At 42.4% G+C, this 131,519-nt stretch overlaps 1 long non-coding RNA gene across 1 annotated transcript; it reads left to right on the top strand.

The window, feature by feature from the left end:
• The first annotated feature begins 10,017 nt into the window (after window positions 1–10,017).
• On the top strand, window positions 10,018–72,674 carry LOC106006067. The gene is made up of 3 exons (XR_001179914.2): window positions 10,018–10,798; window positions 12,215–12,301; window positions 72,385–72,674. It is a non-coding gene; the product is annotated as an uncharacterized LOC106006067 (long non-coding RNA).
• The last annotated feature ends 58,845 nt before the right edge of the window (window positions 72,675–131,519 follow it).

Genomic DNA, 131,519 nt, shown 5'->3' with positions numbered 1-131,519 from the left:
AGCTTGCGGCTCATAAGATAACAGGCAGAATTCTTTATTGGCCCACACAGATGCTGAATTGTAAGGGGTTTTAAATTTGGGTAATAAGTTACTCATCTCAAAGATGGGTTATGGGAAGCCTGGGTGATTCAGTCCGTTAAGCGTCTGCCTTCGGCTCAGGTCATGATCCCGGTGTCCTGGGACTGAGCCCTATATCGGGCTCCCTGCTCAGTGGGGAGCCTGCTTTTCCTTCTGCCTGCTGCTGCCCCTGCTTGTGCTCTCTCTCTCTCTCTCTCTAACAAATAAAATCTTCAAAAAAGATGTGTCAAAAGATGAGATAAATGGAATATATAATCAAACAGGCAAGACTGTTCTTATGCACAGAGCGTGGTGATGGCAAGATGAAGACCCAGTCAAAATCATGCTGCCTCTGGTTGACAGTTCTGTCACCTCAAATTGGCCACCCATTGGTAACAAACATCCTGTAGGGTACAGTTATGGCCTCACATGTGTTCTTCCCAAGAAAAACAGATGAATCTCATTGGTGTTGAGTAGGCTTATTGACAAGCTCTGTGTCCTCACTTCTTTGTCCCTGCAGCTTTCCAACAAGTGTATACCATTGGTGTCAGGAATCTTCAGTTTGTGATTTATAACTACACCATTAGTGAGGGAAGGCTGATGTGGGTGGAGGGTTGGAGAGAGGGAGATGGAGAGAAGAGAAAGAGGAGAACATTCTAAGGATTTAGATGGGTGGTCCTTCCACCCTGCTTGTATCTTATTTTAAGTCTATTGAACTATCCTATCTCTTCCCTCTTGTTCCTCACTGTATCTTTTTTTTAAAAAGATTTTATTTATTTATTTGACAGACAGAGATCACAAGTAGGCAGAGAGGCAGGCAGAGAGAGAGGAGGAAGTAGGCTCCCCGCTGAGCAGAGAGCCCCATGTGGGGCCCGATCCCAGGACCATGGGATCATGACCTGAGCCAAAGGCAGAGGACTTAACCCACTGAGCCACCCAGGCGCCCCTCCTCACTGTATCTTAAACTGATTAAATAAACTGTGTATTTGTTATTTTTGTCATAATTTGGTTTGTGACTCTTGTTCTGTAACCTCTGGGATTGTGGGATAGCTTGCCTGATCGTAATGATGGCCACAATTGCATCAAAATGGTGTCCCACATGATAGAGTAGGTCACCATTATTTTATTTTCTTACTAAGCAACTCACTACTATTCACTGGCAATCACAAGACACCAGTAATATTTAATAGAGATTTCCTCTGCTGCGCAGAGAAAGGCACTTGTTTTTGTTGCGGGTGGTAATGGGTGTTTTCAAAATAGGTCCACAAATTCTCTAGTGCTCCTCCTTTTAAGATGTGGAGTTGAATTTCTTCCTCGTTGAGTGTCGGCTGGACTTAGAGACTTACTTCTAATGAATAACATGGCAGGAGTGATGCTATCTAACTTCCAAGACTGTGTCATAATCGGACTGTGGTTTCCTCTTTTCTTCTCTTTGTCGTGGATCATTGCCCTTTGGGGAAAGCAGCTGCCATGTTGTGAGGACACAACTAGCCCTATGGTATGACCCATGTGGTGTGAGCTAAGGCCTTTGGCGAACAACCACACGAGTGAGCTTGCAGTTGGATCCTCTAGCCACAGGCTTTACTTCTCTTTCAGCATAGGCTGACTTTAGCCCTGGCCATCACCTTGACTGTGACTTCAGGGCAGACCCTGAATCAGAACCACCCACTAGGTCCCTCTCAAATTTTTGACACAGAAACTTTTACATATTTGTTGTTTGAGGCCATCAGGTTTTGGGATTAGTTTTTATTCAGTGCTAGGTTAACTAATGCAACGATCTGCTATGATGGGGAGTGGGGTGAGGCATGCTTATATATGAATATTCATGAGAAAGGAGTCCTTGGGTCCTTCCAAAAGTCTGACTTGATCTTGTGAGACACAGAGAGCAAGAAGACGAGCACTTCAGAGAGAATAAAGATTCAACATCTCCAGGTTTTGTGGAATTGCTAGATTCTCTGCATTTAAAATGTGTAATTTTAATGAGGTTGTGCCACCTTCATGATATTAAAAAAGCTGGGAATAATTTGCTTTGCCCTTTCTGTGTTTGAATGATAAATGATATCCCCTAGGGACTCCCTGCTTCACCAGAGGCAAAAAACTTCCTATGGATTTTAACACCTTATCACTGCTCCTGAAATTTGTACTTAGCTAAAATCGTATTTAACATAGCAAGACCCAAACCTACTCCTCCTTTCCCATGGAAAAAATATGTTTACTTAATTTAGTATCGGGTTTATGTAGCGCTTCAGGGAACCTCAAAGATTCAATACTTGCCAGCAAAACTGATTTGTAGTCCCACACAATTGAACATATGTGCTTCTTGTTACCATGGCTTATCTGTCTTGTGGTAATGCCAGAGTCTTGTTTTTTTTTTTTTTTTTCCCCTGGTGGATGTGATGAAAGGTCCAAGGTGTTGGGGAGGAAGAGAGACCGACTTTCAATGACTTCCCTAGTCTTACCTTTCTATCAAGATTGGCTGCAAATTTTGAGGGATGACCGTATGCTTTGATTTTTAAAAAAGATTTTATTTATTTATCTGACAGAGAGCATGCATAAGCAGGGAGAGAGGGAGAAGCAGAGCAGACTCCCTGCTGAGCAGGGAGCCTGGCGTGGGGCTCGGTGCCAGGACCCTGAGATCATGACATGAGCTGAAGGCAGATGCTTAACTGAGCCAGCCTGCTGCCAAAGAGGGGGAGAGGGCCATTTTATAGTACTTCTAAACCTTGATGGCATAAATAAATACATTTGTGCTAAGATTTGAATACCCTCAGTGGTTTGTAGGTTCCTTGTGGGCTGCGTGGAACAAAGGAGAGAGCACAGACCAGCTTTGGAACTAGACAGATGTGGGCTGACATTCTGGTTCTGCTGTGTTACTAGAAGCATGAATCAGGCGCAAGACGTAATATCCTTAAGTTTTGGTCTTTATTACTAAAAAGAACACTGTGATTTTCTTTTAAGATTATTTATTTATTTTATTTATTTGACAGAGATCACAAGTAGGCAGAGAGGCAGGCAGAGAGAGAGGGGGAAGCAGGCTCCCTGCTGAGCAGAGAGCCTGATGCGGGGCTTGATCCCATGACCCTGGGATCATGACCTGAGCCGAAGGCAGAGGCTTTAACCCACTGAGCCACCCAGGTGCCCCCTGAATACCATTTTTTAAAAAAGATTTTCTTTATTTCTTTGAGAGAGGGAGAGAGAGAGGGAGCACATGAGCGGGGGTGGGGGTGGGGGGTGCAGGGGCAGAAGAAGAGGGGGAGAAGCAGATTCCCTGCTGAGTAGGGATTCCCGACTCTGGGCTCTATCCCAGGACCCCAGTATCGTGACCTGAGGTGAAGGTAGATGCTTAACCAACTGAGCCACCCAAGTGGCCCAAAAGGAACCTTCCTGAAACAGATCATGTCACACACACACACACACACACACACACACACACACCGCTTGAAGCTCTTCCTTGGCTTCTGTTTGTACCTGGAACAGAAAGCAACGTGTATCCCATGACCTGCAGGGCCCCACATCCCTTGTCCCTAATCCTACCTCTCCGCTAGTCGTGAGCCACTTGCCCCTGCTTGGTGTGGTGTTGCCCCAGTTGTTTTCACTTGCTCCATGTGCCCAGTGTTCCCTCCCCAGGGGTTTCCACGAGCTGTGGCAGATTTCTGCCTTCCATCTTGGCCGAGCTGCTGCTTTCTTTCCTGTAGGTCTCAGCTCAAATGCCATCTTCCCAGAGAACCCTCTCCTGACAGCCCATTCCAAGGTAGATTTCTCCTGCCTTCCGCCTTACTCTAATGTGCAGCATCTATGACCACATCATTATTTTGATGTCCATGTTGAACAGATTTTGCCCTTTCTCCCCTACAAGTCTGTAAGCTCCATGAGGGCAGGTAGCTTATCTCGTCCTTCATGATTATCCCAGCACCCCTTGCATCTTCTGGTGAATGATATAAAACATTAGCTTACCCTGTTTTTCCCCCTATTCATTGTGTCTTTATATGGTTTTCCTTCTATATATATCAGATGGATAAAGAAGTTTGTAAGCTATTGGGAACAGTTGATTGACTAAATCTGATATATTTACCTTTCCACTAAAAAGCTTTCACTGAGTTACATGGACAGCTTAGTAACAGAGCTTGCCAACAAGCAAGACCTAACCAAGAGGTTTTAAAACTCCTTTAGGGGCCTGAGCCCTGGTGTCTCAGTCGGTTAAGTGTCTGAGTCTGATTTTGACTCGGGTCATGATCTCAGGGCCATGGAATTGAGCCCGTCATGGGGCTTCATGCTCAGCATGGAGTCTGTCACCCCTTCTCTCAAATAAATAAATTTAAAAAATAAAAACTACTTTACATATTAAGAAAAGCTACAGAATGTATTGATGTTGTGTAGTAGAGAATGTTAGCTTTAATACTAATATAATACTAATATCCCAAACTTGAGTCAGGAACCTTAAGACAAAGAGGGATAAGTAATCTACCATCTTAAGGAAGTAATTAGCTAAAAGTCATCTAGCACAAAATACCTCCACTTAGTAAAATTACTGCTAAGGTCTTTAATCGGGATCTTGTCATTGGATTATCATTATGAATTCTTAGTAGGAGTGCTTCAATTCAAGGGTGTTAAGGATATTGCCAAGCGCCATGAGATCTGCTTAAGCAGGAAATCTAGCCATCAAGAGAGACTGCCAACGAGTGTCAGAGGGTAACTCTGCCTGTGAGTCACCCTGTTGGCATTTGTCCCAAATGAGCAGTGGAGTGGCAGATGGGCTTTCTTGAATGGAGCATTTGTAAGAGGAGAGAAGGGGCTAACAGTCTGTCCAGTAGCAAAGGTTTCTCCAGCAATCTTCTCATTCCTCCTGAGGCTCTCTAGATGGATTCTAGAATCCAGTTCATGCTGGAGTAGGTGGGGGTGAGACAGGCAGAGACAAGTCTCTCAGAGCTCTTTGTTTCCTCCAATCATGGACAGAGCCGTGCACCTAGAAGTATTCCTCCTCATCAAGGAAGCCATTTTCCAGAGGTGTAGTCTGGTTTGGATGCTGCTTCATAGTCAAGAATTAACCATGGAGGCAGTGCAGCTGACAAGGGAAAGCATACCCAGCTGTGTGATCTCTGTCTGTAAAATAAATAAATAAAATCTTTAAAAAATATTTTGTCTGCTATTCAGTTTTATTTATTTTTTATTTTTTAAAACTATTTTATTTATTCATTTGACAGAGAAAGACAAAGGGAGAGAGGGATCACAAACAAGGGGAGTGGGAAGAGGAGAAGGAGGCTTTCCACCAAGCAGAGTGCCCAATGCGGGGATTGATCCAGGACCCTGGGATCATGACCCGAGCAGAAGGCAGATTCTTTTTTTTTTTTTAATTTTATTTATTTATTTGACAGACAGAGATCACAAGTAGGCAGAGAGGCAGGCAGAGAGAGAGGAGGAAGCAGGCTTTCTGCTGAGCAGAGAGCCCGATGCGGGGCTTGATCCCAGGACCCTGGGATCATGACCTGAGCCGAAGGCAGAGGCTTTAACCAGCTGAGCCACCCAGGCGCCCAGAAGGCAGATTCTTAATGATTGAGCCACCCAGGTGTCCCGGTTTTATTTCTTTTCTTTTCTTTCTTTCTTTTTTTTTTTTTTTAAAGAGAGAGAGCATGAGAGGGGAGAAGGTCAGAGGGAGAAGCAGGCTCCCCATGGAGCTGGGGGCCTGATGCAGGACTCGATCCTGGGACTCTGGGATCATGACCTGAGCCAAAGGCAGTCGCTTAACTGACTGAGCCACCCAGGTGCCCTTAGTTCTTTTTTTTTTTAAGTTTATTTATCTTTAGGTTATCTCTATGCCCAATGTGGGGCTCAAACTCACGACCCTGAGATCGAGAGTCATGTGCTCTTGAGACTGAGCCAGCCAGGCACCCCTGCCATTCAGCTTTTAAACTAGAAAGCTCAAGCCTGATACTTAACTACACAGGCCAGTGAGAAACCAGACATTAAAATTGGATCTGAGGAAACTTGTTTTGTAGAGATGCTGACTGTATGGGACAACCATAGATCAAGGGATTCAAGATACACTTTGGTTTCCTCACATGTCCTTTCTTTCCTGAGTACAATTAACTTTCAGTGCTGGACTGAGAGTGTCTGGATTGCTCAGAAACTGCTCTAACAACTTCTTTTGGTTTAAAAATAAATAAATAAATTATATATATATATATATATATATATATATATATATATATGGGGGGAGGGGGAAAGAGGGGGAAAGAGAGCGGGAGACAGAGTCTTAAGCTGACTCTACAGTAAGTGTGGATCCTGATGAGGGACTGGATCCTCTGACTTTGAGATCACCACTTGAGCTGAAACTTAAAAGAGTTGGATGCTCAACCCACTGTGCCACTGAGGCGCCCCTGCTCTAACAACTTCTAAAAGTGAGTTATATTATATGTGGATTATCCCTGGAACGTAGGATTTATCTTGAAATTGGTGCTTTCTGGCTTTCTTCTTGGCATTAAGACTTGCCTCAGATGGATCAGGGTCTTGACCCATTGCCAATAATAACTTAACTTTACATTGTGTGGTGTTGTACAGCTCACAGAGTGTTTCCACTTTTGTTGTCATTTCATCTTTAGGCATCTTTTAAATCAAAATTTATTTATTTATTTTAGAATGAGAGAGAGAGAGGGAGAAAGGGAGAGAACCCGTGCGCACATGTGCAAACGGGCTCGCACACACGTGAGCAGTGGGAGGGGCAGAGGGAGATGGAAAGAAGAGAGAATCTTCAGCAGACTCCCCATTGAGTATGGAACCCAGTAGGGCTCAGTCCTAGGACCCTGAGAACATGACCTGAGCTGAAACCAAGAGTCGGACATTCAACCTAGTGAGCCACCCAGGTGCTCCTCATTGTGAGGCATCTTGAAGTGGCATCCCTACTTCATAACTCCAACAACTGGAGCATTGGAGGTGTAGTTGCCCAAAAACATAGAGTTAGTGCATGACCGAGCTGGGATGAGACTCCAGAATGATTTATTTTTCCAAGCAAGTTCTTGGTCTTGACTTGGAATAAGGAGAAGATACAGCAGTACCGCTCCCCGCCCTCCCCATGTGTCACAAGTGTTTGTGTGCTTGCTCATCTCTGACAGCAGAAATGGCCTCAGATTTCCAATAATGTGCAAATGTCAGTGACTTTCAAATCTAATTTGTCTTTGGCTCTGAATTCAGTTGGCCCAAACTAATCTAATAACTTGGGGCTTTCTTTGTTTAATCAAATTGTCAGGCAATAATAAAAGACCTTCTCCAGTTGCCAGCAGGGGTTAACTCTATTATTTCATCTGCTTCTAGTGAAAGTTTTGCTGCTGTAGAAAAACTAGAAAATTGAGTTCCATTCTAGTCTGATTGACCCTGCCTTTACTAGGCTCTTGCTCAGTTACCTTGATAACTCTCTCCTAGTGTAACTTCTTTTTTTCCCCATGTAGGAGTTTGTCCTTGTAATATGGTTAAGACTCAAGAGAAAGCATTTGGTCTTGGGTTTCTTCATTTGCAAAGTACTGATGACCTTTGCTTTTCCTGCTGTTAGTACTCTTAGAACTTTTTTGACCTCATCAGAGTTAGAGGAAGACTTAATTTTCATGAAACAGTTGCCAGGCAAATTATGGGGGGGGGCACAGGAAAGGCCTGGCTTGGATGTGATATAGTAAAAAATTGCCTAGATCAAGGAGGTAAAAAATCTGCCCTGTCATCCAGCAACTTGGGATAACATACAGATAAAGCCAGCTGCAAATGATCAGGAAACAGTATTTTTTCACCAGGTCATTGCAGATGCAAAATATAAGAACCTTTTTTTTTTTTTTTAAAGCAAAAGATGGACATTTCTTATTTTCTGATGCTAACATTAATGTAAAAGCCTGACAATGATAATACAATACAAAAAGAAGGAAGGAAAGAAGGGAGAGAGGAAGAGAGGAAGGAGGGAGAAAGGAAGCTGTAGAAAAGTATCATTTAATTGCAAATAGACTGTAGCAATGGATCCAAGGAAAGCACCCTACCATGAAGGGACCAGTGAAGCTGAAGATCAGGAAACATACTAACCTAATCCATTAAAGCTACAAATTTTTTTTAAAGATTTTATTTATTTATTTGACAGAGAGAAATTACAAGTACACTGAGAGGCAGGCAGAGAGAGAGAGAAGGAAGCAGGCTCCCCGCTGTGCAGAGAGCCCAATGCGGGACTCGATCCCAGGACCCTGAGATCATGACCTGAGCCGAAGGCAGCGGCTTAACCCACTGAGCCACCCAGGCGCCCCTAAAGCTACAAATTAAAGGGGAAAAAACTCCATCTGATTATAACATGTACTGAAAGGCATTTGATAAAATAGAGTCAAGTTGTTTGAGTGACTACTTCTTTTCTACTCACTGGGAAACTTTGTTCTCTTTTTTTCTTTTTTCAGACCATCATTTACCTACACTCCACTTCCACTCCCCCAAACTTTGTAATTACTACCTTTTCCATTCATGGGAGATGGCCCATAATTCCTCCGTTGTTTGTTCTCACTTATTGTAATGGGTCAACAAACCTGACCCTCAGACTACAGGTATGCCCCAGTGCTTTGAAGCTGATTGATCTAAGGTGGGGGAAGACAGAAGTTTTCCTTCTACCCTTCAAGGTCTTTACACTGGTTTAAGAATTAAATGGACAGCAGACAGTTTAACAGGAGGAAAAAGAAAACAACAACGAAGTTTTATTTCATGTGCATGGAGGCCCAATAACGAAATTGAGACTTAAAGAAATGACCAAGACAGGCACTTTTTGCGCTTTTTAGGCAGAGATGATAAATCTGGGAGGAACCGACAGGACAAAGAAAATTTAGGGAGTATGCAAAATCAATAAAAGGAAATCTCACTTAGAATGGATTTGGGAGGGGCGCCTGGGTGGCTCAGTGGGTTAAGCTGCTGCCTTCTGCTCAGGTCATGATCTCAGGGTCCTGGGATCGAGCCCCACATCGGGCTCTCTGCTCAGCAGGGAGCCTGCTTCCCTTCCTCTCTCTCTGCCTGCCTCTCTGCCTACTTGTGATCTCTCGCTGTCAAATAAGTAAATAAAATCTTAAAAAAAAAAAAAAAAAAGAATGGATTTGGGAGGCCAGCAGGGGGCGCTCTGATATACTGTGCCTCATTGTGAATTGTAGACCCAATGGGAAGAGCAAAACCTAGCACGTGGGTACTACTTTATGGGATATGGAGGAAGATGAAAGGCTCCCCAAGGCCCAGGCAACAAGAGTCATGGCCCAGCCAATGAAAAGCAAACTTCAACTCTCAGTTTACTTCAGTGGACTTTTTATTTATGACAGCCTTCAAAACATCTCCTTTTCCTCTGTAATAGAGTGTTCCTTTCCTTTATTCCACGGACTTACCTATGTTTTACTGTAGTTTGCTTGTCTCAGATTGCAGTTCTCTGCTATTCCCGAATAAACTCTCTTGTTGGTAAAATAACTGGCAGTTTTATTTTGAAGGTTAACAGGAACTTCAATTAGTAAGGAATTCTAAACGGAATTTGGGCTGGAGTAGTAAATTACTAAAAAGTAACAAGAGTTGTTTATCTAGACTTCTCCGCTCTGAATTTCCTGTCTCTGGTGAGACAGATGTCTATCTCTTGATATAAGGAAGGTACCTTTCATATGGGAGTTTTATTTTTGCTTTCTGAAGACAAAGGTGGGCAGGATCAGAGTGTTCTTTCTGCATTGGCTGCTTCTTAAGCAACTTTTATTTAAAACAGTATGTCAGGGCACCTCATGGCTTAGTCCGTTAAGCGGCCGCCTTTGGCTTGTGTCTTAATCCTGGGGTCCTGTGATTAAGCCCTGCATTCAGTTCCCTGCTCAATGAAGATCCTGTTTCTCCCTCTGCCTCTGCTCCCTGCTTGTGCTCTGTCTCACTCACTCTTAATATCAAATAAATAAAATCTTAAAAAAATAAAACAGTATGTTAAATATAATATGTCAATTTGGCACATTTGGGTATGGCCTGACGTTGGCCCCTACAATAATGGCCAAGGAGTTGGTTGGTTTTCTTGGAAAAAAGAAAGTTTTCACTCAACAAGCACCAGTGCGAGACTCTTCCTGAAAGAGGGCGGATTGTGTCAGATATTGGCTGTTGTGGGTTGTTTTGTAAGTTGCCTGTGGCCAAAATGTAGCTCCCATTGCTCATTTGAAAGCCATTCTTACCCTGATGTGCTCCTAACCCCTGGCCCCATTGAGTGTTCACCTCCAGCTTTGTCTTCCAGTTGAGAATAAGGAAGAACCAAATACTTTTATGTTGGATTCTAGACGCAGGTTTCTCTTAGAAAATGGCATTCTTCGCCAAACTGCTCAGTGTTTGCTAGAATCTGATGAGAATTGTTAGTAATCAAATGAGTTAATCTTTGGAGGGACAGCTTCATTTATGACACACAGTGCTGTTGAAAAACAGCCTGGCCTGATTTTTGACCAGTCTTCCCTTGGCCACAAACGACTTCTGCCCCATTCCCGTGAATGTTAAAAAGCTAAAGTTCATGGCTTGCAATCCCTTTGATTTTCTATTTCTGTTCTGGCAGCCCAGGAAACAAATGAGAAAACTTAACTCCTTTTCTTTTTCTTTAGTAATTCCCGAAAATACTCTGATTCGGACGTCACTTTTTACCCACAAGTGACTGTTTCTAACTCTGAAAACGCCCACCTGCTTAAGTAAGCAACCAGCTGTGGAGAGAAATCGAGTCTCTAGTCAACCGAGTGAAGTCCTATCCTTTAAGGTATTCAGGGTTTTCAGGGACCTTGGCTTTGCTTTTGTCTTACTGTGTTCCCTTGCCCATGTTTCTTCCCTTCTCAGTTTTAAAAGTCCGTGAAAGTGTGAATTGTTTTCATTCTGTGTGCCGAAGCTTCATTGGATCCCAGAATTTTGCTGGGTTTCCTGTTTGGTTTTCCCGAGTCCTGCTTTGGCTCTTAGGCCAAGGTCCGCCCAGCTGCACGACCGCTCCGTAACACGTGAGGGCGCTGTGCGGCTGCAGTTTCCTTTTGAGCTGCTCTGGGCCTGGGGAAGGCTACTCTTTCAGGCACTTACAGGTAACATTCAGCTGTCAGGACCATGGGAAGCAAGGGCTGACTTCCGCAGTAGCCATGTTGTGATAGCTAACTTTCGCGGTAGCCATGTTGTGATAGCCCTGGGGGCCTAAAACCAGAGGGGGGACCCTAGGAATAGAAGAGGCATATGGGGGTACTTTAACAGTGAAGGTGTGGGAAGCCTGGTTGTCTGTGGATCTGAGGGTGGCTGGTAGGCTTGAGTGGCTCCACAAGAGGGTCAGATGTTCTGGGAAGCTGAGGGAGGGCTAGACCCGGAGAGCAGCCACGCCTCGTGCTGTGACAGACTGGGATGTAAAAGTCTTAAAGGCCAATGGCTGGTTCCAAAGTCAAGTTGTCAAACGTGATGATGGCTAATGCACTCTTTTCACAGGGGTGACTAGTCTGGAAAACCAGGAAGTCCTGAGCAACAGAGCCTGTCCTTGTGAGACTAAACGATTGGGGGCTGCTGGGAACTTCCAGGTCCTAGGATACTGGGGAGGGGTCCTGTTCCCTGGGTACCATCTCTCCAGTGAGCATTCAGTGGTAGATGCCAGGGGAATAGAAGCTACAATTGGTGTGAAACTGTTTTGGGGCTGAGCAATTACCCCCTAAAGGGACATGGGCACAACATTCATGTTTGTGGGAAACAAAATGGCATGGCTATTCCTCAAACCACAATAATTTACCTTAGGAGCCTGGGGGTGTTGGGGGAGGAGACACAGCTACAGACTTTTTTTTTTTTTTTAAGATTTTATTTATTAATTTGACAGAGAGAAATCACAAGTAGACGGAGAGGCAGCCAGAGAGAGAGAGAGAGGGAAGCAGGCTCTCTGCTGAGCAGAGAGCCCGATGCGGGACTCGATCCCAGGACTCTGAGATCATGACCTGAGCGGAAGGCAGCGGCTTAACCCACTGAGCCACCCAGGTGCCCCCAGACTTTTTTTTTGTTTTAAAAATTTTTTAATTTAATTTTATTTGACAGAGCAGGTGAGCACAAATGGGGGAGGGGCAGAGGGAGAAGCCAACTGACTGAGCCACCTAGGCGCCCATAGGTACAGAATTTTGCAGAGCCTTTTCAGGTATAATCACAAGGGATCTCTTTATTCCAGGTGTGTCAGAAGGAAGAGGTGAGCGCAGGCCTCACCTCTAGCTATTGATGCTACCTAAAGCAAGATCCTGAGGAGGCTATGGCCCAGGTAAATTACCCTAATTCCCTCCATAGCCTTTCACTTTTTCCTTGCTTTGGGTGGGCATACATTTATTGTTCTAGCCGGGTAGTTCTTTCCAGTTTTAGTAATAGGTAAAAGCCCTTCCTGAAGGATGGCAGGGCTAGGGGTATCCTGGAAGTATAATTTAATGAAGACTTGCGACGTTCAGATGTGAAAGATCAAGAGCAATGAAAGCATGGGCAACACTTTGATCTTTTTTAAAAAATATTTTATTTATTTATTTGACAGAGAGTAGAGTGAGAGAGAGGGCATGAATGGGGCAGGGAGGTACTGAGGGAGAGGGAGAAGCAGACTCCCCACTGAGCAGGGACTGCATGTGTGGGGCTCGATCCCAGGACTCCGGGATCATGATCAGAGCTGAAGACAGATGCTTAACTGACTGAGCCACCCAGGCTCCCCTGAAGAATTTTTTAAAAGGGTTTTATTTATTTATCTGAGAGAGACAGCGAGAGAGACAGAGAGAAAGGAGGGAGAGGAAGAGAGGGAATCTCAAGCAGACTCTTGATCTCACTACACCAAGATCATGACCTGAGCTGAAACCAAGAGCTGGATGCATAATTGACTGAGCCACCCAGGTGCCCTAAGAATTTTGTATAAGGAGGAAAGTGGAAGGGAATAAGGCAAAAGCCCTGGATTACATAGTCTTGTGGGCCATAGTAGAGAGATGGGAATTTCTTTTTAAGTATACTGTCAAGTCATTGGGAGGGTTTAGGTGAGGCATGCTATTTGATCTACGTGGTGGAAAAGTCACCCTGACTTGTGCAGGGGTGAGAATGGAATGGGACCAGTGGGGAGGATTCGGCACTAGTCTGTCAGATGGTGGTAACCTGGGTGGATGTGATGGATGGCAGTGAGAAGTGGATCTAAATTTGAAAACTCTGAAGCTTGAACTTCATGACTACTGATGCATTGACCGTGGGATGACTGATGAATCAGGGTAATGCAAATTTTTGGCCCCAGCAACTGGGTGGATGGTGACATTGGCTGAGATGGGTAAGGCTGCGTGTGTTTTGGGGCGTATTGCAGTGGGATCCTGGAGTTTCTTTGGAATGTGTTGATTCCGACATGCTTACATGTGCAAAATTATATACTACAAACTCACTGAGGTCAAGGGCAGCCATTTATCTTTGTATATTCAGCAGGGACTAAAATGGGAGAAATAACTATTTTTTAAATATTTTATTTGTTTGAGAGATAGGAAGCATGAGTGGGAGAAAGGGCAGAGGGAGAGGGAGAAGTGGACTCCCCACTGAGCAGGACTCCCCAACACAGGGCTCATTCCAGGACCTTGGGATCATGACCTCAGCCAGAAGCAGATACTTAACCAACTTAGCCACCTAGGCACCCCAAAATAAGTATTTCTGCCCACCCCCAACCCCTGCAGTAGGAAGGCCTCCCCTCCCCATCTTTTGTTTTTGGATTATCTAGTTTTCCTAGTGTGTAAACTTTAATTCTTTCTTGACTCATTCTCCTTGTCTCTGAGACCACAGGATTGGGCCCTTGTCAATTAAATCATGGAGGCTTCTTTTTAGTGTATTGAAATATCTGTATGTATTATGAGAGGGTCTAGATTCTGGGGCTTCCCTAAGGAATCAGCCCATGACTCCCAGCTTCCCTAGGCACAGAGCAGGTGACCCCAGGATTATCATGCTTTGCTCTATAAGGTTTTTTTTGTTTGCTTGCTTTTTTTTTTTTTTTTTAAACTGGAGCAGAAGCATTCAGTTAGATGCCCTCAGTCCCAGGGACTCTGGCTTCTATTTCTGCTACCTGACTTAGTAGGAAAAACTCTTCTTCCTTACATCCATAAGACAGCAGTGAAGATGTGCAAACTAGCATCAAGTCTGCTACCCAGAGTGGTGGTGCTAAAAAAGGCGAGAGATTTTTCTGAAAAATCACATGTAGTTCTGTAGACATTGCCATTTTGGGCTGATAGAAGAATCTTCTCTACAAACTTGCTCAGAATCGTTACAAACAAGCTATCTTGGAAATACATTATTTACTTGCATCCTTATTTTTTTATTTTTTATTTTTTTTATAGAAAATAGCACTTCTTTATTACTTTTAGATAACTTTCTATAATTACTTCATTACTGATATGTGAAGTTTTTTTTTTTTAAAGATTTTATTTATTTATTTGACAGAGAGAGATCACAAGTAGGCAGAGAGGCAGAGAGAGAGGAGGCAGCAGGCTCCCTGCTGAGCAGAGAGCCCGATGCGGGACTTGATCCCAGGACCCTGAGATCATGACCCGAGCCGAAGGCAGTGGCTCTACCCACTGAGCCACCCAGGTGCCCCTGTGAAGTTTTTTTTTATTCACTGTTTATGCACCACACCCAGTGATCCATGCATTAACGTGCCCTCCTTAATACGCACCACCTCACCAAACTCACCCAAACATCCCACCCCCTCCCATCCAAAATCCTCAGTTTGTTTCTCAGAGTCCACAGTCTCTCGTGGTTCATCTCCTCCTCCAATTTCCCCCAACTTCCTTCTCCTCTCCATCTCCCCATGTCCTCTGTGTTATTCCTTACGCTCCACAAGTAAGTGAAACCATATGATAATTGACTCTCTTTGCTTGACTTATTTCACGCAGCACAATCTCTTCCAGTCCCATCCATGTTGGGTATTCACCCTTTCTGATGGAGGCATAATACTCCATAGTGTATATGGACCACATCTTCTTTACCCATTCATCTGTTGAAGGGCATCTTGGCTCTTTCCACAGTTTGGCTACTGTGACCATTGCTGCTACGAACATTGGGGTACAAATGGCCCTTCTTTTTACTGCATCTGTATCTTTGGGGTAAATACCCAGCAGTGCCATTGCAGGGTCATAGGGTAGGTCTATTTTTAGTTTTTTAAGGAATCTCCACACTGTTTTCCAAAGTGGCTGCACCAATTTGCATCCCCACCAAGAGTGTAAGCGGGTTCCCCTTTCTCCACATCCTGTACAACACTTGTTATTTCCTGTACTGTTGATTTTGGCCATGATAACTGGTATGAGGTGGTATCTCACTGTGGTTTTGCTTTGACTCTTCCTGACAGCTAATGATGATGAACATTTTTCATGTCTCTGTTAGCCATTTGTATGTCTTCTTTGGAGAAGTGTCCGCTCATGTCTTTGCCCATTTTTTTACATGATTATCTGTTTTTTTGAGTGTTGAGTTTGAGAATTTCTTTATAGATCGTGGATATCAGCCCTTTGTCTGTAGTGTCATTTGCGAATATCTTCTCCCATTTCGTAGGTTGCCTCTTTGTTTTCTTGACTGTTTCCTTTGCTGTGCAGAAGCTTTTTATCTTGATGAAGTCCCAAAAGTTCATTTTGGCTTTTGTTTCCTTTGCCTTTGGAGACATGTCTTTTTATTTTTTTAAGATTTTATTTATTTATCTGTCAGAGATCACAAGTAGACAGACAAGCAGGCAGAGAGAGAGGAGGAAGCAGGCTTTCTGCTGAGCAGAGAGCCCGATGCGGGGCTTGATCCCAGGACCCTGAGATCATGACCTGAGCTGAAGGCAGAGGCCTTAACCCACTGAGCCACCCAGGCGCCCCTGAAGACATGTCTTGAAAGAAGTTGCGGTGGTCAGTGTCAAAGAGGTTACTGCCTGTATTCTCCTCTAGGATTTTGATAGATTCTTGCCTCATGTTGAGGTCTTTTATCCATTTCAAGTTTATCTTTGTGTATGGTGTAAGAGAATAGTCAAGCTTCATTCTTCTATACATAGCTGCCCAATTTTCCCAGCACCATTTATTGAAGAAACTGTCTTTTTTCCACTGTGTATTTTTTCCTGCTTTGTCGAAGATTATTTGACCATAGAGTTGTGGGTCCATATCTGGGCTCTCTACTCTGTTTTACTGGTCTATGTGTCTGTGCTTATGCCACTACCATGCTGTCTCGGTGATCACAGCTTTATTATAAAGCTTGAAACCTGGCAACATGATGCCCCCAGTTTTGTTTTACTTTTTCAACATTTCCTTAGCAATCCAGCGTCTTTCCTGGTCCCATACAAATTTTAGGATTCTTTGTTCCAGTACTTTGAAAAATGCTGGTGGAATTTTGATCAGGATGGCATTGAAAGTATAGACTGCTCTAGGCAGTATAGACATTTTAACAATGTTTATTCTTCCGATTCATGAGCATGGAATTCTTTTCCATCTTTTTGTGTCGTCTTCAATTTCTTCTGTAAGTGTTCTGTAGTTCCTCGAGTACAGATCCTTTCCGTTTTGGTTAGGTTTATTCCAAGGTATCTTGTGGTTCTTGGTGCTAAGTAAATGGAATCGGTTCTCTAATTTCCCCCTTTGTATTTTCAATTAGTGTATAAGAAAGCAACTGATTCTGTACATTGATTTTTTCCCCAAGATTTATTTATTTATTTATTTGATAGAGATCACAGGTAGGCAGAGAGGCAGGCAGAGAGAGGGAAAGGGAAGTAGGCTCCTTGCTGAGCAGAGAGCCCCATGTGGGGCTGGATCCCAGGACCCTGAGATCATGACCTGAGCTAAAGGCAGAGGTTTTAACCCATTGAGTCACCCAGGCGCCCTGTACATTGATTTTGTATCCTGCCACATTACTGAATTGCTGTATGAGTTCTAGTAGTTTGGGGGTGGAGTCTTTTGGGTTTTCCACATGAAATATCATGCCGTCTGGAAAGAGAGACAGTTTGACTTCTTTGCCAATTTGATGCCTTTTATTTCTTTTTGTTGTCTGATTGTTGTTGTTATGACGTCTGGTACTATGTTGAACAACAGTGGCAAGAGTGGGCATCCTTGTCATGTTTCTGATCTTAAAGGGAAGGCTGTCAGCTTTTCCCCATTCAGAATGATATTTCCTGTGGGTTTTTCATAGATAGATTTGATGAAGTTGAGGAGTGTTCCCTCTATCCCTATACTTCGAAGAGTTTTAATCAGGAATGGATGCTGTATCTTGTCAGATGCTTTTTCTGAATCAATTGAGAGGACCATGTGGTTCTTCTCTCTTCTCTTATTGATTTGTTCTATCACATTGATTGATTTGTGAGTGTTGAATCACCCTTGCATCCCATGGATAAATCCCACCTGGGCCTGGTGGATAATCTTTTTAATGTACTGTTGGGTCCTATTAGCTAGGATCTTGTTGAAAATCTTGGCATCCATGTTCATTAGGGGTACTGGTCTGAAATTCTCCTTTTTGGTGGGGTCTTTGTCATTTGGGGATGAGGGTTATGCTAGCTTTATAGAGTCTGGGAGTTTTCCTTCTGTTTCTGTTTTTTGAAACAGCGTCAGGAGAATAGGTGTTATTTCTTCTTTGAATGTTTGGTAGAATTCCCCAGGGCATCTGTCAGGTCCTTTGCTCTTGTTTTTTGAGAGGTTTTTGATCACGGCTTCAACTCTTTATCCATATTGGTCTATTCAAGTTGTCAATTTCTTCCTGATTCAGTCTTGGAAGTTTATAGGTTTCCAGGAATGCATCCATTTCTTCTAGGTTGCTTAACAATAAGTCATATAACTGTTGATATGTATAACTGTTGATATGTATAACTGTTGATAATAATTTCTGACGATTGTTTCTATTTCCTTGGTATTAGTCGTGATCTCTCCCCTTTCATTCATAATTTTATTAATTTGGGTTCTCTCTCTTTTCTTTTGGATTAGTTTGGCCGGTGGTTTATCAAGCTTACTGACTCTTTCAAAGAACAAGCTTCTGGTTTTGTTGATGTGTTCTACTGTGTGTCTAGTTTCTATCTTATTGATCTCTGCTGTAATCTTGATTATTTCCCTTCTTGTGTGTGGGGTTGGCTTAATTTGTTGTTGATTTTCCAGTTCTTTAAGTTGTAAAGAGAGCTGGTGTATTCTGGATTTTTCAATTTTTCTGCCTGAGGCTTGGATGGCTATGTATTTGCCCCTTAGGACCGCTTTTGCCATATTCCATAGTTTTTGGACCAATGTGTCTTCATTCTCATTGGTTTCCATGAATTGTTCAAGTTCTTCTTTGATTTCCTGGTTGATCCAAACATTCTTAAGCAGGGTGGTATTCAGATTCCAAATGTGTGAATTCCTTCCAAACCTTTTCTTGTGGTCAAGTTCTAGTTTCAAACCACTGTGGTCTGAGAATATGCAGGGAATAATCTCAGTCTTTTGGTATCAGTTAAGCCCTGATTTTGTGACCCAGTATGTGGTCTATTCTGGAGAAAGTTCCATGTGTGCTCGAGAAGAATGAGTATTCTGTTGTTTTAGGGTGGAATGTTCTGTATATATCTATGAGGTCCATCTGGTCCAGTGTGTCGTTCAAAGCCCTTGTTTCTTTATTGATTTTATGCTTGGATGATCTATTACTGAGAGTGGCGTGTTAAGATCCCCTACTATTAATGTAGTCATATCAATATGACTCTTTATTTTGATTAACAGTTTGCTTATGTAGTTGGGTGCTCCCATATTGGGGGCATAAATATTTACAATTGTTAGATCTTCTTGGTGGATAGGCACTTTGAGAATGATGTAGTGTCCTTTTTTTTTTTTAATCTCTGACTACTATCTTTAGTTTAAAATCTAATTTATCTGATATGAGAATCACTACCCCAGCTTTTTTTGGGGGCCCATTGGCATGAAAGGTAGATCTTCATCCCTTCACTTTCAATCCAGATATATCTTTAAGTTCTAAATGTGTCTCTTACAGGCAGCATGTGGATGGGTCCTATCATTTTATCCAATCTGCAACCCTGTACCATTTTATGGGAGCATTTAGGCCATTCACGTTGAGAGTGATTATTGAAAGATACGTTTTTATTGACATCATGTTGCCTGTGAATTCTTTGTTTCTATAGATTGTCTCTGTAAATTTCTGTTCTATGTCACTCTTGGGTTCCTTCTTCTTTTATAGAACCCCCCCTTAATATTTCTTGCAGTGCCGGCTTGGTGGTCACATACTCTTTTAAACCGTGCTGGTCTTGGAAGCTCTTTATTTCTCCAATCATTTTGAATGTCAGCCTTTCTGGATAAAGCATTATTGGCTGCATGTTATTCTCATTTAGTGCCCTGAATATGTCTTGTCAGCCTTTCTGGCTTGCCAGGTTTCTATGGACAGGTCTGACGTTATTCTGATGAACCTTCTTCTTCACGTAAGGAATCTCTTCCCCCTAGCTGACCTCAGAAGCCCTTGTCTAAAATTGATTCATGACTTTCACAATCAAATGTTGTGAGATCTTTCTAGATTCTTCGATTTTGGTGGGTGTTCTTTCTGCCTCTAGGATTTGAACACTTGTTCCATTCTCCAGATTGGGAAAATTTTCATCCACAATTTGTTAACTATATCTTCTAGTCTTCTCTCTTTTTTCGCCTCCCTCAGGAATCCCAATAATTCTGATGTTGGAACTTTTCATTGCATAATTTATTTCCCTAATTCTGTTTTCATGGCTTCTAAGTTGCTTGGTCCATGTCTCCTCCTGATCCTTTTTCTCTATCAGTTTGTTCTCTAGATCACTAATTCTATCTTCTGCCTTGGTTACCCTAGTTGTTAGTGTATTTAGATTAGATCAGATCTCATTGATAGCATTTTTAACTCCTGCCAGGTCCGCTCTCACTTCCACCCTTAGAGATTCTATGTTGTCACTAATGGTTTTCTCCAACCTAGACATTGCCTGAATAATGGTTACCCTGAATTCCTTTTCCGACATACTGTTTATGTCCATATCCAAAGGTTCTGATGGAGAGGGCACAGTCTCTGAATTTTTCCTCTGTTGGGTGTCCGTCCTCCTAGTCCTTTTGGTGAGAGGTGGTTGAGGGAATGTATAGCTGAATATATCAACCACAATCCAGGTAATGTGCACCTAGGCTAGGTGGTTGCCACAGGTGAATTAGGCAGTTTTTAATTCAAGGCTGGTGGGTGACAGAAACTCCCTTCTTCTTCCCATGATGATGTGAGACAAAATCTGAAGTATTTTAAAAAAATTGTATATTGTTGAGATTCTGGGGAGTATCTTTCTCCTCAGAGCCAGAAGGATTTCTGTCAGCAGGTTGCCTTTGGGCAGGAGCTGCCGCTCTTTGCTGGGTCTCCACCCTGCCAGCTGATCAAACACAATTTGGACTCACCAAATTTCTACAATCCTGTGTTCCAGTTCCTTAAAGCAAAACTCTCTCTGCTCTCTATTCTTTTCCACCCACTCTTTACAAAGGAAAGCTCTGGTTACATCTTTAAAGGTGAAAGACTTTTCATGTAGAAGCACTTCAGCTTTTCCTTTGCCCCCAATCAAATAGGCAATATTTGGCCATTCCAATATGCAACATGAGATAGAGGAATAAGCCAGAAGCTTGCTGTCACTAGCTATATTTAGGTATAACATTTTAAAAAATGCTGTAGTGCCCCATCCTGCCCTTCTGAAGGTCTGTTCCTCTGTGCAGTTGGCAATAGAAACTTTGGGTCCTTGTCCCGTGGACCATTTTGGCAGTCTGAGTTCTGTGGGCAGTTCAGAATCATGTGTGTAAAGGTCTAAATAAAACACATGGGATTTCAAAGAAAAGAATATCACAGGGACTGATTTTTTTAAAAAGCTTCTGATAAAAAAATATGTACGTGAATTCATTAAATAAGGCAGTAGAGTTTATTTATTTATTTTTAAAGTTTTATTCATCTGAATAATCTCTACACCCAACATGGGGCTTGAACTCATGACCCCGGAGATCAGGAGTCTTACACTCCTCCAACTGAGCCAGCCAAATGTCCCAAGACAGTAATGTTTTAAGCAAAGGCAAATTCAAGTTGAAAGACAACAGTGTGAAGGCTGCTTAGCTTGAATCACAACATTTTAATTTCTTTTTTTTAAAAAGATTATATTTATTTATTTGACACACAGAGAGAGGTCACAAGTAGGCAGAGAGGCAGGCAGAGAGAGAGGGGGAAGCAGGCTCCCCGCTGAGCAGAGAGCCTAATTCGGGGCTTGATCCCAGGACTCTGGGATCATGACCTGAGCCGAAGGCAGAGGATTAACCAACTGAGCCACCCAAGTGCCCCTTGAATCACAACATTAAATTAAGGTGGTCTTTGGATAAGACAATATGCATGTCCTATTGGACAACCAATGAGTTCTAATTTTCTTGTTTTAATGGAGTGCAGGGTTGAAAAATGTCAATTCTACAAATTGTTTCCAAAGGAATTAGAGCATCTTTAATTCATATTGCAGGGTAAAAACACTTATTCCCCAAGGTTTTTTGAGTTAAATTCCAATTGTCTTAAAGCATTCACACTAAGATCAATAGGCTCTTTTACAACTCAACAATAGAGAAATAACCCAATTAGGAAATGGGCAAAGGATTTGAATAGACATTTCTCCCAAGAATATGCACAAATGGCTAATAAGCACACTAACCATTTGAGAAATGGAAATTAAAACCACAATGAAAGACCATTTCACACCCACTAGGGTGGCTGAAAAAAGAGAAAAAAAAAGACCACAACAAGTATTAAGAAGGATGTGGAGAATTGGACCCTCAAACATTGTTGCTAGGAATGTAAAATGGCATCACTGCTGTGGAAAACAGTCCGTTCCTTTAAGTGTTCAGTATAGAAGTACCATGTGACCCAGCAATTCCACTCCTAGGTGTGTATCTGAGAAAATTTAAGTGTCTGCCCTCACAAAAAACCTGTACTTAAATGCTCATGGTAGAATTTTTTCATAGTAGCAAAAAAGTGGAAGCAACCCAAATGTCTGTCAACTAATGAATGGATAACCCAAACGTAGCATATCTGTACTATGGAATATTATTCACCAATAAAAAGGATTAACCTTGAAAACATTAATGCTAAGGGAAAGAAGCCAATCACAAAAGGCCATATCATGTGTATTTCCACTTGCAGAGACAGATCCAGATAAACAAAGTAGATTAGTGGTTACTAGGGTTCCTGGGGGGTGAGGGGAATGGGGAGTGATTGCTAATGGGTATGGGATTTCTTTTGGAGGATAATGAAATGTTTGGAAATTAGTGATGGTTACACAACCTTGTGACTATGCTAATAGTCACAACTGAATTGTATACTTGTATACAATGAATTGTATAACTGAATTGTATACTTAAGTTAATTTTTAAATTCATGGCTTAAATATCAAAGCCATTATTTAAAAGAAAATCAATAGATTATCTTTGGCTAGGCCAAATTCTTTGATTTATTTTTAGATTTAGGAAAAGATTATGGACCCATGGTTTAAGTTTACCACCAAGAAAACATTTTTTGAAAGGGTTTTGCAGGGCTTCCAAGTATTAACAGTTTTGTTTTGTCAAAGAAATAGAATTGAATTGCAGCTATATCTTGGTTAAGAACTTCTAGCATTCCAGTAATGTAGCCTTCTGTGTCTTCCTGGGAAAATTGCTTTCATGTGACTTGTTTTCATGCAAAAATTGTTCTTTTTTAATATGGGGTATTTTCACAGAATGATATATGAATGCCCTCCCTAAAATAACTCATAATACCCTAGTACATATCTTTACTTCTTAACTGTGTGCAAGAAGGGGTGTTTGGCCAACTCAGTTGATAGAACACTAGACTCTTGATGTCAGGGTCATGAGTTCAAGCCCCATGTTGGGCATAGAGCTCACTACACACACACACACACACACACACACACAACTCACGCAGACACACACAATTGTGTGCAGAAAAAGAGTATAATAAGAAAAACGTGTTATTCATCACATTTACACTGTGTATGACCTGTATCAGTGCATAATCTGTTAAAATGTATTAAATTTACCTCAACAGTCATATTTGTTTGAGCTTGCCTAGTCTATCCTTATAGTCAATGTACTGTCTGTTAGAAAAGTCCTGCTTACTTGTGGGCAGTTGTGTTTTCATTTGAGTGTGCAAGTTTTGCAAAAACTGAAGAAGAATGGCTTCCCACCTTCCAGATATGGATTGAAAAATAATTGTAGATAGGGAGTACTGGAAAGCAACATGTCAGTCTGGTCATCCATGAAATGGCTTTCTACTTCATCCTTTAGTAGCTGATAATCTGCTCGACCTGGTGTCAGGCAACTGCCCAGCTGCCTTGTGCTAATATCTGCAGGCACAAAGACAGTGATCATGTGACATCTGGTGGCTAGTCTAATTACTATCGTAATTTTGAGGTGGTGATAAACACAGATTTGAGATCTGCAACAGGGTGATAGGGAATGAAAATAGCTCATTTCTATTGTGACAAATTCATGGATTCTGCAAACAGTGCAGTGGTTTGAGTATATTAGCAGAAAAGAGTACTGAATTTGAGTTAGAGGTTAAGAAAAATAAAGCGGAATGCTTTCCCAAATTAAAATTCCATGGATATTATAAGACTTTGGGTCCTCAAATTCAGAATACCTACTGAAAGCTTGATTGCTTATTTGGGCCTGGGGCACATGGGTGGGGGTGACCCCCACTCTGGCAGTGTATTTTATAAGGCTAGTTAATCAGATAAGTTACTGTGTCAGGCCTGAGATTTAATTACATGTTTTCAAAGGCTCTGTGACCTTGGGAAAGATCTCTGGGACCCCTTTAATGCATTAAAACAACAACAATAAAAAGTTGTTTTGAGGTCATTATAGGTTCATGAGAAATTACAAAAATAGAACAAAGCCTCCTCCTGTACCTAATGGTAGCATCTTCATGTAACTCTAGTCTAGGGCCAAAGTCAGGAGAGGAACATTGGTACAATTCTTTTTCACGAGAATACTCGGGATTTGATGGGTACCCTGTGCTCACTTGGCTGCAGCCTTGGACTTGTCCACTCTTTGGGTGGACCTTTGTCTTCCCTGAGAAAGCAAGTAATTGTGCCCCAAGTAGAGCACCCTGGGGTCTTAAGAAGAGCACCCTGGGGTCTTAAGAATGCCTGCCTCCTGCTCCCAAGATGTCCTGTGAAAGTGGACTGCTGACATTTCTGGCTGGGCTGACTTTAAGTTCTGGTTCCTGTGACAGCCTGAGCTCCTTTGGAGTATGTGCTCAGGAAGAGTTTCTCAATATCTAAGTATATACCGGATAATACCTGGCAGCCTGTCCAGGCATTTGGCTTTGTATAGGGTAGGCGGAGACCTGGATGCCTTTCTGAGTACCCTGTGCTTCATGAAGCACCACTGAACATTTGTTTTGCCTTGGTAAACACTTCATATGCTAGCATCGAAATCCAATATAATAGTCTGTCTCAGCTATTAGACATAATAACTCTTGAGAAGCAGGGGACCATCTTAGTCATCTCTCTCCTTGTGCGGTAGAACTACTTGAGATCTCTGGGAATGTGGAGATGTATATTAGCAGAAAGCCAAAGTTGGGCCTTTTGTGTGTATTTCTCTCTTTTAAAAAAGATTTTATTTATTTATTTGAGAGAGAGTGTGTGTGAGAAAGCAGAGTGGTGGGGAGGGGAGAGGCAGAGGGAGAAGTAGACCCTCCCCAAAATGAGCAGGGAGCCTGACACGGGGCTTGGTCCCAGGACCTGGGATCACGACCTGAGCTGAAGGCAGATGCCCAACTGACTGAGCCACCCAGGTACCCCTGTGTGTATTTTCTGAAGGAATATATTCCTTCTCAACTTTTTAAAGGATCCTCAACTGCTTAAAGGATCTTCTGAGGGGGTGCCTGGGTGGCTCAGTCAGTTAAGCATCTGACTTGGCTCAGGTCGTGATCCTGGGGTCCTGGGATCAAGCCCTGTGTCAGGCTCCCTCCTCAGCGGGGAGTCTGCTTCTTCCTCTCCTTCTGCCCCTCCCACCACTGGTGCACACTTAACCTATTTCTCAAAAAATAAATAAATAACATCTTTAAAATATCTCCCAAGGCTTTTGACCTCATTTTCCAGATGCCCTCTGGAATCCAGGCTATGACTATGGCTGTGTTGTCCCATCCCCTTGGTGTGAATATGGCTTTTGACTCAGCTGGAGAAATTTGAGTATGGGCTCGCAAGATGTGGAAGTGGTGGCCACATAGGCAGGATGCTTAAAACAGTCATGTAGTTCATATTAAATTGGCTACCTCAGCCTGCCTAGGAAGAGTCCACTGAATGAGCCCTAGAAGATGGTATTAACATTTTCCTGGGGGAAGACTGTCCCCTGACTATTCCTGCTTCCTTTTCTGCAGCTCTCTTGGTGTTCCCTTTGTGAACCAGCAGCTTTTTCCCAAGGAGCCACGTGTTACTTTCAGGTGTTCTCAGATTATGCTTTGATCTAGGGCTTGCTATGTCTGTTTCTGTGACCTCTTTGAGATTATTGAAGGCCAGACCCCTCTGCTGCCTTTGGTATTAATCATGCTGATAGAGATGAGTAGACCACCAACACCAAGCCCTCATTTTGCTTCTTCTAGATCACGGGGTCCTGTGTCAGTGCTGTAATTGGAATGCCATGTCTGGATCATGGGTGAGTCTGACACTAGCTAAGCCAGCATTCTCCTAATGAAGAATGATGAAGTGATTACGCTTTGTTCCACGAATACACATTTTATATCCTTGTTCTTTATTTTTTTAAAAGATTTTGTTTGTTATTTGAGAGAGAGAGAGAGAGTGAGTGAGCATGAGCAGGGGAGGGGCAGAGGGAAAAGCAGACTCCCCGCTGACGAGGAAGCCCAGCATGGGGTTTGATCCCAGGACCCTGGGACCATCACCTGAGCCCAAGGGAGATGTTTAAATGACTGAGCTGCTCCCCCCAGGTGCCCCATATATTCTTGTCCTTTATATCAACTTTGTTCCTACAGATACAACATTGTAAAGGACATTACTCCTACCAGAATACTAGTTGTTATTTTTCTTAGTGCTTATCATTTTGAGTTAAGGATACTAAAAACTAATAGTATGTTTTAGCACCCTTCCAATGCCAAGTGAAATTTGGTGTGAGTGCAAGAATTCATAAGGTCATGGCAAAATCATTTTAACGTATTTTTTTTTTACTTATTTTTTTTTAAAGATTTTATTTATTTATTTGAAGACAGAGATCACAAGTAGGCAGAGAGTGAGAGGAAGAGAAGCAGGCTCCCTGCTGAACAGAGAGCCTGATGCAGGGCTTGATCCCAGGACCCTGGGATCATGACCTAAGCCGAAGGCAGAGGCTTTAACCCACTGAGCCACCCAGGTGCCCCTATTTTTTTTAATTCAAATAGTTCTAGGTCCCAGGGTAGAAATAGTCTAACTCATAAGAGGATGGTGACCTCATTAGCCTGATGGTGTTGTGGATGTACTGGATGCACGGTAATGCTTTACAAATAACTGATCCTCTAAAGCATGGCTTACCATATACCCAAGGAAAAAATGTATAGGCTCTTGGTAGTTTAAAGTCTAGGAAGAATTAAATACAAATTGAGAGTTGGAGAGAGGGCTCTCTAGCCCCCATGTGGAAAATCTTGGTACCGGACTAAGGCTTCATGTCCAGTGCATCTCCCATGGCTGAGTCCGGTTTGTTCCTGAAAACATGCTCATAGCAAAATTTGGGAATGAAGAGTTGATTACTTTAAATGGGAAAAATGTGTTATCATTCCATCCTCAATCCTAGTCCGTTTCCCCCAAGTTCCACCCAAAACAAAATAAATCAAAGTCCTGAGTACTTGAAACAATTCATAAAGGATTTTTACGTGATAGCATATTAAACTGCTCTTTCTAGTTACTGAACGCCTAATGAATTCATTAGCTAGGTGTACTTTTTTTCATTGTTCAGCAAATACAAATCACTTACCTTTGACATTGCAACAAATGTCTAGGAGAAAGATGCATAAGACTTGACATTATTGCCCATAGACTTCCTTTAAGTAGGCTTCACGCCCAGTGTGAGGCTTGAACTCATCACCCCAAGATCAAGAGTCACGAGCTGTACTGACTGAGCCAGCCAGGTGCCCCTCCCATAGATTTCTTGTCCTAGCCTTGCAGACTTCACTCTTTTGGCCTCTGTGAACACTGGCCCCTGGTTGGGTTTGGCCAGTGGAAGACACTGGTGAGAGATCAGACATGGGCACGTGGGGAGAAGCAAGAAATGAGTGTATTTTCCCCTCTCCTTCTCTGTTTCAGGGGCGCCTTTGGCAGTGGTTCCATCTCTTCCTGAGACATAACTCTGGCTGTAGTGTCAGCCTCTGCCAGCTGACCTTGACCTAGTTTCAGCTTCTGCCAGCTCACCTTGACCTCTGACAGTTTTCTTCCTTCCTCTTGATGTTCTAGGCTAAGGGTTGTAGTTGGTTTCTGGTTTTGCTCATCTCTAGGTTCCTTCTCCACTCTTTTCATTTCTCATTTCCTCTGTCATTTGGGTGGACAGTTCACTGTCAAAATCCATCCACTGTAAATACTTGAAGTGGCTTCTGTTTTCCTCTTTAGACTAACTGTGCACTCTACTGCTTGGTGTTTGCAGATGAGAAAGTGTGAGTGAGTTTGTGAAGGAATGAGTGAGACAATAAATGCTTCCAGTTCAACGCCCTCTGAATCAAAGGAATTCATGAACAGTCTTTTGTTTTCTTGGCACTCAGGCATTGCAAGTCGATGGGGGTATAGCATCACTAGAACCATAAATACAGGGACTGAAATTGGACAATTGTTTGTATTTCCTTTGCCTGCAGCGGCACTGCTCCTGATAACAAGATTGAATATATAATTGCATTTTGCAATGTGTTGATTCTGTTCAGGTCATGATTACATAGACGTGATTGCTATGGAAAAGAAATCCTAACAATTTGGCATCAAGTATCTGTGCTTAGTTTTCCTTTAATTAATGGGATCATGTTAAAAAGTTTCTTAAAATGCTTTTCTGCTTATGCAGATGGTGTTGTGGGTTGAATTCTATCCCCCAGAAAGATACATTGAACTCCTAACCCTGGGTACCTGTGACTGTGAATTTATTTGGAAATCAGGTCTTTAAAGATGTAATCAAATTAAAACAAAGTCATACTGGGTTAGAGTTTGCTTTTTCAACAATTTTGTATCAATGGAGTCATAGACTATGCACTTTTTGGGGAGGGAGTCTGGCTTCTGCTACCCCGAATAATTATTTTGAAGTATATATTGTCATAATGTGTTGATTCATATGTTGTGATCATTAGTTCATTCTTTTTTATTGCTGAGTAGTATTTTGGTTTATAAATCTATCACAATTTGTTGATCTTTTTACCTACTGATGGAGATTTAGGTTGTTCCCAGTTCTTAACTGTTATAAATCTGTTACGAACAACTTTGTATTCATGTCATTTTATAGATATCTGCTTTCATCTCTACTACTTAAGGGCAGAGTTGGTGGATCACAGAGTATGTATATATTGAACTTCTTAGAAAACTGCCAGACTGTTTGACTGTGGATAGTTTTTATTGCTGTATCTTCAAGTTTACTTTTTCTTTGACAGTATCTAGTCTGCTGGTAATCTTATTTAGTGTGTGTTTCATCTCATACATTGTATTTCATTTCTATTAAAATTTTTTTAAAAATTTTTTTTATATGTATAGAGAGAGTACGTGCATGGTGGGGGGCAGGAGCTGAGGAAGAGATAGAGAGAGAGAGAATCTCAAGCAGTCTCCTTGTCCAGCATGGAGCCCGATGCAGGACTTGCTCCCACGACCCTGAGATCATGACGTGAGCCAAAATCAAGAGTTGGACACTTATTAACTGACTGAGCCACCAGGCACCCCTGTGTTTCATTTCTGTAACTCTGTTTAGGTCTTTTTCAATCTCATATGTCTTTATCTTTCAAACAGGGCACTGAGTTATAATAACTTGTAATGCCCTTTTTTTACCAGTTCTAGTATTTGTATCATTCTGGGTCTATTTTGATTTATTTTCCTCATTATGAGATGTATTTTCCTGCTTCCTTGCACATGCCTGGTAATTATTGATTGGATGCTGGACATTGTGAGTTTTGCTGCATTGGGTGCTGGGTATGTTTGTATTGCTACAAATCTTGAGGTTTATTCTAAGATCTAGTTATAGTACTTGATAACAATTTAGTCTTTTCTGGTCTTGCTCTGGAGCACTGTATGATCTTAAGCTAATTATTCATTATTCTTCATTACTAAGGCAAGATTTTAAGATATTCCTGAGTATGCTTCTCCAGTGCCCCATAAATTGTTATTTTTCCAGTCTGAGCCCGGTCTGAGCACCAGGTACTGTTTCCGTTCAGATGGTACTGAATAGTCAAGGGAGGCCCTCTGCAGGTCTCTGCAGTTTTCTTCCTCAGAAGCGCTCTCCTCTGTGGTACTGTATCTACAAACTGTAGCTTCCTTGTTCTCCCTGGACTCTCAGCCCAGCTTTTTGTTTGTTTGAGATTGGAGGATAAATACAGTCCTTGTTACTCCATTTTGGCCAAAGTGGAAGTCTGTACCAAAGCTTTTGCATATTCAAGATAAATCTCTCATACAGTCAAGAGGGTCCTAGGTAGTGGTTCTCTGATGGCATGGGCATCAACTGTAGCCCACTGTCACCCTGGCCTCCCAGTTGAATGCTTTTCTAAACCTTCTCTCCCTTCCTTCTATAATCACTCAGACTAATAAAGAGTGTATTGGAAAATGTAAGAATTTTTTCTCCCAGATACCAAATATGGGGTATCTTTCCCAACTTCAGTCCTTGAGTTCTTCAACACTAGTTGGGTGTCCAACAGCTGAGTTCAATTCTCATAGTAACTCTTTTTAAAAAAATTTATTTAGGGTGCCTGTGTGCCTCAGTTGGTTAAGCATTTGGTTTCAGCTTAGGTTGTGATCCCAGGGTCCTGAGGTCAAGTCCCATGTCAGCCTCCCTGCTCAGTGGGGAGCCTGTTTCTCCCTCTCCCTCTGCCCATCCCCTGCTTGTGCTGTCTCTCTCTCCGTGTGTCAAATGAATAAATAAAATCCTTTAAAAAATTAGAAGATTTATTTATTTGAGAGAGAGAGAGAGAATGGAGGGAGGGGAAGAGGGAGAAGGAGAGAGAGAATCTCAAGCAGACTTCCCACTCACCATGGAGCCTGATGCAGGTCTCGATTTTGAGACCCTGAGATAGTGACCTGAGCTGAAACTAAGAGTTGGATGCTTAACCAATTCAGCCATCCAGGTGCCCCATCAATTCTGATACTAACTCTTGGAGTTAGGGCAGACTCCAAAGAGTAAGGGCTCAGTCCCACAAGACTGCCCCCACCTCAGACAGTAAGTAGCTGTAGATGGAATACACAGACTGTCCACATTTCTGCCTAGCTAGCTACAAATTCAGGCATTCCCCCATCCTTCAGTCAGGTTTGATAATTTGCTCAAATTAGTTAACTAAACTCAGGGAAATGTTTTACTTACTATACCATTAACAGATTATTATAAAGGATACAATTCTGGGACAGCCAAATAGAATTGATGCACAGGACAAAGGATGGGGAAAGGGGCACAGAGCTTCCTTGTCTTCTCCGGTGTGCCATTCCTGCCAGCATTTCAGGCTATTCAGCAACCTAGAAGCTCTCTGAATGATATTGTTTTGGTGTTTTCATGGAGGTTTCATTATGTAGCTATGACTTATTAAATCTTTGGCAGTAGGTGATTGAACACAACCTCTATTAGACTTCATTGGAAATCAGGGGGCAGGGCCATAAGTTTCAAACCTCAAATCGCAGGGTTGGTTCCCTTGACGGCCAGCCCCACCCCATGCCAAAGTTACTTAGGAACACTAGTAATAACCCAAGTAGCATAAACTCAGTTCTAGTTGAAGGCAGGCCTTGTGAGTAACAAATGACACTCCTATCAGGAAATTGCAAGGGCTTGAGGAGCTCTGTGCAAGGAATCGGAAGCAAAGGCCAAATAGAAGTTTCTCTCAACACCATGGATGGAGAACGGCATTCAAACACAAAGTGAATTCAGCAGTTGAAAAGTGAACTGAGTAAGGGCAGAGAAGGAGCTCTTTGTTCAATGCTGTATGTCTAGCCCTTGGAATGTTTCTTGTTTGAGTGTTGGACTATGAAAGAATCAAGGCTCAGATCACTATGTACTGACATTGACATTTTTACTACCTCAAGTGAAATGGAGATAACTTACCTCCCACTTTATTCTTTGTTTCCTCCTTTATAATATCATTATTTTAAATACATTGAAAACCATATCAGATAATACATCATTTGCTTTCAGCCATCAGATGTAATTTAACAAACTCAACAGGAGGAGGGTAGTCCTTTGTATTTACCCATGTTTTACCCTTTCTGTCATTCATTCTTCCTGGTTTTCTAAGTTTCATAATTATACCATTGCCTTTCTTCTTGAAGAAGTTTCTTTAGCCATTCTTTTAGAATAGATCTCCAATGACACATATTTTTAGTTTTCTTTCCTGTAAGAAGATACCTTAATTCCCGAAGAACTTTCTCACTGTATATAGAATTTGGGGTTTGAGAAATTTTTTTTTTCTTTCATTACTTCAAAGAGTTTTTCTGTGTCTTCTGGCTTCCATGATTGACAAAGGGAGATCCTCTGCTGTTCAAATCATCATTGCATTGGTGGCAACATGTTATTTCTTTAGCTGCTTTCACCCTTTTTTAGAGTTCAGATCACTACCTCACCACCATTAAGTGGAGGTGGAAGGTCATCCACACTCAACTGCATCGCTGCTCATGTGGGACAGAAGAGATTGTTTTTTTTTTTTTTCAGGAGTGTTTGATTATGGTTGGGTGACTTTTGTCAAAATGTTTCTGTCTGTGGTGCATTCAGCTGGGGGATCCGACTGGTGGTTTCAGCTCAGGTAGTGATCTCAGGGTCATGGGACTGAGCCCCCACATTGGGCCCTACACTCAGTGCAGAGTCTGCTTAAGACTCTCTCTGCCTCTCCCTCTGCCCCCACCCTGTCTCTCTCAAATCAATCAATCAGACAGTCAGTCACTGGGTGTTACATGCTGCTGTTGAATTATTGAGCTCTACATCTGAAACTAATCATGTACTATATGTTGGCTAATTGAATTAAAAAATATATAAAACATTTCTGTCTTGTGAGACTACCTGTCACTGCTCTTTTGGCCAGAGACTGCAAACTTTTCCTGGGACATTTTTGTATTGCTGATTTCCGTGTCTGGATTGGGGACTTTGGAACCCAATCCAGGGAATATTGGAGGCAATAACAAAACCCAGGAATTCCTGTCCTTGTCATCCCCTCAGCCCTTGAGATCCTTAGATGGTTGTCTTCTCATTGTCATTCAGCACCTTTTAATATTTGGGGTTCCAGGATTTTTAGCTGTATTTATTGTGGAGAATAAGGTTATCATACCTCTTCCATCTTGTCCAGAATTAGACCTGATTGCCTAATCTTGGTAGAAATATATTTATTTTAAGAATGTTAAAATACAGCACTTACATACAATGTAGTAATTTCACGTCCAATATTTAACTCATTACTGAAGGATCTGGCAGGTGGTGATAAAGCAGATTCAAAGGACAATTCAAGAGATTTTAATATATGTGGGTCCTGAAAGAATGTTGGAATAAGATTGCTAAATTTGATACCAAACTGTTGAATAGCAACAAAATGCCTGGGGCGTTATTTTTCTACTTGAAAAGAAAATCACTTCCATCTCTATAGGATGAAATTCTATATGTTAATGTGTAACTACATGGTCCTGACCCACAACAGTAGTAAATGGAATTGAATGGTATGTTTTCCTAGATAATTTTTTTAATTCAGTTAGCCAGCATAGAGTACATCATTAGTTTCAGATGTAGTGTTCAATAACTCATCAGTTGAGTATAACACCCAGTGCTCATCACACCAAGTGCCCTCCTTGATGCCCCTCATCCAATTACTCCATCTCCCCACCCGCCTCCCCTCCAGCAACCCTCAGTTTGTTTCCTAGAGTTAAGAGTCCCTCATGGTTTGTCTCCCTCTCTGATGACTTTCCATTCAGTTTTCCCTCTCTTTTCCTAGATAATGAAATAACCGTTGAATGGCTCTCTTAGAACACACTTCAGTGTGGTATTTGAAAGCAACACGCATCAATTCTGCTACATTTGTGCCTAATTTTTCTCAACATTGGTAGACTTTTCTGTTCCTTTTGGTGGTTTCCTTAGAAGTAGAATTGCTAGAATGTGGCCGTTCACTTTCCCTTGGTTCCTTATGCTCTTGCGGACAGTTCTCCTACAAGCCCAGACATAGAAGGAGGTATGGGGGGAGGTTAGGAAAGAAAGTACAGCTGACAGTATGTTCCTCTTCTTCAGTGGGCACAGTTTTGCCAGTAAATCATCCTTGTTTTTCATTGTTAACAATGCCCAATTAGAGTAATGGCTGTGTTTTCAGTCTGTTGGTAATAAGACTTTTTGCTTGATTTAGGATCCTCAAGTCTAACAACAGGGTTTGACTGCAACTCATTTACTAAAGTAGACTATTCTAAAGTATAAATCTTCCTGACATCTGTTTCTCTGCCTTGGGCAGCAAAACTTCTTGCTTATGTAGGCTTGGCCCTGGAAAAAGCCTTTCAGCTCTCATTCGTCTCACTGACTGATGGGGTCTAAGCTGCAGTTCCCCTACATCTCCAGTCTGCCCAGACTAGGCCTTTCACATGGTTGTTTGCTGTTCTGTCGCCTTTCTCCTAGGGTTTTATTTCCTTTCTATTTTTTATTTAACTTTTCCTAATCCTAAGGGGAAAAGATATGAAGCATCTTTGTTTTTAAGAGAGTGTGCTTGATTAAATGCTTTTAAAACTTTGTCTGGAATTAAGGGCTGTCTTTTCAAGTCCTTATTTTTTTTTAGATTTTATTTATTTATTAGAGAGAGAGGGGGGGAGAGAGCATGAGCAGAGGAAGGAGTAGAGGGAGTGGGAGAAGCAGACTTCTGCACTGAGTGCAGAGCCTGACGTGGGGCTCAATCCCGGGACCCCCAGTTATGACATGAGCTGAAGTCAGACACTTAACCAGCTGAGCCACCCAGACTCCCCCAAGTCCTTCTTTTATTTTTTTATTTTTATTAACATATTATGTATTATATGCTTTAGGGGTACAGGTCTGTGAATCCATCAGTCTGGTACAATCCACAGCACTCAACCATACAAGTCCTTTAAGTCAGAGAAGTGATTCATAAAGATTATGGTACAATGACTGGGCAGATAGGCAACAGGCAAAAGAGCAGATATGTGTGGGGGCCCCACAGATATGGCTATGTGCCTTAGAAGTGTAGCCTGACCTTTGGTGTTTCCAGTCCTATGTGTTTATACTCTAAGCCTGGAAGTAAATTTATTCTAGTAACAGAGCCCTCTTCCTCTTGTATGATGGAAACTTCTTCTTTTAAAAAAATATTTATTTATTTGACAGAGAGAGAGAGAGAGAGAGAGAGAGAGAGAATGAGCACAAGCAGGGGGAGTGGCAAGCAGAAGGAGAGGGAGAAGCAGCTCCCCGCAGAGCAGAGGAAGCCTGATATGGGACTCTATCCCAGGACTCTGGGATCATGACCTGAGTCATGAAGGCAGTGGCTTAACCAATTGAGCCACCCAGGAGCCCCTGGTGGAAACTTCTTAATTTAAAGAAGACATAATTGTCACATGGATGAGAAACTTCATTTACTACCTGTTCTGATTCCTGTGGGGTAAGTGCTACTCCTGGAAAATCTGAGAAATTTCCATTGGTTTCTTTAAAGATTCAGATTTGAAAAACAGAATTTCCCTTGCTGGTTTGAAAAGCAAATATAGTGCTGGGACAAAATGTCACTTTGAGTACTAACACATTTAAGCTTGTTTTATCCCCAGGCAGATGACCAGGGTCATAAAAATTATTTGCTATACTTTGAACTTGCAAATAACTTGCTTGGGTAGCAGCAGAGCATTTGTTACAATGTTGATGATGTGCCAGGAAAATCCATCTTTTCCTGGTAATGGAGATGGTGTATTTTTTTTTAAAATAGGCACCATGCCCGGTGTGGAGCCCAAGGTAGGGCTCCAACTCAGTACTCCAAGATCAAGACCTGAGCTGAGATCAAGAGACGCTTAACCAACTGAGCCACCTAAGTACCTTATGGAGGTGATATTTTTTAAAAAATAATATGTTATATGCAAGTTCTGATTTTTCCTATCCAGTATTGAATAGGAATACACTCTGGTAATTAGGGGCTCATTCACCATCATATTAATGGGAAGCCACAATGTTTTACATCTTTCTTAAAATTTGGCGATGTCTCATGAGGTCTGCTGGTCTTGGTTTCGGTATTATTACTTCCTTGGATAGAATGTCTTTGGATAATAAGCTGATCGAGGTTTACAAAGAGGCAGAAACCAAGCAGAGATTTATCGGGAGAAATGCATATGAGGGATGAAGCTGGAAAGAGCCAGGAGTAGAGGAGAAGGAGAGACTTTAGACCACAATGCAGGTCTGATGCCTGTAAAGGGGAGTATGAAGGAAGGATTAGACAGAAGAGCTTCAGACTATGGCAAACTCTGAGAAAGATTTGGTTGGGCTATTGGAGAATTACAGAGCATAAGTTGTCCGTTAGGAGTCTTGCTTTGGGCATAAATGGTGCAGCTCTTCTCTGGTGGCTGTGCTGGGTGGGAACAGCCTCAGGAAAGCATGACCTGCTGTGAATTGCGTGGTGGATCCATCTGGAAACTGTCCATCAGCTGTTCCCTACCACAGGCCCTCTTGAAGGGAGTTGTGAGCAGCATACTCCCAGCCACCTCAGAGAGCAATTTTGCAGAAGGCTGGTAGTAACTCCCTGGAAAGCCTTTCTGCTATTTCTCCTCTTTACATGAGCTCGGTCTTGGAGGAGGAATGTGATCCAGCCAGGGGCCACAGGGTCTTGGCCTGCCTGTCTCTGCCTGCAGGGTCTCAACCAGAAATGGATGGCACACAAATGAGGATTATTTAAGGGGGCTTATTTAGAAAAGTTTAATTCAAATACAGGTGGAGGGAAGAGGACTTCAACAGATAGTGCAGGAAGCCAATCAGAAGCTGCTGTCCCTTCCACCAGATCAGAAGAGCTGAGGGGACGAAGCTGTTGTTGAAACTAGAATGGGAGGGAATCCCATACAGCAGTCCTGTAGAGGAACCGTGACCTTCTGCAACAGGGCAAGTCCAAGGCAACTTTGCAGGAGAGAGTCATGGGAATAAAAGCCCAGCGGCAGCCATCTCCTTGCTGCATTCACAGACTCCTGTGTATTCTGGTTTCCATTTTCTAGACCTCAGCTTATTGGGGCAGAGTGGGGTATGGAAAAAGGTGGGAAGTGGGTTTGGAAAACACTCGGCACCCAGGGACATTCTGAATACCTTGGGCCTTTTGTTTTTCCTCATGTAAGTACTTGTGGTTTATACCTCCCACTAGACTGGATATCTCAAGGTAAGAGATACCATTACCTAGGTTTGAATTCCCCAAGCCCAGGACCTAGAAGTTTGATGAGTTTAACTGATCGGGTTCTCCTTGGTCTTTCCTGATTTCTTCCTTCCCCTCGCTTGGCAAGTGCCCCTCCTTGAATGGTTGGATTTTGATACCCTTGTGCCTGGCATGACTCTCTTGGCCGCAGGCATGGTGTTACTACTACACAGTGACAGAGCATTAAGGTCAGTCCAGAACTGAGCTGGGGACCTAACAAAGCAGGCTTCTGACTTCTCCCTGTTCTCTTGGGCATGTGGCAGAAGGACTTTCCCACTAGATAAGCTTTTGCTGCCATCTTCTGGTTGTCCTCTCGCCATGGTCAAGACTCATCTGGAAATTGTAGTCACACCTACGTTGCTGAGGGTGGGGTCGGGGGAGGGGGGGATGAAGATTAGACCTTGTTTAAAAACCAGCAGGCCCTGGTGGGCCCTAATCTGTTGTTGGTAAGAAGGCGGGAGAAGCTAGGATTTCAAGGAGCAGTAAAATAAAATTGTTCTGGTCTCGAATTATGGTAACCCCAAATCTTGAGTTTTATCCTATTACTACTGTGGCTTTAATGAAAGGCTGAAATGTTAGCTACAGCCATCCTCTCAGCCCAGCCCTGACTGACATCTGTATTATGACCGTGAGCCTGGATAGAGCGTACTTTGCCACATGTGAGTGGTGACCCAAAGGACAGGAACTGGCTTACAAGTTTAAACAATTTTTTTATTATAGGGGTGCCTGGGTGGCTCAGTGGGTTAAAGCCTCTGCCTTCGGCTCGGGTCATGAGCTCAGGGTCCTGGGATGGAGCCCCAAGTTGGGAATCTTTGCTCAGCGGGGAGCCTGCTTCCTCCTTTCTCTCTGCCTGCTTCTCTGCCTACTTGTGATCTCTGTCAAATAAATAAAATCTTAAAATTTTTTTTTATTATAGTAGAATATACTTAACATAAAACTTACCATCCTAATCGTTTTTTTAATAAGTGTACATACAAGGACACCTGGCTGGCTCAGTCAGCTGAGCATCTGAATCTTTCATTTCAGCTCAGGTTATGATGTCAGGTTTTGAGATGGAGCCTTGAGTTGGGCTCCAAACTGAATGTGGAACTTGGTTAATTTTCTCGCTCCCAGAGCACTTGGGTGGCTCAGTCCATTAAACGGCTGCCTTCGGCTCAGTTCATGATCCTGGAGGCCCAGGATTCAGTCCTGCATAGAGCTCCCTGCTCAGCAACAAGTCTGCTTCTCCCTCTGCCCCTCATCCCGCTGTTGTGTTCCCTCTCATTCTCTCAAATAAATATATAAAATCTTAAAAAAAATTCTCTCTCTTCCTTTCCCTCTGCCCTTCCCCTCTCCTCAAAAAATAAAATAAAAAAATAAAGTGTACATACAACTCAATGGCATTAAGTACGTTTGGATTGTTGGTCAACTCTCACCACCATCCATCTCCAGAACTTTCTCATTTTCCCAAACAGAAACTCTGTGTCCATTTCTCCATTTCCTCCTAGCTCCAGCCCCTGGCAACCATCACGCGGCTTTCTGCTTCTATGAATTGAACTACTCTAGGGACCTCATATAAGTAGAATCATACAGTATTTATCTTTTTGTGACTGACTTTGTTCCGCCACCCAACATAATGTTCTCAAGGTTCATCCATGTTGAAGCATGTCTCCGAATTTCCTTCCTTTTTGTGGCTGAGTAATATTTCATTGTAGAGATACAAATATGCATAAAATAAAGAAGAATGTAGAAAAAAGTGATTTATGTAAAAATGCCAGAGAAAATAGGCAATTTTGAGAAATGGAACATTACAGGTAGAGTTAAATTCTTCCTCCTAATCCCTTTCTGTTTCCTCCCTCCCCAAAGGCAACTACTGTGTTAAAGCTGGGTTTTCTTCCATTGTATATATTTTTCAAATATTTATTTATTTATTTATTTGAGAGAGAGAGACAGAGAGAGACAGACAGAGAACAGAGGGAGAGGGAGAAAAAGACTACTGCTGAGCAGAGAGCCTGATGCACGGCTGGATCCCAGGACCCTGAGATCATGACCAGAGCGAAAGGCAGACGCTTAACTGACTGAGCCACCCAGGCGCCCCTTCCATTGTATATTTTAATACTTTCATTATATGGTTAGTTTTCCAAAAAACAATATGTAGCATTGTGCTTTTATATTCATAGACAGTATACCAGTAAGTGTCATTCTAAAGTTTGCTTCTTTTACGCCATTGCTTTGAAGATTCATCTATGTTGACACACGTAGCTCTCATTCATTCTGTTTTTCCGAGTTATGCTAGTTAAGTGTGTGCATATGACAAATTACCATCCTCAAGTTGCTGAACGTTGAGGATGCGTCCTTTTATTTTTCAACTTTTTTTTGCTGTTGCAGGTAATGCTGCTAAGAACATCCTTCTATGACACCTCTCCTTGAGACCCTTTGGTGCAGAATACAGCCATTGAATTTGAATTTTCTGAGCCATATACACCTTCATTTTTACTAGATACTGCAAAATTCCAATCAGAATGGCAAAATCCTACTTCAAATTTAAGCAGTGATTTGGAGAGTTTCCTTTTTTCCACATTCTTGCTACCAGTTGGTACCAGACTTCTTAATGTCAGACAATCTGTTTGGTAGCTCATTGTTTTCATGTCCTTGATTTTAGAGACCATAATCATCTTTTTACACATTTGTTGGTCATTTGGGATTTCCTTTCTATAGAAAGCTTAGGACTGGTTTATATTTTAGAACTTGAAGAGGTTCTCAAACAGGCGACTGCTGAAAGCTTACAGTGTGTGTTGATGGATGCCATTCCCAAAGCTTTCAGTTGAGAGCCTTTCCGTCGCCTGTTTTAGAGCCAGCCACCACCAGATGCCAGTACTGTACCATAATCCTCAAGTCCTGCTTTGCTGGGAACTTGTTTTCCATAGGATTCAAGATGGTGGGTCTTAATCACGGAAGGTAAATACTATTACGGATTTCTGGACATTTGTGTAAACAACTTGCAGAGATTAGATTAAGCAGAGGCTCTTATTTTTCAGAACAGAATTCAGAGCAAGTTAAGCTCTGAGTCTTAATGTCAGTGTCATTGGTAGCTCTCTGCTCTCTCCTGTGCCGATCTTGAAATGTTAAGAGCAAACATCTTTTGAATGATGATGTGCCAGGAACTGTGCTAAGCACTTTTCAGATGCTGTCAGGTAATTCTTCCTGCAGCTGTGTGGGGTAGGCCTTCTTACTTCATCCATCAGATAGGGATAACTGGGTTAGAGGGGTTAAATAAATTGCTCACTAGCACACAGCTAGTTAAATGTCACAAGCATGGTCTTTCCAAACAGGCAGACCAGTTCCAAAGTTTGTATTCCCCACTATTATGCTACTCTGGTTCTCAACATACGCAATTCTGCACTCAACCCATGTCCAAATCTCCCAGGCAGTTTGTTCTTAGGAATAAGAATAAACTTGAGCTAACAAGGGGGAATCCTTTCTAAAACTGTCTCCCGGTGGTGGAGACACATCTGCTTGTTTCTGAGGTCAGCTGCATCTTCTAGTAACAAGGTTTTTTTTTTTCTTTTTTTTGGAAGAAAAAAACCCCACCTCCTTTCTAAATCAGTTTCTAAGAATAACCCAAATTTTCTCTCACCCTGACACTTTGCAAACTTTCTCTGAATTTTATGGTGTCCAGGAAGAAGACCCTTGTTTGCTAATGTTCTATGTTTTTGGCAACTCTGTCCCCCTGCCCCCAGAGACTCCCAGGTTTTCATTTCTGTTCTCTCACTCAAGCTTGGTGCTCAGTTTATAAACTCATTTGCTAATTTTCATTAATGATGGGGTATCCTTTAGAAACTTTGTGTTGCTGTGAAGGCAAGAAAATGTCAATTTTCCCTTACCTTTCTGAGTTCTTGGCTGAGACCACTGTGATAAAAAGAAATTATCAAGAGGGAAACAAAAAATTTCTTGATATGTACACATGGGAATTAGCCAGGGGAAAATGAGTAGCTCTAAGAGGCAGCATAGAATTTAGACTTAAGTACCATCTTCACCTAAAGAGGAGAGAAAAGAAACGTGTGTCTGTTGGGGGGACGAGGAGGCCAGTTATGGGAAGTTACCAGAAAAAGCACAGTAAACAAAGGAGGGTTGTCAGGAAGATAGAAGTTTGCCTTCTCCATTGAAAAGAGTTTCTAGAGAGTTAGCCTCATCCTCCTCTTGTACAGAAAGGGAGACATCCATGCAAATGGAGATTGTCCTTATAAAGGTAAACGTTTCTTAGGAAGTGGTAACTTTTTACTCTGTTTTTATGGTTTTTCCTGTGTCTGCTATTTCTCAAAATAATCCTTATACCAAAGAGACTTATTTTGGGGTGGTGTATTTACAACCCTTCAGCTGTATCATTGACAGTTTTGCGACGCTGCTTCTCACAGTAGAACTGAGGTTTGGCAGAAAAGAAACTGCTTGGGGGACCTGGGTGGCTCAGTCGGTTAAGTGTTTGCCTTCAGCTCAGGTCACAATTCCCACGTCCTGAGATGGAGTCCCGAGTCGGTTTCCCTGCTTGGCAGGGAGTCTGCTTTTCCCTCTGCCCCTCAGCCTGCTTGTGCGCTCACTCTCTTTCTTTCTCAAATAAATAAATAAATAAATAAATAAATAAATAAATAAATAAAATCAATCTTTAAAAAGAAAAGAAAAGAAACCTCTTGGACAGGTCTCTGAACATTCTTGGCTCTTCCTCTTGTTCTAATGATTATTGTGGTGACTAGTTCTGACAAGGCGTTATCCATTTTGTAGGGGTGGGCCTACACTGGATCTGCCTTGCTTTCTGCCCTGGGACTTTCCTGACTCCCATTCATATCCGACAAGGGAATTAATATGATTAGGATGTTCCTTGTTCCAAGGAGAACGGGAACTAATGAGCAAGTGCTTCCTTTTCTTCCCTAGACAGATAATTCTCAGAACCATTTCATAAATTTCTAAAGAAGGTCCAGAAGTCAGGTGCCATCAGTACCCTTACTAGTGGCCAACTTGACAACATGTACTTATGTTCAGTTTCCCTCCTTCTGTACCCACTTCGTGTCCCATACTCCTGCTTCCTGGACAGCACCTCCCAATAAGCTGCTGTTAGAACCCACTACCACTAGGAATACACCTGTAATAATAATAATAATAATAATAATAATAATAATAATGATACAAGATAGGTCCATTTGGTTTGCTTGTTGGAGCAAGGGAGAACACATTCCAGGGGCATCTCAGTAATGGGGAATAGAGAGGGGCTTCTTACAGGGCTTGGGGTTGTATTGGTTGATCCTGAGGAGGATTTAACAAAGTGGGGGTCAGTTCTGATGTGGGTGACGCTAGGCAGCAGGGGCAATTTGGTTATTAGTTTTCTTTTTTTTTTTTTAAGATTTTATTTATTTATTTGAGAGAAAGAGTGAGTGAAAGCAAGAGAGCATGAGTGGGATGAGGGGCAGAGAGAGAAGCAGACTTGCTGCTGAGCAGGGAGCCTGATGTGGGACTTGATCCTGGGACTCCAGGACCATGTCCTGAGCTGAAGGCAATGGTTTAACCGACTGAGCCACCCAGGCACCCTGGTTATTTTTCCTAATTTTTATTCAGGACTTGGGATGATCAAAGAGAGGCTAGGGTTGTGTTGCTAAGAAGTGTCATTCACAGTAGTTGGTAAAGGGAATCTTTATTTATGGCCGGTGTGCATGTATGTGCATGTGGTTGTAGAGTGACCCTGTCCCTGTCATGTTCCAAACACTGTTGCACACTAGTTGTCTGGATGTTGTTAATAATTCTTAGAGCATTGTTTATGTGCTGATAGGAATGTCATGGCCAAGCCCTAAGCAGTGTGGTTTACACTTAAAAAAATTTTTTTTTAAAAATAATCTCTGTGTCCTTTTGACCTCAAGATCAAGAATCACATGCTCTACTACTGACTAAACCGGCTAGGTGCCCCTGGTTTCCACTTCCTTATTACCTACTCACAAACCTTAACCTAGGTCCCTCCAAAGCAGAGCTGAGGAAACAAACCCCTGGCATTAAGGTCAGACTAGTTACTTTTCTAATCAAGCAGTTGTGCCTCCTCTCTCATGCCTGGTCTGCTTTGGTGTGTGTACTTCCTTTTTCTTTTTCTTTTTTTTTTCTTCTTCTTTTTATTTATTTATTTATTGATTTATTTGACAGAGAGAGAGAGAGAGATTGAGAGAGAGAGAACACAAGTAGGCAGAGAGGCAGGCAGAGGGGGAGGGGAAAGCAGGCTCCCTACTGAGCAGAGAACCCAATGTGGGGCTCAATCCCAGGGCCCCGAGATCATGACCTGAGCTGAAGGCAGAGGCTTAACCCTCTAAGCCACCCAGGCGCCCCAAGTGTGTACTTTCTTCTGAGGATGTCCTCTTATTGTGCCTGGTGAAAGGCTACCTACTCTTTGGTATTTAGTCTTGACATCACTTCATCTGTGTTGCCTTACTGGACTCCACCGGGCGGAGTAGTGATAACGAGGTTCAGCTCTGTGCCTGAAGAATGCCCTGCTTGCCTCTTTGGTAGCATGGCTCACATTGTTTTGTAATTTGGTCTAACATAAAAAGGCATGAGAGACAAAGCTCTTCGAGATCACAGTGTATGGTGGGTCATCCTTCTGTCACAGTTATGCTAGAAAATCATAGAAACTAGCGTTCATCAAAATTGGCATTGAAAAACACTTGGCATCTAATAGTTACTCTAGGTACTAGATATGGTTCCAGGACACTAGCTACAAACAAGACTATTGGGTTAGGAATCCTGTACATAATATAGAAATTATCAAATTGAAGTCTGATAGCCACACTTTGGCCACAAGCCACATTTCTTTTTATTTTTTTAAGATTTTATTTATTTATTTGACAGAGATCATAAGTAGGCAGAGAGGCAGGCAGAGAAAGAGGGGGAAGCAGGCTCCCCGCTGAGCAGAGAGTCTGATGCACGGCTCAATCCCAGGACCCTGGGATCATGACCTGAGCCGAAGGTAGAGGCTTTAACCCACTGAGGCACCCATGTGCCCCACAAGCCACATTTCTTTTCTTTTTTTTTTTTTTTAAAGATTTTATTTATTTATTTATTTGACAGACAGAGATCACAGGTAGGCAGAGAGGCAGGCAGAGAGAGAGGGGGAAGCAGGCTCTCTGCTGAGCAAAGAGCCCAATGCGGGGCTCGATCCCAGAACCCTGGGATCATGACCTGAGCCGAAGGCAGAGGCTTCAAGCCACTGAGCCACCCAGGCGCCCCACAAGCCACATTTCTAAGGCACATTCTTCCACACTTGGCTTATGTCTTTTAACCTGACCAACCTGCTGTTCCTTCAGCATATTGGCCACCTTCCCATCTTGGTTCTTATATGTACAATCTCCCCCTTGTCTGAGAGGAAGGTATCACCCTGTCTCTCTGCCTCCTCACAGCAGGTTAGTGCCATGCAGACAACAGGTATGAAAGGGTGTGGTCTGGATGGTTAGGAGAAGTATTGACATCTGACTCTGGCTGTCAAGTGTTGGAACACTTTTCACTCCATTTTCACCACCCTGTTGTTCCGCCACTGCATTTCACTAAATATAGGACTATGTGATCTCTGCATGTGTAGGAACGATCTCTCTGTGAGCTTCATGCCATCACTCAGTAGGGCTCAGGGTCACCAAGTTTCATCTTTCGTGGGGGACCTAGAATTCTCTGGAGAAATAACTCCTCAGGGGATGCCTGGGTGGCTCAGTGTCGGCCTTCGGCTCAGGTCATGATCCCAGGGTCCTGGGAATGGGCCCTGCTTGGGCTCCCTGCTCAGCGGGAAGCATGCTTCTCCCTCTCCCACAGCTTGTGTTACTCTCTTGCTGTCTCTCTCTCTATATATATGAAATAAATAAATAAAACCTTTAAAAAATTAAAAAAAAAAGATATAGCTCCTCAGAACAAACTAATCCTTCTGAGGACCAGCACGGCTGGCTTGAATGGTTGGGGGCAATTCAGAGTATATTCGCGGCCTACCACTCCTGTGGTAGGCCTCTGAAATAGATCCCACAGACCAGTGCCTGAATCTCAGGGTGAGAGGCTGCGGGCAAAAGTGGGTAGAATGGCCACACTCAGATGTCTGAGACTCAGGAAATAATGGTATCATTGAAAATGAAAAGGTAAGGGGAGAGTAATTGTCCTCACCTCTGAGGAAAATATCTCCCACCTGTGCTGGGGCAGAAGCTCTATATAAACTACTAAGTTCCACCATGACGGCAGGGCCCTCACCCAGGATGTCAGGTTTTTATAAACTGAAGGGTAGTGCCCCTCGTGGGCCCGAGCACTGTGACCGCTCAGCTCCAGGGAAGTATAGCAGCAGGAGAGAGAAATGGCTGATGCCACGGGATGGCAAAGAGAAATAGACTTGTGAGCTCAGGCGAGGTGTCCCTGGAGATGCCCAGAAATAGAGTGCCTCCCTTCTTTCCTCTACCTACACCCGAAGATCCTGCTGGAGCAGGGGTGGGAAACAAATTCAGAGAAATATCACTGATGACTGTGACTTACACAATTTCATCTTCACATAGGATCCCCAGGAATCAGGACAGGCCATTTAAAAGCAAATTAAGAGAAATTTGCCCTTGGGTGTTCTTATCAGGATGTGAAAACATAGCTTTTTATATTAATGTTTCCGAATCCCATTAGATGCAGGGAAAGATAATGTCCCCAGATACAACGCCCTGGGTTTCTTTTGTCTTCCTGCAGTTATATGAACAGAGAGCTCGGCCTTTCTCTCTGGATTCCCGTTTTTGTAATAAGCCAAGAATAATGGTTTACTTAGCCCTAAGGGTCTCTCCTGATGGCTGTGCCTTGAAGAAGAGAAAAGCAAAGAACCTGCTCGGAACTCCAAGGGATACCATTTGTCTTGCCATGCATTTCGAGTCTGCCTCTATCACGTGACCTTTGGTGATTGGAGGTGTTTGATCTTGTGGCAGTACTTCCGAAGTTACCCACAGTTTTAGACTGTCTCAGACTTCTCTGGACTCTCCACGTTACAGTCTTAATCTACAAGGGCTTTGTTGCTTTAGCCCATTCCCCCACAGGTACTTTGCTGGGTCAGATTTTGTGAGCAGGAGGAGATATTAGGGCAGATGCCTCAGTTGGCTTTTTCACAAACCCATAACCATATTCCCCTTCAGCATTGGAGATGAGGGCATAGGAGCCACCATCCTGGTCCCACCACTTATAGGAAGGTTTTAGGATCAAAGTGTGACCCATTTTGGCCAAGGAATTAAGAGCTCTTACTAGTGTGAAGCCCTCCAGAGCTATCCTTCTACCCCAGGTTCTGGCAGTGCTCCCAAGAATGGCTGCTCTCTTGGCTTGGGTCCTGAACTTGAGGATAAGTAGAATAAAACCACAACCAACCCATAAAGAACATGTGTTTGGGGTGCCTGAGTGGCACAGTTGGTTAGAAATCTGACTCTTGGTTTTGGCTCAGGTCGTGATCGCAGGGTTGGGAGATGGAACCCTGCCTCAGGCTCTGCGATGAGCACAAAGTCTACTTGGGTTTCTTTCTCCCTCTCCCTCTGCCCCTTCTCCCCTGAACTCTCTCTCTCTCTCTCTCTCTCAAATAAATAAACCTTTAAAGAAAAAAAAAGATGTGATCAAGACATGAATCTTTGCTGTTTGTTTCATACTCCCTACAGAGTGGGTTCTAGTAACAACCATGGTGGAGGGTTGCTTGGATTGGTCTTCAATACAGAACTTGCCAGTCACCTGTGAGGCCAAGATTGTGACTAGCTGCTGGCCTTCAGCTGAAGGGCCTTTGGGATCCATTGCAGCCTTTAAGCCAAGGCCATGTTCTTCTGGAATAGCCCCTAGACAAGGACAGAGCTCTGTGGGGGGATATATTAGGGCCTGGCTTTTTCTGCCCAATGCAGACAATCTTTACTTCATTTCTCTCCCTTGTGTAGGTTAGACTCATCACACCACTGCATCCTGAGGCTCTGCCTGTGGAAGTCTCCCTTCCTCCTTTCCTTTCCCTAGAGTCTGGGGGGTCTGAAGTCTTTCTGTGATGAATCCTGCCTTGTCCCCATTTATCGTTCACATTTCTTTGCAACACACATCTTATACTCTGGTGTCTGCTTATCAGAGGACCCAAAGGGATACCATTCTGCTGTGGTAAAAGCTGTCAGTTTTGTGTCCAGAGTGAGCAAGGTATATGTACTGTAGCACAGAAAATGCAAAGGAAAGGAAAATAGGAGAAATGAGCAGGGATGAACTAATATCCTTAGGGGTAGCATATAGCTACCTTTAAATAACATCACTGCCTGAAACTAGCAGAGCCCTTATGAAAGCTAGAAATGTTGGTTAGATAGTTGCTCTGTCCTTGAACGTGCCAGCCCCTCCCACTGTTACCTGAAGGATTCTCCTCCAGCTTTTTTGTTTTTTAATTTTATTTATTTATTTGACAGAGAGAGATTTCAAGTAGGCAGAGAGAGAGAGAGGAGGAAGCAGGCTCCCTGCCGAGCAGAGAGCCCGATGCGGGACTCGATCCCAGGACCCTGAGATCATGACCTGAGCCAAAGGCAGCGGCTTAACCCACTGAGCCACCCAGGCACCCTTCCTCCAGCTTTTGTTTCCAAGGTCAAACCCAACTTCTCTGTCCCTTCACTTACCTATGGATGTTAGTTACATCCTTGAACCAGAACATGTGGAGGTCCATCCGTCGCCCCCAACCTGAAGTCAAGAGAATCCTTTTCACAGTTAAATAATTTTTTTAACAGAAAATTAACTCATGAGGATAAAGGAGAAAAGCTCCTACCCTGCAAGTTTTCCTGTTTAGAAAAACATACTGTGGGCATCTAACATTCCTTAATTATGAGAAGAATTATTTGTTTCCTCCATTACTGGATGGTTGTTATTTGGCAGGGAAGGAGAACACAAAATAGGTCAAAAGGACATAATCTGCAGCTCCTGCACATGGTGATAAAAAGAATATGCTTTGGGTTTTTATAATCATCTTCGGCAGCTACTGACTCATTAAGTATGATATGCCCTACAGGTTGTCCTTACTGACTCTGAGCCAGAAGTTATGGCCCCGTGCTTAAGTGTTCCACAATTACCTTGCTCAGGATGTTAATTATCAAGTTGGATTTCTCTCCAGGATGACTCAGTGGGCTGTAATAGCCCTGATGGTAAATACCTATGGCAGGGCTGTGAAGCAATCATCTCCATAAAGAGGGACTGGATCACTGAGACAGAAATGGTCCCATAAATATTAGAGCCTGACAGGTCTCGAGGAGGCGCTCCCTCCAGCTAAGAGAAGCCATGTGGCATAGTCAGCACAATCTGCTTTACGGACTAGAATTCCATTGCTGGGGCACAGCTGACTTATCTCGAGTAAAAGGGGTCTTGGAAAGGATGATTTTCCCTTGCATCCTACTTCTGTGGCTCGTTCACTCACTGGTTAGCATTCCAGTGGGTCTTGCAAGAAGCGGAGGCTGCGGCGGAGTTAAAAATGGAAGTCGTTTTGTTGAGGGGACATGTGTCCGTGGGAAATAAGCCAGAGGAAGCAGGATTGCCCAGGCAGAGCCTTGAGACAGTGATGCCGAGCCGATTCCCAAGGAAGGGGCCCCGAGACGCAGGACGGGGTAGGATTGCTTCGACCTGGATGTCTGTATGAGCAGGTCTTGGACAACTACGAGGGGAGATGCAGAACGAAGGCGACTTGTTAGAGGAGTCCCACTGTCCCATTGGACCGAAATGGTTGGGTTCTAGGGCCCCTCCTGTGCTCAGTCAGAAGCTGGAGCTTCCTGGGAAGCATAGCCTTGGCTCAAAGGAGGGGAGCCGTCCGCCAACTGCAGTTCCCACAGCTCGATGATGAGTATCTTCTTGAAGGGAAAGCAGACTGGTACATCTCCATATGGTATCATCTTTTTGTAAGTGGACCATGGATTCATTTTGGGGTTCCATCAATGCAAAGATAACGACAGGTGGTAAGTAGGACCTCAGTGTCCTAATGGTCAGGGATTGAGATAAATGACACTTGGGGAAAGACTGGTGCTTTGGGATCCTCTGTGACTCTACCTTGGGCAGAGGTGGGTAACCTTTGGCAAGTCTTTTCTTAACCTCTCTGAGCCTTGGTTTCCTGATATATGAAATGGGACTGTTTATGTGGATTGATGATTGTCAGGGTTAAATTCCAGTTGAAAAAATTCACCTTGTAAAGCACCCAACACAATTTTTTAGTGCATATTTCTCTTTGTTAGGAGAAAGCTGACCTTTAAATTAAGCTCAATTAGCCTGATTAAGACCAGTTTGGGAGCTGGGAGGTTCAAGAAGAGAAATGCCTGATTATTTCAGGATTATTAAAATAAGATATTTTAATCAGTATTCACATGTTGGGTTTCTTTCACTCGCACCCAAAAATGAGATAAGGCAAAAGAGGAATTGACTGGCTTATGTAAGTGATCTGTAAGAAGGCCAGAGATAATGATGGATTCGGAAATCCATCGAACCAGGGGTGGAAATGCCACAGGACCCTACTCTTTACCTTCCTCCTTGGCTTCTTTTTTGAGCTTGGTTCTCTCAGGCTCTCATTTTCCCCAAGGCAACAAATCAGGTCTCCTGTTTCTCTGGTGGTGAAGCTGGGAAGGCATATTTATGTGAATCATGCTACTGGTAGTGAATTTTCTGTCTGTTCTAATTCAGAAGGTCTTGCTGGGGTGCCTGGCAGGCTCAATCAGTGGAGCGTGAGATTCTTGATCTCCGGGTTGTGAGTTCGAGGCCCATGTTGAGCATAGAGATTACTTTTTATTTTATTTTTATTTTTTTTAAAGATTTTATTTATTTGAGAGAGAGACAGTGAAAGAGAGTGTGAGCGAGGAGAAGGTCAGAGGGAGAAGCAGACTCCCCATGGAGCTGGGAGCCCGATGCGGGACTTGATCCCGGACTCCAGGATCATGACCTGAGCTGAAGGCATTCATCCAACCGAGCCACCCAGGCACCCCGAGATTATTTTTTAAAAAGAAAAAAAAAGATCTTGGGGCATCTGGGTGGCTCAGTTGGGTAAGCACCTGCCATCGGCTCAGGTCATGATCCCAAGGTCCCAGGATCGAGCCCTACATGGGGCTCTCTGCTCAGCGGGAGCCTGGTTCTCCCTCTCCTATTCCCCCCTGCGTGTGCTCTGTCAAATAAATAAATAAAATCTTTTTTAAAAAAATAAAAAAGATCTTGTTAAGGGCAATCTCCGCCCAAATCAGATGGAGTTGGGGGGTGGGTGGAGCAGTTGATTAAAATGTGGTTTACCTAAACCTACTTCCTTCAAGGTCAGTACCCCTGAACTAGAGATAGCCGGTATACCGGTTTGGAGATGAAGCAGACTTTGCCTCTCTGTTGCCAACTCTTTCTTTTTCCCTTCCAACCTTTAGTAGTGAGCTGTAGAATTTATGGTGGTGGGGGTATAGTTGGACTGTGGGGTTAAGAATGGTTCTTTTGTCTTTTTTTAATATTTTATTTATTTATTTGAAAGGCAAAGATCACAAGTAGGCAGAGAGGCAGGCAGAGAAGAGAGGGGAGGAAGCAGGCTCCCTGTGGAGCAAAGAGTCCGATGTGGGGCTCGATCCCAGAACCCTGGGATCATGACTTGAGCAGAAGGCAGAGGGTTAAATTTAACCCTGAGTTAACCCTCAGTGGGTTAACCACTGAGCAACCCAGGCACCACTTCTTTTGTCTTTTTAAAAAAGATTTATTTTTAAAAATATTTTATTTATTAGAGAGAGAGAGAAAAAAATGAGTGGGGGAGGGGCTGAGGGAGAGGGAGAATCTCAAGCTGAATGAGGAGCCCAATGCGGGCTTGATCTCAAGACCCCCAGATCATGACCTGAGCTGAAATCAAGAGTTGAACGCTTAACAAACTGAGCAGCCCAGATGCCCCAAGAATGATCCTTTTGTCTTAAAAAAGGAACCTTTTCCTTAATTTCTTTGTTTTAATGTAATGTGTTTTGTTTAAGTAATCTCTGTTCCCCATATGGGGCTTGAACTCATAACCCTGAGATCAAGCATCGCATGCTATTCTGACCGAGGCAGCCAGGCACCCCTCGTTGAGAAACATTGTTTTCTCCCATAATTTTATCCTGTTTTAATAGAAAGGATGAGGTTCAGTTATCTGGTGGTGTCTTTGATTGGGTTGGCAGAGAAACAGACCCTGAGACAAGGATTTGAGTAGAAGTACTTTATTTGGAAGATGATCCCAGTGGTCACAGGTAAGGGAAATGAACTAAGACGGAGATGGACTAGAAACTAACAAACTAAGTATTTGTGTGTGTGTATGCGCCAATAAAACTTCATTTTTGTAAATTTTAATTCATGTATAATTAACATTCAGTGTTCTATTAGTTTCAGGTGTAGAGTATAGTGATTCAACACTTCCATACATTACTCAGTGCTCATCAAGATAAGTGTACTCTTAATCCTCTTAATCCCATCACCTATTTCACCCATCCCCCCATCTCCTCTCTGGTAACCCTTAGCTTGTTCTCTCTAGTGGCCTCTGTTTCTTGTGATTTGTTTATTTTTTTTTTATTTGTTCATTTGTTTCTTCTCTTTTTTAAAAAGATTTTATTTATTTATTTGACAGACAGAGATCACAAGTAGGCAGAGAGGCAGGCAGAGAGAGATTGGAAGCAGGCTCCCTGCTGAGCAGAGAGCCTGACGCAGGGCTCGATCCCTGGGATCAGGACCTGAGCCGAAGGCAGAGGCTTTAACCCACTGAGCCACCCAGGCACCCCAACAGCAGGCAGCCACCCAACAGCCCCCACTGTGCAGGGAGCCTGATCTGGGCTCGATCCCAGGACTCTGGGGTCATGACCTGAGCCGATGGCAGGTGCTTATTAACCCCCTTAACCGACTGAGCCACCCAGGTGCCCCCTGGAGAGTAATTTTAGATGAAAGTGTGAAACATACTATAGGACTATCTTAGGCCCCACCTGGGGGAGACAAAACTGAGATGAAGACTTCAGTGCATGTGGTTTATTTGGGAGTTGATTTCATGAGGCAAGAGTGGAGAAGTGGAGAAGTGAGATGCGAGAGAGCAAGAGATGAGGAAGGTGGAAAGTGTAATAAAAGGTTACATAATTGAGACCATTGCTATGAGGGAGAGGGTCTTCATTCCATCTGGGCCTCCTAAGAAGTGTAAAGAAACTGATGGGAGGCCAGAAATATTTTTTTTGTTTGTTTATTTTTTAAAATTTAAATTCCACTAATTAACATATAGTGTATTATTAGTTTTAGAGGTAGAGTTCGGTGATTTATCAATCTTTTTTTCTTTTCAGAGATTTTTTTTTTTTGACAGAGAAAAGCACGAGAGAGCACAAGCAGAGGGAGTGATAGAGGGAGAGGGAGACACAGGCTCCCCATTGAGCAGGGAGCCCAAGGCAGGGCTCAATCTCAGGATCCTGAGATCATAACCTGAGTCTAAGGCTGACTTAGACTTAACTGGGAGAGCCACCAAGGTGTCCCTCATCAGTCTTATATAATACCCAATACTCATTACATCATGTGCCCTCCCCAATGTCCATCACCCTGTCACCCCTTCCCTCCCGCCTCCCTCTCTTCCAGCAATCCTCAGTTTGTTTCTTATGATTTCGAGTCTCTTACGGTTTGTTTCCCTCTCTGATTTTCATTTTGTTTTATTTTTCTCTCCCTTCTTCTATGATCCTCTGTTTTGTTTCTTAAATTCCACATGTGAATGAGATCATATAATTCTTTCTCTGATTGACTTATTTCCCTTAGCATAATAACCTCTAGTTTTATTCACGTTGTTGCAAATGGCAAGAGTTCATTGTTTTGATGGCTGCATAGTATTCCATTGTGTATATGATGGCTGCATAGTATTCCATTGTGTATATGTATACCACGTCTTCTTCATCCATTCATCTGTTGATGGACATCTGGGCTCTCCATAGTTTGGCTGTTGTGGACGTTGCTGCTGTAAACATTGGGGCACACGTGCCCCTTCAGATCATTGCAGTTGTATCATTGGGATAAATCCCTAGTAGTGTAATTGCTGGGTCATAGGGTAGCTCTATTTTTAACTTTTTGAGGAACCTCCATACTGTTTTTCAGAGTGGCTGAACCAGCTTGCATTCCCACCAACAGTGTAGGAGGGTTCCCCTTTCTCTACATCCCCGACAACATCTCCTGTTTCCTCAGTGATTAATTTCAGCCATTCTGACTAGTGTGAGGTGGTATATTTCATTATGGTCTTGATTTGCATTTTCCTGATGCTGAGTGACGTGGAGCATTTTTTCATGTGTCTGTTGGTCATTTGTATGTCTTTGGAGAAATGTCTCTTCATGTCCTCTCCTCATTTCTTGATTGGATTATTTGTTCTTTGAGTATTGAGTTTGGTAAGTTTTTTTTTTTATATATAGATTTTGGATACTAGCCCTTTATCTAATATGTCATTTGCAAATATCTTCTTTCTAATGGTTATTTTTTAGTTTTGTCAATGCTTTCCTTTGCTGTGCAGAAGTTTTTTTAATCTTGTTGAAGTTTCAATAGTTTATTTTTGCCTTTGTTTCCCTTGCCTTTGGAGACATGTCTAGCAAGAAGTTGCCGCGGCCGAGGTCAGAGAGGTTGCTGCCTGTGTTCTCCTCTAGGATTTTGATGGATTCCTGTCTCAAATTTAGGTCTTTCATCCATTTCGAGTCTATTTTTGTGTATGGTGTAAGGAAATGGTCCAGTTTCATTCTTCTGCATGTGGCTGTCTCATTTTCCCGGCACCATTTATTGAAGAGACTGTCTTTTTTTCCATTGGATATTCTTTCCTGCTTTGTTGAAGATTAGTTGACCATGGAGTTGAGGGTCCATTTTTGGGTTCTCTATTCTGTCCCATTGAAATGAGTGCATCTATTACATTATTCTCCTGCCTAGGGTAAGTCGTGATCTTTTTTTTTTTTTTTAAAGATTTTATTTATTTGACAGAGAGAGATCACAGTAGGTAGAGAGGCAGGCAGAGAGAGGGGAAGGGAAGGAAGCAGGCCCCTGCTGAGCAGAGAGCCCGATGCGGGACTCGATCCCAGGACCCTGAGATCATGACCTGAGCCGAAGGCAGCGGCCCAACCCACTGAGCCACCCAGGCGCCCCAAGTCGTGATCTTTATTTGATAATTAGGTTAGCCATCCTCTATTCTGTGAGACCCTATCCCTAACCTTTAAGGGAGGCTAGATGAGCCTCCCTTCTTCTCTTTTTATAGCACCTGATTCCAATTCTTACCTGTAATACAGTATTCACAATGTCCTGTAATTGTGTGTTTGGATCTGAAGACCATGTTCCCCGAAATAAAGAAGCCTTCACGTGTTAAAATAAGGGAAAGACTCTACTTCTCTCCCAAAGATGCTGCAAGACAGTCTTTCCTTCTTCTTTATAGGATTTCTTCCCTTCTCTTTTAGGGTAAAGAAAAGGGCATCCCTGGCTGAATCTTGCTGGCAAGATTCCCAGGAGCTGGCCCATGGTCCTGTTGGTAGGGAGTCAGCTATCAAGGTGATTACATAGGGGATGCGGTGTAGCTCTGTCTGTCCCCAAACACCCATCCTCGGTCTCTAACACATGGTTCTCATAAACTATCCTCTTTAGATTGTTTGCTCAAGACCGTATTCTTTTTTTTTTTTTTAAGATTTTATTTATTTATTTGACAGAGTTCACAAGTAGACAGAGAGGCAGGCACAGAGAGAGGAGGAAGCAGGCTCCCTGCCGAGCAGAGAGCCCAATGTGGGGCTCGATCGCAGGACCCCGGGATCATGACCTGAGCCGAAGGCAGAGGCTTTAACCCACTGAGCCACCCAGGCGCCTCCCCCATGACCATATTCTTAAGTGCCTCCTTGAGAATATTTATAAAACTCTTGATATCTTTTTTTAAGATTTTATTTATTTATTTGACATAGAGATCACAAGTAGGCAGAGAGGCAGGCAGAGAGAGACAGGGAGAAGTAGGTTCCCTGCTGAGCAGAGAGCCCAGTGTGGGGCTCTATCCCAGGACCCTGAGAGCATGACCTGAGCTGAAGGCAGAGGCTTAACTCACTGAGCCACCCAGGTGCCCCAAACTCCTGATCTCTTAAGTATAACAAGGTAAGCAACTGATATCTGCTATCACATTAAGCTACTATACCTCTGCTTGCAGAGAACAAGGCTCTGAAGGGAAGGGATAGAGAACAGAGTCTTTATAGGAAGGAAAGAAGGAGGGGGGGATAGGGACAATTGGTTCCCCACGTGTGAGCCCTGGACTAGCAGCATTAGCATTTAGAATGGAGTAGACATGCCAAGTCTCAGGCTCCGTGCCAGACCTACTGACTCAGAAACTCAGCAGTTTGCTTTAGCAAGTTCTCGGGATGATGTTGACCCTGGCTAAAGCTTGAGAACCACGGATAGAGACACACCCACGTGCATGCACATGTTCACACACACCAGAGCCAACTCTGATCACCTTTTTTTTTTTCCCCCCTCTCCTTTTACTGTCGAGTTAGATTTCATTTCACAATTCAGGACAGTGTTCCAGGTGTCCACTATTGATTAATCAATTAAGGACTGTCTGCCTGGGCTGTGCAGGAAGGGGAAGGAGGTTGCATGTGTCTGGTACAAAAGCATGCTCAGCTAGGCACAGAAGCAGAGGCAAAGACTACAGACAAATAAATACTTGAGATGTTAGCATATCACTTTTATTTCTCTGAGCCAGCAGCTACTCAAACTTGCATCTGCCTGGGAATGCCCCTGAGATTTCATTACTATGCAGATTCGGTTTCAGTGGGCCTTGGGGCTGGGTCCTAATTCTGCATTTCTAACCAGCTCCCAGATGATGCTGGTGCTACTGGTCCCAGGGCCTCCGTTTTAATACCCAGCCTCTCAACTTGATTATCTGCCTCAGTGTTGTGACTCCTCACCAAAATATTTTTTAGCAAAAAGAAAATATATACCATTTTACGAAGAAAAAAATGCGAAACAGAGTGATACCTGGCAAAAGATGCTGCAGGACAATTAACTGCAGAATCCGAAGCTATCTTTTGCGCAGTGCTCAGCCACTGCTCCCGTGGCCCCTGCCTCTGTCAGACATGCGCTGTCGCGCCAGGAGAAACCTCCAAAGCCTTCCCAGCTTTATATTTGTTTGTTCTTTCACACTGTTTTCTACCTTTGGTTCAGTGCAACGTGGGAGACAAAATGGTAAACGGCATTTGATGACTGATGTCTTTTCCCTGCTCTCTCTATTAAATAAAATCTACCTGCTGACAATTACAGAGTGCTCCTAGGCAGGTTTAGAAATGTCACTAAAATCAGGCCAACAAATACTTTGGAACCTGTTCTCCCTAGGGTTCCCTTGCCTTATAGCAGTAATAATACATTAAAGCCTCCTCATCTTCTCTTCTTTGACCTTCCTTTTCCTGTATGTGTTTCTTCTCTTCCTAGGCATGCTTAAGTCATTATACTTAGTTTTTATCTAAAAAAAAAGATGCTCTGTCACTGTGGAGCACAGCTAGCCACAATGGAGACAACCAGGATCCTCTCTGCATTAAGAAGCAATACATTAGGGGCGCCTGGGTGGCTCAGTAGGTTAAAGCCTCTGCCTTCGGCTCAGGTCATGATCTCAGTGTCCTGGAATTGAGCCCCACGTTGGGCTCTCGGCTCAGCAGGGAACCTGCTTCCCTTCCTTCTTTCTCTGCCTGCCTCTCTGCCTACTTGTGATCGCTGTCTGTCAAATAAATAAATAAATAAAATCTTAAAAAAAAAAAAGAAGAAGCAGTACACTAAAATGCAAAACAACAGCAACAAAACTTCCCCCAAACCCCTTTATGTTATTGTTTTTCTTCCCCTAGAATTGCACTACTTCTTTTTTTCTCTTTTCTTTTTTAAAAGATTTTATTTATTTATTTATTAGAGAGAGAGAGAGAGAGAGAGACATGAGCAGGGGCTGGGGGAGTGGGAGAAGGACCAGCAGACTCCCTGCTCAACAGGGAGCCTGACACAGGGCTCGATCCCAGGACCCCCAGATCGTGACCTTAGCTGAAGGCAGATGCTTAACCGACTGAGCCACCCAGACGCCCCTCTTCTTTCTTCTTTTCCTTTCTCTACCTCCTCTTCCTTCCCCCTCGCAACTTCCCTCTCCTCTTACCCCTTCCTTTCTCCCTCTTTTTCCCTCCTCCTTTCCTCCCTCTTCTCTTCCTCATATCCTCTCTGGTTAGTCCCTCTCTCTCCGCTCTTCTCCCTTTGTCTCTCCCACCCCCAACTGCCACTGCTGGAATGTGCAGATGTTAGAAAAGTCTGTGCTGGGGCGCCTGGGTGGCTCAGTGGGTTAAGCCGCTGCCTTCGGCTCAGGTCATGATCTCGGGGTCCTGGGATCGAGTCCCGCATCGGACTCTCTGCTCAGCAGGGAGCCTGCTTTCTCCTCTCTCTCTCTGCCTGCCTCTCTGCCTACTTGTGACCTCTCTCTCTATCAAATAAATTAAAAAAAAAAAAAAAAGAAAAGTCTGTGCTAGTGAGGTCGATGAGTGCCTCCCAGTCTGTCATTATGGATTTTCCTGATGCTGAACTCCACCAACTTCAGGCTCCCCATGTTGTAGCCACCCTAAAAATGAGTGCCCCAAGTGTCTGTTTTAAGTTAATGAATCGTTATTAAGGGATAACCTGAAATTCAGTCCTTGCAACTGGAGCATAGAGTTGCAATTAACATGGGCCAAACCTGACACGGTGAAGGTAGCAGGGTGCATATCCCTTTTCTTTTGAAGGGATGATGTCATGAGGTGGCGCTTGGAGCATCTGTCATTTCTGTCTCTGGCTGGAATCCTGCGATGTGGGGCCCGGCGGCTCTGTCCAAGTCAGGGGTGTGGACGGACATCAGCCTCACACCCACAGCCTGGAATGTCTTATTGATATGGTGAAAGTATGGGCTGCAGCTTCCTTGACGGGCAAATGCCCAGAGTCTCCAAGAGCTGCCTGGGTGTGATGTTGCCACAGCCCATTCAAGCGCTTTACCCGGTCTGGGGTTCTGAGGCCAAGTGGTGATATTTTATTTATTTATTTTTAAAAGATTTTATTTATTTATTTGAGAGAGAGAGAGAGAGGGGGGTGAAGGGCAAAGGGAGAAGCAGACTCCCCACTGAGCAGGGAGCCTCATGCTGGACTGGATCCTGGGACTCCAGGATCAAGACCTGAGCCAAAGGCAGAGGCTCAAAGGACGGAGCCACACGGGCGCCCCCATGCGGTGCTATTTTAGCAATACTACTGGGCAGAAAGAAACTGGAGAGCAATCAGAACACCCAGTGCCTTGCCTTCCCACAGTGGTCTTGCCAGGAGGACTCCTTCCAGAGGTTTGCCCTCCTTCTCTCATCCTCCTGGCTGTGATTTCTCCCCCCTGAGCTTGCTAGAAGCACTGCCCAGCACTTTTCTGATTGCATGAGGTTTCAGTGCTGCCTGCAGAAATCACATTTTCTAATCACGGGCTGAGTAGAAGGAAAACATGGGCAAGTCCTTATCCATCGATTCTCTTAGTCCTTATATTTTTGAGTCTTTTTGGAAATCTTTACACCGTGCCTTGTTTATACACAGTGGCCTAGCCTTTGGTCCACATTCAACATATATGGATTTTCCCGTATGTGTGCAGCAAAGGGAGATGCATGGAGGAGGGATTTAAATACCTCAAGAGACTCTGGCCCATCTTTCACTTGATGGGCGTGTGCTCCAGATTGAGACTTCCTAAGGGGATAGCAGATTGCATGTTTCTACCTCCTGCCCATTGCAACTCTTGTGCCTCACTGAGTATGATTCTAGTATTTAAAGACTCAGTGTGTATTTTTTAAAAATTCGTATTTATTTATTTTAGAGAGAGAGAGAAAGAGAACAAGGCGGGGGTAGAGGGAGAGGGAGAAGCACACTCCCCACTGAGCAGGGACCCCTAAGCAGGGCTCGATCCCAAGACTCCAGGATCATGGCCTGAGCTGAAGGTAGACACTTAACTGACTGAGCACCGCCCCCCGCCCCGCTCCGCCGCCACCTGGTGCCCCTCAGTGTGTATTTTGAATACATGGTGATCCCTGTGTGAAACTGGGCTGCATGGGAGAGTTCTGTTTTTTTCTTTTCTTTTTTCTTTCTTTCTTTCTTTTTTTTTTTTTTTTCCAAATGGGAGTTGCAGTGGAGTATTGAAGTAAGAGCAGGATTAAAAAGAAGAGTGTGGGGACTGCAATCAGATCGCCTGCTTCCACACCCTGGCACTAGCTACTAGCTGTTTTGTCCTCAATCTCTCTGTGACTCAATTTCCCATCCTTAAAGTGGGGTTAGTAGTGTGTCTAGGGGAGGAAAAGCCTTTTTTCTCCCTTTTAAGTTGAGTTTGGGGGCCTGTGAATTAAACTGACAAAAGACAGATGAAGAGGAGAAAAGACTTACTATGCTTTACAGGAAAGAAGTAAAAACCCCAGCCTAGAGGCGCACCTGGGCGGCTCAGTGGGTTAAGCCTCTGCCTTCAACTCGGGTCCTGGTCTTGGGGGTCCTGGGATCGAGCCCCGCATTGGGCTCTCTGCTCAGCAGGGAGCCTGCTTCCCCTCCGCCTGCCTACTTGTCATCTCTTTCTCTCTCTGTCAAGTAAATAAAATCTTCTAAAAAAATTAATTAAAAAAAAAACCCAGCTTAGAAATGGTGAGGCTTGAGCGTTTATATGCCATTTTATCAAAGGACAATATATTGTGAAGAAGGACTGGACAAAGGAAGAGGTGTGGGCTTCTAGGGGCTGCAGATCACAGAACTGTAAGTAGTTGGTGGCTACTAACGACAGATAAGGGTTATTTAGTAAGATTTGTTATGCAGACTCAAATTGGCGCCATCTTTAAGTCCTCCTCTTGCTGGCTTGGGAGACAGGTGGGGGGTACATTCGTAAAAAGCTTATGCTCTGCTTTTAGGCAGAAAAGGGGAGGGCAGAGGGTTCTTATGTCTGCTATTTAATTGCTTTTAGTTCAAAACAATCTTTATGCCAAGTGGCTTGTTTTGGTGTGGCATAGGCTGATCCTTTCTGTGTAAAGGGTAAGAAATTCTGAGGGTTGTTGCTGAGGATTAACTCTAGTGAGCCTTTTGTAAATGCTACTTTTCCCTCTTGGTGTGAAGGGGAGCAGGTCTTAAACTACATGGCTCAGAAAGCACATGCATGCTCTTGGGGGACTGTCGGGGCTTGGGGGTGCCTTCCCGAAGCAGCTCCCCACAGAAACGAACATGGGCGATCCAATAGCCACGGGAATCGAGGCCTGGGCTTACTGAAGACCGAAGACCTTTCCTTTACCCATAGGGTTTAGAGTGGGCTGGGGGCTGGAGGGCCTGGCCAGTGGTTTCAGGAGGGCTTGTGTTGGGCTGGGCAGACTAAGTCATCGTTAGGAATGATGGCTGACTAAGTCATCTCTCATGGCCACTCCTCCTACTCTCAGTGCTGGCTCTTGAGCTATATGCAAGTTAAGGGTCACAGTCAGATGTAGAGCAAGCTGGTTTTCCTCCTACTCCTCTACTTGACTCTCCAGTCAATGTTTTCTCTACCCACCCCCGAATGTGTATTCCATGTGCCATTTGTCAGTACTCTCACGGTAACCCAAGCCTCTCAGAACTCCCTTCCTGTGCTGAATCTAGTTCCTTCTCTAGGGGCTCAGCTCTAAATCCGGCTAATCGGGTAAACTAAGGCCTGCTGCTGAGGTGTTAATGAGGGTTAATGAGTTTGTCTCACCCAGGCCCGGTTTGATGTGATACAGTTAACTGCTACCAAATTATTTGATGGCACAGTCTGTCCCTTCTCCTCTTTCCTCCCTCTTCCCACTGGCCTGTTATAATTTGGAAAATGTCCAGCTTGAGTCATTTCTTTGGGCAAGTAAGCGAGCACGTGGCTTGAAAATTCTGTTCTTAAGTGGGGATGTACTAGAACGACAAAGAGATCTGAGAAGCCCCTCGTTTCCGGCAGAAGCTACTGCTCAGTTTGCTTTCCATGGGCATGGGACTCAGGGTGGGAAGAAGAGAATATAGGAAGTGTCCCCTTTGTACTTAGAAATGAACTTCTTTCCCCCGGAATCTCATTCCTCTCAAAGGAATCCCCTCATCAGATCTGGAACGTTGGCCAAGTACTTCACCCCAGGGCATGTGCTCCTGTGAAATATTTGAAATCACTAGGAGCGTAGCTTGTCAACTGGTGTGCCACCATTGAAGTCTGTTTTCTACTTCTGTATCTTGGAAGCTCTTCCTTTAATGATTTGTGTCCTGAGCCTCGGATCTGTTCTTTTTTTCCCCCGCTCCTGCCATCCACCAAAATGTGTCTTAAAAGCAAGTTGGTGTAGTTACGATGCTGAATATGTTCTCTGTAAAGCCAAGAACGTTCTTGGCTGGCTTTCTGAAGCTCCAGGTTTGGGTCTGAATACCTCAGGATAAAGCAGATTGGTGAGGGGTACGTGTTCGGCTCTCTCCCATTGGTCTTAACTTGGAAACGGGGCCAACAACTAGGGAAACTGCCAGTGATTTAGTCAAGTCTGGGTCTTCTTGGGCCAGTTATTACAGGAGCCACTGTTAGGCGTCTTGGATTATCACTGGAGACAGCAATCTGACACTTCCAAGTCTGACTTCTAGCTCGTAGGCTGGCTTTCTGGGCCAGTCACTGCACATCATGTGTTGGTTTCTTGTCCTGGTCGCTGTGCATTGTGGGTGAGCGTTCAGTGTTTGTGTACTGTCCAGCCAGTGTCCGTTTTCCATTCAGTCTCTTAGTGGCGAGGTCTGACGTTTTATATCTCTTGGTGTGAATGCAATTGTCGGATAATTTCCAGATACTCTGCATGCGCTTGGGGAAGTAGTTTTCTTTAAGAGACCCCATAGTGGCGGCTCTGCTGTGTTGCCGAGATCCCTCTTAAGGAGGGGAAGGACTGCCTCCACTAGATTCCCCTTGGGTGTCCAAACTCTCCTGTCTGGGAATTGTTGCGCAGGGCAGCCCGACTTGTGACAACTCTGAAGGACCCTTCTGGCTCCAGGGCTTCCATGACACTCTCCTGAGACACTGGCTTGGATGGCTCACCTTTTCTCTCCTCCGAGTTCTGCTTCTCTTTCTTCCCCGAGTGTGTCTGTCAGAGACGTTCACGATAATCTTCCCGTTTGAGAATCTCCTGTCTCAGTCTGCCTCCCGGGGGATATTACCTATAACAATCCCTCTTTAAATTTTCCTAATTTGAGTGTGCCATCTGTTTCCTGCTGGGACCATGACTGACACAGGATATTACATTTATTATTTATTCTGTTAAATGCAGGTTTATGATTCACAGCAGGACTCTGTTTGTTATTGTTACTGTTTTTTTTTTTTAACATAAATTCTGGTCTGTTGGATTTACACACACACACACACACACACACACATACACACTCTCTCTCTCTCTCTTTCTCTTTCTCTCTCTCTCTCTCTCCCTTTATAATGCCCAATGTATATATCTAGGATTCAGAACTTAACAGAAGTGAGGTACTGCACAGAGAAGGAACAGAAGTAGCATGTCTTGCTTTGGACTTGCTCGAAGATTATCAGAGGCAGCTGAGTGCCTGATTAGGGTATGGAAATGACAAAACAGCTCATTTGTTGCTATGCTATACACCGTTTGTACTATGCCTGACATAGCTACTCTGCAAGAATAGGCACCTGGAATCTGTGCATTTTGGATTACTGCAGTTTTCACAGATACTGGCCTCTCTTGGTTCTTGAGCCAAGTTCAGCACCCCCAGGATAATATCATCAGAGGTAAGAAGCAGGCTCAGTACTCAAATGGCAAAGGAAAATATGCCCACATGCTCTGGAAAGTTCTTTTTCTGCAGTTTCTGTGAGATGTAGACTTAGAGCCCAGAGCTTTTTTTTTTTTTTTTTTTTTAAAGATTTTATTTATTTCTGAGAGAGAGAGATCTAGCACATGAGCAGGGAGGAGAGGCAGAAGGAGAAGCAGGCTCCTTGCTAAGCAGGGAGCCAGATGCGGGACTCGATGCCAGTAACCTGGGATCATGACCTGAGCCGAAGGCAGATGCTTAACTAACTGAGCAACCCAGGTGCCCCAGTCCAGAGCATAGGCCCAGGAACCAGACTGCCTCGGTTCAAATCTTACCCACCATTCACCTGCTCTTACTGCCTTGGGCAAGCACTTAACCTCTCTGTGCCTGTTTTCTCATTGTCAGATGAAGAAGACAACGATAATAATCTGATCACAAGTAGTCATGCTTGAATGAACAACTTAATCTAGATGAAGAATTGAAGCTTATGGCTGGCAGGTAGTAAGCATCATATGACTATTTGTCATCTCCTCTTACTTGTTTTCCACCTAGAACTTTAATATTCCTGTGTGCCTAGATCTGTTCATATTTTCCTATTTATTTTTTTCTTTAAGGAAAGAAATCACAGAGGAAGAAAAACAGAAAGACTTTCCAACCATAATATCATGATAGCCTTCACCTATGTTTTCCTCTAGCATGTTTCTTTTAAATAATGAAAAATGTGTTATGGCAAAAAAATAAAATAAAGCTTAAAGACAAGAAATATATATTTCATTTCCTCCCAGTATATCAGACCAAGTTTTAATATTCATAACATACAAAGAGTACTATAAATCAAGAAAAAAGACAAAGCACCCAATAGACATATGGGCAAAGTATATATGTATGGGCAATTTATAGAAGAAATATGAATAACCCAATTAACATATGAAAAGATAAGTAACCTTACCAGCGATACGAAAGTGCAAATTAAAATTAAGATCCCTTGCCATCTGTTATTTTGGCAATAATGGCAAATGAGCAAACAAGATTCCTTTATTCTTAACCAGCACCGTCCCCACAACTGGGTTTTGTCCCAACCTACCACTAGCACTTTGGAAGCTGTTCATCTTCTGTCCATGCTAGTGTTTGCTATTAAGTTGAAATGTGGTGTTTTTTTTTTGGTTATGAATTAATGTTTTCCTATCAACCTTTAAGATTTCAATATCTGTAACCCCCCCCACCTTTCATTTTCTGCCTTTACTCTCTCCACATCTTTTTGCCGAATTAATTGTTGGCCTGGAAGATGGAACACTGTGATTCTCTTGGGTATTTTCTTCATTTCTTCAACTCTGTCCATTCTGCTACTCAGCCCATATATTCGTATTGCCATAAATCACGTTTTCAATTTCTGAGAGCTGCTTTCATCTTTTTCATAGCACTCAGTTTTGCTTTTCTGAGTTCGTTTTTCTCTTGAATCTCATGAGCTGGGACTGCCATTTGGGACTTTGGATTTTATGATACCCCCTTACCTTTCAGATGAGCCATCCTTTTCTTTCAACTACTTTAACAGGTTTCTCTTATGTGCAATCAAAATAATGTCTGACCAGGACCCTTCTTGAGAACACTCAAGTGGGAGAGATCACATCTAGTTCATTGAATCAGCAAAGGCTTTATGTGGCTGTTGGTGACATTTACTTTCATGGATGGCTTAGATATACTACCAAGAATGGGTAAATTGTTTCTGGTTGAAGGAAGAAGAGTAAGAAAAGCAGACCAGTGAAATGAAAAGCTGACCAGTGAAATGTTTAAGAAGCATTATGATTTGGCATGATCCCAGCATAGAGGGCCCAGTGAAAAAGTTGGAAATGTATTCTGGAGACCTTGTATGGAGGGCCTTGATTGCTAGGGAGAAGACTTTGAAACTAGTCTGACATTGAGGAGATGGTCCAAGGGTTTGAATAAAAGCATGGCATAATGGAAGATGTAGTTCAGAAGGATTAATCTGGCGACAGTATGCAGAATGGATTGGAATGGTGACTAGTAGGACAAGTGGAGGAGACTCCTGAATTAACTCAAAGTGTAATGAAGGTTGGAACATATGGAAATGGGAATATTTCACACCCTAGGCAGTATTTGGCTATAGTGGTATTTTTATGTTCTAAGGTTCAAGCAGTAACAGGTAATAGTTATAAAATGCAGACTGGCTGACAAAGTAACTCTCGCTGTGTTAAAAACAAACCCACTCTTTACTCCCCCTTAAAATATTAAATGAATAGTTTCTTCTAATATTCCAACCAGTGACATTGACAACATGTGTGCAATTAGTATTGCATCCTTTGATAAGGTCTTTGGAGAACTCAATCTTTAGAAATGTGTTTCTGAAAACGAATTCCTAATTTTTCCTCTAGAGTCCTCAGCTAAACAGTCTCTCTCTTACTTTTAGCATGTTTCAGAATAATTGTATTGATCTGGCTCCTTGAGTAGTTTCGGGGAAAATCTGCACTCTGAAGCTTTTCTTAACTTCAGAGACCCAGGGGAATGGAGGTTCGCCCCTCCCAGTAAAGCCAATAAGCTCAAGAATGCTGGAGTGAGAACAGGATAAAATAATTCGCTTGGTAATAGCACGTCTAACCAAATTTACTTTCCCTCCTGGGACTACATATCAGTACTGTAAGAGCTGGAGGTGAGGATGGGGACAATACATATATTTTTGGAGGACAGTGGGTTCCATGGTATACTGTCCAGAGCTATCTTCTAGGCCTTCCAGGACTTAAGTGTTTATTCCTTCCACTTCTGGGAGTGCTGTCAGCCCTCTCTGGGAATTGCTCTTGGTTGAAAATACCACCTGGCTGGGGCACCTGGCTGGTTCAGTCAGTAGAGCGTGAGACTCTTGATCTTCAGGAGGTGAGTTCAAGCCCTGCATTTGCAAAGAGTTTACTTAAAGTGCCTTTCTCAAGGTCACTTTTGGTGGGGAGTTTAATACATCCAGTGGATGGTCTCTTTGGGGGTACAAAGGGCCCAGCTCATCAGCCCAACTTGGCACAACTCTGAAAGACCATCCCAGATTCAGGGCTCCTCATGGAATTGGCTGAGACCTTTTGTAGAGTTTCCTCTTACTGGGTGTACCAAATTAACATAAACTTAAGGGTTTAAAACAACACAGATTTATTATCTTAGGGTTCTGGAGGTCAGAAGTCTGAAATGTCTCTCTAAGAATATGAATATTCACAAAAATGTTTACAGAATTATGGGAAACCAACAACAAAAAAAAAACAAATAAAAAAGGAATTAAGATGGGAAACATCAATCTTTTACAAAGCTCATTTCTTCTGTATTTTATATGCTCAGTAACAAGATACAAAATGAGACATTTCATTTTCCAGTGTCTTGGTGTCTGTTTTCACTCCAGGGTTTTAGTGAAAACAGTAATTTACATGATAAGATAAAAGCAGTATATAAAAACTTAATAATATTGCAATTTTCCCAGTCCTTTCTATGTATATGATATTAGACAAGGTGCCTCTAAGTAAAAATAAAACAGGAGTAATGAATTGTTATCTATGGAATTTAGTAAAGGCTTTAAAAATTTTTTTTAACGATTTATTAAGTGATCTCTGTATCCAGCATGGGGCTTATACTCATGACTCCAAGACCAAGAGATGCATGCTCTTCTCACAGAGCCAGCCAGGCACCCCTAGGAAAGCCTTTTGTACATGCTTCCCAGAAAATGAGAAGGTGAATGACTGAAGTGACTGTATACTAAATCCTTGTGCAAATTAAGTGCATTGTGGGGTACCTGGCTGGCTCAGTTGGTAGAGTATATGACTGTCGATCTCAGGGTTGTAGGTCCAAGCCCCACATCGGATGTAGAGATCACTTTAAAAAAAAATCACATGCTTTCAAGCTCCTCCTTTTCAAGATACTTGAAGGAGGACCTAATTAAGTTGTCGACTGCTATGTCATTAAAAATACTTTCCTTTTTTAAAGATTTTGTTTATTTGAGAGAGAGGGCGAGCAAGTGAGTGTACCAGTGGGGGAGGGGCAGAGAAAGAGGGAGAAGCAGACTCCTAGCTGAGCAGGGAGCCCATGTGTGGGGCTCCATGTGGGGCTCAATCTCAGGACCCGGGACTCATGATTTGAACCAAAGGCCGATGCTAAACTGACTGAGCCACCCAGGTGCCCCTAAAAGTGTTTTCTGATGATATAAGCACTGTTGGACTTTCAGCATATAACTTGGATTGAAGTGACTTGGCTAGAATAAATCTATTTGTGTTCATTTACTTAACTAGGTGAACAAGGTTTTTCCATTTAAACAATACAAAGTGATTATAAATTTTTAGGTTCCTAAGTACGTTATTTAGTTCATCTCATGTATGGCTCATTTTGTGTACAGGTCTGGCATACTCTCTGGAGGTTGCAGTAAAGAGCCACCCCTGTGCTGTACATTTTTGGTTTGTTTTGTTTTTCTTTTCCTTACCAGTTAGACAAGAAGGCATGACTTGGGTTGTCTTTCTCCTACCTCTTGGGCACGGGGCTTCTGGGCACTAATTTTCGAAAAGAAGTGGCAGAGAGTCCTTGTGCAACATTCTTCAGAAGAAAGAACATTAGCTCCATCACTTCAAAATTACTTGACAAGATGCTTTCAATACATACACAATACACAGATAGTATTTGCTGTATCACTAGGGATCTCTAAGGCACCAATAAAAATTTAGTAATGCATATATTTCCTTGATAGATTTTGAGTGTCTGATATTCTAAGCTTCTTCAATTATACATTTTCTAGGAAAGCAGTCTTTTTTTTTTTTTAAAGATTTTATTTATTTATTTGACAGAGGGAGATCACAAGTAGGCAGAGAGGCAGGCAGAGAGAGAGAGGAGGAAGCAGGCTCCCTGCTGAGCAGAGAGCCCGATGCGGGACTCGATCTCAGGACCCTGAGATCATGACCTGAGCTGAAGGCAGCAGCTTAACCCACTGAGCCACCCAGGCACCCTCTAGGGAAGCAGTCTTTAAACCTATTATCCGTAATAACTAAATTCCACTTATCCAAGTTGGGAGTTGGGATTTTCCGAGACGTTACTTATCCTTAACTTATCTCTTTTGTTATACTTAAGACAAATGAGACAGAAATTAAACCATTGTATTCATTGCACTTGTTAGTGTCTTAACACTATTAAAACCAGAAAAAAAAAATCAGTGAGAAGTGACTTGCTGTTAGATTAAATTTTAATTTTGAGAAAATTTTGCAATCATTGCAAAGAAAATGTTAGTTAAGTTGATGGTGAGCTAGACTGATTTTAAGTGCCCCTGAGAGGCTGAAGAAGAGAGGAGGGAAAAAAATAATCATGCCACATTTGACTCCGGAAAGTAAGCAACTTCATCATACATCAATGCCTAAAATATGAGTGAACATTAGAATTGCAGATGAGTTAGCGGAGGCAAGAACTCTGTCTTCTTTTACATGTTTTTGTTTTGCATTGGGCTAAGGAATTTTTTTTTCCTATTACAAACTAAGAAAGAATTCCCAACTTTAAGCAATGGCATGGACAAGTTGCAATAATGAAATGTATGCTTTATTGAAGATCTTCCTCTTTCTAAATCATATTGGTGGAATCTAATGAAATTGATTGAGTAGAAGAATAGATGGTATTCATGGCAAATGTATGCTGAATTCCCAAAGCATGATGCTTTGTGTGTAAATATGCTCAGGTTCCAGAGCGATTGGGTTTTACATTCAGATGAGGAGCCAGGTCCTGGTGGATGAAATGATCAGGTCTTGGGATGCTGACCTGTGTGATTTGATTAAGTGCCCCTTGGAGAATGAATAGTCATCTCTAACTCTCTACTTCATGCTGCTCCAAAGTGATGATTCTTTTTATGCTTTTTATTTTATTTTTTTAAATTTTATTTTATAGATTTGTTTACTCATTTGAGAGAAAGAGAGAGATAGAGTAAGTGAGAGCATGAGCGAGGAAGGGGCAGAGGGAGAAGGGGAGAGAGAAACCTTAAGCAGACTCCCCACTAAGCATGAAGCCTGATGTGGGGCTCGGTCCCAGGACCCCGAGATTGCGACCTGAACCCAGTTCTGGAGCTGGCCACTTAAACAACTGAGCCACCCAAGGCACCCCTAAACATTTTATTTTTAAGTAATCTCTATACCCACCGTGGGGTTCGAACTCAAACCTGAGATCAGGAGTTGCATGCTCCACTGACTGAGCCAGTCAGGTGCCCCTGAATCTTCCTTTTTAAACAGAAACTATATGGGGATTTCTACCTTGATTATTATTATTATTGTGTTTTGGGATTTGTTTTCCTCTACCTTTGTTTTGAATGTAAGCATGATGTACCTCCTCTGTCCAGACAAGAGACCACAGTGGGAGTTAGGTGGAGGCAAATCTGAGAATAGAATTCAGCTCTTTTGAATGTGTGACCTCAGGCAAGTTACTAGGATTTAGAGCTTGGATTTGCAGCTGTATTACCATTTACAAAATATGTAATGTTCTTACTCACCCCTCATATATCAGCTCTGTAAGTCCTAGAAGAGCTCTTGCCTTTTTTTTGTTTTTGTAACACAGTTGTGCACATACCAGGACTTAGGAAATTGAGATACGTATGCCAATAATTAAACCCTATTTACATGGATGAATAAAGCAGCCCAAGGTCAGTGTGGGAAACCTGGCATCTGTCCCTGGTCTCTGGGCACTCAAACTTGAACTGCTTCATGGCAGGACGAACCCACGAGCTGTAGAATCCAGGGTTATCTCTCTCGTGATTTTTACCTTGAGTGAGTCTTGATGGCAATGAGAGATGAAAAAGGATGGTACCTAATGGCAAGATTAAGGTGAAATTCCACAAAAGTAAAAATGTGCTGTGTCTGTATATGTGAGTATTCCCCTGGGCAGTGGGGAGAGAAGAAATGTGCATTCAGAAGGAGAACCACTAAGCTGTGAATATGGACCTGGGCAGAAATACCCAGGCACTTGTCTCAAGGTGGTTGTGGCTCTTCTCTTGTGTGAAGACCTTGTATTAACCTCGTTGGGGGAAGTTACCTTACCAGAGGTCACCAAGTTCCATCAAAACCCATGGCCACCACCTTCCATTCAATCAGACCCATAACTGGAGTCCTGCCATAGTATGCTTAGTAAGGGACAAGTTCAGAGGCAGAGTGGGGAGGATACAGCTTAAACATTGGTAAAACAGCAAGCTTCCTGCTAACTTGTATCTGCGATAGTCTGGGAAGTCTATACGAGAATGAATTCTCAAATTTCTAGACCAGAGAAGGTGAAAGGTAACATTGGCTACATCTACCTATTAATAGATAGTTTTTGCTTCATCCAGAAACTCTACAGTCTAGACAGTCCAGACAGATTTGATACCTGAAGTGGCTGGGATGGTTGACCGAGACCTAACATAAGAGTGGCCTCTAAGGTTGAAATGCCAGAAGTAGCCTGAAGGAACTCAAGAAATCAGAAAAATTAGAACTTTGGAGTTATTTTATTGGGTGGGCCCATTCCCCTACTTCTCTTTGCACCATATCTGCCAATAAGATGATAATGACCTACTCCCTTCTCAAGGCACTGAGAAGTGCATGGCGATGGGTACTTGAATACTCTGTTGGAGTCGCCTTCTTGAGGTTCGCAATGATGGTGGGAGAGGGTCAAGTCAAACTGGGCTTCCTCATTTCACTGGGAAGGATGGAATCTCAGAATGGTAAAGGTCAAGGGGAGACATGTAACTACTAGAGACAGAATGGGTCCAATTACTGTTAAGGGCAGCAGAACCAGAGTGGCAATTAGGCCGTTTTGTTGTGTAGGGAGCTCTGAGGATGGCTCATTGATTTCCGCATCCTTCAGTGAAAAAAGTTACCAGTTCATTGTCACAGTTCAGCTTCCCCAGGACCAAATTCTAAGGCAAGATGTGCATTGTGAAATTTCAGACTGCTGTTGGGGATTAACACCCATGGGAGAGTGGGAAGCAGGATTAGGCAGAGGGAAAGGCTGAATTGTGACATGGTCACAACAGAGGCTACGACTAATCCTGCAGTGAGCTCCGAAGCTCATTCTGTGGACGTGATTCTGATCTGGAGCAATGTTGCCGGGCCTTTATGCATCTGCAGTGATCAGTTATTTGATATGGGCTGCTCTTCAAAGGGAACATGATCTTTGGCAAGGATGTTCTTTCTTCAGGCCCAGGCAAGGCTTCAAAGAGGGACTCAGTTGAGAACTGTTGGCTGTCAACCCTCAACAACGAGGGGGAATGAGTGCTTTGGTCTTAAAAAGAGGGGGTGAGTTTTTGAGGGGTACCCTAGGGTACCCACAATGCTTACTGAAGTAGTGTAGGAGCTGTAAAATTTTGGGGGTGCGATATCTAGGTCGAGTAAAGAGATCTGACTTGTGTTATCATAATGAGAATCATTGCCTCCATGGACCTGAGTCAGGTTACAGAAACAGCCCCTTGAATAAACAGGTATTGGGTCCCCTGGAAAGAGGATCCTTGTGACATTGTCCTAAGCATGTGCTACAAATTTGCCTCAAAACCTTCTTCCAGGGGGATGGGGATCCATTTATCAGAGTGTTCACGGACTGGGGAACAGGAAAGAGAGCCTCATTAGGGATTGCCAGTTAGAGGCTCACCTAATCCTGGAATTGTCAGATGTTGCTGTAGTTTATTAAGCTAAGTAAGTAAGTAAACTAAGCTTACTTAGCCGGAAGTTAGATGACGAATGGAGTTTTAGGCTGAGACTATGGTTATTTCCCAAGTTCTAGAATAATGGCTGGGAAAGACATACTCAGGATCTGGCAGAATCCCTACTTTGACTCCTGTATTCATAGAGTCGACTACCATTGTAGTAGGCACAGTGAAAACCCCCGTGACTCCCCCCAGCATCCACACCAGGAGAATAAGCCCAAAGCACTATTTACTTTCTCAAGGCAACTGCAAATACTGGTGTCACCATGAAAATTTTGAAAGATGGTGGGAAGGATGATTCCAGTCACATCCTTATCTTAATTTGACTGTCTTAGGCAGAGGCCATGTGAGTCTTGGAGAAGTGTTGTAGAGAATCACACAGTTGATGGGGTGTTGACTCATTTCATTGATTGCTGCGTATGTGATCTCTTCCCTGCACTAGTCAACATAGTGCTTGGAATCTACCTGGGCAGGAGAAGCTTCTTCCTGACCTCTGGGGAATAAACTCCACTTCTCCTCTTTACTCCTCACACCATCCAGCACTTCAATAGCTTAATTCTGTATGAAATCTCTCTTCTTGAATCACCTTCTGTAGCGTTGCAGGTTGAATTCCCTGGGAATCAAGATAAAAGGCAGATGAGCACCCAGGGTATTTATTGTATGCAGGGAGAGGTTCAAAGCAGGCTTGGGCAGAGGGAGAAGTTGGGTTGCAATGCAATCTTGACTGACTTTCCAGTCAACGTCACATGGAGCTCTGAAGCTGGGGTGTTCCTTCAGAATTGTCCCAAGGTGTGGTGTGAGTGTACAAGTACATCGTATACTCCTGTATTGAGCTGGATGGGTAGCGGGAGGATCTTGGATAGGGGTCTTTTTTTAGCTGAAGCAATCCCCAGATGGGATCTGAAAGCAGAGGGCTGATCTACCATCCGTAGTCTCAGTAACTGGGGATGTCCTTTGGTTTTCAGGTGGGATGTGGATTATACCCAAATCACAACCTGCATTAGAAGTGAGCAGTGGAAGGAAGGAAGGTGTTAGGATGAAGGAGACAGCACAGATGATGCTGTGATGCTCCATTGTATGGTCAGCTCCTCTTGGCTGGCTGGAAGAGACTTGGACAGCTTCCGCACTGGCCAGTCCCATGGCAGAAAGGGTATTTCTTCACTCCAGTGGTCAGTCTCTGTATTTCTTTTCTGTGCAAGCTCATATTATGCTTAGCCAGAGAATAAAAAGAGCAGCATTTATGCCCACACTTGTTAGACATTTACTGTAAGCTGTATGATTGCATTAAGTGTTCTCTACGTTATGGGAACTATTTCAGAGGGAAAGCTTCCAAAACAGCTCGTTTATGGCTACAACGAACTTCTCCTTTGCAATTGCACTTGTCAAAACAGCCTGTCCCACATTCTCTCTCCCCGACCCTCACTCCTTAGCTTTGTCTGGGAAGAAACGAGAGCTAATGAGAGAGAGAGAGCGAGCAGCGAAATGGAGTTCAGAAAAACCGCTGAAGAGATGCCTGGAAGACTTCTTGAAAGCAAGCTTGACCATTTTGCACCCTTTCTTAAAAATGCATGGAGATGATCCAATTAGTTGGAGAGCCGAATTTTTCTCCCCCCGCACGTGTAAGAAGATGAACAGTAAGAAAACACTAGTTGGTGACTTTGCAGCTGAATGTCAAGCAGATTCCTCGAAAAGAAGGAGATAATATTATGGATAATGGGAGGTAAGGGCGTGGGGAATTTATCAGGAACGTTGCGACAGATTTCAATGATGCAGTGAGGGAAATTTACGAACAAGTGACTGGTAGAAAGAAAAACTCAGAGTGAAGAATGGTATCACATTTGCTGGTGCCCGAGCTGGCAGGGGAATGGAGGAAGAAAAATAGCACATGTGTGGAGTCTGTGTGAGACACAGTTCCTCAGAAAAGGAGTGCGGGTTGAAACCAGCTGCTCCTGGGACATTATTCCAGGGGCTCTCGTAGGAAAGTCCCTCTCACCCTCTCTCCCTGCTGCCCCGCCAGGTACCTTTGAAATTTTCTCTTAGAAATGACTTTGTTGTGCATTGTTTTTCTTATAATTGTATTTTGAAGCCTACAGCATCTGGCATGAGCCTCCATGTTTGGCTGTATTCTGTTAACACTTTCTTATTATTTGGAAAATGTGAATCCTCTCACGAGTGGAAACGTGACAACTCATGTTTCCTGGGGAGTACCTACATGTGATATATTCCTTCCTTAGCTCTTTGAGAGCGTGGGGCACGCACCTGAGATGATGGACAGTTAGAGGAAAGGTGCGGAAAAGAGAGGAAAAGCCCATCAATGGTCCCGAAAGATCCGCATTTGCTGTTTGGCAATGCACCTTCAGGCCATGGGAAGATGGTGTGGTGGAGTCAGTGCCCTGAGTTCAAATCCCAGCCTAAACTGAACTTGTACAATTGTGGCAGTATTGATAACCGTAAAGAAGAAGTTAAAAGTTATAATATTGGGGCGCCTGGGTGGCTCAGTGGATTAAAGCCTCTGCATTCAGCTTGGGTCATGATCCCAGGGTCCTGGGATCGAGCCCCGCATCAGGTTCTCTGCTCAGCGGGTAGCCTGCTTCCTTCTCTCTCTCTGCCTGCCTCTCTGCCTACTTGTGATCTCTGTCTGTCAAAGAAATAAATAAATAAAATCTTCAAAAAAAAGTTATAACCATTTAACTATAAATCATGAGTTAAAAGATATTTCAAGTAGAAAATATATTTCCCTCAATTGTGCCACACTCATGGGGCAACAGCTTTCATTGTTCCGGGTCCCTTCCAATATTTGTTCTCATGTACCTTTTAAAAAATTTTGTAGATATAGATTATTTTATATTCTGATTTTTTCACATAAAGATAATTTTTACATATTATTACATAGTCTTAATAAATATAAGTGTTATGGATTTCTGTGGCAAGTTTTACTCAGTTGTATTCTTTTTTTTTTTAAGATTTTATTTGTTGGGGCACCTGGGGGCTCAGTGGGTTAAACTTCTGCCTTCAACTCAGGTCATGATCTCATGGTCCTGGGATTGAGCAGAGAGCCTGCTTCCCCTTCTCTCTCTGCCTGCTGCTGTGCCTACTTTTGTTCTCTCTCTCTCTGTCAAATAAATAAATAAAATCTTAAAAAAAAAAGATTTTATTTATTTATTTATATAGAGAGTGAGCACAAGCAGGGAAAGGAGCAAGAGGGAGAGGGACAAGCAAGACTCCCTGCTGAGTGTGGAGCTGGATACAGGGCTTGATCCCATGACCCTGAGATATTGACCTGAGCTGAAATCAAGAGTCGTATGCTGAACTGCCTGAGCCACCCAGGCACCCATACTCAGTTGTATTTCTTTAGGACAGTTTGCTGGTTTGTAATTCTTGTACTACAGAGCAGTCTCAAATTTGAGGACGACTGCTACTGTTCAGAGGGTTGTGAATGTTTAGACAGCTTTTGAGATATTGCTAGATTGCTTTCCAAAATGTTTACAGCAGTTTAAAATGCACTAAACATTTACACCTCACTTGCCAGCCTTGGGTGTCAACATTTTAAGTGGTTCTATTATTTTCATGGTGTAAAGTGTGACTTTACTGTTTACCATGTATTTCTTAGAGGATTGGCAAGGTTGAATGGATTCCCCTCCACCAAGTTTGAACTTTTCTCAAAATAAAAAGTGAAAACAATATGTTTAACAAATTTATGATTCATTCTAGGGAGAGTACCAAGATTTCTGTATACCTTTATCCTTATGCCCCAGCTGGAAACCTCTTGCCACTTTGTTTTTTATCATTTTCTCTTCCTCCCCCCCCACTCCCCTCCCTCCTTCCTTCCTTCCTTTCTTTCTTTCTTTCTTTCTTTCTTTCTTTCCTTCCTTCCTTCCTTCCTTATTTCTTTTTCAGAATTTATTTGTTCGAGAGAGAAAGACGGAGTACTAGCCAGAGAGGGGGAGGGTGGAGGAAGAGGGAGAAGCAGGCTTCCCACTGAGCAGGGAGCCCTGTGCAGGGCTCCATCCCAGGACTCTGGGATCATGACCTGAGCTGAAGGCAGACCCTTAACCAACGTGGCCACCCAGGAACCCCTCTCTGACTCTGTTTCTAAGTGTAATTATTCCTGAACCATTTGAGAGCATGCTGAATACATTGCACTCCTTTCCCCATTAACAATATTGTATTATATTTCTCGATTTTGATAATTACACCATCCGTTATGCAAAAAGTTCTTATTCTTAGGAAATACATTTAAGTTTTACCTAATCTCCAATTCATATTCCAGTTTTACAAATTATTTCAGTAATAACTTGGAGAATAAAATTTCTTTTCTGCCCAGGAACCCATCCATGGTTCTCAATGCTCTTAGCGTTATATTTCTTTTGGAACATTTCTCAGCATTACTTGTCTTTCATGACACTGGCATTTTCAGAGTACAGGGCAATTATTCTTCAGAATATCCAGCAGTGATCAGGTAAAAGTTTAACAGATGTCTATCTGGAAAAATCATGCTGTGTAGCATTTGCCGATTTCCATGGTGTCAATACTCCCATCATGGCTGATGTCAAGCTACCGATATGATGTTGCTGAATGTGCCACTGGAAAGAACTGTGCACGGTCAGCTCTCATATGCGCTGTATGCATGAGCCAGCACATCCCTGAATGTCCCTCAGCTTGGGTTTGGTACTTGTTTTGTCACGAGTAGAGCAGGTTATGCATTTCTGTCAGGAGTGCTAAGGAAGTAAAAACTACATTCTTCTCATGTCAGGACGCATGTGATGTAGATAAAACCTACCTGTACTTACTTATCTTAGAGTAAGAAAAAATTTTGTGTCCATCTGTGTTTATCTCTGTGTGTGTACACATATACACACACATACGCATGTGTGTATGCATATATACATATAATGTAATTACATGTAAATTATTCAAATTACGTATGTAAACATATGTAATTATATGTATATATACACACATATAATGTAATTTCATCTCTTCCTCAATATATGAAATAAATGGAAGTGAGGATAAAGGGATATTCTGGTTGAAGCAGAGGAAGTCCATTTCCCAGAGTCCCATTATCCCCATGTTGTGGTTCTGAGAGGGCTCTGAGTTGAACAGTTCGAGAATCACTATCTTAAATTGAGGATGTGGGTTTATTTTCAAAGGGTGTGGCATTCTGATTACTCCTGAAGGTTGCGCAGTGTTAGTAGGAAGGTTTGGTTCGCTAATTAATATCATGCCTGTTTAGTGTGCCAACCTAAATGTATCAGCAGGACACATTTTTATCTTTCTTTATTTAACATATGTATTTATATATATTAATATATATTTAAATATATATAAATATATAAAATATGTATTTAATATATAAACATGTGCATTTATTTAATATACATATGTAAAATAAGCTCTACCCCCAATGTGGGCTCAAACTCATGACCCTAAGATCAAGAAATGCATGCTCTACTGACTGGAAGCCCAATGTGGGACTTGAACTCCCAACCTTGAGATCAAAGACCTGAGCTGAGATCTAGAGTTGGACACTCAACTGAATGAGCCACCCAGGCACCCCAAACATGTAATTAAAGAGATTTGCATATCAGAGTTTAGTTTTCCTGATTCAATGATCTCATTCTTATTTCTTCAATACTGATAGACTTAGTTTAGCTGAGTGACAATAAATGTCACATAATTTGCCAGCATCTGTCACCTGTGAAAGGAGGAGGTTGTGATACTCCTTGATCCCTGGGTCTGTATGGGAAAGAACATTAAAATTCCAGATCAGACCATTCCCAAGGAGAGAGAGACTAGCTTAGGTCACCAAAAAAAACAAACAACCCCCCCAAATCCCCCCAAAACCCTGCAAGACTGTCACCCCATGCACTCTTGGCCTCTTCTTCCTCAAGTTGGAAATCTTTTTTGTAATGAATCTTTATTTAGCACCAGGTCTACTTATTTATTTATTTATTTAAAGATTTTATTGATTTATTTGACAGAAAGAGAGAGCAGCAGAGGGAGAAGCAGACTCCCCACTGAGCAGGGAGCCCGATGTGAGACTCAGTCCCAGGATTCTGGGATCATGATCTGATCCAAAGGCAGATGCTTAACCTACTGAGCCACCCAGGTGCCCACACCAGGTATGTTTATAAACATGGTCTTATTTTTATTTTTCTTAAGTAAGCTGTACACTCGATGTGGAGCTTGAACTCACAATCCCTAGATTAAGAGTCACCTGTTCTACTGCGTAAGCCAGTCAGGTGCCACCTCAAGTTGGAAAGTTTGATCTAAGTGGGCTTGGACCAAGTGATGGCACTTCTTTAGCACTTACTTGTGGAAATCTGTCCTTCCCCCAGATCCACACATGGTACCCTCTTCAGGTACCCATGATTCCTCCTGTGTTTTCGAGACTTTAATGAAAAAACAGCAAATGGGCAAAAACTAATGATTGTATGAAATATCCCATTTTGGGGGTTGCTCAGTTTATGGATGCTGAAATATTAGGTGTAATGCAGTGATTACATCTTTTAAAAATTATATTACATTTTACTCTAATAATAATCACATATTTTTACTTCAGTGGACTGATAGAATTTCAATATTAGAAATCTCATAAAGTAGACTTTCCTTTCAGGTTATACATTATTTATTTATTTATAAACAAATACTGAGGTGTTAATGATAAACCTGAACAAACAACATGCCTTTTTAATATTATGGGCGTTATTCAGGGATGCCAGAAGTGACGTTGATGTGGGTGTTTGTTCAGCCTTTCAGAGGTTGAGATAGAAACAGAATATGAAATTTTGTCTCAATTCCAAGGTGAAAGCCAACTTTCAACTGTTCCTAGTAGTCTGCCACTGCTCCAGCCTTTCAGAAAGGTTTTCTGAAATTATTTTTGAAATGCACTTTGGCTGAGAATTCTCCCAAGGCCCTTGGCAGAAGCAAAGCCCCTCTGGTACCCAATCACAGTGCTGCTGTGCTAGGCTTCATCTCCCCTTGTTGCTATTGACACAAATTCATCTCCCCTTCCTTGCTGGGAGAGCATTCACATTTCCTAGTGCCTCCTATTTGCTTCGTATTTTAGGTGTGTTCATCACACAGTCACTTTTTTTTTTTTTAAGATTTTATTTTCAAGTAGTCTTTACACCCAGTGTGGGGCTTGAACTTAAAACCCTGAGATCAGGAGTTACACACTCCACTGATTGAGCGAGCCAGGCACCCCATACATTCCCTTTTTATTTTTACTTATTTTAAAATATTTATTTATTTATTAGAGAGAGAGAGAAAGAGAGGCATGTGGGGGCAGAATGAGAGAGAGAGAGAAGCAGACTCTGATGTGGGGCTTGATATCATGACCCTGAGATCATGACCTGGGCTGAAATCAAGAGTCGGATGCCTTACTGACTGAGCCACCCAAAAGCCCCCATACATTCACTATTTAAATGGAGCCCCCAAAGTAAAGAAGCTACCATGAGAACCAAGGAAGGCGTTAGATAAGTTTGACAACTCTTCTGGGTCCCATTTTGGAAGAATGGGTAGCTTGAGGTACAAATAGAACCTCTGGAAACCCTGGCTGTTATCGCTTGTCACATAGTTCTTCAAAGTACCTTGGGGTCATCAAAGAAAACAAAAGTGAAAAGCAAGATGAAGAGCTAAAACAATCCTGTACTCTCTGTGAAGGCAGAGGCCCTGCTTTTGGTTTCTTTTATGATTTAGCGCTGGACACGCTAGTATTAGATAATCACATGCAAAGTGAAGCTTGAATCCAGCAATCCAGTCCCTTGGGTATATCCAAAGATCTATTCTGGTCTACATAGAACTAAGGAAAGGAAGCCCCATGCTTTTCATGTTTTCTCTCTTCCATGTCCCCTTACTGTGATCTTTTGGTGACTCATCATTAATTCTTCCAACAAATATGTATTGTCTTCTCTGTGGCACTGACCATACTGATGAACAAGATCAATGTTATCCTTGCTTCAGGATCTAGATAATAGTTCAAGTCCTGGTCAACCTAACTTTGGCCTAGATCGTGCGGCCTCTGCTATGTGCAGAGGGCAAATCCAATGCTCTGTTAGATTTTTCAGGAAATGGTATTGCTCATGTGCTTGCAAATCCTCTTAATGTTTTGTCAAAGAATCTGAGTTCCTTGGGATATATAACCCGAGATTAAGGTTCTCTTCACTTAAAATACATCTAAGTTAAGATTATGAAATAATCAGACTAATTTCAGTCTATAGAAAACAAAGCAGTTCTAGGGGAATTATTTCTCGGGGTGTTCCACTTCTTTCCCTGGCACCATACATTCAGTACAAACCCAGGAAAAAAAAATTTCACCAATAGCTCCAGGCAGAGACCAAACGGGTTATTAAAGATTTTTACATCTTTCCAGGTCTGTAATTCTGGTCTTTTTCAGACTAGTGTGTTACAGGCAGATTGATCATGCATGCAAAAGGATGTGTCTGCAAAAATAGGTCACTGGGTTGTCTTTGCTGTAGCCATTAGAAACACCTACAGAATTCTGTAGATAAAATGTAATTCTCTTCTCATATGAATATTTGTCTCCTTTGTTCCTTAGATGATTTCTAGTGAAAATCCATTTTCAGTGAACTCTTTAAGTTTTTGAGGTCAAGATGCACATTGGAGGGGACTATTTTTGAAAAGAGCTAATTTGAATTAGTCATGTCCCTGACAGGAAACAGATGATGCTTTTGAACTGGATGATTTAAGGAGAACTTAATAAGGGCACTATTTATAAAGATGTGGGCATGATATAGGAAAACCATAAAAGGTACTTCAGGAACCAAAGACTTTAGTGCTGATACCTGTAAGGATGTTATTATTGCTTGGCCTTAAGGGAGATGAAAAAATACTTACTGGGACCCCAAAAGTGAGCGTTTTTTAGAGATGGTTGCTTTTGAGTGAGAAAGCCATTTATCTGGAGGCAAATTGGCAGGGAGGGACATGCGGAAATAGATATCCTGGCCTCATTTAATTTTCTCTCTGATCTTTTGGCAAGGGTCTTCATGAGCCAAACCCATTGGACAGTAAAGGGCAAGGAAGACATTGATAGAGTTCATACAGATCAGGCTCTCAAAGTGGAGAGAGGATGGAGAAGAGATTTGGAGGGACGGATAGAAGATATCCTGGGGGGCGCCTGGATGGCTCAGTGGATTGAACCTCTGCCTTCAGCTCCGGTCATGATCTCAGGGTCCCGGGATCGAGCCCCACTTTGGAAATCTCTGCTCAGCGGGCAGCCTGCTTCCCCCCATCTCTGCCTGCCTCTGACTACTTGTGATCTCCCTTTCTCTCCTGCTCTCTCTCTGTCAAATAAATAAAATCTTTAAAAAAGAAAAGAAGATATCCTGATGCACCTTCCGTATTAGTTAGAAACCCTTCAATGTAGGGTGTAGCTCAAGGAGATTGCAAAGTCATCTATTTGCTTATGCCATACCTCCAACTTTGTAGATTTAGGTATGCCTCTACTGAGCGCGCTGTTTAGCATGAGGCTCTAGATGGCGTGAATAAAATGGACAAAAATTCCTATGAGTATTGAGCCTTTATCTTATTGGCGGCCATTTCTGTTAGGTGTTGTTGAGTTGTAAGAGAAGGTCTATCAAGTCAGAAATTTAAAAGTGATTGCTTATAAGAAATCCCTCTCAATTATAAATCTGTCAGGCAATTACTCTTTTGAGTTCTGTATTATACCTCTCTTCTTTCTCTTCGCTTTCTCTCAATATCTCTGTCTCTCTCCCCATACCTCTTGTCTATCAGGGAGGAAAAAAATCTCCTCTTCTCTAGTCTGTTTCAAGTGGGCTTCATTTTAAGGCTCTTACTTTCTACTTACCCATATTTTCGATTTACATGTATCTTTGTATCTATAGTTTCCTATAATTTTTTAAAAAGATTTATTCAATTATTTATTTATTATTTGAGTGGGAGAGATTGAGGGAGAGAGAGTGCATCTCAAGCAGACTCCCCACTGAGCATGGAGCCTGTTGTGGGCCTCCACCCCACGATCTAACATGACCTGAGCCAAAATCCAGAGTCAGATGTTTAACTGACTGAGCCCTACCCAGGCCCCCCTCCTATAATTTATATGAAAGTACTCTGTGAAAAGGTGGTCATCTACTTCCAGTATACATTACCTTCACCCTAAAAATGGTTGTTCATGTGACAGATGATCTTCATGCCCTATCCATTCACCTATTTGTTCATTCTCTAAAATTTCATTAGAATATTGAGTACCTTTTTACATCAGTGGTCAAAAAAAGGTCCCCCTGCAATGGCGCCCATTTCGGTCACTCCCGTAGGTTATTGGGACTGGAGTAGTTGGGGCATGTGATGGACTGAAGTCTATTGGAAGAAGTAGCTAGCAAGAGGAACAGACCAAACCCAGAGTTCAGAGTCCTATCTTATCTCCGTTTGAAGCACTGTGCCCAAGAGGTGGGAGCACAGACCAGCCAGTCTGCAGAGTGGTTGAAAATTGGTGGGGAGACTTTTAATCTGGAACAGGAATCTCTATCCTACAAGGGCCAAAACTGCATCTCAGATTGTCCTGCACTCAGTGAACACTTAATGAGTGGCGACTCTTACTGAAGGGGATAGAACTGCTTCCTGCCCTCAAGTGGTATTACTCATTTACAAGGGTAGAATAGGCACTTGTTGATGGTTTCAGTGCCCCCCTCCCATTTTGGGTTTCCACTTCATCTCTTCCATTTGCTCTGCCTTTTCTTTTCTTTCTTTCTTTCTTTTTTTTTTTTTTTAAAGATTTCATTTATTTATTTGAGAGAGAGAGAGAGAGCATGTGAGAGAGCAAGAGAGAGCATGAGCAGGGGGGAGGGGTAGAGGAGGAGGGAGAAGCAGAATCCCTTTGATCCCAGGAGCCTGGGCTGAAGGCTGAATGAGCCACCCAGGCACCCTGCTCTGCATTTTCTTAACATTTACATATACGGAACACTTCTGTTCTATTGTGAAATAACAGATTAATGTGCTGTCTTTTCCAAGCATTGTTCTATTACTTATTTCACAAGCTATAACTGATTCTATATACATACATGTATGTAGCTCTCTATCTGCATGTATGCACACATGTTTTGCTAGAGACAGGAAGGATAGGGGCACTCTGTGCCTTCACTGATCCACTCTGTTCTTTGGTTTTGGGTGTGTGGGGGGGCTTAGAATTGTACTCTGTTCCTTCATCATTTCTCTCTATTATGGTTTTGAGTACCAGCCCTGGCTTAAACTTGCTCATTGAGTTGACATTTGAAAAGAGAATTCCCTACATTTGATATGCTTTGGCATGCATTGTGTTGTCCTAGAGGAGCATGTGGGTGAAAGCATGCCCTTTGGACTGACTTTCCCTGGGGTGCATGGGCACAGGGACTCTGATATTTCAGTCTAGATTAGGTTTCATACATTTGCAGTATGCATAAAACTTCCTGTTGACATTGTTAGAAAGGCAGACATGTAAATGATACCTCTTCAGACAGTGGTCCAATGCAGCATGGATTTATTTTTTTTCAAAGATTTTATTTATTTATTTCACAGACAGAGATTACAAGTAGGCAGAGAGGCAGGCAGAGAGAAGGGGAAGCAGGCTCCCTGCTGAGCAGACAGCCCGATGCGGGGGCTTGATCCCAGGACCCTAGGATCATGACCTGAGCCGAAGGCAGAGGCTTTAACCCACTGAGCCACCCATGTGCCCCGGATTTATTCATTCCTAAGAATGTCTTAACAAAGTATCACAAACTGCGTGGCTTAAACAACAGAAATTCATTGTCTCATTGTTCTAGGGGCTAGAAATCAGAGGTCGATGTGTCACTAGGGCCATGCTCCCTCAGAGGGCCTTGGCAAAGGATCTGTTCCAGACCTCTCTCCTAACCTCTGGTACTTTATTGGTTTGTGGCAGGATAACTACAGTCTATGCATGGTGTTCTCCATTGGTGAGTGTCTGTGTCCAAGTTCCACCCCCGCCTTCTTTATTTAAAGATTTATTTGTTTATTTACTTACTTGATACACACACAAAGAGAAAGAGAGCACAAGCAGGGGAAACTGCAGAGAGAGAGGGAGAGGGAGAGGGAGAAGCAGGCTCCCTGCTGATCCCCGGACCCCGAGATCATGACCTGAGCCCAAGGCAGATGCTTAACTGACTGAGCCACTAGGCATTCTTCAAGTTTCTCCTTTTTCTAAGTATACCAATCAAATTGGATTTGGGGCCTACTGTCCTCTAACTGAAGAATTATGTAATTAAACAGTTCTGAGATAATCCTAGTTCCAAGTAAGGTCACATTCTGAGGTGTACTGGGAGTTAGAACTTCAACATTTGAATTTTGAGCAAGGCAGATCCGTAATAGTGGATGGGTTACTAGGAAGTAACATTAAAAAAAAAAAAAGATTTATTTATTTATTTTAGAGAGAGGGAGAGAGAGAGCAAGAGAGAGAGCGAGCAAGCAAGCATGAGCAGGAGGGGAAAAGCTATAGGGAGAGTGCGCCAAACAAACTCCACACCGATCGCTGAGCCCAGTGTGGGGCTGATCCCATGACACCGGGATCATGACCCGACCTGAAACTAAGAGTTGGATGCTCATTGGACTGTGCCACCCAGGTGCCCCTAAGAAGTGGCATTTTTACATACTGTATTGGCAACTCCTTGTGCTGCTGTTACTAATTCTGGCTCCATCTTGGACTCCAGTGACCTGATGCCAACCAGTTCCAAGCATATTTTGGTCCATTTCATACCAGGGCATCTGGATATACCTCTCCCCTCCCTCGCAGACAGTGTCTTCCTTTTTGCTCAGGTTTCTCCAGTACGATCTCATGGAATGCCTGCTGCAGCTCACTCAGTAGTGACATGTGAATGACTCAGAAATATGGGGGTAATTAATACCCCATGGGCCACACTTGACCAATGGGAGATGAAATCCAGTGAATAAAAGCTTCCTTCTCTCATCCTTATGTGAATAGGTCTGAAACCCTTTGCACTATGGTCTTTAAGGATCTTGCCAAAATCAGCTACTAGTCTCCAGAGGCAGTGGCCAACTTGCTGGTTGCATTCTTGTGTTGTTTTGTCCTTACTCCTGCTCCCTGTCTTCACTCCCAAGATAAACTACTTGTATGAAGACCTTTGTCTTAGGTCAAGTGCCATGTAAGCAGAGCTTAAGATCCATGCTTCTTGGGTATTCCTGTTGTAAGTGATCCATGAACCAGTCTTGGAGAAATTCTCCAAAATTCTGTGCAAAAAAACAAAAATGGGTTAAAATCAGACAATATATTTGTTTGGTAGTGCATTCCTCACACCACCCTTTTACCTTAATCCTAGAAAAATACAAGAGATCTGAAGTTAGGGGCTATATGAGCGAAGGTCCAAAACCATAGTAAATCTCAGAATGAGAAACAAACCACCCTCTGTAACCAAAGTCAGCAAGTACCCAGATACTCTGGCTAGTAATGTCTGACCTCAGAAGATATCTGGGTGATGGTTCAGTGTGACTCAATTCTCAAAGCCTCATTAACTTGGTGCACTGAGAAAATTTAGTTCGGGGCCCTGTAAATCTGTGTGTCATATGTTGCCACCCCTTCATTAAGCAGGGTCCTTTGGCACTCTGGAGGTGGTCAAGAGGCGGGAAGGCCAGCAGGCTGATAGCCTGCAGGAGGTTAGAATGTGATAGTTCCCTGCTGTATCCCATATAAACAAGACTTGTGCCACCGAGAACCCTATCCCCTTCTTAAAGCTTCATTTGAATAAACCACCAATTTACAGTAGCCTTTAATTTGGCGGAACAGATTTTGTAATCTGGATGTTCTGTGCCTGCTACTTGGCTGAAAGGAGGGCAGGTTCTGAGACTAACTTTTGGCCATAAAACCAAACAGTTACTTACCAGAATGGCCAGCTCGGCAGGAAAGATGACAGCTCTGTGCTCTGAACATCAGGATTTAAAATCCTGCCAGAGTTTGTCAGCCCTAGTGCCCAGACACAGTTGGGGAAGAAATATTTTTGGGGGAGAAAAGCAGTAATAAACTAAGGAAGAGACATGTAAAATTTATGTGTGTTTGTATGTGTCTCTGGGTATAAAATGATAGCATTATCTTAGCCAAGCAGTGTATTGTCATAGTCTGGAATGTTCAGAAGAATGGTTTGTGCATGGATGATTCAACGTGGAGGAGGAGAATGAATAACAGAACATTGCAAGGATAGACCAGCTAGGCTGTCCCCATGCAAAGACCTTAAATCTATTGGTAATGAGGCCAGCCATTGAGTGGATTTCATACTACCCATGTTGTACTTGAACGGGTTTGGGCTTGGGGAGATTTGGGCATATCCCACATCTCCCTCATTTACCATCTGAGTGCTAGCCAGTTCCTTCACCTCTCTAGTAGTACTGAAAGGCAGTATTGAGGATTAATACTCATACTTATTGAGGATTAATGAGTAATGAGGATTAATGAGAAAATGTAGAAAAGTCACCCAGCTTCATTATTACTACATAGTAGCCATTCAGTAAATGGTGTAAATTATTGTAATGGGTATAAGAAAACTGTTCTATTGGACTCTAATTTTGTGTACATGGGGTATGTCTTCGGATTTTGTGTACACAGGCTTAGTTCCTGAAGTGTTTAAAGAACCTTTCAGCCATGAATGTGTGTGTCTTTGTTCACAAGGACAAGATAGAGGAAAACCTGGTATGTATTTGAGATGACTGAGTATATGCATTTGTGGGTCTACTTGTCATGTAACATATACCTGTACTAACATTTTTGATTTTTCAAGAATCCGCTTAAATCTCTGTTTCTCTTTGTCCTGTTCTTTTTTTTTTTTTTTTTCATGATTGCTGTATCTTCTCAGCTCAGTGAGGTGTTGATAGAGAATTGTTCACGGAGAAGAAATGTCAGACAGATGATCTGTTTCCTCTCATTGCTTTTTTCCTGCATATCTGGTGATCCTTGGCTGTCCATTTCCATTTATAAGAGGGACACTAAAAAGCTTATAGGAAGCTTGTCACACCAGTGGGAGTTGTCAACTGTGAATATCCCTGTAGGATTATCTGGCTGGGCCATTTTTGGGAAGGGGGGACTTTGATTAGATTTACCTCTTTCAATGGCTGTATTCCTGAGCAAGGTCTTTTTCAGTAGAGGGTAAAGGTATAATGACCAGTATTTTTGGGTGCAGAGTAGGGCAGAGGTCTGGGGAGACTTCACGATCCAGTATTGATATACTCAGTCTGTTTGTATCTTGACTGAGCTGGAGGATACCAGACACAAAGACTCTACTTTTCCCCTTCTAGAGAATAAATCTTCGATAATGTTCTGGGGTGAGCGGAAGAAGTTTCAAGGAGTGGAGGAAAGGATCTGGGGACCTAGCTGCTGCCTAAATAGATTTTAGTTCATCTTTGTTATTTCAAATCTTTTTTTTCCTGGCTTTCCTCCCTTCTAGAGGTACCTAATGCTGCCTTTGAGGATTTTCTTGTGTGAATTGATGTACTTCGAGTTGTTTCCTTGCTGCTGGCTTAAGATCAAGTGTTCATGTCTCCTAAAATCCTTTACTCTTGCTTGCCCATCAGCTTTCCAGTTTCTAAAATGTTGTTAACTTTTTGTGTGTCCTCCTGTTTACCAAATCCTTATGGTTTTATGCCTTTAAGTTATTGAAGTGAAATTGTTCAATCTATTATCTTTACCTACTCTTATATACTTCTGTTATGATCTTGATTAAATGTACTTAGCATAGAAGTTTTCTTTTTCAACCTTTACATAGACAGTATTCAACAAAGCAAAGTTCTGTAATGTAATGTCAGAAGAATAGCTAGGTAAAAAAGGAATGAAATAAATTTTGTGTCTTGAGCCATCCATGGCTTTGAACCGGGGCTTCAGTCCTGCCATGTCCCTAGTCCCATATCTGGTTAGAACATTTTGGAATGTTTCCCTTGAAAGTCTCCCACGTGACTCATTTAATGAAATATGAACTGTTTTCTGGTGTTTCTCTGCATGAATATGTCATACAAAATACTTAAGCCCATGCCCCAGAATGACTTCTTAAATAAATTGTGCCTCTAATAAAATTGACCTGTAAGAGTGAAAACACACAGATTAACAATAACCAGGAAGGAAAAGGCAGTGGTAAATATATATGTGTGTATATATGTATGTGTATACGTATATAGGACTTTTTTTGGAGTCTGGTATAGGTTGTGCTCTCAATTCTTACTCTGTTCATTGACATGAATTTCAGTGGTCATAAATAAGGCAGCCTCATGCTCGCTGATGATGAACTTGGTTATGCAAGCTCATACTTAAAAAAAAGATTATTTGAGAGAGAGATAGAGTGGGGGGACAGTGAGAGAGAGGGTGTGTGTGGGAAAGAGAGAGAGAGAAAATACTCAAGCAGATTCCCTGCTGAGCATGGAGCCCAACATGGGGCTCAATCCCAGGATGCTGAGATCATGACGTGAGCCAAAGCCAAGAGTCAGACCCTCAACTGACTGAGCCACCCGGGTGTCCCTACAAGCTGACACTTATTCAGGCACACGTATTCTAGTTTCCCTGGAAAGCTCAGCAAATACAGCTTGTGGTCCCTTTTACAACCTGTGATCCAGACCCTTCCTCTTTGGGATGTGCTGCCTTTGTTTCCCCTTCCCACAGTATATTGAAAACTCTGGTGAAGATAGGGAAAAACAATCTCTGTTCATCTCTTCCATGGTTGCCACCATATCTTTCCTTTTCCACTGCTAGCCTGTTCTGTCTCCTCCCATCTCCTCCCTTACATCCAGAAAAAGAAAATAAAAAAGAAAAATATTGCAGATGGTTCTGAAACCCCAAACTTCTAAGGTTTGTTTATCAATTCTCCTCATGTCTGATCCAATAAACTCCACCACGTAGCTCTTGAATCAAAGAAGCTATCACTGAACCCCTCTAGGCCTCAGTTTCTCTTTTATGATTTCTGGAAAGTAGGGTCTGTGACCTCTTCTGAACCTTAATAATTGTTCTCTCCCTTCTCATATACCCAGAATATCCCAAAGAGTATCTACACTTTAATTCCATGTTGGGAACTAAATGGAGAAGCAAGTTGTTGGAAAAGTCCTCTGATTAGGTTTCACCAATAGGGAGGAGGGGAAATGCATTATCAAGCAGAGAGAGAGGTGTTCTTTTTCCCTCCATAGGGCACTGGCTACTCCCTTTGGGAAAATAAGTTATTTGAAATCAAAATGAGGAAGAGCAATCCTGTGACCAGACCCATGGATTATCCAAGGGCACAGGTGGTGGGAAAAGAAAGAACTAGAGCAGGGAGCTGCTCCACTTAGTTGACTGAATAGCCTAGATAAGTAACAGTTGAATTCAGGTTGGGCAAGCCTTACCTTTCTAGGAATTGGCATGATCAGGAGTAAGACCCAAGGGGGCTTTATCCACCCCTTGGAGGAACCTTTAGAAGGTGGAGGGAAAGTAGAGGCATTGATACCAGGATACCCAGACTGCTGAGAGTTTCTAATCTGGGAATAAGGCAGACTGGAATTGGGCCTGGAGAGGGATATAGCAGGCAGAGCTGAGGGCCAGGGCTCCAGGCTTCTAGTTTTGTTTCTACAACTAACTAGCTGGGTGATTTGATCAGGTCTCATGTTCAGATTTTTCATGAATAAGGTTAGAAAATTCAATTACTGTTCTTTTTCTTTTTTTAAAGGATTTTATTTATTTATTTGACAGAGAGAGACACAGCAAGAGGAAGCACAAGCAGGGTTTGTGGGAGAGGGAGAAGCAGGCTTCCAGCCAAGCAGGGAGTCTGATGTGGGGCTCGATCCCAGGACCCTGGGATCATGACCTGAGCAAAGGCAGCGGCTTAACCTACTAAGCCACCCAGGCATCCCTCAATTACTGTTCTTTAGAATCCTAGATTTTAAACATTTTAATCATTCTGTAAAATGGAAAAGGTTTCTGTGTATTAGTGAAAAGGGAATTATTTTTTTATGATCTGTTACTGCTATTAATTGGTGGCTCTATGCTAAGCATTGAACTTCATATTTTCCATATAACTGATAAGTGAGGTGGTTCTTTATCTGTAAAAAGCACAGATAAATACTTGAACAAAATTGTATAGCTAATAAGAGGCAAAGCCACGATTTGAACTCAGTCTATCAACCAAAAGATTTAGGGTTGTAGAATAGAGGTTAACCTTAAATTGAAAGAGTATTCGAGCCAATAACTCCTTTGAACACATGAGGAAACAGATTAGAATCTTTGTCCCAGTACTCATTCCAGGTGTAAACTGAAGTCACTCTCTTTCCCCATCTTTCTGGGCCTCCTAATTCTAAATGAGAGAGAGAGAGAGAGAGAGAGAGAGAGAGAGAGTTTCCAATGCCCTGGCTGCTGTGTGTGTGTGTGTGTGTGTGTGTGTGTCCGTGTGTGTCTCCAATGCCCTAGGCTGCTTTGCTGGAGAAAAATTGCCTCAAGCTGGTCTCCAGCTGTGTCTTTCAAGAAATAACTGCTTAGGGTACAAGGGAAGTAACCTGACCCCCTTGGAGAAACACAGCCTTTCAGACATGCTTGGCTCAGCATATCTGAAAGGTCCTTTGCTACGTATGTGATTTTCAGACCTGATTGGATGTGACTTGAAAAAACAAAAACAAACAAAAACCACTGTTTCCAGAACCTTCTGCTCTGGGCCTCATTCCATTCAAATTAGTTTATATCACCAATTTGTAGTGAGCAGGCCTTGCCAGGTTAGATCTGAGAGGAGAACCTGCCCCAGATGGTCAGAGTTGACACAAAGTTCTTTAATCATGGAAGGCAGCGCAGAGCCATTTCTAGAGTGTATAGCAAAATTGTAAGAGAGACAAAAGCCGGTACATGAGAAGTAAGGAGGGGGAAGGAAATATAGCACCCCTTTTCACCTCTGGTTCTATTTCAACAAATACTTCCTTTTTAAACTGCCTCCTCCTCCCCACTTTGAGTTTAGGATAGGATATCGAATGGTATTTTAAGATTTGATGTCAAATAAATCAAGACACCATAATACAAAATTATATATTATGTCTCCTATCATGCAAGAATAAGCTTTCAGAATGAAAAATAACTGCAAAGGAACATTTGAAAATAAAAATAGTTTTGAATTATGGATGCTTGTATCTGCTCTCAACATGCTTCTTAATTGTTCTATGGCCTTTTAATTAAGCAAACACCGAGTTTGTTTGTTTATTTATATGCACACAGAGCTTTTAGGTGGGTCCTCCAATAGAAAAATGGGGCCAAGGATAGGAGCAAGCAATTTCCAAAAGAAACAAAAACAAATGCAAAAAACAAAAACCACACTAAACATACCAGAAGTGCACAATTTTGTTGATGCTATGATGCACACCCTTGGTGATTAATTTTATTTGTCAACTTGAGTAGGCCACAGAGTGCCCAGCCATTTGGCCAAACATTACTCTGGGTATGTTTGTTGGGGTGTTTTTTACATGAGATTAACCTTAGAATTCATAGACCACTGAGGAAAGCAGATTGTCCTCTTCAGTGAGGGTCGACCTCATGCAATCAAAGACCTGAACAGAATGTAAAGGCTGAGTAAGAGGGACCCCCTCCCGCCTGATGACTTGAGCTGCTGTATTTTCTGCCTTTGGACTTGAGCTGCAGCCTTGACTCTTCTTGGGTCTCTAGCTTGCCGATTGCCGATCTTGGGACTTCTCAGTCTCCATAAATGTGTCAACCAATTCCTTATTAAAAAAATCTTTTTCTCTAGAGAAACCTAATACAAGATTTAACAATAAGACATATTATTTTATGTCCATTGTGTTAGTTAGCTAGGGCTGCCATCCTAAGGTACCACAGACTGAGGGCTTAAAAATGTACTGTCTCACAGTTCTGGAGACTGGATGTCTGAGGTCAAGGTGTCAGTAGGGTTGGTTCCTTTTGAGTGCTGTGAGGAATAACTTCTTCTCTGCCTCTCACCCAGCTCCAGATGGTTTAATGGTAATCTATGACATTCCTTGTTGGTAGAAGTATCTTGGCCTTAATGTTCACGTGGCATTCTTTCTGTGTGTGTCTGTGTCCAAATTTCCCCTTTCTACAAGGACACCAGTCATATTGGATTAGGGGTGTACCCTACTCCAGCATGACGTTGTCTTTTTTTCCCCAAGATTTTATTTATTTATTTGAGAGAGAGAGAGTGTGTGAGCATGAGCGAAAGCAGTAAGCAGACTCCCCGCTGAGTGGGGAGCCCAGTTCGGGTCTTGATCCCAGGACCCTGGGGTCATGACCTGAGCTGGAGGCAGACGCTTAACCCACTGAGCCACCTAGGCATCCCCAGTGTGACCTCATCTTAACTAATTCTATCTGTAGTGACCCTGTGTTCAAATAAGGCTACATTCTAAAGTACTAGGTGTTCGGACTTCAACAGCTCTATGGAGCTCCTTCTCTATGGTGTCACTTCTGTTACCCTGCCCTGTAAACTTAAGCCACGGCCCCCTCCCCCATACCATCTTCTTAACTCAGGGACACTGTTGGATTCTGCCTGAGTTCCCTCTGTCTGTGTGGTGGCTTGGAAACTTTGTCTTCACAGTAAGCTGAGGCAATCATGGGGCTTCCCTTATCTGTTTACCCTTGTATAGGAATCATTGTCCTATGCCCGATATCCGATGTCTGAAAACCCTTAGAGTATTTTGTTTGCTCTCTTAATTGTTTCAGGTTGGGGTGGTAATAGAGTCTCTATTATTCTACTTTGAACAACTATTCCCTGCCTAAATTTCATAGTAGATTTTTTTTTTTAGATTTTATTTGTTTATTTGACAGACAGAGATCACAAGTAGGCAGAGAGGCAGGCAGAGAGAGTGAGAGGGAAGCAGGCTCCCCGCTGAGCAGAGAGCCCGATGTGGGACTCGATCCCAGGACCCCGAGACCATGACCTGAGCCGAAGGCAGTGGCCCAACCCACTGAGCCACCCAGGCACCCTCATAGTAGATTTTTAATTTAATTATTTTATCGAAGTATAGTTGACACGATGTTACACTTGTTTCAGGTGTACGGCATGTGATTTGACAAGTCTGTTCATTATGCTGTGCTTATGGCAAGTGTGGCTACCATCTGTCACCATACAGCGCTATTATAGTGTCATTGACAATATTCCCAGTGTAGGGCCTTTTGTCCCCATGGCTTATTCATTTCATATCCATACTTTTTTTTTTTAACTTGTCTTCCTGCTTCCAATATTTACCTCTTACCAATGCTGCATGTTTTCCAGATTAAATTTTTAGAAACACTTCCCTAGGAAATCAAGCCACCTCTTTTCTTAAAAAATCTTTAATGCCATACTATATCTAAACTCTTTTTTCTGATGCTGAAGGCCCTCTGTTAGAATGAAAAGCATTTCATCTTTTTGATTCTCCTTCCACTGGACAAAGGACACTTTGAGGTCTCACTTCTTGGTCTTTGAGAGATCCAACCCGTGGAATAGGAGTAGCCCTTTTGTGCATAGTCTGTGGTCTAAGGTGCACTGAAGGTCAGGGCATGACGTATTTAGGTGATGGTCAAACCTGGTGATGTTAAGATCGTGCCTTATTGAATGGAATCCTTAATTTATAACCTGTTTGGCGTATATTTGATAGAGATACATTCTGTGTAAACCACAGTACCTGGAACAAAACTTTTTATTTAATACCTCTACAAACATGCATCTTCGCTTAGCGAGAGATAAAGAAATTTAAGACCTCAAAATTGTATACAGCCATGATTTCCTCTGAATCAGTGAGGCCATTCTGTCACTGGTATTTTGTCATATATCAAGCCATGGCTATCTCGGCTGGGAAAGCTGTTACTGAATTCCCATTGTTTCTCAGTCTCCAAGACCAAGATTTAACATAAAATATTTGGGAGGAGGGATGGGAAGGAAAAACAAAACCGCGCCTGGGGAAATGTCACTTGCCGTATCCAATCTCGATTAAGAAAATAAGGAGGCGGTTCTCCCAGCATTTCACTTGTCACTTTTATTTGTCAATAGATGTTTTTGAATTTTCCCAGTTTATAATACAACCGGCGGCGGAAGCCGGGATGTCTGGAGCATAAGCTGCTTGGCTGATTATCTCGGCACTGACCTGTAAGCAGCCCCCTCTGGGGTGAAATGCAATTGAGTCTCTGTATTAACTCCAGTCCTGAGCCGGCTCCCCAGCAGTCTCGGTTATCAGGCTCAGAACACATTGAGTTAAGTAGGAAGGCGCCCAGTGGGTAATAGTTTTGTGACGCAGATGACTATCAGCAAGGCTAAGCCGAAAATGACTTCTCTGGGCCTGCCCAGGACAGGAAATCAGGGTGAAAGTTGAGGTTTTACTGCAAGGTTTGGTTTTCCATCCTCTGGAATGGTCGTGCTCCGTGGGTTAAAGGCCACTGCTGTACTCATGAATATATACTATTTCTGGCTGCTGTAACTGATTAGCTACACTTTGCGGCAGGCTTGACGAGCCTGCAAGCTTCTATTCCAGGCCTGAGGGGCAGGACAGAATAGCATATCCGTCCAAGCTTTGAGTTATCATTTGCCACGTGAAAACTGAGACCACAACCCTGACAGCAATAAAATACATATTCAATGGAGTGAATTTTGAACCACTGTCTTCCTAGCACCGTTCCCATATTGGTTATATTGCTTTATATTTTACAGGGGGAAAAAAACCCCAAACCTTTAATCTTTATCTTTCTTAGTTTTGCCTTTGTCTTCATTTATGTACCCAAGCAGTTAGTCTTATCCATGTGATGGGAAATGGATTCAACTTCTAATATGGTGTGGCCTTAGCCCAAGACCTGGACTCTGGAGAGTACTGTATTGTATTGAATCCCAGCTTTACTTCTGAGTAGCTGTGTGGCCCTGGGTAAATTATGGCACCTCTCTGTGCCTCCGTATCTTTATCTGTAAGATGGAGATAACAAAGTGACTGCTTTCATGGTTGTTCTAGTACTAAATTAAAAAGCAGCACTTCCAGGGATGCCTGGTAGCTCAGTCAGTTAAACATCTGACCCATGATTTCAGCCCAGGTCATGATCTCAGGGTCATGAGTTTAAGCTCCACTTTGGGTTCCGTGCTGGGCATGGAGCCTACTTGAGATTCTCTCTCTCTTCCTCATCCTCTGCTCCTTTGCCCCACTACGCTTGTGCGGGCTCTCGCTCATATATATATATAACATATATATAGCATTTTCGTGGTGTTTACCACATTCTAGACCTTATTCTCAGTTTCAATCATCAGGATTATCTGAAATCACAAAAGAATGGCAGCGTGGCTGTCTATAATGTAAAGCTCGCAGTTCAGGCTGATGTTAACCTTTCTATCCTTGACCTCAAGCCTATTTGTGAAGGGCTTTCTTTTGTGTTTGGTTATGCACATAGGTTAATTTTTCTCTGATGTTTATAACTGTTCTGTCTTACCTGACTAGAAGCTCTTCAGGTGGAGACTTCATGTTCGCTTTCACTTGTTCTGTAAATAAGGAGCAGCTAGCACAAGCAATGTGCATTTCTAAAGATTACTTTTATTTTTTTATTTTTGAAAGATTTTATTTATTTATTTGACAGAGAGAGAGAGAGACACCCCACAAGCAGGGGGAGCGGCAGGCAGAGGGAGAAGCTGACTCCCCACCAAGCAGGGAGCCCAATGTGGGGCTTGATTCCGGGACCCTGCAATCATGACCTGAGCCAAAGGCACACACTAACTGACAGAGCCATGCAGGTGTGCCTTAATATCACTTTTAGTAAGTGTATTTTTCACTAAATAAAAGCACTGGGTGTATGGGCGGTCTCTACACCGTGGTGCTGGGCGTACAGAACTTCACGGATTCCTTATACATGGATACTCCTTTAGTGACTGATATTATTGGTTTCCATGGTTGAAAAGATTCAAGCTATCATTGATCAAGGGGTTCCTGTGTGTAGGCCTCTGGGCAGGTGCTTTCCATGGCCTGTCTCTTGGAGCACTCACAATGTCTCTGTGAAGTGGATGGCATGATTCCCACTTCAAAGACGGAGAGACTGAGGCTCAGTGCGATGAAGTTTCTTTACCGGGTCACACAGCTCCATCACTTAGGCCTGTTTTGAAGCTTATCGGTTTGTTTACCACACTGCACGGCTATTCTTCCTGTTTTTGTGTCAGAATTGCCCTTACTTCACATACAATGGATTGATTTTTTTTCTTCCCCTTGCTTTGTGTTGCTTTGATGATGGTTTTCAGCAATAGGCATAAATGTCAAAGTTAAAAGAGGGTGGTTGACTTTAAGTTCATAAAAATAAGCCCAGAGACTTTCCTTGCAGTGTCAGTGAACGAAATGATGGTTAACCTTTTTTTTTTTTAATTACTCATTTTTGTTGGTGTATAGTTGACCCAGTGTTATGTTAGTTTCAGGTGTAAAACATAAGTGACTCTAAGTGTATACGTTATGCTATACTCACTATAAGTGGGGCTGCCATCTGTCACCAGGCAACACTATTACAATACCATTGGCTGTATTCCTTATTCTGTGCCTTTTATTCCTGTGGTTTCTTTATTCTTTAACCAGAAGCCTGTACCTCCCACTCCCCTTCACCCTGTTTTGCCTATCCCCCATCCCCCTCCCCTCTGGCAACCACTGTGTTTATAACGTCTGTTTCTGTCTTTTGTTTATTCATTTGCCTTTGGATTCCACATATGAATGAGATCATTTGGTATTTGTCTGTGTCTGTCTGACTTACTTCTCTTAGCCTTATACCCTCTGGATCCACTTGATGGCTAACCTTTGATAAAACATCTAAGTCACCTGATGTGGCTACTAAGAAAGCTCTTTTGTACCTTAGGCTCAGGTACTCTGATGAACTGAGAGTTAGCAGACCCAAGTCGCTGCTGTGCTGAGAGGGTAGCCACAGTGATGGGGTGAAGTGAGAAATACAGGTCAAGCTTTTCTCGACAGTCCAAGTAACCCGTGGGCTCTTCCATGAATTAAGAGTTTTCGCAAGAAGAGAAGATGTGGAAGTGACTGTCCTTTAGTGCTGTGACTGAAGAGAGGTAGTGCTTCCCAATTCTTCTCTAACTTCTCATTTTTCAGAGTGGCTATGCAGCATGGTGGTTTAGAACCATTGTCAGATTTGGGAGCTGGTGGGCTGGCTTTAAACCACAGCAGGCTGTTACTAAATAGACCTGTGATGTTGGGCAGCAACTTGACTCACTGCATCTTCCCCAGAGCTCTTTGAGGTAGGTACTAGTATTACTCCATTTCACAGTTGAAGAACCTGAGGTGCACAGAGGGTTTATAGAGCCTACTGAAGGTCATCCTAGCGGATCTCCTCAAGTCTTGCAAGGCGGGTGTCAGAGCCAATCCTTTAGATTGGGGCTTTGGTGAATGAGAAGCCAGGGTGAAAATGGAAACTTTAATGAAAATGATTTGTCCCTTTTCCTGCCATATATGCCAGCCCCTTTCCTTGTCTGTCATCAAGGCACCTGCGCTTCCCTTGACACATTGTCCTTTTCCCGTCCCTTGGCAAGCTCCATTCTGACTCCTCTCACATCCTCACAAGTGGGAGGCATTGTCGGCAAGCCAGTGATACAGATTTGTGGAAGGAATGGAAGGAGGGTAAGGGGTACACTTGACACTGGTTATGAGAAGTGCCAGGAAGCATCCCCTGGGGCTCTGTGACATCCTCTTGACTCTCAAGTGCAAGCCATATCAGGGCTTCTCGCCCTTCATTTTTAATGGGGAGGAGAATTTCCCTCTACCCTTCAGGGTTCTTTTTGTTGCTGTAAGAATTAAATTGACATGAGACAGATTAGCAGGAGAAAAATGTAGTCATGTGTGTACAGGGACTCCATAAGAATATGAGGCCCATAGGCAGTCAGTCAGTTGAGGCTTATATGTCATCCTGAGCTAAGGAGAAGGGAGGGGATGGGGCTCTGGGGCTTCAGTGTGAAGGAGGACATTTCATAGGAAGATGAAAAAGAATATTTGGTAAACTGCCATTTGCTTGGCCGCCGTAAGCAATGGGACATAGAGGAATTCTAACGAACAGATTTTGCTAGACTTCTCCCTGTCTACCACACCTAGTTCATATGATACTGTCATTATCTATGGTAATTGTTCTCTTCCTGGAGCAGGTCCTCCATCTAAATTCTTTTAGGGCAAAGGGCCTCCCTGAGCCTACTCTTTCTTGAAAACAAGCAGGCTAAAAATAATCTGTATGCCAAAGAGTCATGTTTTGTGCCTAAGAATCACCTGGGGATATTGTTGACATGAAGAGACTGATGCTGTAGGTCTGGGGAGGAGCCTGGGGTGGGTAATTTTTAATAAGCTCCTAAGGGATGCTAATCCTGCTGGGCCCAGGGTTAAATTTTGATACCAAAATGCTGCATCATCTTTTTTTTTTTAATTTTTTAAATTTTTTATTCACAAAAGAAGGGACACACGTTAGTATGTGGTGAGTACCCAGGGCATTTTGGGACTGTAACAGGGAGCCTGACCTGATCCTCCTAGAATGTCCTGCTCACGGGAACCCTGATTCATTATGAGTCTTCATGGGCACTAAAGTCCCCAATAGCAGGCCCTCCCAGTTTGTGACAGTGGAATTTCCTGGGTGAGGTGTAATTGGACATAACACATGCTCAGCTGAGCTGTAGCTTTGCTCACTAACTGGGCCTGTAAGGCCCAGGCCACTGCTATTCATTCCTGACTTAGAGTACTCTGTTACCTTCTCAGAATTCAGTCCCTAGAATACAACTCCTCAACTGGAGCTCTGACCACCTGCCTTCTTTTGCTGGCGCCTCTTTTAATAGCACATGACCCTGAACTTCTTCCTCGAGACCCTGGGGTTCTCTAAGCTCACCCAAAATGCTCACATCTCCTCTTGCCAACTACAGCTATTGTCACTGTGCTGTGATATTTGGGGAATCAAATATTTTGCCAGATGTTGCAGAATGGTGATTTTTTTCTATCCTGTCATTTTATTAGTTGGATTTCATTGACAACAAAGAGTTTCCGTTATTAACTAGGAATCAACTGTAGGTCCTTCAAAAAGAGCAGTCTAAAAAATTACTGTATCACTGTGGGTTCATGTATTTACAGCTTTTCTGTGTTTTATAATCAGATAGGAGTCCCTGTTCTTTTTGTGCTCCCATTGTCCCCAGTTTGGCCAGTATGGGGCCCTTCCCTGCTGCCTCCTGTGCCTTTTGCCATGTCCCCATTATTCGAGCCTTTCCTTGATTTCTAGTGTCAAATCATTCAGGGTCCCTTTTATTTTCCTTATGACAGACATGGCTCCAGCTAATTCTCCATGTAGATTCCTTCTTATTTTTTGGAAGATTTGTGCTCAAGTAGGGGGAATGGCAGGCAGAAGGATAAACAGGTTCCCTGCTGAAGTAGGAGCCTGATGCGGGGCTTGATCCCAGGTTCCCAGAATCATGACTTGAGCCTAAGGCAGATGCTTAACCGACTAAGCCACGCAAGTGCCTCTATTTCTTCTTCTTCTTCTTTTTTTTTAAGACTTTACTTATTTATTTGACAGAGAGAGAAGAACAGGCACAGGAGAGGGAGAAACAGGCTGATGTGGGGGCCAATCCCAGGACCCTGAGCTCATGACCTGAGCAGGAAGCAGTCCGTTAATTGACTGAGCCACCCAGATGCCCCCCATGTAGATTTCTTCTAGTGGGAAATGGTTCTTCTACATAAAGATCTGAGTGCTAGCTATCTTATAATACCACTGGGATGTCATTGCTTCTAATACCTTTGAGGGATAGAGCTAGCATATATTAATATGAACTAAATTGTTTAAAATATATTTCCAATTCAAATTTAATTCTGCAGGGTTTATTCTTATTTGATTTTGATGTGTTTTTCTTTTCTCTAACACTTACAATTTTGGTCTCTAAAAAGATTAACTATCTCCTTGCTTATTCTACAATATACAATAGCAAAATTGCAATAGCAATATTCCCACTATTTTAACGACTGATCAAAGTTTAAAATGTTTTTGCTGTTCTATTTGTCTTAAGTATTTAACAAACAGATCTGTCTGTATGTGCTTTGTAAACATGTAGGGATTTACAGATATCTCTAAAAAAATCACTTGAAACAACTCTTTTCCTTGTGATTATTGCCAATTTTATATGAAATTAGGTTTATCTGTAGATACTCATGCTCAGTTTTAATCTTCACTTACTTTTTTGTATAAATTTATTTTTTGTGTACGTGATTCATTTACCCAGTTTGAAGTCAAAACTTTCTTTTAAAAACTACATTCCAGGGGTGCCTAGGTGGCTCAGTCAGTTAAGTATCTGACTCTTTGAAAAAAAAGGGAGAGGGAGAGAGGGAGAGGGGGGCAATGTGAACATTGAGTGGGGGAGGAGCAGAGGCAGAAGGAGAGGGAAAGAGAATTTTATGAAGGTTCCATGCCCAGTGTAGAGCCACAGGGCTTGCTTGATCTCACAACCCTGAGATGACCTGAGCTGAAATAAAGAGTCATATATTTAACTGGGTGAGCTAGGTACCCCTGCAAATGTTTTCGATAAGGAGTCTGATAATAAATATTATTTTAAAAAAGTGTTTTGCTATGGGCCATAGTGTGTCTGTTGCAAAAACTCAACTCTGTTACTGTAGCCATAGGGAATAATACATCAGTGAATAGGTATGGCAGTGTTCCAGTAAAACTTTATTTATAAAAACAGAGGCTGGCCAGATTTGGCCTATGGATTAGAATTTGGTAACCCTGAGGGGTGCCTCGGTGGCTCAGTCCATTAAACGTCTGCCTTCAGCTCAGGTCTTGATATCAGGGTCCTGGGATAGAACCCCTCATAGGGCTCCCTTCTCAGCGGCGAGCCTGCTTGTCCCCCTCCCTCTGCCCCTATCCCCTGCTTGTGCTCATTCTTTCTCTCAAATAAATAAATAAAATCTTAAAAAAAAAAAAAACCACAACAGGATTTGTTAACCCCTGGCTTAGAGGAAAACTGTCCATACTGTACTAGGTCAAGTAAAAAATGAGAAATAAATTTTTTGCTATTAAGGCACTTGAGTTTTGGGATTGTTTGCTACAATAAAAAACAGACCTGGGGCACCTGGGTGGCTCAGTGGGTTGGGCCACTGTCTTCGGCTCAGGTCATGATCTCTGGGTTCTGGGATCGAGTCCCGCATCGGGCTCTCTGCTCAGCGGGGGCCTGTGCTTCCTTTCCTCTCTCTCTGCCTGCCTCTCTGCCTACCTGTGATCTCTGTCTGTCAAATAAATAAATAAAATCTTTAAAAAAAAAAAAAAACAGACCTATTTCCCCTGGGGGGAAATACAAGAAAGACTCTGAGAATCAGATTTAGTGATTCACTCAAGAGCCATAGCTAGTCCTTGACAAACCTGAGATTTAACAGTGTCTATACAACTCTAAAGTTCATGTTTTCCCATGATATCATATTACCTCTCTATCTTTTTCACTTTTTCTATTGAAGAATTTTTAGACAAGAGAGATTGCTTGATATGCCACAAATCATACAGCTAGTTAGAACTGTAGCGGTTTATTGTTAAAAAAATATTTACTTGTTTCCGTTTGTACTTATGGGGGAAATCTATTTTCCTGAAACATGGTCTGTGGGATTTGCTTTGGCCTCAGAGTGGAAAAGTGTATTCTGTTGCCCCTCAGAGGTTAGCTTGGCCACGTGACTTGCGTCAGCCAATGATGTGGTAGAATCTTGATGAAAGCAGAAGCATGAACCTCACGCCTATAAATGAGCTTGTCTCCTGGGACCTATGTCATTGTCCTGGCTGTCTTCTGTTTCTTCAGCTGGGTTCCATAGCAAGAGCACATGTAGATCACACGTGTGCCCCTCGAGCAAGGAAATAGTCCAGGCTGGCATCGCAGATGAAAGCAGAGCTACCCAGCTAGCACAGAACTCCATGACAGATGTGTAAGTGAAAAAAAAAATGATTGTAGTTTTAATCCACTGAGTTTGAAGGTGGCTGTATTACAGGGAATTATTTTGGCAGTAGAAGACTTATAGAGGCAGAGACCCTCCCTAGCGACAAACACGTTTTCTGAATCCTTTCTTAGTTATGCTTTCCATGGAGCATGGAAAAGCCATGTACCCTTTCATATACCCTTGAATTGAAAAATATTTCCGTTACAAGCTTCTCACTCTACGTGTATACTCTTCCTTTCTTCACTGTGATAATGAGTTGTATTGATTTGATTTTCCTACACATTTTAACAGCTAGCTACAATTCATCTTTCTATTACCTAGAAATAAATAAGCAGGGTTGAAAATAAACTAGAACCCACACCCTCTCTCATTTAAAACTCAGGTGGCAGTTAAAGGCACTTGTTTAATCCAAAAAAGCAACCAGTTGAAACTAACTATTAAAATGTCAATCTGCCCACTAACCGTATTCTTAAATGAGAAGAAAATAGCATCTGCCTTCCTTCTCCCCTACTTTTCCCTTTTCTCCCTTCACCCCAACACAGAGCTGTAAATTCTAACATACGATCACCAGAATTAATGGCAAAGAAAACATCTTTTGGTCAGTTTTAATTCTTTTAGGGAATTGGCTTTTCCTTAACTAGTATGATACACACACACACACACACACACACACACACACTCAGGCAAAGGCACAGAGAGTGGTCAGAGAATCCTCGGGAAGCCTAGGGACTTTTGTGAGACAAAAATTGATTGATTGACTGTTCTGAAGTCCATAGCCAGGCTGATCTGTCTTTTCCAAGCAGATTATTCTATAAGCAATGAAAGTAGGCTCACAGGCATAAAAATTGCATTTTGATACAGTATTGAATTCTCTGACCTTCCTGTAAAAGAGACTGGAAAATAAACAAATGGTAATTTGTCCTGGAACTCCATCATGCAGTTCAATTTTCACTTACACTGTCCATTTTTTTTCATATTTCCAATAGTTCATTTAAAATAATATGCTTGGCTTACTTTAAAAAGAGTCATTATGTATTTCTTTTCTGAACCTCTCTTAGGTCACCTTGCTGCTAATTGAGACCACTAGACGATTCCCCTCCTAATTGTTTCTTTGTTTCTGCCGTTATTCGACATCACTTCTTTTCTTGTTTTTAATGATCAGATTGAGAGCTAACAGATATTCTTTTGGTTTGTATCAAAGAGGTCAGGTGTAATAATATGATCTTTTAATACTTTTGTGTGCCAAGTATTGATTTCTTGCTTGCAAGTGTTATTACTCTCTTTTTCCCCTGAGTCTCTTCCCTGCAGAAACCCTCATCTTCCTGAGTTGTCTGAATTTACGCCACCCCCCCATCCTAGTGACTTCTCTACTCTCAGATTTTTACATCTTTTGTTGTCTTTATGATGATTATGTGAAGAGAGTTAGATGCTCTAAGCTACCAGTTTCTTTGTTCCCATGGCAACCTTGATGACGTCAGGGAGACAACTTGTCAATTCCAAGGGATTCCAGTGTAAATGAGTGTTACAAATGCCTCTTGATTGTAGTTTAAACTTGTCTATGCTAAAAACAACCCAAAGCTTTCGTAGTGGACGTGGGGAATAAAAGTTCATTCCCTCAAGGCTGTTCCCACGATGCAATTCTCAGCTTGCACCATCCTCCAGAAATGTTTTTCTGTCAGAAAACTTTCATCTAACACCACAACCACCTGGACTTGGCGATCAATCCATCTAGAGATGGCTCTTCCATTTAGCATGTGGTTGGGGTTGACTAGTGGAGTAGTACAATTCCCCCTCTTACTTGCCACAAAAAAGGGGAGCACTTTTCTGTGATTTCTCCCCAACAAACCGAAAACCCCTGTTTGCTTCTACAAATCTGTGGAAGCTAAAGGCGGCTGGGCTAAAAATCATTTTCAAATCTCCCATGGAGCTCAAGTGTTGTACCATTTTCACTTTTGTCACAGCCTTAGACTTCATTGCTAGGACTCCTTTAAAATAAGTTTTTCCACCTTCAAGGACTATACCCATTTAAATCTTCTATTGAAAAGGCTTTATTTAAGTTTGCCCTAATTATAACAAGTCCCTTGACGTCCACCACTCCCTTCTGAAAGGCCTTTCTCCCCTCCAAATTGAACCTTAACAGTCCTCTGTCTGCAAAGGGCTGTAGTTAATGGCTAGTTCTTCCCGATTTCCACACTGGGGATGGGCTCCTCTCACTAGACAAGACGAACTGCAGAATAGTCTGATGTTCTGCCTTGTTTATGTGCAGCACGATTGTCCATCACCAGACCTCCATGCTGCTGGTCTCACTGGGTTCCTGTTTGATCCCTGGCTCATTTAAGATCCTCCTAGACCCAGCCTCTGCTGAGTTCCTAGCCCTTCTATTCTTGTCCTGGGCTGTTGTGTGAGGTTCCAGGCGTGTGAACTGGATGGAGGGTCTGATGGTCTGCCACTCCGTGTATGTAGCCATGCCTCTAATCTGTACTGACAGTTAGATGGGCAAAATCAATATGAACACATTCTGCCTTTTGAGTGCCACACATCACAAATCAAGCGAAGTGAATGAAGTTTTTGTCATTTTTGCAGTGCTGTTTTGTGCAACAGCAACCAGTTTGCCTGGCAGGATTTCTTTTTCAGCCCCTTGTGTTCCTTCGTTGCCTGGAATCATCAGGGATACAAAACTCACCAAGTATAGGATGGTGCTTGGTCAGGTCACAGTTGGACACTATAAAATACCAATGAAAGAATTGACCTCTGGTTTCAGCAGTGGATGTTGAATGACTGCCAAGCCCAAGTCATGGTGTTGGGCAAAGAGTATGCCATAGCCCAAGACCCCTCTAAAGGTTTAAGGCCCAAGAAGGCAGTATGACATGGGTGAAAAATCCTCCTGAAATTTATCTTCAAGGAAGGCAAAATCACCCAAGTCGAATACACCTCCTTTTATCTCTGTCATTGTAAAAGGCGATCACATATATACTTCCTTAAGAGTCCTTAAGAGCCACTTATGACAAACACGCACATTTTCTTATTTGACAAAAGGATAAATAATGTAGCTATTACTTCCTTTCACGTTAGGACCATAAATGTTATGATGTTTTGAGTCCTGGCTGAGGAAAGCGTGATGGCTTTTAAAACCTAATGGCTAACAGACGGCTGAACCAAGAAGTTAATAGTCCTCCGTGTCTATTCAGGTCAGCTGAGATCATCGCAGGGCGTTCCTCCTCACAGGCAGATAAAAGGATAAGTTGCTATTTCAGAGTATCTTATGACTCATTGCTCCTGCAGCTGACTGTTTTCTATCCAGCTAGGTATATCAGAGTCACCCAAGTAATGATGCGAGTGTGATTTAGGCTTGTAGTCAATAATATTGCTTTCCTATTCACAAGACCACGACTTACCCCAGAAGCTCTGTTGGACAGTTTCCCTGTGTGTTGTGAACATCGTACCTCAAATGCTGGCTTTCTTGCTCTAGCTCTTTGGCCTCTGAGCTTTCTCCCATAGTCAGTGAAGTTGATTCTGTCTTCTTGGAGGCAGCTTCATGGTAAGTGGACGTTAAACACCCTAACATTCAGCCAGCAACAAGGGGACAATTCTAAGCCTTCAGAGGGCCTCTGCAGCCGTGACCACATGGTAACATAAACCTGTATTAGAGTTTTCTCCTTCCTTCTCTCTCCACTCTTTCACGCCTGTCCTGGCATCAACCCCCAAATATATTAGAGCACCCAAATGTGTATAACATATTCTGTGTACCTAGAAAAACATCTGGAAAGATCCCCCCCATGCTGTGAACATGGTTACTGGTGGGGATTGGAATTGATGGCTGTGGGTGCTGGGAATCGTAACAGATGCTGCTGTTGTCCAGCTCTTATCTCCTGGGCCCTCAGTCGTTCCCATCCACGTCTACTGTTTCTTCCTGCAGGCACATATGCAGCTATCCACAGGATGGTTTCCTTGGGATATAGGAGTGTTCTTGGTCTGCCCACAGAATCAGCTGGAAGGTCTGAGGCATTAGCACCCCCAGGGCAACCCTCAGCCAGTGAAGCGTGAGTGGTGGGAAATCAATACTTAGGCTTCCTCTCCCTCAGCAGGACAACTCTGGGGCCTGTTCTGCACCACTGAGTGGCACACTTTTTCTGTGGGACTAGATAGCAAAAACTTTAGGATAAGAGGGTGACACTCTTAGTCATAATTATTTAACTCATAGGAAAAGATGTAAACGAAAGAGGGTATGTCAGTATTCCATTAAAACTTTATCAAAATAGACAGTGGGGCCAGTTTTGACTCATGGGCTGTAGTGAGACAATTTCTGATTACCTCATCTACTAGAGATTCACAAGGGAATTGGCCCAGATGTACCTAGTGAGAATGGGCTCATCAACATATCACTTCTTTATTTTCCTTCACCCCACTGCATCATTTCTTGGCTCCCTCGCTATGTTCCTTGACCTTCCAAATAATAGAACTTGAGTCTACATGCTTAATTCAAGATCTGCCTTTGGGGAATCCAAACTAAGGGAAGAACTTACTTTTTCACCTCTGTGTAATTTTTAATTTTATAGGATTATATTGTTTTAAAATCCTTTGAAAGGAAAGATTAATAGAGCACTTAGGAGTTGAGTCCGGGTTCTGAATTCAGAACCAGCTACTTTCAGAATTGTCTGAATAGAGGGAGGAGAGCTCTGCCACTTTGGGAAAGTACGCCTATATTCTCTTTGTGCAACCTGGCCTCGATGATCGTCTAGGTAATAAGTTTACCGTAATCTGTGCCAAAAGTCTTTTTTTTTTTTTAAAGATTTTATTTATTTAAGTGAGAGTGAGTGCACAAACACGGAGGGGCAGAGTAGGGGCAGGGGTAGAAGCAGACTCCCCATGGAGCAGGGAGCCCAATGCAGGACTTGATCCCAGGACCCTGAGATCATGACTTGAGCTGAAGGTAGATGCTTAACCAACTGAGCCACTCAGGCACTTCTGTGCCAAAAGTGTTTCTGAAAACCTCATGGTGAATCAGAAATCAGTCATCTACTCTCAGACTCTTTGTTTACATAACATCTGGGTCTACATCTGTTATTTCAGTTTTGGGTGGATTTCAGAATTGCTTAGGTATCTAATGCTTTATCTTTACTCTCTACTCGTCAGCTTCTTTGTGATCCATTAGTAAGACCTTGAGGCTGAAAGGGAGCCCTATATTTGAAGACATCATTACCAGTATTAATGAGCACTTAAATTCATTTTTCCTGAGTTTGGACAGAAGCTTGGTTTAGCCCTTTTCCTCGAGAAATCAAAGTGCTACCTAGGGAATCAGAATGATATAATCAGAATAGTGTTTACCTTTGTGGGGGAAAGGTGGCTAGTATTTGGGTGAGGGCCACATGGAAGGCTTTTGGGATTTTTCTTGATTGTGGTTACATTCATTTTGTGATAAATTCTTGAGTTGTACATTTTTATTTTGTGCAATTTTCTATGTGTTCATTCCTTTTTTTAAAGATTTTTTAAAAAATATATATATATCTATTTATTTAAAGAGAGAGAGAGAGGGAGAACATGAGTGGGGGAGAGGCAGAGGGAGAGAGAGAATCTCAGGCAGACTCCTCATGGAGCCCCACTTAAGGCTCGATCTCACAACCCAGAGATCATGACTTGAGCTGAAATCAGGACTCAGACATTTAACTGACTGAGCCATCCAGGTGCACCAGTGTGTTAATTTCTTTAAGGGCTAAAAAAGTTGTGGTGATCTTTTTGCCCATTCTCATACCCAGTACCCAGACGGAAGGAAGCCTGTGCTTCAGGGCAGTTTGCCACTTAGCAAATGTTCCTGATCATTCCACATTCTATTTGGCAGTCACAGAGCTGCACGACTCCAGTCTGGCTTCAAAAATGAACTTGCTGTTTGCCTGCAGCACACTCAGAATCTACCTCAGCCTTGGAGCAGAGGTTTCACGTTTCCTGCACAGCCCCCAGCCCAAGACGGAACATGACTGGGCTTACTAGGACCTGGTCATTTCTGTCCAATGTGAGGCTTTTCTAATGGGCTTTCTGCTGGGTTGACCAACGCTTTGTCAGGTCTCAGTCATCATCCTTGCACAATCTTCCTCCCCCTGTTTTATCTTTCAGGGTGTTAGTTCCCCAAATTCTTTTTTTTAAAAAAATATTTTATTTATTTATTTGACAGAGAGAAAAAATAGGAACTTGATTATGGATCAGAAGGGGTGGTGGATCTTTGGTCATCCAGTTGGGTGGGGGTCTTTCTGAACTGGGCTTGTCAGATCAAGGACAGTAGGCTGTAGGGGAGGAGAAGAAATCCTTTCCTCTACCTTGTCAGGTTTCTTACTGGGGTCTTGAAAAAGATAGATTACCACAAGAAAAGTTTTATTATGTATGCATATGAAGACCTTTGTAAAAAAGAAGTGAAGACCTAAAGAAGTGGTTAGACCCAGGGGTTATATACCATTTTAACAAAGAGCAATAAAATTTGGAGAACAAAGGTTTGGGCTCCTAGGTGTGTTGTATGCAGGAAGGGAAATAAATTGGGCAAACCAATGGAAGATAAGGGTTATTTTCACAAGGTTCATTAGGCAGACTCAATCTCATGTAGCCTCTGAGTTGATAAGCCTGTCTTTGGTGATGACTAGTGGTTCTCCACTTCCTGGTATGGGGTTGGGAGAGGGGGACAGCTTCACAGAGGGAAATTTATGCCTTGCCTTTAAGCAGAAAGGGAGGGTGGAAAGCTTTTCCTGCATCTGGTATTTTTAAGTTACCTTCAGCTAAAAAGAATCCTTATGCTGAAGTGGCGTATTTTGATGTAATAAGACATAATCCCCTTCTAGGATACTGATTTCAGGCCAAAGATGAGGGCTAGTGTAGAAAGAGCACTTGAAGGAGCCTGACTCAAGTTTGGTCAAGGAGTGAGTCATTGTCAGCACTTAGAAGACCTTCCAGGGTTTGGATTGTATAGTACTAATCAAGATAATCCTTTTACCCCTGCCACATTATTTTCCTTTAAGGGGGGCAGTCAGACATTCAGAAACACGTTTTTGGTATTACCAAGAGAAAATGCGTTCTTCCCTATCCACAATCAGAACAACATTTTGAAAGGAATGGTGTATTTTATTTTTTATGGTTTTACTTATTTGAGGGAGTGAGCACATGAGTGCACTAAAACAAGAGTGGGGATGGGGGCAGGGCAGAGGGACAAGCAGATTTCCTGCTGATCAGGGAACCTATCTTTGGGCTGGATCTCCGGCTTCTAGGATCAGGACCTGAACCAAAGGCAGATGCTTAACCAACTAAGACACCCAGGTGCCCCAGGAATGGTTTATTTTAAATAGTTATTTTCTAGGTATCTAAATTTGACCACTACATAAATAGTCCTTCCAAAAGATACCCAGTTACGTAATCAGCTTTCTGCTAAATGAGAAAATTTCACAGATGGGAGAATCTGTGACAATACGGGCTTTCTCATGGCAGCAATAGGATACTGATCCAGACTGTGTGCTGGGATGCAAAGGGCCCCCCTCTGCAGGGACCTCAGTTTTGTTCTTGCATTCATGTAAGCATAATTCGATCTGCAGAGAGTTTCTTTAAATCGGGACTCAGCTAGTGTGTGGAAAGTGCTAAGGAAAAATGTGTCCATCCTGATTCATAGAGACAAAAAAGGGGCTTTGAACTCAGCATGCCCTGCTTGTAGTCACAGGGACTGTGGCTCTAGAATATGCTCTGTTAAGTTGGAATAGGTTCAACTTGTTGGAAAGACAATTACCTGATGTGTAGAGAACTGAAATTCCAGGGGACATGGCTCTTTGGGGAGATGATGACCACTTAATGGGTCTCATTGTCTGGTAGTTAGAATGTGTCTTGGAAGAGGCCTCGTGCTCACCCTTAGGGACTCTTGTAAGATTTCTGTAGGATACCAACTCAGCTATCCTCCAATTCCTTTTTTTTTTTCATGCATCCAGGGAATAATGGCCTGGCTTCTGTCTCTAAAGCACAAAATCCTTTGTGCTCAATAGCACAAATTATTCTCCTCTAGCCATAGCATAAACTTCATGCCTTTGAGTTTTTTCATGAGAGTTGCTTTCAAACTGGGGAATTTGTACCCCGACAGAGAGGTGTGGTCTTTCCAAGGGGCACACAGGCTTTAAGGGGTCTTAAGGGGATCACTTAATAAATCCTAAACTTCCATATTTTATTTTATTTAAAAAAATTTTTTTTTAGTTTATCTGACAGACAGAGATCACAAGTAGGCAGAGAGGCAGAGAGAGGAGGAAGCAGGCTCCCTGATGAGCAGAGAGCCTGATGCGGGGCTCAATCCCAGGACCCTGGGATCATGACCTGAGCCAAAGGCAGAAGCTTTAACCCACCGAGCCACCCAGGTGCCCCCCATATTTTAAAAAATACTTATTTATTTTTATGAGAGAGACAGAGAGAGGGAGAGAAGATACAGGGGCAGAAGGAGCAGAGGGAGAGAATCTTTAAGCAGACTCTCTACTGAGTGCAGAGCCCATCTCTGGGCTTGATCTTAGGTCCCTGAGATCATGACCTGAGCCAAAATGAAGAGTCAGGTGCTCAGCTGACTGAGCCACCCAAGCACCACCCCCCCCCAAGTCCATATTTACTCTTTTTTCTGTGCATTTGGGATCACATTCAGTTTCCACACTCTCCTTTTATTCCACAATCTCCTTTCTTCTATATTACAAAAGAGAGGCATACTTCTCATTCAGTTAGAATCCTGTTATGAATCTTTTCCATGGGTGTTAACCTTCCTGGTTAACGTAAGTCCAAATGTTGGAGTCAAGTTCTCGTAAAGCAAAAATCAACTTCTCTCGTTTTCATTGAGTTACATCTTTTCAATAAATAACTGCTTTTTTAGGTTTTATAATTCTCAGATAAATGTAATATAGTCTATTTTGATCAAACACATACTGTAAAGTTTTTCAGGTGAGGTAAACACAACACCAGGAAAGGTGAGCACAAGGCAAGATTTATTAAAGACCCTCTCCGGCGAAGTTTCAGGGCTCAGGAGAAAGGGAGCCAGGAAAGTCGCCCAGGGAGAAGGTGAGCACCCTTGGGGGAGGTTCCTCGATTTGGAAAGGGGAGAGGGGTAAGTCCCACTGGGAGGGAGTTGGCAGGGGTCTTTTATAGGGCCAAGGTAGGGCATGGGCTCACATCCATATATGGTAGGGTATTTGGTGATTGGAGCGTATGGGGTGGGGGGTCCTGATACTTCTGTTTCCTGCATAGGTATCGGGTTACCTATGGAGACTTGACCTGGGCATACATCCTTTTGTCAGGAGAGTCAAGGGTTAAGGAAAGGGTCAGGGAGGAGGCTGGAAGATGGCGGGCCCTGGTGGTCATTTCTATTGTTCCTCCTGCATTCCCGGAGCAACCAACCCAACACATACTACTCATAAAAAATGTCTTCTGCATCAAAGTCTAATTATAATTAACACTTATGCCTTAAGGTCATGGGTAATTTTAAATATTAAAGTTTTAATTTATATACACATCGTTATTGCAGAGATGGATGTTAGGGTAATCAATGAGACTTAAAAGCATCAAAATGTATCTCAGTAGGATTAAATTAAGAAGAAGTAATTTGGAAATAAGAGTTCAAGGAGAATAAAGAGTAATTTAATATTTCTGACAGGGGAAGAGCTTGTTCATGTATTTTTTAAATTGAAGATCATGGTTCAAATTGCTTGGTATTTACAGTCCTCTGAATACATGGAAAAGAGTGATATGCTAGTTTTAATTTAACATCACAATATTTACGATATGTTGAAAATTATATCTTTGGCAAATATTTAAACTTTTGATGGAAAAGTTTAAATGTCAACTGAAAATGTACCCAAAGAGACACATATTATTTTTCTTAAATAAACTTTTTATTCTAAAATACTTTCAGATTTACAGAAAAGATGCAAAGATAGCACAGTTTCTTTTTGCCCTTCACCTAGTTTCTGCAAATGTTAACATTTACGTAACTATGATACACTTGTCAAAACTAAAAATTTAACATTAACAGAAATAATGACTAAATTCTATACTTTATTCAGATTATCTTAGTCTTTTTCTTGTCTTCCTTTTCTTTCTTCTCCTTCTCTTTCTCCCTCTTCTGCTTTTTTCCTCTTCCTCTTCTTTCTTGTTAGAGAGAGAAAGCATGCATGTGTCCCTGAGCAGGTGGTGGGGTGGGGGCAATGGGGTGGGGCAGAGGGAGACGAAGAGAGAGAATCTCATGCGGGCTCCATGCCCAACACAGAACCTGATGTGGGGCTCAATCATGTGACCCTGAGATCATGACCTGAGCTAAAATCAAGAGTCCGGTGTTTAACTGACTGAGCCACCCAGGTTCTCCTCTTTCTTTCTCCTTTTAAAGATCTAATGTGTTGGGGTGCCTCGGTGGCTCAGTGGGTTAACCGTCTGCCTTTGGCTCAGGTCATGATCCCAGGGGCCTGAGATTGAGCCCCATATGGGTTCCCAGCTCAGCGGGGAGCCTGCTCCTCCCTCTCCCTCTGTCATTTCCCCCTCTTGTGCTCTCTGTTTCTCTTTATCTCTCTGTCAAATAAATAAATAAAATCTTTTTAAAAAAGTTCTAATGTCTTTTTTCCTTTTGAGGATCTCATCTGTGTTACCATGTTACATTTAGTCAGTGTATCTACTTAATCTGCTCTGATCTATGATAAGTCCTTCGTCATTTTTTACGTTTTGTTTTGTTTTTTTTTTGCTTTAATGGTCTTGATAGTTTTGAAGAGTATCAGTCCAGTATTTTGTAGAATGTCCATCAATTTGGGTATTTCTTACGATTAGATTGGGATTATGGGTTTTGGAGAAGAAGACCACAGAAGTAAAGTACCCTTCTGTGAACATCATATCAACAGTACAGGGAATCAACATAACTTACTGCTTAGTCCTCAATCATGTGGACAGAGTAGTGCTTGCCAAGTTTGTCCACCATGATGTCACTGTGTTCCATTTCTGAATACATATTTGTTAGAAGGAAGTCACTGAATCCAGTCTATACTCAAGGATGGAGGGATTATGTCCACTTTGTGGGGGTGAGACCATCTCCAAGTGTTCGTGAGGAAGATCTGACTTTCTGCCTCATGCTTATTCAATCATTTATTTTTATATTTTGGACTCATGTATATTGAGAGGCTTAATGACTTTATATATGAATAAAAAATAAAAACAAACTCCAACCCAAAACCTATAGCAGTTAGTTTGGGAGACTAACCCATTATGTATAATAACCAGCCCAGAAAGCCAGCCTGCTGTCTGTAAGTCAGGCTTGTAGGAAGTCAGATTGTTATTTCCCACAAGAATTCAGGAAGCTGAATAACAACATCTTCAAAAAACAGCCCCAAATGGCCAGAACTTGATTAATAACTGAGAGCTTCCCTATTTTGTGTCCCTACTTCTAACTTTGAACCAACCAGAGAAATCCAAACATGAATTTCTAGCTAATCACAAAAGATGACCCACTTCTTGTTAGCCCACCTCCAATCAGAATACACCTGAAGCCTTTCTCTTTTTCCATATAAAGCTTTCCCACATCTCTGCCTGCCTTTGAGTATAAGCCCAAACACTAGTGCACAAACAGAAGTCCAAGTGACTTTGGCCTCCCTTGGTACAGGCAAGCTCTGAATCAGCTGCCTTTGATTGTTCTTAGTTGGTTGATTTCCGTTTATTTCCACAATATTTATTTTATAATTGGGTTAGAATACAGTATTATTTTATTGATTTTATTGGTTGAGCTGTTCCAGCTTTGGCCTTTGGGAACTCTTTCAGCTTGTGTCTTGTTGCCTGGAAACACACCCCATCCTTACGTTCCTTTGAGAACTTCCTTTCTTTCTATCAATACAAAATGCTTTTGGCTCAGCCTATTTCCTGCCCCAGGCTCAGGATATTTCTCTAAGGAGTCCTGGTTTCTTTTATTAAGGAATAGTATTTAAAAAAATCAAGATCTTGGAACTTACCGACTGTGCCTCATTGCTATGGGGTTATCACTACTTCTAGGCTCTCTCAGGAGAATGAACTAGCAAATATATGTATGTGTATTAACCAGTGTATACACACACATAAAATTATTTCTCTGTCCACTTGTGTGTATGTGTGTATATATATATAGATATAACTGAATTCATATTCATGTCTCGAACTCTACCACAGTGCCAACGGATTTGTTCTAGTCTTTCCTTAGCTTTTTTTTTTTTTAATGCTTTGTTTATGTATTTGACAGAGAGAGACAGTGAGAGAGGGAACACAAGCAGGGGGAGTGGAAGAGGGAGAAGCAGGCTCCCCTCAGAGCAGGAAGCCTGATGTGGGGCTCGATTCCAGGACCCTGGGATCATGACCTGAGTCAAAAGTGGACGATTAACAACTGAGCCTCTCAGGTGCCCCTTTCCTTAACTTATTTTTAACTTTTTTCTCTGTTTGGTGAGTAATATGACTCTATTGTCTATAATTTATTGACTTCTATAATTCAATCATAGTATATACATTAAAATCTCATTCTTCTTAACCCATACCTTTGAGAAACAAATTTACCTGGAAGATCACACTGTATATGTACAGTCTTTTTATCTTTAGTCCTGGAGTTTTGCCAGTTGAAACACCGTTTTCTAATGTTACTCAGGTCTTCTTTTCCCTATGATTTTCGCTGAGATGGTATAATAAATGTATGGTGCAGGTAGAATAATTTGTCATAATCTGAATTCCATCTGGACTTCCATTAGCATTCTGGTTGATTTCTGTAATTTGCATACTTAAAAATTCAGTCTTGGTGATTTACTTAGGGTTTTGAAACATGAACAGAGTTACATATATCTACCAGCCTAGTAGTACCATACACAATGGTTTCATCACACTGAAAATTCTGTGCACCTCCTTTGTAGTTAAATATTCCCCATTTTCTTGTGACTGTTGTTCTGTTTTTTGTTTTTTAAAGCATTACTTATTTTACAGAGAGAGCATGAGTGGGGTGGGGGAGAACAGAGGGAGAGGGAAACAATCAGACTCCCCAGTGAGCATGGATTCCAATGCAGGGCTCTATCTCAAGACCCTGAGATCATGACCTGAACCAAAACCAAGAGTTGGGACACTTAACCAACTGAGCTACCCAGGCGCCCCAATCTGTTTTTCATTTATATAGTTTTACTTTCTCCAGAATGTCCTATAAATGTAATTATACAGTATGTATTCTTTTGGGTCTGGCTTCTTTCACTTAGCAAATTGTATTTATGACATCCGTGTCGTTGTGTGCGTCAGTTCCTTCCTTTTCATCAATGACTGGTGTTCCATTGTATGGATGGATGTACTGCAGTTTGCCTGTCCATTGTCTTAAGTAGCTTGCAGGTTTTAGAGATTACGAAAGCTTCTGTATATGTTATATGTGGGGTTTTGTTTGAACATAAATTTTGAATTCATTTGGCAATATCTAGGAGTGCAGTTGCAGGATCATACTGCAGATCTGTGTATGACTTTATAAGCAAGTGATAATCTGTCTTCTGAAGAGATTGTACTATTTGATTTCCCACCAGCAATGAATATGAGGGCTTGTTGCTTTCCATCCTTGCCAGCACTTTTATGGTCAGGTTTTTCAGCCATTCTAATAGTTGTAAAATAATGGCATTATTTTAATAGTTATTTCTGTAATAACAAAAGACAAATAGGTTTACTTGTCATACTTAAATCTTCTTTGAGAAGTATCTTTTCAAATCGTTGTTCTCATTTAACAAGGTGGTTTGTTTTCTTATGGTTAAATTTTAAGAATTCTTTTTGTGTCCGGGGATAGGTCCTTGATCAGATAGATGATTTCCAAGTTTTTTCTCCCAGTCTGTGTATCTTGCTTCATTTTCTTATTTTCTTTTCTTTTTTTTCTTTAAAGATTTTGTTTATTTTATTTGACAGACAGAGATTACAAGTAGGCAGAGAGGCAGGCAGAGAGAGAGGGGAGGAAGCAGGCTCCCTGCTGAGCAGAGAGCCCGATGCGGGGCTCGATCCCAGGACCCTGGGATCATGACCTGAGCCGAAGGCAGAGGCTTTAACCCACTGAGCCACCCAGGTGCCCCCATTTTCTTATTTTCTTGATGGTGTCTTTCAAAAAGTACAATTTTAATTAGTTGAAGTTTCTTTTATTAATTTTTTTTCTTTCATACATAATGGCTTTTGATCTTGTATCTAAGAATTTATTGCTGAACCCAAGGTCACACAGGTTTTCTGTTTTTTTCTAAAAATTTTATAGTTTTACATTTAGTTCTGTGGTCCATTTTGACGAAAATTTGGAATATAGTGTGAGGTACGTTTTGTGGGTTATATTTTTGGATATGGACATCCAGTTGTTCCAGCACCATTTGTTGAAAAGTCCATTCTTTCTTGATTGAATTTTTTTTTTAAGATTTTATTTATTTATTTGACAGAGATCACAAGTAGGCAGAGAGGCAGACAGAGAAGAGAGAGCAGGTGGGGAGCAGGCTCCCTGCTGAGCAGAGAGCCCCATGCAGGGCTGGATCCCAGGACCCTGGGATCACAACCTCAGCCGAAGGCAGAGGCTTTAACCCACTGAGCCACCCAGGTGCTCGACTGAATTGCTTTTGAATCTTGGTCAAATACTATATTTATGTGGGCTTATTTCTGGGGTGTTCCACTGATCTCTGTGTTTATCTTTTTTTGCCAGTACCACACTTTCAAGATTACTGTAGCTTTATAGTAAGTCTTAAAATCTGGTAATGGAAAAAAAATAAATCTGGTAATGGGTATCCTCTCACTTTGTTATTTTTCAGTTTTGGGGGGACTATTCTAATTCCTTTTCTTTTTTTTTAAGATTTTATTTATTTATTTGACAGAGAGAGATCACAAGTAGGCAGAGAGGCAGGCAGAGAGAGAGAGGAGGAAGCAGGCTCCCTGCTGAGCAGAGAGCCCGATGTGGGACTCGATCCCAGGACCCTGAGATCATGACCTGAGCCGAAGGCAGCGGCTTAACCCACTGAGCCACCCAGGCACCCCTCCTTTTCTTTTAATATAAATGTTAGAATCAACTTTTTGGTGTCTAAAAAATGCTTTCTGTATTTTGATAAAGATTGTGTTGGATTTATAGATCAAATTAGGGAGAGTTGATATCTTTACAATATTGAGTCTTCCAATTCATGATCTGTGTATTTCTCCATTTATTTAGATTTTCTTTGATTTGTCTCGGTTTTTTTTTTTTTTTTTTAGTTTTCAACATACAGATCCTGTAGAATAAATTTTGCTAGGTTTATACCTGTATTAGTCAGTGTTTAACCATGAAACAGGATTAGCAGGAGGGATCCATCTATCTATCTCTCTATCTACTGAGATTTATTATAGTGAGATGGTTCTTATGGTTGTGAGGGCTGCTCAGGAAGAGAAGATCACCAGCAGTATGAAATTCCACATACATGTGTGGAAACTGTTGTTCATAAGTAGAATTTCTTTTTTTTTTAATTATTAATTTTTTATTATTTATAAACATATATTTTTATCCCCAGGGGTACAGGTCTGTGAATCACCAGGTTTACACACTTCACAGCACTCACCAAAGCACATACCCTCCCCAATGTCCATAATCCCACCCCTTTCTCCCAAACCCCCTCCCCCCAGCAACCCTCAGTTTGTTTTGTGAGATTAAGAGTCACTTATGGTTTGTCTCCCTCCCAATCCCATCTTCTTTCATTTATTCTTCTCATACCCACTTAAGCCCCCATGTTGCATCACCACTTCCTCATATCAGGGAGATCATATGATAGTTGTCTTTCTCCGCTTGACTTATTTCGCTAAGCATGATACGCTCTAGTTCCATCCATGTTGTCGCAAATGGCAAGATTTCATTTTTTTTGATGGCTGCATAGTATTCCATTGTGTATATATACCACATCTTCTTGATCCATTCATCTGTTGATGGACATCTAGGTTTTTTCCATAGTTTGGCTATTGTGGACATTGCTGCTATAAACATTCGGGTGCACGTGTCCCTTTGGATCACTACGTTTGTATCTTTAGGGTAAATACCCAATAGTGCAATTGCTGGATCATAGGGCAGTTCTATTTTCAACATTTTGAGGAACCTCCATGCTGTTTTCCAGAGTGGCTGCACTTCTTCTCCTTCTTCCTCTTCCTCTGTCTCTCTCCAAAGCCTTAGCCTGGCTCATAATGCTTTTCCTACCAATTAAATCAGTGCCATCCAGATTATCCCAGATAATCTCCCTTACCTAAAATCAACTGACTGTGGACTTTAAACCTTTAAAATGGTTTCCTAGCAACAAATAGATGGAAACTCTGGGAACTGTAGCCTAAGCAAATTGACACATTGGAAAATCTATTACAGTCCTTAAGCATTTCATTTTAAAATATTACAAATGGTGTATAATTTTAATTCCAACTTTTTTTAAATGATGAAAAAAACTGTATTTAGATTTAGCTAGTTGGACTCAGTTTAGATGATCCCAATTTTGTTGGCAACATCCAAAGCATCATAGTCAGGGGCCAGTCAAACATACACTTTCTTCTCTTCATCAGGCCTGATGAAGGAGTTGACCTTGGCTACATCAATGTCATAGGGCTTCTTCACAGCCTGTTTGATCTGGTGCTTTTTGGCCTTGACATAGACAATGAACACAAGTGTGTTGTTGTCTTCTATTTTCTTCATGGCTGACTCAGTAGTCAGGGGGAGCTTGATGACATGTTGATGGCATGGTTATCAAGCTCGTTTCTCCTGGGGTTGCTCTTTCGAGGGTATTTGGGATACCTTTGGAGATGCAGAGTCTTGGGTCATCAGAACGTAGGTGATGTGCGGATCTTCTTTTTTTTTTTTTTCCTGTGACTGTGGACGCCTTTCAGCACCTCTTTCTTGCCCTTCAAAGCCTTTGCTTTGGCTTCAGCTTTGGGCGGGGTGGGGGCTTCCTTCTTACCTTTTGGCACCATCTTCCTAAAAGGGGTAATTCCAACATTTTATTTGTGGATATATGGAACCTGTATCCTGCGACTTTGTTAAATTCACTGAGTTATAGGAGGGTTTGTCCTGTAGATTCTTGAGGATTTACTGTATTGTCAATTATGCTGTCTGAAATAAAGGTAATTTTAGTTTCTTCTTTTCAATCTGTATGACTTTTGTTTTCCTTTTCTGTCTTTTTGCATCAGCTAGGACTTCTAGTATTTTGTTGAATATGAGTAGTGAGAGAGAACGTGCTTGCCTTGCTTCTGATTTTAAGGGGATTGCATTAGTCTTTCAATATAAAGTACGAAGTTGGGTGTAGTTTTTTTGTTTGGTTGCTTTGTTTTGTTGTAGATTCAGTATTAGATTAAGGACGTTCCCTTTTTCCCCCTTGTTTGCTAGAGTAGTATCGTGAATTGATGTTGTATTTTACTGAATGCATTTTCTACGTGTATTTATATAATCACATGTCTTTTCTTATTTAGCCTTTTAATGTGGTGAATTACATTGATTGAGTTTCAAATACTAAAACAGCTTTTCATTCCTATATGAACCACAATTGGTTGTGATGTATCCATTTTGTATGTTGCTGAGTTTGGTTTGGTATTATTGGTTTTTTTTCAGTTTTTATTTTTTTAAGTAATCTCTACACCAGTTGTGGGACTTGAGCCCATGACTTTGAGAGCAAGAGTCACATGGTCCACTGACCGAGCCAGCCAGAGGCCCTGATTTGGTTTTTCTTTTTGGTGACCATTCTTACATTCATCATTCATGAGAGATACTGGTATACATTTTCCCTTTTCTATAATGTCTTTGTCTGGCTTGGTATTAGAGTAATGCTTGCCTATTTTAGGTATCATCTCAATTCAAAAACAGCGTCAAGTGAAAGTGTATGATAATAACTCTTGTTATTATAAAAAATCACTTAGGCAGGCACCGGAAGAAAAACATTTTGAACTGGCTTGGTTTATAGGTTTATCTGTAATCTAATTTGGATTTTTTTAAAGATTTTATTCATTTATTTGAGAGAGAGAGAGAGAGAGAAAGAACGCACTAGCTGGGAAAGAGGATGAGGGAGAAGCAGACTCTGCACTAAGCAGGGAGCCTGATGTGGGGCTTGATTCCACGACCCTGAGATCATGACTTTAGCAGAAGGCGGATATTTAACTGACTGATCCACCCATATCTTGGATTATTTTTTTATCAACTCCAGTGATAGCAGAGACCCACAGCATCAGCCTTTATCTTCTTTGGGGCCTTGTAACATTTCTTGGCACTCTTCCACCTTTGGTGTTTTTGTGTGTGTGTGTGTGTGTGTGTGTGTGTGTCTGAAAGCTTGCTCCCTTAACTCCGCTCTCTCAGGCTCGTGAAGCTGCTTGTCCTGCAGAAATAGCTAGACAAATCGGAGATTTTAAACACCCTGGTGTTATCTTGAGTTAATGGATTGGTATGTACAGAAGTGTGGAAGTCTGTGTCTCTTCCTTTGTATCACACAGTTCCGAGGGATGACTCATTTTCTAGAACTCCCCTGCAGAGCCAGACTGAAGCCATCCTGTGTGACACCTTGGCTGAACTCAAGCTGCTGCTTGCCTGATTTGCTTTCTCTGCCTTTGTTCCACCTCTGCCTTGCTGCCTTTTCCTGGAAAACGTACTTAATAAATTTCTCGAGTACCAATTCTCCTCCTAGGATTTCCTTTCAGGGAACCCAGCCTAGGGTACCCATCAGTCCTGCCTTCTACATTGCTACAACAATTCCCTTCATTTTGTCATCACTCATGTTCTCCTCATGCCAACGTAATTTGACATGTTGTGCTTTCTCAGCCTTGAATTCTTTCCTCCCCTCAGCATGGTGACAACAAAATTCAAGGCCACTTCAAAGTTCAGATTTTCTGAAATATCTGCCTGGACATTCCTTACAGCTATTCAGCCTGTCCTTTGGACCCATAGAGCACTGCATTTTTGTTTCTTTGCTCACACATCTATTTCTTTTGCTAGACTTGAAACAACTTCTCTCTCTCTTTTTTAAGAATTTTTTTATTTGACAGAGAGAGAGAGAACATGCACACAAGCAGGGGGAGTGACGGGCAGAGGGAGAGGGAGAAGCAGGCTACCTGTTGAGCAGGGAGCCTGATTCGGGGCTCAGTCCCAGACCCTGGGATCATGACCTGAACCAAAGGCAGACACTTAACTGACTGAGCCACCAAGGTACCCTGAAACTTCTTCTCATTTGTGGGAGACAAATTTTCTTCATTTTAGTTTCCCTAGCACTATATTGGTATGTAACAAGTGCTTAATAAATATTTGCAGAATAAATTAAATAACTAATTAAACTGACTCTTCTAAAATGTCTAATCTGTGTCTAATCTACACATCTATGTATATAATTTGCATATTATTTCATTTTATTCTTAAACCACTTGATGAACATGCCACCTGAAACCATTAACTCTTTACCTATGAGGAAATGTGTTCAGAGGGGGGACAACAAGATCCCTCAGAAAGTAAGTGGTGAGATCCCAGCTGAAAACCAGATGAGCAAATGTAGGTTTGTCCTTTAGAGATTTCCAACATTGAGAAAGCTAAAGAAAATTTAAAGAAAATTTGAATCTCAAACATTTCAGGATCCTCTGTCATCTGTCACCTCTTGTTCCTTTCTGTAGCTATGCTTTAAAACTCAGATTCCTGGCGCCAGTTGAGTGTATAACACTGGGACAGAAAATGTAGCATTGGGGAAGCCTGTATCCTGGCTGAGTGGTTCCTTCTTTGGGTATGTAAACTTTATGAGGTATCTTGGCTCTTTTGTGTTCTCCTTGAAAAACCTATTAGAGCTTCCACTGTTCTAGTGAGAGCAAGTGGAATTGTGGCATTGGATTGTAACAAATCCTTAATAAGAGAAAATATTCTACATGGTGTAGACAGAAGGAACTGTAGAAAGGACATTTAATTTCCAGCACACAGGCAAGAGTTGAAAAATGTGTTTGACCAAAGTAGAAAAAGATACATAGAAAAGTGACTTTCATTGGAGAGCCCCCAGGCCCACTTATGTGAGCTCATTGAATGTTGATCATAATCTTTGGATGGGCAGTATTTATTATATGCATTACATAGATCTGGGAAACGAAGGTTCAGGAACATGAAATCATCCACCTATATTTTGTAGATCTGATTGTCCAGCTGGGCACAAGGGCAGGGATCACTGTATTAAGAGTGAAGAATGGCTTTACAGGTCCTCCTTCTGCCCCCTCCAACCCCAGTTGCCCATCTTTGGTCAGTGATACTTAGGCTACCTGGTCAAAGTGGTCGCATGGGACAGTGTGACTGATAAGCAGGCTCCAGGGTTAAACTGTGGTGAGAAACTCTGCTTTGTCATCCAGAAGTAGACATTTTGCTGATCCTCATTCCAGGAGAAAGCTACAAAATCTGAGTTAACGTCCAGAAGTATGAGTGACATGGTGATTTGGATCCCTGGATGTTTTCAAAGATGAAAGGGAAAAATGTGTTTGACCAAAGTAGAAAAAGATACATAGAAAAGTGTTTTGTGTGAATGAATAGAAAATTGAGTAGATTCTGTGAATGAGCAAGGCCATAATTGAGACAACTAGTACTTAGGGAGCATCAGGTGACTTGACCAAAGTTACTTTGATGGCGTTTCCATAAGTAGTGACTACTGATGTCCTTATTTCTCTTTTGGCCATTGTCTACATCTATGCCATTTGTGCGTTGCAAGTTGGTAGACCCCTAAAAGGCTCAGTGGAGGTTGGAATCCCTACCTCTAGGATGGAGAAAAGTGTCTTTCCCTACTATATCCACCTAAGAGGGCACTTTTTTCTAATTTGTGCTGAGGCCCAGTTTCCATTTTCTTTTGGTAATAGCACCCCCTTACTTTTCCTTTGAGACAGCTCTCCCCCCAACCCATGAATCTTGGGTCTGGTGAGATTTTATGTGGTGCTGGCTCAGGTGCCCCCACCCTAGAGATACACTCATAGGTCAAGCTGGGTGAATCGGGCTGTCGTGGGATTAGCAGCTTGAGACCAGTGACACAATGATGGGAGGAGTGCAGAGCTGAGTTTTAACTAAGCTAGAGCTGGGATACGTTCTTGTTGCTGAGATCCTTAGAGCTCCCTAGCTCCAGTTTTTCCCGAGTTCTAAAACTTCACCTGTTCCTTTCACCCTTTCAGTCTGGAGGATAATTGTAGAAGGAAACTAGACCTCAGGGCAAGATTCCTGTTGATTAACCAATAGAGAGGAGACCAGGATCACAGCTCTTTGGTTTGATCCATCAAAAGTAATACTAAACTAGCCATTCATTCAACAAATACCAAGTATTTTTTTTTATTTCAATTTCAATTCTGAACAGGTATTGTTTATCCTGTAAAGTTTGTAAATCAGTTTGTATTTTAAAACAAATGTGGCGGCCCCTGGGTGGCTCCGTGGGTTAAGTCGCTGCCTTGGCTCAGGTCATGATCTCAGGGTTCTGGGATCAAGCCCCACATTGGGCTCTCTGCTCAGCAGGGAGCCTGCTCCCCACCCCCACCTGCCTCTCTGCCTACTTGTGATCTCTGTCAAATAAATAAATAAAATCTTTAAAAAATTAAAAAAAATAAAACCAATATATACCTATGAGGGAATGTTTCTTATTTTTTTCTGATTTATCATTAGATGTTTGATATATCTGATGATCATTAGTATCTGAGCGATGCAGTCAGAGGGCCCTAGATTGCTATTGCTGTAAATACTGAAACTGAAGATGTTCCTTAAGTAGTCCCATCAAGACAGGCATCTGAGGAGATCTGGTTGAAGGTCAAGCCTCAGGAAGAATCTATCCCAGCTTATGGGTACTTTTATATTTTAGCAGTTTCCCTGCCTTCAAGCAATAGTCTGCTTTCATTGTTCTTCCCATCATTCCATTAGTCAAACCCACTCAGAACTGTTTATTCTCCGTCTCTAAAAAATGAATGCCAGGAGGTCAAATAGCTCTGCTCTCTGCAGCCTCCAAAATAACATTCTATAGGGTTTTGGGTTACAAGTCCTGTATCAACTACCCTCAGTTCTCGGCCAGAGTTTGCAAAGCCTGCCTTGAGGACATTTCTAACTCTGGGTTAGATGTCATATTTGGCAGATAGTGAGCTTTGATGAATAAGCTGCAGGTTTGCTTTCTAGAAATTCCGACCCCCCACTTTAAATGATTTTTAAAATCAAGATGCTTCATAGAGAATGTCTCAAAATTGTCAACTATCTTCTAAATACACTCCATTCTTGTACTTGAAAACTTGTTTTACTTTGTACTTAACAAAATCATTCTTTCTATTTGAGAATGAGTTTTTTTTTTTTTTTTTTAATGAGAGAGAAATTCATGCCATAGTCCCATTACGTAGACTACACTATTGCCATGTTGAAAACCAGGAGAGTCAGAAAGTTAAAAATAGGGGGAGATGTGGGGAAAGAACTCACGGTTTCCTGTGTTGCTTAACTATTGTGGACCTTGTAGAGAGAGAGGGACAGTGATGGCCCTATCTGCCCCTTGCTGTCATGGGAAGTATTACAGGAGGTGCTCTGGAAATGTCTCTGCTTCACAAATGCAAGCTGTTATTATTATACCTGGTTGTTCAGGCTGAAAGGAATTTGATTTCTGAATAAAACAGTTTTAAGCAGGCAGGCCAGTTCCACAAAGTAGGCATTTCCACAGCCAGACTGGGTTTGACAGCAAACAGTATACAAAAGCAATACCTGCCATGAAAATATCAAGCCCAATCCATTATTAATTGGCAGGTACAGATGAAATGTTTGCATTTGAATTACTGATGGTAGATCTCAAGGATGTCAGGACAGAAGGCCACCTTACCTCATCGGGATGTGAAGGTGAGTAGTTGGCAAAAAAAAAAAAAAAAAAAAAAAGGATGCAGGCCCAGGAGCGAAGAACTCCATCCATCCATAAGACCCAAAGGAAATCAGGCAGAAGTGTTAAACTACATTATAATGTTATAATGTAGATTCCACCACTCAGCCGTCACTGTGCTACCTGCTGAGTTTGAGTTTATAAAAATGAATGAGGTAAAAATATTTGCCCAGGAAGGACATGTCCACGATCTAGTGATTGAGCTTCAGAGAAGTAGACACTAGACTCATGCATGCAGTTTCTTATAGAACACTGTAGGCTTAAACTGCATTTTGAAAGTAACAGTTGATGAGAAAAAACAGTCATGAGGCCTACCACTCAAAACATATGGCAAGGGTTAACCAGAGAACTGTCAAAAATAAGCATGTGAGCCTAATAAGCTACTGGTACAGCGAGATCAGAACTGATACGCAGACCCAGCCCTATAGCCTTGTCAATCTTTTGCTCCCGGAAACACTGGTGTTTCTAGTTCCTCCTCCAAGAGAACTGTTTCAAGAACTCCTCCAAGAGAACAGTTCTCCCAGAGAACTGGTTCACTGAATGTTGCAGTTCCTCAAAATTAAACCTTTCATTCGGGGTGTGGCCTTCATCATCATTTCCTATCAGCATCAAGAGAAGTAAGTGTCTTTGCAGCATCTGTGCTTGCCTTTGGAACTACTTTGGATAGTTTCCACTCTTGGACATTTAGAGCAGTTGCTGAATTCACTAAGCCACTTGCATTAGAGGAATTTTGTTCTGTAGGATTTTCAGGTATTAAGATCTTCACGTGTTGCTCTGTCTCCCCCCTTGAGTGTGAAAGCACTTGTTTTCAGTTGCCTCAAACCATTAGGTGTGGATTGTAACGCCCATGAGGGATAACCTGTTTTGGGATTCTGGAGTTCATATAATATGGAGGGCTTCCCTTCAAGGAGAACATCAAATTGTATGTGAAACTGGGTAACAAGTTGTTCGTGAGGAAAGATACAAGTGACTCTGGCAGGGGGTTGAGTCTGTAAGACAAAAGGCAGAAGGAACTATGTAAACCTCACTCTACTTGATGACTTGCTTTCCTATTTCATAAATCATTCCCAAATCATGGTACCTGTATGACCACTGTCAGGAGCCAAATTTCTGTTGGAATGGGAAGTTACAGATAATCAAGGGGAGGAGGCTAGAATGATCCATATGGTAATGGATTTGAGTTGGAGACATCCGTTTGAACTCCTACTTACCTTAATATAGATGGAGAGGGCTACATATAGCAATATTATGTAAGTATAGCCCCATGTGTTTTCTTATACTGTGCAAAGATTATAGATGTAACGACACTCCCACATCAACAAGTACACTTAGAATAGAGATCTTGGGTTTTATGACCATTCTCAATAAAAGGAATCAAGACTCCTTGGGAAAATTGTTCTAGAACTGGAGTAGGAAATATACAAGATGAGGCTAGAGCATCTTATAGTGTCAGAGAGGAATAAAGTGCCCCCAAACAGACATACAGACATGCACACAATTATGGGGTTATTGTCAAAGGGACCCGGGAACAACTAAAAGTACTCTTCATGAATAAAGTGGGAACACTTGGAACCACCAAGGAAATAAAATAGAATTATAGCTGAGAGTACAAAAGAAATAGCCCTGAGTCCATGTGGATACAAATATATGATTGTATAAGCAAATAAATGGGGGAGAATTGAAAAATCTATGCTGAAAAATTCAAATAATGTATATAGGCACTGTACCCTCAATGATGTGGATGTAACTCCCCACTCCTTAGGCTTGGGCTATGCATGATCACTTCCTTCCAAAGAATACAGTATGAAAACAGGGACAACGAGGTAACCTGATAGTGGAGAAACCTGAGAAACACGACCTCAGCCAGGAGATGGTTACCATCATTAGTGATGAGTCACATCAACAGTATGGAATCCTGAGATGTTGTGATGAGAATGGCACTTTATCTCTGTGGTCTTTCTCTAAAAAATTCATAACCCCTGTCTATGCTTGATCTTAGCCAAAAGGCCAAGAAAGTATCATAATCTCTGTCTAATAATCATTAGAAAAACCTCAGACACATCTCAGTGGAGAGACATTCTGTCTGGCCAGTACTCCCCCAAACTGTCAAGGTCATAAAAAACGAAGTCTGAAGAACGTTATAGTCAAGAGGAGCCTAAGGAAACATGTTGAGTTCATGTAATGTGGCTAAATAAAATTCTCAAATTGAGAAAGTTATGGAGTTGGAGAACAAACTAATAGCTGTTGGGGGTTAGAGATGGTGGGGGCAAAGGGGCTGGGAGTGACTCTAAAGAGACCCCCAGCAGAGAGGTCTTCAAGGTGTTGGGATTGTTCTATGCATCTTGATTACGGTCATGGTGGTATGAATGTACACATATGATAAGCTGACCTAGAGATATATGTGACTATATTTTACTACCCCTTTATGGTATTACCCAGGTAAGCTGGTCCAGTGGGCAGTAGGCGGTTTCCTGTACTGTACTGAGTCGTCTGCTGAGACTGTCGGTGTTAACTTGATCAGATTGGGGACGGCACCTGCACTGCCTACTCTCTGTAATCCAAATAGGTCTCCAACTCAGTTCATGCCTACATTCATTTTAATGCCTCAGGGTCTGATGGGCATCAGTTCTACAAATAGTCCCAGGTGAACACACTGTTAGGTTTCTTCGTAGGGCCTTTGGAAAGGGGCCCGTCAACTTCATGGTAAATTTGCTTCTGCTTTCCTTGTTATGCTGGTACCATTCCCCTATTAATCAATTGTGTATAAACCACCTCACAAAGGCGTGGGGTGTGGCAGTTTAACAGATGTAGTACTGTGGATGAGAAATGCTGTTGCATTGAAGGAAGAGTCCAATCTTGACCAGTGTGCTAAAGGGTCGGGTGTGAAATCCAGACAGAATAAGCTACCGGTTGAAACCCTTCCTGATCCTAGGGCTTTGACTTCAGAGAGCCAAAGCATAATGGGAATGTTCCAAGTCAAGGGGATCTTTGTTAATTCCATCATGGCTTTTATAAAGAGATTTTGTGAATCATCCATGCAAGGAAATGCAGGAATGGAGCCACATGGCTTCTCCATGTGTGAAATGGTTACTCACAGAGACTCCCTTATCTTTCTGAAGCTCTGGCTGCCTGGAAACCTGGAGGCCAGCTTGTCTGACATTAGGGAAAGGCCAGCTTGTGGTGTGGCGTTGCACTGGAGGAAGTCACGGCAGGCACCTCTACTCCATTTTGCCTCCCTAGGAAAAGAGAGGGAACGCTGTCTTTCCTGAAGCACTCCTATTCAGGGATGTTCTCCTGGGAGCTGCATGTGAAAAGTTGGACTTTTTAATAATTTAGTTCAATTAAATCAGAGGTTTTAAAATCTAGCGTTCGTTGGAATCACCCAAAGTGCTTGTTTAAAAGCAGTCCTCTGGGCAACCCCAGGGAGTCTATGGCAGGGGGTCTGTGGATTTCATTTTGAAAAACCCCGAGTGGCCATCTTTTGAGTGGGATTGGCATTGGGGACTGTTTGATTCTTTTTGGTAATAGTTGCCTTCTATCTAGACTGCTGGGGGGAAAAGACTAATTAAAAACGTGGCCACCTACTTACCTTGCTGCTATACTTGCCCCGCAAATGCACACATAATGTAATGGTCCGATCCTTGGGTGTTTCCATGTCCCCTTTTCGCTGTCACCTCTGACTGAGTGCTCCATGGTCCTGAGATAAGATCCAGTTTCCTCCTAGAGGGGGCAAATCTACAACATCTGGGGCCTGGTACCATGGCTCTTCTCTTTCCTTAACAGTCTCCCCTCCTGCACCTGAACCACACAATGCCAATTTAGAACAGATGCAAACAGCATATGCCCTGAGCGCACATGCCTTCTGTTCTAAAAAGCACAGTCATCTCTGGTTTCCTAGTGCTTGAACTAGCAGAAATGTTAATTTTAGATCATTTCTCCTAAAAGTGTATGTGCTATCTCACAAGCTGGGTAGGGTTTACAGACTCGGTGTGGGGATTCACAGAACATTTCCGCCTAGCAGAGGCTTCTCCTCCAACTGCACGAGGCAGTCAATAAAGAAGACGATTTCCTGGCTCTGAAGGAAAACTCTCCTGCCTTCTAATACTTCTAGGTGACTATGTGAACCCTGTCACAGGGTCCCTGCACAGAGGAATCTGGTTTGCGTGCAATGCTGGGCTTCAGTTCGTGGAGCAGGGGCGCGATCCACAGGGTTTCAGAACAGGGACAAGGAGAGTTGGAATCAGCACTTGTGCACTCTCTGTGGACTCCGAAGCTCATGTTCAAGCCCACTCAGAGCTCCCGTCCTGTGGACTGAGGGACAGTCAAATGAGCGTTAAGCTCGGTGTCACTGAGGGCCTCTTGCATGCCCGGCTTCTCCTAGCTGAATTATCTAGTTTAACCTTCTTCCCAACTCTGGAAGGCAAACGGTGTTTTTATGATCTGTGTTTCCCTTGGAAACAGAGCCTTGGGCAAGGATTAAGTGTTAACTTGTTTTCCGGAGGAGAGGCTTTCTCGGAGAAGGGAGAGTGCGGGGGGGTGGGGTGGGGGGGGTGGGGGTGGGGGGGATGCCTAGGCCAGACTAGGAAACAAAGCCAAGAGGTTGATGACTCTACCCATCATGGATGCACCACAGGCCTTGAAGAGCCACAGTTGATGGCTCAGGAGGCCCACCCAGGCCCATGCATGGGGCATCTTTGAACAGGCTGGGGGAGACACCTTGTTTTGGAACATTCCATGGGAGGGAGAACAGGAGAAGAGACTTAGTTGCCTGACTTTTTCCATCTTCCATCTCTCATTGGTTCAGGTTTGCTCTGGGGAGTAATTAACTGCCTCATACCTGAACAGCCCTTGTAGCAGCTGTTCTAGAAGCCAGATCCTACTCCTTGTGGTGTGGTGTTGCACTGGAGGACAGAATTGGTTGAAGGAGTCGAGAGACTACAAACCTGTAGTCTCATCTTCAGGCAGCAAAACCACAGGAGCCTACATAGAGTTGATCAGTGTATCAGTGGGGTCATCTGGGAAGCAGACACTGCAATGGAAGTAGGGGGTGGAGGGAGTACATTCCTGTGAAAGAAGTGCTATCAAGCAGCTGGAGGCCTGAAGCCTGCTGTTGATCTGGCCAATCCCCCAGACAGCCAGGGCCTGGTCTGCCCTGCTCAGTCATTGGTCAGGGGCTTCCTCAGCTCAAAAGCTGTCATGCTAGCAGACAGCGTCGGAAAACTCTGCTCTTTGACGGGCAAGATCTTTCGTATTTGTTTGTTTTTAAGGCTTTTATTTATGCATTTGAGAGAGAGAGAGCGTGCATGCACGTGAGCCCAAGCAGGGGGAACAGCGAGGGACAAGCTGACTTCCCACTGAGCGTGGAGCCTGATACAGGGCTCCATTGCAGGACCCTGAGATCGCCACCTGAGCCAAAGGCAGACATTTAACTGACTGAGCCACTGAGGTGCCCCAAGAGCAAGAACTTTTTTTGAAGGACTGTAAGATCTGTTGGCCACAAAGGCAGTGGGAGTAAACTCTGTAGTTGATATCAAGGGTAAAGTGAATAGGAGCAAAGTTGAGGAAGTACAAAAGATAAATCTGATGGGGGATTGCACCCACTGGGTGGAGAGAAGAGAGACTTGATAGGTTTTCTAAGTTATTTAAGTTCATAGTGCCTAGGAAGTGTAGTTGTCTAGATTTGAACTCAGTTTTTTTTTCTGTTCTAACTCATGCATCATATGTGAGTCACCATAATGGAGATAATAGTAAAAATAATAATAATAATAATAATAATAGTAATAAAGGAAATCATCCATAATCTGTTTTACAAATAAATTGTTTTCAAGTTTTATTTGCTTTCAAGATTCTCTAAGTAATTTTTTTAGTTACACATTTTAACATATACACACTGAAAGATGTGCTCATTTACAAACATTTAAGCATATTTCCCCATAGATAACGTTAATGTTAGGACTGTGCTTTTATTTATTTTGAAAAATGTTATTTATTCATTTATTTATTTTAGAGAGAGAGAGAGAGAATGCACGAGTGCATGTGAGTGGGGGGAACAGAGGGCAAAAGAATCTGAAGCAAAGTCCATACTGATCATCGCCCCACACAGGGCTCCATCTCCTGACCCTGAGGTCATGACCAGAGCCAAAACCAAGAGTCAGGTGCCCAACCCACTGATCCACCCAGGTGCCCCAGGACCCTGTGCTTTTAAATGTCTACAATAATATTCCATTATATGGTAATACTATAATTTGCCATCCATTCTTTTGTTGGTTAATATTTAGATTTTTCCTAACTTTCGTAAATTGAATGTTTATATGCACACTGAGTCTCTCCAGTCACTCCTAGAGCTAAGAAAATTCATGACAAATTTGTCTAATTTTGAAATTCCAGTTTGACATAATAATACAGTGATTTAAAACCTAGCTCAAGATTTAGCTCATTTATGTCTTTAATTTTCAAGACTGTCATAATTGCCATTCTCTTTTCGAGGGCTATGACACAAAGTAGACACTGTTGAAGAGGTTTATCGTTAATAATGCTAGATGTAAATCCGTACTTCAAATAGTCTCATTGTTAATTCTGCAAGTTTGATGTCAACTTCTTGTCAGGTCACATTAATTCATCACTGTTTTTTTAATCTCTTTTTTTTTGTCGAATAAAGATTTCATATTGGAGTAGCAATTTTAGCTTTGCTTTTTTGTTTGCTTGAACTTATATTATTAGTTTTACCTTCAGTCATGCAGGCTTGCACACATGCGCTCTTGCACATGCTTTCATTCTCCAACCCCCCTCTGGAAGAAATCATTTCTAGCTCCTTAACCACTTTATTAGGGTTCATTTAGTTAAAACCAGATGACATGACCCATTTGTCTTAATAACTGTGGGTGTAAACAGCATTCCACTGCAATGTGCTGCATTACGTAACCCATTGCGCGAGGCACTGTCCCCACGAGTGCTCCATGACTTTAGATGTAAGGGTGCCTCGTAGTCAATAGTGGTAAAGCTTCTTTTCTTCCTTTGTTACTCATACATAGCTATAACTAGAAATTCTGATTTTTTTCCCTCCCATTTTCCACTAAAGTCCTAGTTTCCTTTCTAGGATCCAATTCCAGATCTCATAGTGGATCATCTTGCATCCCCTTTGAATGTGAACACCCCACTTTGGAGACCACTTTTTCCAAAAGATAGTCTGGTGTTTGTACTCTTTAAGAAGCTGCCTCTGTTGTCTGCATCAGACTTCTGCTGTCCAGCAGTTCTCAGGGACTAGTGAGGGTAGAGCTAGTTTTTTCTACAGAGTAAGCATAGCTTTTGAATAAAAAGCATTACTATTAAATACAGTTTTATCTTTTCTCAGAAATTTTAAAAAATGGTAATAGGAATCTAATCATTACTGTGCACAAATGTGTAAGATTACTTATAATGCACTGTATCATGTTGCCAGTTAGGAATCACTGATATGTAACCAAACTGTTTGTATAATTAAGCACCAATGTTTTTAAGTTCATGTACCCTGTGAACATAGTTAGAGTAGTTACTAGACCTCCCTTGAGAGGTAGACCATATTTCTTTGCCTCCTAGTATTTTTCCCTGTGCTTATTCATTGATCCATCCATTCATTCAACAAGAGTGCCTTTAATAATAATAAATACAAACTAATATTTATTAATCTAGATGGCTTGTTCCAGTCCCTGCTCTAAGCACATTAAGTATATGAACTTCTTTAACTCCTACAATCATCCTTAGGGAGATTTTCAAAGGCTCCATACACAATCCCTAGTTGCCACAGACATTTTCAAATTAACCTTTAGCATGCTGGCTTATAAAGCCTTGGTAAGAGGGAAGCTACAAACCAACAGCCTGGACCTCCTGACAAG

The sequence above is a fragment of the Mustela putorius genome, unplaced genomic scaffold (assembly GCF_011764305.1).
Source record: "Mustela putorius furo isolate JIRA1106 unplaced genomic scaffold, ASM1176430v1.1 tig00003836_pilon_pilon_pilon, whole genome shotgun sequence".
Taxonomy (NCBI): Eukaryota; Metazoa; Chordata; class Mammalia; order Carnivora; family Mustelidae; genus Mustela; species Mustela putorius.
This window is presented reverse-complemented; position numbering and strand designations above follow the sequence as displayed.